The 142,980-nt window shown below is 40.5% G+C and overlaps 6 protein-coding genes and 1 long non-coding RNA gene across 12 annotated transcripts in view; 5 read left to right on the forward strand and 2 right to left on the reverse strand.

Annotated features, from left to right (window-relative positions):
- Positions 1-1,547: 1,547 nt before the first annotated feature.
- On the forward strand, positions 1,548-4,788 carry LOC116708322 (diablo homolog, mitochondrial-like). 2 transcript variants are annotated; one of them, XM_032546218.1, is made up of 6 exons: positions 1,548-1,667; positions 1,936-2,053; positions 2,128-2,250; positions 3,504-3,614; positions 3,718-3,814; positions 4,019-4,788. In XM_032546218.1, exons 1-6 carry the CDS (start codon positions 1,552-1,554, stop codon positions 4,213-4,215), a joined length of 762 nt encoding a protein of 253 aa, XP_032402109.1. In that variant the 5' UTR covers positions 1,548-1,551; the 3' UTR covers positions 4,216-4,788. The 2 variants fall into 2 exon arrangements, with proteins under 2 accessions (XP_032402109.1, XP_032402110.1); XM_032546219.1 differs by having other exon boundaries at positions 1,605-1,667; positions 1,960-2,053.
- A 7,802-nt stretch (positions 4,789-12,590) lies between these two features.
- On the forward strand, positions 12,591-65,068 carry nectin3a (nectin cell adhesion molecule 3a). Of its 2 annotated transcripts, none has more exons than XM_032545313.1 (6): positions 12,591-12,799; positions 38,180-38,530; positions 44,919-45,218; positions 48,186-48,303; positions 52,467-52,618; positions 57,704-65,068. In XM_032545313.1, exons 1-6 carry the CDS (start codon positions 12,712-12,714, stop codon positions 58,357-58,359), a joined length of 1,665 nt encoding a protein of 554 aa, XP_032401204.1. In that variant the 5' UTR covers positions 12,591-12,711; the 3' UTR covers positions 58,360-65,068. The 2 variants fall into 2 exon arrangements, with proteins under 2 accessions (XP_032401204.1, XP_032401206.1); XM_032545315.1 differs by having other exon boundaries at positions 38,183-38,530.
- LOC116707768 (uncharacterized) lies at positions 56,913-72,290 on the reverse strand. The gene is made up of 3 exons (XR_004336567.1): positions 71,936-72,290; positions 70,262-70,266; positions 56,913-56,924 (listed from the first exon to the last, which is right to left on the reverse strand). It is a non-coding gene; the product is annotated as an uncharacterized LOC116707768 (long non-coding RNA).
- Positions 72,291-95,739: 23,449 nt separating this feature from the next.
- On the forward strand, positions 95,740-109,925 carry LOC116707860 (uncharacterized). Its single transcript, XM_032545521.1, has 14 exons — positions 95,740-95,879; positions 98,663-98,998; positions 100,029-100,337; positions 103,417-103,698; positions 103,783-103,930; positions 105,777-105,946; positions 106,074-106,346; positions 106,480-106,779; positions 106,882-107,157; positions 107,239-107,401; positions 108,074-108,234; positions 108,356-108,431; positions 109,411-109,435; positions 109,527-109,925. The coding sequence occupies exons 1-14, from the start codon at positions 95,813-95,815 to the stop codon at positions 109,674-109,676; spliced, it is 2,736 nt and encodes a 911-aa protein (XP_032401412.1). The 5' UTR covers positions 95,740-95,812; the 3' UTR covers positions 109,677-109,925.
- Positions 109,926-110,167: 242 nt separating this feature from the next.
- rrp8 (ribosomal RNA processing 8) lies at positions 110,168-116,379 on the reverse strand. 3 transcript variants are annotated; one of them, XM_032545526.1, is made up of 7 exons: positions 115,875-116,376; positions 115,508-115,757; positions 114,038-114,854; positions 112,978-113,107; positions 112,789-112,895; positions 111,381-111,477; positions 110,168-111,012 (listed from the first exon to the last, which is right to left on the reverse strand). In XM_032545526.1, exons 1-7 carry the CDS (start codon positions 115,977-115,979, stop codon positions 110,899-110,901), a joined length of 1,620 nt encoding a protein of 539 aa, XP_032401417.1. In that variant the 5' UTR covers positions 115,980-116,376; the 3' UTR covers positions 110,168-110,898. The 3 variants fall into 3 exon arrangements, with proteins under 3 accessions (XP_032401417.1, XP_032401416.1, XP_032401418.1); XM_032545525.1 differs by having other exon boundaries at positions 114,038-114,857; positions 115,875-116,373; XM_032545527.1 differs by lacking the exons at positions 110,168-111,012; positions 111,381-111,477 and having other exon boundaries at positions 112,785-112,895; positions 115,875-116,379.
- A 512-nt stretch (positions 116,380-116,891) lies between these two features.
- Positions 116,892-134,156, forward strand: LOC116707863 (integrin-linked protein kinase). Its single transcript, XM_032545528.1, has 13 exons — positions 116,892-117,022; positions 119,372-119,617; positions 126,236-126,401; positions 128,571-128,666; positions 128,766-128,862; positions 128,948-129,031; positions 129,276-129,361; positions 129,468-129,577; positions 129,739-129,866; positions 131,158-131,279; positions 131,967-132,066; positions 132,563-132,693; positions 132,781-134,156. The coding sequence occupies exons 2-13, from the start codon at positions 119,529-119,531 to the stop codon at positions 132,928-132,930; spliced, it is 1,359 nt and encodes a 452-aa protein (XP_032401419.1). The 5' UTR covers positions 116,892-117,022; positions 119,372-119,528; the 3' UTR covers positions 132,931-134,156.
- Positions 134,157-134,783: 627 nt separating this feature from the next.
- apbb1 (amyloid beta (A4) precursor protein-binding, family B, member 1 (Fe65)) overlaps positions 134,784-142,980 on the forward strand; it is a 14,709-nt gene continuing 6,512 nt past the window's right edge. Inside the window, exons 1-8 of one of the 2 annotated variants that reach the window (XM_032545524.1) lie at positions 134,784-135,049; positions 137,931-138,565; positions 139,508-139,713; positions 139,798-139,857; positions 141,208-141,287; positions 141,376-141,442; positions 141,984-142,130; positions 142,516-142,643. In XM_032545524.1, coding sequence (XP_032401415.1) covers positions 134,799-135,049; positions 137,931-138,565; positions 139,508-139,713; positions 139,798-139,857; positions 141,208-141,287; positions 141,376-141,442; positions 141,984-142,130; positions 142,516-142,643 — 1,574 coding nt within the window. In that variant the 5' untranslated portion in view covers positions 134,784-134,798. The remainder of the gene's footprint in view (positions 135,050-137,930; positions 138,566-139,507; positions 139,714-139,797; positions 139,858-141,207; positions 141,288-141,375; positions 141,443-141,983; positions 142,131-142,515; positions 142,644-142,980) is intronic. The other variant, XM_032545523.1, reaches the window with a different exon arrangement.

The following is a 142,980-nucleotide window of genomic DNA, read 5'->3' on the forward strand; positions in this document are numbered from 1 at the left end:
ACACAAAAAAACTCAAAACCTCACAATCTTGTGATAAAACTGACATCAAATTTTTTTTTTAGCCGAAGCATGTGCAGGTTTCAGACAGCAACTTCTTTAAAATACCTTTAAAAGTTTCTGTTGATTCAAAGGTGCTCAGCTTCAGTACTTTTTTTGGAGTTTGTTCTGGTCTTTTGCTGCTGTGTAATGGAAAGGTAATCCTCCATATTTGGATTTTAATTTGAGAACAGTGAGCATAATGTTTATGTTCTGATTATTATACGAATTTCACATTTCAAAGTGTTTGTTTTGCTTTCCTAGTTCTTTTAAAACATTTTGATGAGGGGATAGAAATGTGTTAACGATTATAAAGTTTTATGTATTGTCCTTAAACTGTTTTATATTAATCGTAGCCTTTGAACACTTTGTAAACATTTTACACTAAGAATAGTTAGCTGCTCCATTGTGGAACAAAATAAGCATATTTGCATATATTAGCATATTTTTATACAAAAAAAACATTAGGTCTAGAGATATGCATATTTTGTTCATTTGCATCTTTATTTTCTCTGATGTTTATTATTCCTTCTTAATGGGGTGCCAAAATGAAGCCAAATTTCTTGTTTCTTTGTCAATAAAGTTGATTCTGATATAAGTTTTTTTGTTTGTTTGAAGCAGCAAAAAAAGAACAAAGAACAATGAAATGAAAAATCAATGGTTTGTTGAGTTTATGCACAGAGCTGAAAATTATTTAATCTGCATCTGAAGCGGTTTTAGGCCCAGTTATGAAGAAATTGATCATATTTGTTTATATATATATATACTGTATGAATTTAGCTCATCTAATGTTAACTGTGTGTGTTTCATTTGAACCTTTTAAAACCTTGCCGTGACCCGATGACTTTATCAATAATATTTAAAACATCAATGAAAGAAGAGACATGATTTTATTGTGGCATGATGCCAGTTTACCACACACAGAATTAATGATCTCAGAGAGACAGAATAAATGATTTGAAGGTTTTATCAATCTGCTCCAGTTAACAAGAAGAGTTGGGTGTGTTTTGTTTTTTGGTTTTTTTTATATTCCTTTATTTAACCAGGTAAACCCCGTTGAGATCTAGATCTCATTGTCAAGACGGACCTGGGGTTTGACAGAAGGCATTTACTGACATAATGTCTGCTCACCACCAGGCTCAGAGAAACTGAACCTGGGGTTGAGGGGATGTTAATCAGTCACCACAAGGGGGCAGAAGTGTTGAATCTGTCTGATAAGAGAGGCGAGGAGTGGAACTTGCAGGCCAGTTCCACACATGTATAAAGCAAAGGATGAAGGAAAATGCTTATAAATTTCAGTTTTTATGATCTTTGAGTAACTGAACGTTAACTAGAAGGATAGATCGAGAATGGTTTTCTTGTCCTATTCTGTCTTTTGACAGAAAATAATAAAAATGTTAAAAGCTTAAATTTTTGTTCCATTTATTTATTTATTTATTTATTTATTTAATGAGAGGGTTCTGTTACAATTAAGAACCACGGGATGGCGACAATGCACCACCCAACGCTGTAAAAATGATCAGGAAGAAGACGGGGCGGAACCTTTCTTCTGCAGTACAGCAGAACAGTTTATTGTGGCGGACCAGCATGGCCGCGCTCTGGAGGAGATCCCTGTATCTCAGTTTCCTCAGGTCGGTCGCGTTTAACCTTTAGATATAGTGACACAATCATTAGCTTGTTATTTAATATATGGCACTTGCTTTGATTTAATTATTTTTTGACTTCTTTATGGAAATATGAGCGAGTAAACAGCTGTTGTTTGATTGCCCCAATTCTCAGATTTGTTTTGAGATTGTCAGTAGAGCAGCGCCAGCCAAAAAGGAAGTTAAATCAGTGTTTTCCCCTAGCTGTTTACTAGTTTATTTATCTGTATATGACTCAAATTTTTGTTCTGTTCAGAATTTCCTTTCGGTACCTGTCCAGGATAAAACCTGCTGTCCGGAAATCCCCCAGATGGACAAGTGTCCTGGCTTCTCTCGCCGTCGGCGGAAGTCTGTGTGCTGTACCTTTTAAACAGGCGAGTCCGACAGCCGAAAATGTGCATATTTGGAAGTTTCAGCTGCTGTAAACTCATTGAACCCCCTGCTGCAGGTTGAAAACCTCTCTCACGACTCCCTGGTGAGACGAGCAGCCTCTCTGGTGACAGACAGTTCAAGCACTTTTCTCTCTCAGGCCACTCTGGCTCTGACTGATGCCCTCACAGAGTACGCAAAGGTATGGCTTCGTGTTGTGACTCCCATTTCTCCTAACTGTTGGCACTGATTGATACTTTACATGTGCTGCTGAAGTTCTTAATGGGCCATAACCAAAAGTTCAACTGGAGGTATGTGGTCTTTTTTCCCCCCTCTCTACAATACACACTTCTGCTTTATTGCAACACAAAAAGAATAACTGGAATGGGAATTTTCTTTCAAATCTTATGACATCTTTCAATGTCATACAATGTCTTTTTACAAGTACATCCACTGATAATAATAAATTGTTTGAGATTTTTAAAACATTATCTTAGCAGCGCGATGTAAAAGTTGCACCAAATATCGTTGTGGCTTCCCTTTTATCTTTGTGGCAAGTCAAAGTCCCTGTCGTTCCTTAAGAACAAAAATATGTATTGTGTTCAGTGAATTATTTTAGGTTATTCAACCAACAGATTGGTGTAAAGCGCTATTCTACCAATTCAGCTTTCCAGTGCTTTAAGAACTTCTGATCATTCACAGAACTTCTTTAGAAATATGGACTGTGGACGCTGGCAGCGGCGTTGGGGACATCGGCGCTGCGGCTACATGTTTAGCATTAAGATGCTATTTTAGTCTTCAATCTCTTCGCTGACAGGCTAACTCAAGCTTAGCACAATTTGAAAACAATAGACTTTTCCAGCGTCCCATCAGATCTTTTTTTTTTTCTGTTTAGAAGCAAAACTGAACACTGTCGGCCAAGAGAAGCGGCTCATCGTCCGTGCCGCTGTTTGCAGTGTTCGCTTGTGCGCCAGATGTACTGGCGTACCAGAAACACAATACAAAGGTTCCGACTCAGGACTTTAGTATATATAAAAAATGAAAATGCGATAAATTGCGCCGACGTTTTTGATGCGTTCAAATCCATGTAATTAGATTATTGAAATTAACGTGTTGAATTTTTGGCCCGACAAAAATAAAAAAACAGGTCAAATGACAGATAAAATTACCAAAAAAAATTGCATATGTACATAAATAAGTAAAATCACAAAGCTTTGATTTATTATATTTTGTAATTAAACCAAATAGCTCATCTATGTTATCTACACCAATAATGCTTCTCTTGCTTGTAATAACGCATTAAGAGCGCAGTCTACACCAACTAACAACTTACAAGGTGTCCAAAGAAATCCCTTCATGTTTCAGAAAGTCCTCCAGGTTTTAAGTGTGTCTCTATAAATGTGTCTTTGCTTTTGAGTGTAAACAGTGAAAACCTTCCCCTTTGCCTCCACACAGGCTGTGCACACGCTCATCGCCCTGCAAAGGCAATATTTAGCTTCCCTGGGGAAACTGAGTCCAGCAGAAGAAGATACGATCTGGCAGGTGATCATTAGCCAGCGTGCAGCGGTCAGTCTCTGTGTTTCTTTTTATTGTTTTTGGTCCATCCCAACTAAAAACCTTATATCAAAGCAGGCGGTTGCAAATTTCCTCTTGCATCTTTTCGTGGCAGGTTGCGCACAGACAAGACGAACAGGAGCGCTTCGAACTGACCTGGGTCACCGCCGTCAGGCTGTGCGAGGCGGCGGCCGAGGCTGCGTACATATCAGGTGTGCGACTCGGAAGTGTTTTCGCCCGTTCCGTTTCGTCCTCCGTCGCTCCGGACGGCGGACGGATCGTTTTGCCGTCACTCTGTGGGTGAACACGACGGATGAGACGGACCCGGCTAACGACCCGCTTTTCAAGTCTGAACTCGATGCGTTTGACGTCTGTTTGAGCGTTTTGTACTTGTGTGTGTGTGTGTGTGTTCTCAGGAGCCGAGAACGCGTCCATCACGGTCAGGACAAACCTTCAGCTGGCCCAGTCCCATGTAGAGGAGGCCCAGAAAGTCTCACGGGACGCAGAAAAGAAGCTGGCAGAGACAAAAGTCATGGAGGTCGAGAGGATGACGCAACACCAGGGGAGTAACGAGGAAGAGGAGACACCCGAGGCCTACCTGAGAGAGGACTGAAACACACAATCATCAGATCATTTTACCGAATCTGTACCGACTTCTGCTTCTTCTTTTTTTCTGTCGCGTGAGATGATGAAAGTTAATTGTTTGTACCGAAATTAAAAGAAAGCATGAAAATATTGTTTCCTTTTCTTTTTAGAATTCATTCAATTTAGACCATAAAACCATTTAGAATTGTTTCATGCAGAGTCTTACCAATCATTTCCGTTTAACTTCTTGTGAAAATATCTGGGTACACTTGACATGAGACAAAACCGATTTACAAGTTTTATCTTGCAAATTACAAACTCCTTTAAGACGAGCTTGTATTAAATCAATATTTCCTTAATATCAATGGAACAAAAAAAACAGTCTCATTTGCAGAGTACGCCACTTACAATAAGACAATATTTTTGCAGCGTAATCCAAAGTGTTGTGTTAAACGTTTGTTTTTTTATGTGATTGATTTGATAACTGATCAGATTGCAAACTGCATTAATAAACTCTGGTCTCTTTTAGGTTGATGTGCCAACAGGCTTCTGTGTTAATATATGGTCTGGGTTATTTTAATACACTTAAGATGCAACTAAAGTTATGTTTTGCCTTTTCTTTAAACGGATTATTCAAAGACGAATTCTGTTTATTTCTTAGACTTATGGCCTTTCTATATTTCTAGCAGCTATTTAATTACTTTTCTAACAAACTTCTATCAGATTTAGACTAGTGGTGTAACTAGAAAGGTCATCTTTCCTCTTAAATAGTGCTGTTCCATAACTCATTCTAGTAACTATGTTACCTTCAGTTGTTAAAATGTTATATGCAGCTCTAGAAAAACCCAAGAGCCCACTGGACTGAACCCCATTGAAAACCTCCTGGTTATTCCACCACATATTGATTTCTGAACTCTGAGTCCAAACATTAGTTTTGTTGTTTCTAAGTGAATATGAACTTAACCATTTTCTATAAATAAATACCACATTTTTGCTCAGAACTTTGGAGACATGTTGTCAGTAGTTGGTGGAATAAAACAACAATGTTCATTTTACTCAAAAATACACCTATAAAAAGTCAAATCAGAGAAACTGATCATTTTAAGTGTCCTCTTCATTTTTTCCCCCAGCGCTCTTTACCGAACACGTCTTCCAAAGAAGTTTCACTCGGCTTTCTGACGCCTCGAAATTGAGTCTCTGTCTCTTTAAGAAGCGCCTGCTCTTTCCTACACTCCAGCTTCAGCACCCCGATACAACGCTTCTCCTTTTTGCCGTTTACAGCCGTTCTGAGGAACCTTCCCATGGTTTTATGACGCACATCAGAAGGCTCCAGCCAGCAGGATGATGCAGCGTATCGAAGCGAACCCAAATCTATACAGAATGTTTCTGACATCTGGTTGGATCGATGCCATAAAGAGTTAAAGTAACATCAGTGTGTTCTCTCTAGTCTGGCCAGTGTTTGTAATTAGTTTGCATTAAATGTTAGGATGATTTTTTATTCATCCGTGTCACTCGGTTCCTAACGCTTCTCACATTTGGAATAACTTCTTTTTTTAAAAATTTTTTTATTGAAAACAAATGAGATCTGTTATTGGCAAAGACCCCCCCCCCCCCCTCCTCTGGTCATTCTGGGTGCATACCCAGTTCAGTCATGTTATCACTCCACTGGTTGTGCAACAGCCTCCATGTCAGGCTTCATTTTTCTACATTCACTTCTGTGAATAAGAAACCGCGACCAGTACAGTTGAATCCAAACGTTTTGGTCACTGTTTATGCATAATGTCCTAAACACGGAATCAAACAGAACAGTTTTTATCTAATCGACAATTAAAATATATATATATATATATATATATATATATATATATATATATATATATATATATATATATATATATATATATATTATTATTATTATTATTATTATTATCTTAATCGCTTAGTTTTTGTTTTTTTTAAAAATCAGAAACCATTTACAACTTTTTTTGGCACTCAGCAGGCTGAGCGCTGGACGCCACGCCCTTTGGCAAGAATCGCAGCTTGTAAAGTGTTTTTGTTGGAGCCGAGGGTTTTTCAGCTCTTGCTTCAGAAGGTTTTTGAAAACTGTTCTGCCACAAAAGTCGTCGGGTTCTGTGGGACAAGCTGCTGCGTGTCCAGGTGCTTCTTTTTGTCTTTAACGACGCTTGGGCCGATAAGAGCTCCACTGCAGTCAACCGCTGCAGTTTACGGTTCCATGTTGAGCCATTTGTTGGAGTTCAGATTTTAGGTGTCAGGATTTCCCTAAGTTTCAGATTATTATGAGTTGAATAAGGTCGAAATCTCTTTCAGTCAAATGTGTTTTTCTGTCTCATCAACCTAACCCGGGTCCCTTCTGAACTTTGCTTTGGTTCTTTCAAAAAAAAAAAAAAAACGCGAACCTACTTTTCTAAACTCTGCTGATATGTTCTGTTTATTGGCGCTAAGTACTGAAAGCAATGAAGTGACAGTTGTGAAGAAACCAAAATATGCGTCAGCTGACGGCTCCAAATAATGTCACAGAACTGGGATCTGCTCTAAACAGATTGTGAAAGTCTTAAACTCGTTCCTATTCATTTGTGCAAATACGCAAGCAGGTTTATTTGCTCTTCCGCGTTCGCATGGTGAAATGTTTTTTGACCAATCCTGCAGAAATGCGCGCATGTCGCTGTTTTCCTCTGAAGACATTTTTTTTTTTTTTTCAAAACACGGCTCACCTGCGTGTCATCCCCGCCTTTCTGTTTCACTCAGCAACGTCGCCTTCGCCGCAAATTGCCCGTGTCCTGACCGTCTGCGTGGCTTTTACGTCCTTTCTCCCTGTCGTCGCTTCATCTGCAGCAGCCCGTCTTTCCACACGACGACATGACGACACGCAGCAGGAAACATGCAGCCCTTCATCTGGGCAGCGTGAGCGACTGGACGTGTTTTTTTTGGCCTTTGCTTTAATAGAAGTCGCTTGACCACCGGAGGAGAACGTTCCCGTTGCAGAAACCGGCATTTTCTGCAAATGACGGCGGCTGGTCGGCCTGGAAAATCACTTACATACAATATGCACGATGTTTCCTCCAGAGGTCAAAGAGTGGAAAAGATGTGTTTGAAATGGAAGCTTGATTTGACATGTTTTTTAAATGATGCCATTTCCGGTTCCAGGAGAAGGGAAATGATAGATGGTAGTGGCAGTATCATGCTGTGGGGATGATGGGTATATTCACATTCACATGCGCTGTGAATCCAACCTGAAAAGATTCACTGCGGCTCTTCTGCAAAATCGACCTTTTTTTTTTTTTGACATTCGTGTCATGTTGTAATATTATTCCGTCATCAAAAGCATAACTGGACTGTTGCTTTGACTCATTCAAACATGTTGGAAAACTAATTTGATTTAATTTGAAACGCTCAAAGTCAAGGCTAACCGCTAATAGCAAAACAAATATACAGACCCATTTTGTAGGTTAGAATATTTTTGAAAAGCTAATTTGTTTTAGGGACTTTATTGCTAAGTAAAACTCATTATTGAGATTAATGATGATTGATGCATGAAAGCCTTTGTTTCTGTTGATTATGGTTATTTCCCATATATAGGTGGATTACATCAGATCAGGTTTCATTTGGTTTCTCTGATCATTTCTCTAACTTTAAACTCCTAAGTTTTAAAGTTTAGTTTAAATTTAAACTAAGCGTTTAAACCACCCCCCCCCCCCCCCCCAAAAAAAAATGTAAAATTACACAGAGATAAACCACAGCCCTCTGTAACGTTTGGCAGAACCCGACAACCTAAATAAAGGCCAAGTCCTATGTGTACTTCTTTTTTATTTATTTATTTTTTATTTTAGAAATCCATATAAAGACGGTTGTGTTTGGAAGACCAGGATCAGGTGGTTCTTGTAACAAAAACTATAAAAACCAGCCGTTTAGTTCAAAGCCGTTAGAACGGCCCAGCCCAAATCCAAATGAGGATCTGAGAGAAAATCTCCTCAGACATTTTGAAAAACATGAATTAGGAATAATCTCTTACTTTAGATATACAAAATTCTTACATTGCATTCATCTATATGAAAAAAGTTAAATGACTACGAATGCTTTAGTTGCTCCTGCTCTTTAACTTAGTATTTGCTCCAGCAGATGGCGCTCTAAATGCATTCTTATTGCGCATTCTCCAACAGAGTTAACTGCAGCGTCACATTCTGTAACTTTTATATCTTTATTTGTTTTTCTAACCAGCCCTAACGCATCAGTGGTGTTTGTGGGTACAGAGTGAGCTGCTGATCAGTGAAAGTCAAACGCTGAACTGAGACCAGTGTTTGTTGTGTGACATGTTTGGCTCTGACCGTACAGCTTCATGCTAAGAGCTTCCTGTCACCAAACACTTGTGTCACCTTCAGTCCATCCTGAAAAAAAAAAAGTAAATAATAAACCGATAACATTTTAAAAATGTTATTTTAAAACGTCAGCCCCACTTATTATAAGCAACAGTTTTTTAGGTTTTTTTTTCCGTCAACACTGTGGATGTGCTCTGTAACAGGTATGCCGTTTTAATTTACTTCACACACCCTCTAAAGGTCAGTGTGTGCTGCGTTGGGTCATCTCGGTGCGAGCTCATTATGGGGAAGAGGCTTCTGAGCTGCAAAACAGGAGTGTGTGGCGTCAGCAGTTAGGTGACCTCTCTGTGCCGTAGACGGCCGTGCTTTGGCAGGAGACGGGACCGTGAGTGTGGCTACACGAGGGGTGTGTGTGTGCGGGTGTGTGTATGTGGGGTGGGAGTGGGAGTGGGGTGGAGGGTGGAGGTGTGCGACGACTGGCTCGCCAGTGCGAGTCGTGAGGAATGCTGTTGTTTAACAAAGGCTGTTTTCACAGGCCGTGAAAACCAAACGCCCCAGACGGGCCCGCGTTGTGTGTGGATGTGCAACCGCCAGTCACAGGGGAGTCGGTGCCTCGCCATGAAGGAGCGAGCTCTTCTTCTTTCTTTTTTTTTTTCTTATTTGCAGCACAAAACCCTCCAGTGAGGCAACCACAATTACAAAGGTTATGCATCATAAATGCTCCAAGTCTATTTCCTGCCACAGAGGAGGTTGAAGCATTTACCAATCATTATGCAGTTATGCGAGCGGCGCAAAAATAGGGCTTTTAGGTCATTAAGTGTTTGGTGACAGCAAAAAAAAAAAAAAAAAGGGGTGTAAATGCTCGGCTCGTGCCAGTGGCGCCACCAGAAAATAATTTCGGTAGTGGTGGCCACACCAGGCCAGTAAAACCTTTCAGGCAGTATAATGTAAAATCAGCTTATTTCAGCTTTATATCATGTTAGGACGTTATTCACTCATCAAAAACATACCTGGAGCGTTGGCTTGACTCTTTCATGTTTGAGAAATCCTTTGGTCTCCTTGGTAACCATTCACCTGGTCTGGACCTAGCACCGCCTTGGAGACAAAGCGCATTCTCAGAGCTGTAGCTTCCAAGCTTTCAAGCTTCCACCTCAGAGAGGAGCTCTCCCCTGCAAACCCTGACTCTGCTCCTTCAGACTAGCCAGCAGAAATGAGCAGTTCCTGGCGAAACTGCGAATCTGCTGAGCTCATTATATACGAGCTACTTCTCGGTGCAATGCTGTACAAGCTTTGATAAAGGGTTAATAGAGGAACCATGTTGTGATGACTTCCTGAAGGCGGCGTTTCAGAAAGAGCAGGAGTTTTTAAAGCGACAGACGGAGGCATTAGATTACAAAGTCAAATTTAAATTGTATTACATTTAGAGCATTTTTTTTAACAACTGAAGGTAACACGTTTACTCGATGTGCAATAAAATGGCAATATGTGCCTGTAAAACACATAATACTGCCCCTTTAATTGTATTAATCAATTTATTTATTGTGTATTTTTGTGTTTCCCAGGAAGCGCTATATAAATGCAATTCAATTCCATTCTATTCAATTCAATACAGTTCAGAAAACTGAATTTATCCCCAGAGGAGTAATTAAAGGAGGCAGGTAAAGCTCACATAAAAATAAATTCAAGACAAAATACATAAATAGAAAGAAATGGAATATTCATTAGCAAGATTCAAATGGGACATGAGGTAAGTAAGGCCTTTTGGCAACTAATATATGCGTGTCTATGTATGTGTAAGTGTAATGTATTATTAATATTATTATTATTAGGTTTTACATTTATGTCTTGATTAAAGAGGATGACTCTGTATGCCTTTCTATGATCTGAACATGGTTCTCTGGTCATTTTTGAAGAGGGGGCCATGGCCCCCCTTTGTCCTCCCATTGGGAGCGCCACTGGCTCATGCACACACCAACTCTCCCTGCTGCACAATCCAATGTGAAGTGGCTCAGGGGGAACAATTGATTATCAAAAGGGCAGCATTCTCACCTGGAAAGACTTGTAGCTCTTTGAGGATATAAATAAGTCACCGGAGGGAATAAAAGCAGGGCAACATATCATAGGTCACGCTTTTATTACACTAAAAAGAGGTTCCAGTGTCTCCTGACGGGGAGTCACGGTGTAAGACGAAGTTACAAAACAAAAAGGACGGTGACTGGATGCGAGGGAGCCACGCTGAGACGAGCATTTCTGCTTATCTTCACCGAATAAATATGATGTCCGCCTCCAACTGCTGAGGTTAGCAAGTTTAACACTTCAGGCCTCAGCGCGCGATAATAACACTGCTGCACACAGCACGGGATTCCTGAATGAGTAAAAGCTGTAATTATCTCAGGGGGGGGGGAAAGGAACAATGTGAGAATGCTTTATTGCCGCTTTGTTTTCGGGACAAACGAGACGAAGCCGTCGGGAGAAAACGTTTTAGCGACGCGACTGCTTTGTCCTTCACGAGATCCTCTCCTGGGCTTTACGGGAACGTTTTCCTGCTCGCGCTTCCTTATTTTCCCCACACTTCTATAAGAAAACGCCGGTTTTATTATAGTTGTTATTATAATTGCCTATTCCATGCAAAACGACGGTATGAAAGTGAACTCATGTACATTTTCGTAACCATGTCTCTTTGAACAGAAGCGCCTCATGTCTACCTTCTCTACAGGAACCGTTCCTGACCTCCGGGTGGCTTCGCGGAAGTGTGAAACGTTTCGCATTCTTTCCTAGTTACAAGCAGAAACGTGCTTTATTGGGGTTTTATGTGACAGACCAACACAAAGGAGTGCAGAGCTGTTGAGTGGAAGGAGCGGGGTACCTGCTTTTGACATTTTTAGAGTGTGGCGTGTATTTGTATTCGCCCGCCTTTGGTCTGACCTCCTGAAGAGGCCTTGCTGTAACCAACCATCATTTGACTCAGATGTGTTGGGACTCTGACTGAGGGAACTAAAATATGCCCACCGGCGTATTTTAGATGGTTCTGCACACCAAATTAGTGAGGCTGGACACAAGTGCGCCACACTTTCTAGATTTGTATATGTAAAACTTTTAAGAACACGCATCAACCCCCGCCCACATGCTTCAAATTTATGCACTTTTTTTTGGTGTTGATTTGCAGTAAAATACGTCAAAGTTTAGGGGTTTAAGTTGACAAAGGGGTGTGTCTGCTTTCGGAAGGCACTGCGTGTCTTAATATGTAATCTGTAAACATGCCTTGACACTGTGGAAGAGGAATCAGTAGCATAGGGTTGATACAACTCCCCTGGGATCTGCCAAAACCAGATGAAGATTCAGTGTCTTCTTGAGCAACTCAATGCAGCACTTCCTTCCTCCCCCCCCCTTTTTTTTTGCCAGTTGTTGCTGCAAGAGCAATAATCATCAGTAAAAAGTAAATGGTAGTTTGAACAATGAGAGGTTTTACAACAGTTTTTACTTAATTTTAACTTGCGGCTTGCATCTGAGAATGCATGTGAAAAACTGGATTTCCTGCCTCTGGTACTAGAAATCTTACCGCCTCTTATTTATGTCACTGGATATTGATTTATTGATGAAGACCGTACATATAGTCAGTAAATTAGAACTTTTATTTACTTGCTTACCAAGCAAAAAACCTTTTTTGTTTTAAGTAGGCTATAAAGTCAGCGCACATCTTTGAGAGAGTTTCAATTCTTATTGTATCAGTGGGAGGACGTTTGATTTGTCTGATATTTGATGTTTGATTTGAGATGGTGCCGTTCTCAAGAGTTGTGATATTTCTTATTTGTAATTTTAGATATAAATTAGTCATAAATTTACAAAAGACTGACATGATCTAACAACAGAACGCCCATTAGAGTTGACAAAGCCATGTTTCGCCATGTTTCTCTTTGCTAATCGATACAAATGTTATATTTTGCATGTTATATTGACCAGATGGTGAAAGTAAATGGATTTATAACACCAGTTAAAATTCATTTAAAGGAGGCGTATTGCGTTCTGTTTGTTGTCCTGTTAAAAGTGGTACAGCCCATGCGGCTCCGTTGCTATGGAGAGCAGTTCCACAGGAGCGCGAGCCGAACCATCCTGAAAGAGAGAGAAGGCACGAGCGAGGAGAAAGGAGGACATACTGAAAGTGCCGAAACGCACAGACACACGGAGAAACCATGGAGGCTAGACCCACGAACCGGAGGACAGTACCTAATAACGGAATGCGACTTTTAACGTCCTTTTTCATCCTGTGCGGAGCCGCCGGTGAGTTAACGGTTTTTCTGCTTGTTTTCGCTCGAGCTACTTTTCTTGGTAGCGGAGAGAAGTTGCGGTGGCGCCGCTCTCGGTCCATTCTTTACTTTGAATCGGCACAGCCGAACTGACCAGCACTGCACTGATTAACATTTCATACCGTGTTATACTCTTTCAGGCTCCCGGTAGTTGTATGTGTTAGTTAACTATAAAACGGGACCAGTCCTTGTCTCCCGACGGCCACTGTTTGAGAGCGACAGAAAGTCACCGCAGGCATCCGTTGACCGTTAGCTAAACCGTGATTCTTGATCCATTTGAATGCCACTCCGGTACCATATCTGTGAAACGGTGTTAAACTCGGAGCGGCTGCAGACCAAAAACGAGCCACCTCAAACAAGATCTAAATGAGTTCGAGTGACAACTTTTGTGCGCTAACTCTGATTTAACAGGGCCGATTATGCACACAGTTTGCAGCAACGGGTACTTGTAGCTAACATCATGCGGGGAATGTGAGGGAAATACCGGCTGGGATTTCTCCCACTCAGATGGCTTCGGAGCCCATTGAGCAGCAGCAGCACAGTTTTTTCTTCTTCTTTTTGCGGTTGGACAAAAATAGAAACGACACGAAATAATCTGGGCGTCACTTATGGTAGGCAAAGAGGGTTTGCTCCTGATGTGAAAAGTTTGCCAAGATGTTGGTTGCAGATGGGATGAGGGGGGGCGGGGGGATGGGGGGTGGATAAAGAGACGTTATGTGATACAGAAAAGGAGGGGATGCAGCGCCGACTCTGTGTGGAGGGGGTGGTGGGGATTGGGGGGAGACTTATTTTAAGGCAGAGCCACTGCTGCAGCCGCAAAGTCTCTGGAAGTATTGACCTGAAGTTGGGCTGCCTGCCAGCCAGAGCACCTTCCCGTCCCGAGCTGTCCCGGGCAGAGCAGCTGGAGAACTTTGCTGTGTCCCACCCTTGAGCTGGGATTACAGGACACGGCGGAACAGGGGACAAACACAGGCGGCTGCTGAGTAAATACCACCTTACAGTGCACCGCCGGATTCATCAATGAAGCCAAGGGCAGGAAAAAAAGAAAAGAAAAGAAAAAATAGAATAGAGATAAATGCCAGCAAACCCGTGAAATAGGGAGTAGAGTTTTCCTGTATGCCATGTTTAATTGTTTACTCACTAACTGAATTAATGCAGAGTATGTAGCACTATACACAACAGATATTTCAAATCACTTTTACAAACAGGCATAGTTTGTTGGACAGAAAGCCCAAAAAGTTGCTATTATTTACAGTCCCAGAACTTTTAGCGCAAATTTCCATATCAGCATAAATACCAGTAATCTGTTTTAGCGCAAATAAAACAAGACAAATTGTACAGTTTATACATAATCTTAATACACATTTCTCTTTTGCATAAGTTGTACCACTGTACCTATTTTTGATAATTGCTGATCTTTGACATATTCCTGTGTGTTTAAATTTGCGGTGGACATATGTTGTGATTCTGTTCTATTTAAGAGGACCTTATTACTCATGGACATGGTAGATACGTTTTAAATGTTACAATTTATAACTGTTAAAAATAAATGGTCAATCCTATGGTTAAAAATTATTTGTTGAGACGCCAGAGAAAGTCCTTGAGCGTCCAGCGTTTTCTCCGGCTGTCTGAGCCATACAGCAGGGCGTTGCTCATCCCTCACCTGATGCTGTGCACTGCTAATCAGCTGGCTTAAAGTACCGTCCTATTAAGCCTCTTCTCGCTTTCCAGAATCAGAAATTTGTCTGTTTGAAAATATTTCTGGTCCCCAAAAGTCATGCAGAAGTCAGGGCTAGGAAAGAAACAGAACCACATTTAAACAGAGAAACTGAGAAACAAACTAATGGCAGCTATAGCTTCTCCATAGAGATGCTATAGCTGCCTCTTTTTCAGAAAAGAAACGCTGTTAAACATGCACTCACCAGACTAAAGCGTTCAACAAAGAGAAAAAGCATCAAGAGAACGCAAACGGTGGAAAAGAAACCATCAGCTCACTAAATAACTCCGCTTGGTGAATCGCCGCATTCGTTTTCTCATGTTATGTTGCCAGAAAATCTGCAAAATTTAGCTTGTAATTAGAGCTGGGTTGAAATCATGAAGCCCCCCTCCCGAGGAAATCTTCTGACATTAGTCAAAACTGTTCATATAATGACTATTTTTTCTAACCAACTCCATTTCTATAGCTCTCTCTCTCTCTTTATCTCTGTCTTTCTCTCTCTTTCTCTCTCACACACACATAGACAGACTCCAGACACATGTTCTTTTGCAGAATCCTCTTCATACCGTTCTTTTTCTGTCTGTACCCACAAAACACGGCGTCGTAAATCAACGTGGAGAGCTGATAAACAACACACTGTTGCAATCTTAGCCGATTAGCATCCGAACACGCTGCTCCCTCGGTGCCTCGTGGATGCAGGCATGGTCACCTTCACGGTCAAGTTTGTTATAAACCGGGCCGAAAAGAACCAGCTTTAGTGGAAAACAAAAACTGTAACATGTTTTGCTTGCTGGAAATGCAAGTTTGAAAGAGAATTTTGGTGGCAAAGGCGCTGCTTGACTTTCTGGTTCGGAGGAGACGGAGCTGTGAGGAGGGGATTCGTCTGAGGCGTGGCTACAGACTGTGAGGTCTGTAATTGAAGAGCAACGTCGTGTGGTTTCTTCTTCAGGGGCCGCTTGAATCACAATATAAATAAATAATGGAGTAATGGAGCCATCGAAATTACAGAGTCCGAAATAGATTTGGAAAAAAAAGAGGAATTACTGACAGAGCAGATATGATCCCTGGAGAGGCTAATAGCACCATCACCACATGGCGCAGGGCACCTGAGGTCAGGACCTCAGGACCTTTTGTTTGACATGATAGTCCTATAACTTAATACAGATAATCACCTTCTGGCTTGCCCGGCTATTGTAGTGTTAATGCAGAGATGCCATTTATACCTTAAATCTACTTTGAATGATAGTCTGTTTTAAGCATTAGTATAGGTTGGGAAAAATGATCTGCTTCTACACGCTGGTTGTTTGTTGTTAAAATTATTCAAAGAAACGGATTTTTAAGTACACTGTAAAATATTTGAATTTGGCTTAACTTGAAAGTGAAAGTTCACTTGTTGCCTTGAAAAGGCAAGTAAAGTCAACTGCTCAGAAACATTTAGTTTGAACAGAACTTAAGCATTTTGAGAAGACATTATCCTCAACCACTGCAAATTGATAGTTGCTTTAAAATGAATGGGGCAGTATTATGTAAAATAAACGTTTTTTTTTAGCTTTACATCATATTACAATGTTATTCCCTCATCAAAAACATAGCTGGAGTGTTGCCTTGATTCTTTCAAACATGTTTGAGAAATTCTCTAATCTCCAGTGGCAACCATTCAGCTGTGCAAAATGCCTGGGTGGACCTAGCTCCACCTACGAGGCGCATCTCCTCCTTGGAATGTTAACCTCACAGATCAGCCCTCCCAGGTGACGCCCCTTCTCAGTTCCTTCAGACTAGCCAGCAGCAATTAGCAAACATCGGGTGGAACTGCACATCTGCTGAGCTCATTATACGAGCTGCTTCTCAGTGCTACGCTGGTAGAAGCGTTAAAGGGTTAATAGAGTTGTGATGACAACTGTTGTGATGACTTCAGATATAACAGGAATTTTTAAAGAGACAGAGACCGAATTTCAAGGCTTTCAATTACAAAGTCAAATTTCTTTTAAGTCATATTTGATATATGTAGCTTTTTTTTATTTAAGGTTTTATTGGCTCCAGTGGCTTTTATTTGATACTTAATTGACAGGAAAGTGGGTAATGAGAGAAGGGGGAAGACATGCGGCAAAGGTCGTCAGGCCGGGAATCGAACCTGCGACAGCCGCGTCAAGGACTAAGGCCTCCTTATGTGGGTTGTGCTTAACCTGCCACCACAGCACATCCCATATGTAGCATTTCTATAACAACTGAAGGTAACATAGGGCTATAAATGGTTTTATGGGCCTTGAAACCACATAATGCTGGCCCTTTAAAAACTCATAAGATGTAGGTCAAAGTTGCACGCTTCCATCTCCTTCACGGTGCAACACAAAAACAAAAAGCTACTGCTAAGCACCCTGGGAAATAGTCTACACTCCCGCCTTTTTCTTATTTCAGTTTTTGAAGTGCTAACTTAAAACCCCACACATTTAAGGTCAAAATCAATTGAATGTTTTAGTTTGAGCAGACAGCTGTCTCACCCATTTTGATCCTTTTAATTTGATCCTAAAACTTGGTTTGTGCCGCGGCTGATTGAATGATCTTAATCACTTTAAACGCAGGCAGGGTTTTATCTGCCAGGAGCAGATGAGTGCAGGGCTTTGTTGTGGGGACATTGAGTTTTTTTGTGTGGGGTTCAGGGAGCAGGCTGTGGTCACCAGCTTCTGTTGACTCCACCCTTTTGCTTCCTTTTTCCACGACAGATGTGACTGACTGTCAGACGTTGGGAACTCCCTGGTGGTCCATTAATATAATTGGAGCTAAAAACTCCAGAGTTTAGCTCACTCTATCAGTTCTTGATCAAGATTGTGTCCCTTAACATATTTTAATCTGTGATTTCCGTAGATATTTTGACCCTCTATTGTATACATTACTGTAGCCTGGGCTCTGATGATGCTACGCAGTCATATTTATTCTTGTATGAACATTTAAGTATGGTTAGGGGTCAGTTTTGGGATGCTAAATATGGTGGATATCCATCAGTCACAGAGTGAATGTAAATTGTTTGCATGAACATTTCAACATGAGCACATGCCGCATTGATAGGCGTATTATTATAAATCCAACATCAACTGCAAAGTCCTGATTTTGTTTATCTATAAGAAAGTAAAATAAAAAAAACATTCATCATTCCTCACTAATCAGCAGAAACAGATTTTGCAAGCCTGGCTTAATATTATTGTCAGGACTTTAACATCTTAGTTTTGATTCATTAACAACATATTTTAACGCGCTAAAGATTTTAATGCAGTTAATCGCGTTTTTGTTCTGGACAAAACTTTCATATTCACGTGTTTTGAGTACACAAGCGACATACTTCAAACTTTTATTGCAATAATCACTTTTTCTGTTTTTTTTTTTTTTTTTTTTACATACAAATGTCCTAAGTTGGAACTTTTGCATTGTGTTTCTGGAAAGCCCGTAAATCTCTCATGCACACGCGACATCAGCAGACAACAGTGATGGACAACAAAGTCACTTTCCTTGGCCCACTGGGGATTCATTTTTGCTTCAAAAAACAATCTGATGAAACCCTGGAAAAGACTGTTGTTGTGTTGAAGTCGTGCTAAGAGGACCTAGCCTATCAACAAAGCTATTCAGGCCTAAAATAGCATCTCAATTTTAAACATGTAGCAGCAGCACCGACGTCCCTATAGCTGGATTTTCTTTATGGGTATAAAGACTTAAGGGGACTGAAAACAAACTCATGGCACACCTTTCAGATTTTCACTTGTAAAAATTGTTGAGCATCATGTGGGTTCCTTTGACTTCACAATTACGTCCTTCTTTGCTTTTGTCTATCGAATAAAATCCCACAAACAAAATGGTTGCAAATGTAAGAAACAAAACAACAGAAAAAGTAAGGGGTTTGAATATTTTTACAAGGCATCTAAAGTATATTCAAAGAACCCAAGCAAATGTCAGGGGGAGTGGTTTCTTATTTTTATTTGATTTTGTCTACTTTTATCTACAAAAGAGGTCACACCCTGCCACAAAGCTCGTGCAGACACACCCAGTCGAACACATGAAGTCTAAAACTGTATCAGCAGTCACCCAAACAGTCATTCACACTTCTTTCCTAAATAACTGGTGCCGTGTGTTTCCCTATGCCTACAGATGAAGTTCAGATATTATGATTGTGGAAACTTCCTTTTACTGACTTTCGTTTGTATTTTTTTTTTCACTTGACTACTAAGGGTTGTCGAGGAAATTCAGGTTGCCTAGGAGAAACAACATTTACAAGCTTATTGACAAATCAATATTGAATTATGTTTATTTGCAAAATGATCTGGTCATCAAAGAGTCTCCTACTGTACCTCCAGTAAATTGATTTGGTTGGATGCATTTTGTAGCTCCCAAAGTTGCATTTTAGTTTGCACATAAAAGTATTTTCACTGCATGGTGTTCTGCTTGAACAGGGCATTTCTTTGTTGGTGTACTTTGCTGAAACAGCATTTATGATATTCATAAAATACTGCATGACGCCGGGCAAGCTTTTGCAGAATTTTAGACATCTTAGTCTAATAACTATTTTTTCTTCAACAATTTTGGGAACTAATGCAAAGGTTTGTTACCATGACAACTATGGCTCTTCTGGTGACGCAGATAATTTTAGGGTCAGACATTTTTACCCAAACTTTTGATTTTCTATGCAAGCCTTTAATTTAGTCTATTCCTCCACTGAAAATCCTGCCACTACAAATGAGCATTTAAATGTGATTAAGGTAAAATATCTTTTTTTTTCTCCATTTTTTTCTCCAAAGAGTTTTTGTGGCACTAGTGGCTCGTTTTTTTGCGACAGTAGGCAGACAGGAAAGAGGGCGAGGAGACGGGGGAGGACAAAAAGCCCATTAACATTAGGCAGTCTCTTAATAGGAAAAGACTAACATAGTGAAGGGAAAACCTGACACAAGAAGACAGAAAAAGCATCACTTTCTGGATATTAATTAGAACTTTTAATCCAATACTTCATTTTGTATGCACTTCATTCTTCAGCTGGCAATTTTGCAGCCTGCTGAAAACGAGAAGAACAATTTGCGAGTTCAACTTGGACTGGAAAAAAAGTTTACAGTTTGGCAGTTTTTATCAATAGAAAAAAAAACAGGAACAGCTATAACAAAGGTTGACACAGTGGAAGAAAAAGCAGAGCAGACTAGAAATAATGGAGATACTGTGGTTCACAAAGATGGGCGAATCAATATCCTGATTGAACAATTCCTGCAACCGAAAAAAAAAACATGACTTGGGACCTATTGAATCTATAAAAGAGATACACTGATCAGAATTTATTTGACTGATTCTGGGGTTTTTTTTGTTAGGCTTTGAGCTGCCAACACTAATTTGAGCCATTTCTGATTTCTTTTAGTTGCTAATAACAGAAAAATATTGTAACTACGCTCAAAATGTTTTGTCAAGCCTTTCTTTTGCAGTTATGTTAGGGTAGCTAACATTACAAGAACAGTCTCTAAAGAATTTAATAGATCCTTAATCATGAGGTCTCCAACATTTCCAAATCCAGCACATTCCATAGTTGATAGAGATTGACAACTCAAAACAATACAACACAAGACTTTGCTGTCCTTCCACTTACCTACAGAAACCTTTGCTCTCTCTCTCTTACAACCTGAACTGCAGAAATGTCTTGCCATATTGTAAAAAACACTGCTCCCTCTTAGGTCGTTTCTTACATCTCTGTGCATTTTCTGACTTAATTGTAAGCACCTCAATACTTAGCAATGGGCAATATGGCTGAAAAACGTATCATGATATAAGCGCTTTCTATCTATAGTAGTTATTGATTAGTTTTTTGTTTTAAATATACAAAATTGTAAATTTGGATATCCAAAGTACTGCCAAACTGGTGACATAACCTTTCCTCTTTTGTCCACAGCTTCCTCTTGAACTCGCTAGCTAAGCAAAGAGTGAGTGAGTCAGTTGATCCCACCTACCTTACTTAGCTGAAACTTAAAGTTTGAGCTGTTAAAACCTTTCATCTGCCTAAATTCCCCAGAATGCTGTGCGGTCAGGCCTGTCGCAATAACCAATAATCAACTGAACACATCATAAATTAAAACAAGCTCAATAATTTTCATTTGCATGTTTTATTGTTTTTCTCTTTCTTTCCACCAAAATTGAATGATAAAGTCTCAACTAGACTTTTTTTAAGGACAATTTTGTTTAGAGACTTTCTAATTCATTTTATTTGTTGTTTCTGTTGATTTGTTTATTTATGTGGGATATTTAAAATGTTCCAGTGTTAAATGTACATTAGAATCTAAATTTTATTGCGCTTTGAGAATGTGTTCCTGCATTATCTGGATATTACTTGAAAATGATCTCAAAACAACAATATTATCATTTATCGCAATCGCTTCTGGGACAATTTATCGTCTAACAAAATTTGTTATGTTGACAGGCCCACATGTGGTTCTGGATCGAAGTTCAGGCATATTTTGATAACGGGTCTATCGCAATACATACTGTTACTGTTTTATCGCCCAGCCCTATAAATGATACTGAATAAAGCTTATGTGTCTTCTTCACTTTAGTAACAGCATCCACACAGATGACTGTTAGCTTCAGCTCTTAGCAACTTTGATCCATGCCGTAAGTAAATTAAAACAACTGAACCATGGCCTTCACCTAAACATATAAGGTGAAAAATGAATGACAATGCAAATGAAATACAACATAATACAGCGTCATGTGCTTGTTGAGGCTGACAGTAATGCTCTTATATTTTTAAGGGAAGCTTTAACTCTATATGGCCAAGGTCTTTGTAGATTTGATCTTGTGTGAGATGGTTGCTACGTACTGGAAACTTCAACGTTTTTTAAAAAAAAAGAAAAAGCTTTCCTAATGGGTCTTAATGTCTTTGAGTTTGCCCTTAGAGATATACATCTTCTGTTTGAATAAATGAGCTCAGGGCAACAGACAGATTAGGAAAATAAATACTAATAATTTAAATATAGAATCACGCCAGCCATATCTTCTAACCTCATCTTTGGTTTCGATTCCATGCATTAATATGTAATTAACTAGGCATTTTAAATGGAAAGGAACATGATAGAATGCTATGAAAACACATTGAAATGCTAATATTAACAGCAATATTTTCTCACTGTGATTTATGCTATGTCCTGTCAAACAAAAAAAAAATCTTGGACAGACAGGAACTTACTGTTTTAGTCACTGAGTCATAGGAAACGTGGCTATATAAATGGCTTCCAGATATTTCCTTGGTTAATTACCTGCTGTGAATGAACAGAGGGAGACATTTTTTAACTCCTTTTTGCCTGCTGTTTTCAGGAATCAGGGTTTTTCCCTAAAATGAAAAGATTACGCTTTGTGACTTACATGAGGGTCACTGGGACACACTGTGGTTTATAGTCCGTATTAAAGAGTTATACTTGCAGGATGTGCATAGTCAGCAGTCAAACCCCCCAGGAGAGGAGCACAAAGGTTATGGGAAACAGGTGTGGCTGAGTTTCACCTCTCAATCTTATTTGTTTCAGTCCTTTGAGCTGTGGGATGGGCACACAGTGAGTTGTGTGCGCTGACCCACCCCCTACCACCCAAGTGGGAGATTATTAACACCCACCAGTCAAAAACCGGGCTCTGCTATCTGCTGGGCTATCTCTCTTGGAAGTACACAAAGATTGTTGGCATACATCTTACTGTAGTGGGTAAAACAATAGCTACCCCTGCCTACTTTTCTCACCTGCTCCGTCTAGCTTGAATTAAACAATCATCTTCAGTAACAACACAGTTTCATTTAGTTGAAATGAGAACAGCCTTCACTGCAAACATTTTTACTGAAGGAAGACACAAAGTTGGCTAGTTTTCAGTATCAGTACGTTGGATAAAAATAAAGCCAAAAGATGCGCAGAGATGTAAGAAGTTTATAAAGAGAGTATTTTAAAAATAGAGCAATAATTTTATGGAGAAACAGCAGTATGTTCCTATTTTACTTTAATGTAATCGGAGTCAGAAGGTCAAAACTTTCCAACATTGTAAAAACTCAAAATCTTACTGAGTATTTTTGGTTTAGTTTCTAATGCAAGTATCTTGGTACAATTTAAATAAGACAAAACAATTTGATAGGCAACTTTTGAGCAAGATATAGGAGGTATTGATGAAAAAGTACTATTTCTACTGGAAGATTATTTCACTTACAACATGGGGAAATGTCTTGTTTTAAGTGAAATAATCTTCCAGTAGAAATAGTACTTTTTCATCAATATTGAGGAATTATTGACTTAAAACAACCTGGATTTCTGCTCAAAAGTTACTTAGAAATTAGTGTCTCTTTATAAACTTTTTACTTCTCTGCGTGTCTTTTGGTTTTATTTTTATCCAACGTGCTGATACTGAAACCAGCCAACTTTGTGTGTTTCTTCAGTAAGAATTTAAAGTCTCAGGATTGTTGTGGTAATGCAACTGAGTAGGGCTTGTCATTTTTCAGTGGCTTAATTTCTCACCGCCGCTTTTCTAGAAAAAAAACTTCTTAGTTTATGGTCATGTTGGATCAAATGTATTATGCGCATAACAAACAAGTGTTATTGTTTGACACACAACTGAACCTAGCAGAAAAAAACACAAAGTGCGCTGATATTATGGCACAACTGAAACTATAAATCAGAAAACTATAAATAAGACTGCAAGTGCAATTGTGAGAAGGTTGTAAAACTTCTGAATGTGACGTGGAATTATCCATATCTCACATATTCTCCAAAAAGACCTTCGCCAATGTGAGTTGTTTAACAGATCTAAGCTCAGATGCATATGTTGCATTAAAAGTTGTAGCTCGACCTTGCACACCTGGATTGCAGAACTTTTTTTTTTTTTTTACCAACTGTACTCTGAGTTCATTTTGCAAGATTCCCAGTAATCTTGTTTTCAGACAGACTGAATCTGAATGCATTTCCCCCTCCTGATCAAAGTGTTTTACAGGGAGAACAAATAAACTGCAGTTTTCATTTCTGTTAAATATTTATAAAGGAAAGTGAAAGATATTTCTCTGCTGTCCTCTTTTTCAACTTGCCTGGCTGCTATAACGTAGAGTCCTGCTCACTTCTGGCAAAATTTGGAGTTCTATTTTTTTTTGCCTCTACTTGGATTGCAGCAAAACAACTGTCCAATTCCTTTCGTGGCTCTAAAAGAGTGTTAGAATATCAGACATTGCACTGATTGCAGTACATGTCACACAACAGGGTAGTTTATTGAAAGGCAATTCCACCTTCCCCCATGTCCCAGACCTGGTAGACGATTAACAATTATATTGTATTTATGCATTTCAATGTATTCTTTTTTTTTTTAATTAAAATGATTCACAGGGTTTCCCACAGAAATCTAGCTGAGCCTTTTGGTAGGGCACCAGGGGGCAAGTAAAGCCAGGCTTATAGGGAAGCCCTGATTCAAGTTGAGTTTCAAGGCAGAAATCCAACTACAAACTTGACTACTGGTCAAGTTTTATATTAGCATTAAACATCTGTGGTCAGATATAGGAGGGGACATGGCAAAAAAGCGGGATATCCACTCTGAAGTCTAGACATAATAGATGGAAAATTAGCAAAAATAATGTCAGACTGCAGTGAATTAACATTAAAGAATAGCTGAAGAAATTTTGTTCCTGTGAAATCACAATGGTTGTGTTTCAGTTTAAACACATCTGGATGACCTGGGTACTGTACTCTGTTCAAAGTAGGTGGTAGACGTGAATCGAGGTTAGCTCTTTGATATCTGACTTAAAAAGACTGAGAGTTCTGCATGCGTCTGGAAAGGTGGGTGGCTGAGAAAATTAACTTCCTTTGACCATGATAATGTTGGCGATGCCACACTGACCAACCTGCATCCTGTTTCTATCGACTGCTGAAAGCAGCTAGGTTTCTCATAGTTTGCTTCATTTCCGTCCTCTGTTGAGAAGTGGTTACTGCTAATGTGCTGATGATTCAACACTCCCAAAAAAAAACAAAACCCTGATGCTGTTTGCATAAAAAATAGATTGTTTCTTGGCTGATTCAGGTTTAATTGAATTTCTATCTCATATATTTTTTGTTGTTATGCCAAAATGGCTACTTTCCTGTTTCAAGCTCTGTCTTATTTATAAATGCTTCTTATAAATCAGATTCCAGTTAAGTTTCCTATGAAGTGGTTTGCTCTGTGGTTATTATTGTAAAAAAGCTTTGCATTAAGCAACATCACTACTATAAATCTTTTGCACCACATTATCAAATATTAGTTTATTGACACTATATTAACCCCTTGACAAGACTGTCCGAAAATGTGGGCAATCTTTCAAATCTTGCTGATCATTTAAAAAAACAAAAACACTTCAATTTCCCATTTCTGTCCCTGCATAATGTGGGAAGCTGTGTTTTCACTATTTTACATCAGTCTAATAAAATTACAGTAGTCTATTTAGTTCCCGAGGAGGACAGTGGGCTCTGTGTTTAGTCCACTGTTCACTGTATCACTGAATGATGACTACGCTTGGCCTTACATATCTTTTTAGTGAGACTATTTAGAGGGACAAAGCATGGATAGGATGAAAAATGGGATTTTGGTTGGTTTTATGGCTTGGTTTTCTTTTGAGAATTAAGAAGCCTGTGTTTTCTTCTTGCTGCTTATATGCAGTAAAGACAGGAAGTTGCGTGATCGACTCGAGATTAAAAGCTTAGATAAAACTAAAAGACATTTACATAATCTTTTAATGTACGCAATACTAATTTAAAAGACTATACTCATAATAGTAAGCATTCTGTGTTTGACCTCATGGATGAATTTAACAAATGAGTAGCCGCATGTTAGCTAATTACATTACAAGCTGTTTTAAAGTTGTAATTTTAAGGTGAACCTTTAAAACAGTTCTAGTATCTTGATGCTGGCTGAAACTCTAAACTCAAACAGGTAACTCATAGTAAATACCATAATTTCACCCATCCATGCCTACATTTTGTTAATGCGTCCATCCATCTTCTTACAGTCTATGGGTTTTGCAGAATTTAAGCCACTATTAAATGTTGTATTTACTGTTTGAAATGTTAAAACATGATTCAGAACTGAGTCTGGAAGTTATGGAATTCCAAAATTAAATATTTATAGGTCTACTCCTATATTGTAGTCCGTTCCTGATTAGCTTTAGGGATTCACCGGTCCACTTTTTTCACTTCACTTTTCAGGTTTAATATTATCCCAAACTGATCCGATACAGAAAAACAGAGCTTGACTTAAGATATTTCTTAAGTCAATTAATTCACTGACATAAATGTACTGAATTACTAATGTGTTTGTAACTCTGCACCAGTACAGCAGACTTAAGATACACCAACAGCTTCACAACCTTGGTCTAACATATAAAAACAACACATTGGCTTACCTCAGGTAGCTCTAGCATAATTCAAAATATGAATACTACACTTGGACTATGTTAGCCAACTAACTGTCTTCTAAATTTTCCTTTGTTGCTTATACGTATTCCACAATACATTTAGACATTTGATATATTGTTCAGCGCTAATATAAACCTATCAAAGACATTTTTAGTATATGTTTAAAAAAAGATATTCCTTATGGCCAAACTTATGGTTATGTCCCCAGACAAGAAGAAAATAATTATGCTCAAGCTTTGCAATGTTTTCAGTTCCTGTTTGTCCAGTGTGGTTTTGTGATAACAACCCAGACAAAGTTTGTTTCGTGTGCCATGTTTGTGTAATCTGGTCTTATGGGGAAGTTTGCAAACGTTGCCTCATCCACCTCTATGCTATATATGGTTGTAATGTTTTGTTACCTGGCCTAGATGTTAGCGCTGTCCTGTAAGTCTATTAATAAGAGACTATAAAATACTGTCAAAGAAAAACACCTGTATTCAGTTTTTAAAGGTGAAACATTACAAAGAAGAAGTACCGTTACTCTACTTACATTTACTCAACACTGTTTCAAGGTACATTGTTTAATTATGATGGACCACTCATAATATTTTCTACTCTAGATTTGCTACAATTTAGATAATAAAAAATTATGGTTCAAAGCTCTGATTTAAGTTAAAAAGGTCACACATTTGTGTAGCTTCGTGGCAAAAGGTCTTTTAAGATCAACAGAATTTAGCAAAAACGCCTAAACAGCTGCCATATCTATGTGATTTCATATAAAGAGCAATTATATTTTAGAAAAAAGGCAAAGACTTTTCACAGCACATAGACATTCTGTGATTTTTGTTGCCATCTCTGACATTTCCAAATTGTTCCTTTGTTTCACGCATGCATGGAAAAATAACATTGCCGCCCACCTCCTGAGCCGCAGAGCTGTGTGGACATACTAAAAACCCCAGGCCCCCACACACAACAAACAATAACAAATCCCACTCTAAGACAGGATGCTAAAGGCCTGTTTGTGTTCCTTTGGTACACAGTGGCAGACATTGTCCTTCCTACGTCCTACAGCAGAGTTATAGTTTGACTCTGAGAGGTTTCTGTCTATACCAACATTATTGATCTTTTTCTTTTTTTTTTGCTTTTAAGCTCTGATCTTTTAATCAAATGTGACTTAGATGAGAAGGGCACCTAAGTCCAAATCGCGACAGGGGGCTCAAAGAGAGAGGTTTTTGAAGAGGACAGTGACATGTGAAAGAGGCCCGCCTGCCCCTTATTTAAAGGCCTGTCAGCCTGTGTTTGTCTCCACCATCAATTAGCTCTCTAAAGAACCTCACACCCTCGCAAAATACAATGCAAGGAAGGAAGGGGGTAGACGAGAGCTGGTGTGGAGACTAATGTTTTCTTCACCCTGCACAAATATTTCTTACAATAAAGGCATGCTATAAAACATCCAATTCACCACTTGGCCTATCCTGTTTCTGACTGATCGTTGGAGTTAACGGCCTTACAAAAGTGGAGGTCTGTGAGGCTTGTGTTAGTCGTTGTGTCATGTTGGCCTGGCTGATGCATTCAAAGAAGCCAGTCATAGTGGTGGGAAAAGAAAGTATAATTCCCATGCCTTCTAAAGTTTTAACATTTAAATGATCTAGCCATTACCAAATTGTGAAGTTATTCAGATCTACTGATAAAGCAAAAATGGATATGTGTGTGTGAAAATAATGTTCTTAAAAATACCACTCCATGTACAATTTGTAAAAGCTTTTTTCTTTGCTTTCTTTTTTTACAATGACTGTATGCTGAACTATTGACTTTAGTCTACCTTACAGAACTTGGTGCCTTTGCTAACTTTGGAGCAATAAGTCGGTTACATTAGCATAGTTTGGGGAATCAGTAGCGCAGGAACCATTAGAACTGTCTTCTAAGTCCAGTATGGCCTGGTTTAGGACAGTCATCCAATAGCCTTTTGAGTTAGAAAATGTTTAAAGTTGACAGGAAATTTGAAAATGTAGGTAGTTATGTGTTATTGGAAGACCAGTTTCACTTCAGTTGTTTAATTCTAATCAAAGTGTCAATAGACTGGTAAAGATAGGCAGTGGTTACGGAGTTTCGGTGAATAAAAAACGACACAGACCTCAGTCTCACTATGTGTTCACATACTGGCCATACTATGTTGCCATTGCTCTTCCAATCGTGTCACCAAAGAGATTTTTTAACCCATCTTTTCTATCACTGGTACTGGCGTACAAAAGAGCCTATAATAAACAAACAATCCATGCTTAGCCTGGTGGGGGCGCAAGTGAAGTCTGGTGGCCCACCAGGCTTATAATACACTGAGGGAAATCCTGGACTTTTTTGGTTGCCATGGAAGTTATTTTGTCTGCTTGGCTACAAGTCACATTCAACAAGCTGTGTTCTCATTTGTCCTCAAGGAACACCACACACTGCAATATCTGGCCACAATAATCCAACTTGTTAAATATCCCCAATTTTAGAGCGGAGCGGTCCCGACATCTTTCTGAGCGGATTAGATCACTCTTATCACATCATACACAGCATTAATATCTCATAAGATTATCTTTGGAGCCAACCCAATAATCGGGGCGTCCTTAAGACTGTCGGAAGGACTAACTTGGGGAAAAAAAGTTAGCCCTTCACAATAAGTAGGCATTATTGTGAAGCTACGGAATCTGCCCATACGAAACCAATTCCAGTTTTTGTTTCATTGTTTGTTGATTCCATAGTTTATAGTTGATTAAGGTTTAGCAGCAGATCTGTACTTAACCACGGTAACCTTCAAGCATTAATTGTAAAGTAATCTATACTACACAGTTGACATACTGGAAGTTCACTGATTAAGCTGAGTCAGAGCATCATTAAAGCATCCATTCATACTTTAGAGGCACTGAGGAGATGATGCAGCGAAAACTCGATGTATTTCCAACGTTAAGACTTAAGAAGTGTTATCCTATACAACACAGAACTTTCAGTTTGAATAGAAATGCCCAGTATTTTATAAATATTTTATTCTTTTTTTGTTGTTCAAAAATATGCAAAATATTCATACCAAATGTCAGCTTTCTCTTTTAAATTTTTTATAGCAAATTTAGGATTTGTTTGTTAACAGCATTGATGTAAAGGAGGCTAACCAATGCCACAGACATTTTTATGTTAAGGACTATAAAGGAACAATTTTATTGAACGACTATTGTAACCCTCCCTGAGTAATGTTTTTAAGAAGCACACAACATGTATGTTTTACTTAATTCCAAAACCAAGAAAACATACAAATGTGTTGGAAAAAGGAGAGATAAGTAAGTCTTTTTTTTTTTTTACAAAGCTTGTCTCAGGTAGGGATGTTTTTTCTTTTCTTGTTTCTTGCTGTGCTGTGTAAAGACAGTGTAACAAGGACTATAGATACACCAATCACAATTTCCTGGCTGAAAGTGATTTCTGGCTTTCTTTGAAGTTTGACCTGCCAATTCAGTATGTAATTTCTTAGGACTGTAGACCCTAAAGTGAAGGAATTACAAGATTAATCCCATTTATCCAACAGAGCTTGTAGTTGTTGTTTCTGTCGATATCTACATTCATTAATCTCAAAAAGTTAGCAAAAGTATATGCAAAGTTTATTCAGCTTCAGACTGAAAATGATGGCACTTTACTTCTGATTCATTTAATGAATAGTGGAGACGCATATTTCAGTTTTTCACCAATAGATCACTTATCAAACCAATCCAGGAACATTTGTATCTCTCTTTGGTGCTTCTCTGCTTTAGGCTAACAGTGGATGTAGTCCTCTGTTAGCCTAACACCTTGCTGGTTCAAGATGTTCAAGCTGAGTAACAATAGATCTCTACAGGAGACTAGGTGGAACAAAGAGACACAATGTCACGATTTAGACTTAATTGAGGCTCTGTGTGCATGGAGATGAGCACAGTAAACTTTTGTAAACAATAAAAAATATGAGCGTTCACGCAGCAGGTTAAGGCGCCACAGCGAATGATGTAGGTATGCCGGGGAAATCGGTGGCGCTGCAACACTGTCAGAGAACGACACAAACAACAAATAGCGCCATGTTTGGTATTCGTCAAAGTGAGACACAAGCAGGACAGAGAGACATGGAGCTACAACATCATCAAAAGAAAATAAGAACAGAAAATATTTCTGTTTCTTACAGTTTTTAATCCCTATGCCTTGTTGAAATGTTTTCCTTTCCTCATCCATGCCTCCATTGTGTCCTTCCTTCTTTCTTTCCTTGGTCATGTCCTTTCTTCCTTTGGCCTTTACTTCTTCCCCCTTGTTTTTATGTCTTTCACTTTACCCTTCACCATGTTCTTTCTTTTACCTTTTTTGTTTTTTTTGTGTCTTTCCTTCCTTCCCTTCCTTCTGTTCTTCCTTTCTTGTCATATATCCCTTCTTTCTTTTTTTCTTTCCTTTTTTTCATTATGGAAATTCAACATGAAAACGGCGTTCTGAAATGAATCCACTCTGGAACCCAGTTTCAAAAACTGGGTTTGCTTCTGGTTTCCCAAAAAGTCAAATCTGTGTGGGTAAACAACAAAAAGCTTTTGCGGATACTCCTGAAATCGTCTCCTTGGGGACAGGGCCTGAATTGTTCTCTTAGGCATCAGTGTGTGAAACAGAAATTTGAAATCTGCCATTAAAGCAAATGGGTTGCAGAGGCACAGATTTTAGTTTGTAAAAAATACTGAGAAATGGCTTCACTCCCTGGAAAGACACCATTAATAGTCTTCATGTGCACCCAAGTCTGGGGCTTCTTCCCCAGACTTGGGTGCATTAAAAAACCATTTGTTTCAAACCTAACTTTTGGAAAAGCTGCTTCATCATTCAAAGCCTTCAGACTACGACTTACGGTAACGTCCCAAAAACTCTTTCCAGATAAACCAATTTAAATCATCTTGTAAACAACTTGTGTCATTTAACATCACAATAAGTTGCAGAAACAGAAGATTGTGATCTCAGTTCTCCTCAAATCGGCGAGGCCCTCCAACATATTGTATTTATTTCTGTACATATGTAGAAATGATCGGCCAGGCCAGGAACATATTTTGGCCCTTGCGTAGCTCTGCGTGTTGCGGCGTTATCTTCCTGTCAATTTGTTTCCGTACTTTGTCCATACCTGACCTAGTTCTAGCTTTTTTTTTGTCCTTATCCATTCTTTACTCAACTCAGTTTCCTTTTGCTTTTGGTCCTAAAACCACACTCTCTCTTGCACCGATCTCATGTCTGCATTCTTCTCCTGTGAGGTCTTTAGATTAGTCCCTCGTGAGTGCTGTTTGACATGATAATCTATGCATGGAGTTTGTCTATATGAACATGACATATTGTGTGTTTTGTTAACTGCTTGTGAGTGAATCCCTGTGAATCCCCACCCTCGTCCCCCGGCGTCTCTCGCGGTCCTGACATGCTCCGCGGGTCTTCGCATCGGCCAGAAGACGGCCCCTCTCCTGGGGAGGTCAGGGCCGAAGCCGGGTCAGGTCTCGGTAGGTGGAGATTTTTTTTGGCTCATCAAGCGGGCCAAAGGGGGGAATGTTTGAACCGGTTGCCAGGCAAAAAGGAAGGTTTCGATTTTACCTCTCGTGTCTGTCGAGCAGCTTGTCGCAATTAGTGATGTCAGAAGGGAAAGAAACAAATATGAAGCATTTTCTTCAAAGAGCAAGCATTTCCTGCCCATGAGTTCATTCTTTCCTCCGGTTTCTCGCCGAAGAGAGGGTAAAAGTCCAGCCAATTTCTTATTAGTCATGATAGATTTTTCAGGTTGGGGCTCTTCTTTTTCATCATAACCCAACATCAAACGTATTAACTGTCATAATTCTTTTTTTGTCTTGTTTATTCTTTATAAAGATCTGAACTTTTGTGTTTACTTGACAAGATGGATCACTAGTAATAAATCCTGTGACACTTGTGAACTGTGCCTCAATGGTATGCCTATTCCTCTGATGAAACTAAATGACAGCTTTGTTTAGCATGCTGCTTAGATTTCATTTGCCTGCAGTATTTTAGATAATATGTCACAGTGCTCTAGTTTATGAGGCCCGACTGTGTTCTTGCGGCAGAGCAATGCCAAGTTTTCCCTCCTCCAACTCTCCTCCTGGCTGAAGGTATCCCATGCAGCAGCCATCTGTCTACCGCCTCAACTAATGGTAAAGGGTGGAGTCCCTTTTCCTTGGTCTCGTTACTTCCCAATGCTTTACTGTAAAACAAACAGCGCATAGCACGCACAGAGTCTAGTTTCTCCTTGCACTTCGACAGGCCTCGAAAGCCGACACACCGAAACCAACGCCGCTTGTCGTACGGTGAGCAGTTGGAGCGGCGTGTCAGGTAGCTCCACTATGTAGGGCACGCTACGGAGAAGCCTGGTCTCGGCACACGTGTCCACAGGCATCAGTGCGATGTCGCGCATGCCAAACATGACGCTTTACTACACGAGCAAACATTTTTATCCATCTGTCCTGTTATAGACACATTGTAAATCTATATGGCTGTACAGCTGTTGGCATTGTTTCAAAGCTTTGCCGGGTTTTTTTTCAACTAAAATAACAAAGTTGAACAAATAGTGTGACAGCAAACAGTTGTTGTGTCAGCTCAGATGACCATGAGGTAGAAAATGCTCTGACCTCGACGGCCCCTGACTCCCCCCCCCACTGCAATGCACCCTGGTGACTATGACAGAAGCAATGCAAACAGAGGGCAACACATGCACTGGAAAACAGATTATAGCACCAATAGGTCTTTTTTTTTTTAGACCAGGTCATGAATCAAATGCAGGGAATAGACGTTTATTCGTGTCTAAACTATTGTGGTGAAATGTTATAATCCAAAGTGACTTTTCCAAATGTCTGTTCAAGTGGATGACAAATAAGGCAAGACTGGTTTCTTTTTCTGAGGGAAATGTGTTAACAGCCTTAGTGCAGTTCGTAGCAGAACTATACATGTCTTGCATGTTTTGTCACGTTACAACCTTAATGTATGATTTTCAGAACTTTTTGCTATTAAAAAACTTTAATGTGTGCTTTATAAAACTGACTTTTGCTGCAATTGCAGCTACAATTTTCATATTTAGAAGACTTTTGCCCATTCTTCTTTGCAAAGCAGTTCAAGCTAAGGAATTTTCAAGTCTTTCCACTGATTTTCTTAATTAGATTTAGGCCTAGACTTTGACTGAGCCATTCTAATACACCTAAACTAATGTTTGTTTATGGGACAGAGCTGATTCTCTGTCCCACTCTGAAGTCTTGTGAAGTTTTCTTTCAGTATTACCCTCTATTTAGCTCCATCCATCTTCCCATCAGCTCTGAACAAAAGCATTTGCCCAACATGACAGCATGAGTCACCAAGGAGACAGTGCATTGTGGTTGATGTCCAGTGAAAAGTTTCTGTTGGGTCTTCCACACATTTGCCTTGGCCCCTAATTGGCGTACAGCATTTCACGACTAATGTTTAGTCGTGAAATGCACGACTAAACATTGATTTGTCAGCAGATTCTCACACCTAAACTCTGGCTCTTTGCAGCCAATGCTTTGGTGGTCTTGGCTGTTTCTTTGATTTGCACTGTTCTTGGTCAGCCTTTTCCCTTAAGGTGGATGGTCATGTCTTGGTAGAATAGCACTTAAGTCATACTCTTTAATGAGACTTCAATTATATTTACTATTCCACCTTCCTAAACTAATGGCCTCAGTCAGTTTTTTGCCAAAAGTTTTTTGTTTTTTTTCCTAAATCATGTTTTGGCAAAGAATTACTTAAGCCATTGTTTCGGAAGGTGACAATTTGATATTGTTCTACAATCTAACCATTTCTAAAGGTTCCTCATCTGTTCCTGGGACATCTGACATTGATTAGAAGATCAAGGTCACTTCTATGATGTTCATCAACTTTTATTTAGCGAGTAGATAGGGCAAATGCATTTCATGCTTTTCAGACTGTTGTTCTTAAATTATAATTTTTTGTCCACCATACAGTTATGAGCTACTTTGTTACTCTTCATTGTAAAATAATGAAGAGTGAACTCAGCCTAAGTCTATGCTTTGTGCGCTGAGTGATGTCATGCTTATTTATTTGCTTTACATTATTTAATAGAATTCCTAATTGCACTTTCTAAACCATTTGAAAGAAGGTTTGTTGCAGTTTATTTTTGTACATGTTTGACCAAGGTAGTCGACCTGTTGTCAGTTCCAGTTTCTTTATTTATTTTACATTTGCTGTTGCACTGATTGAACAAATAAAATTTGGGTTGTTTTTACATGTTTGACTACGTTTGTACTGGCGCAGAGTTATCAAAAAATATAATTCAGTACATTTATGTCTGTTTTTATAAAAAAAAGAAAAGTCAAGTCAATTCAGCACTGTTTTTCTGTATCGAATCGGATATGTATCGGCTGATACTGAACCTCAGATATCTTTTCACTTCTGTAACCAGAAGTGAAAAGAGTGTATCAGTGCATCTATGTTGTTAGCATGTGGATAGTACTCAGGACAGGAGAATAAAACTCCCCCTCACAGTCTTCCCCATGCTGAAGCTTGAGCAGCTATTCAAACACAGGGTCCTACTTTTGCACAGATGGTCACACACTTATTTCTTATTTTGGGAGAGAGAGAAATACTCCATTTATATGTGTGTGTGTGAGTGTGAGCGTAATCACTAAAATTACAGGGGACGTAATGGAGCTCAGGGAGCGTCAGCCTCCTTGGCTATATTGCTCACAAACCATGATAGCATTGCTGTGGTTTACCACTCATATCCATGCCAAAGACTTGAAATACCCGCTAGTGGACCACTTTTATAAGTTTTACCCCAATCACATCTTTGACGGCGTACAAAGTAGAAATTTACGGCTCCCAAATTTAGTTTATTCTGACTGCAGCCATGTCGGGGAAGCTTAACGTTGGAATATTTCAATTAAAATCAGCTCAGGGTAATATTTTACTGTTTTGGGGGGGGTTTTCTAATAAAAGAAAACATTTATTATGAAGGTTTAAGACTGGTCTACTCTGCTGCTCAGTAGGGTACAGTGTTGTAAATTATTGCCTCTTAAAAAATAAGCATATGTGATTCTATCAATGAGTCATTCTCAGAAAAAGTGGAAAGAAAACAGACTGAGATGGCTTTTTTTGTCCCAGCAGCTGCCTTGACCTGTAATTTAGGATTTATTTCAGGTTAGTTTTCCAAGATACGACCTATACCACCACCGAGCTGGAAGTGTTTGTTTGTCCTGCTACAACCACGTAACACATCTGTCAACATGTGGATTATCAAATCAGAAACAGTTTTGATTTAATTCATAAAGCAGAAGAGAGTTCAAGTAGATCTTACTCCAAAACAGATTTTCAAAGCTGTGATCTCTTTTATTGACCAATTAGACACAACAGACTTCCAAGTGGTCTTTATGAATACCATTAAAGACGTTTTCAAATCCTGCAGGGGTTTATTTTGTGACATTATTTAAGTTTAATCCTTCTTCTTTTTTTTTTTTTTACTACAAACTTCAGTCTGATTTCACCTCCTACACATCCGGCTGCTATTCAAGCTGACGCTGGCCAAAAGGCAGCGTGCACTCCAGTTTACAGTCCATCACACGATTGACGTAAAACTGATAGACAACACCTTAGAATCACAGTAATTGACCTGACTGTGTGTGATGGGGTGTGTGTGGGGGTGTGGGTGAGTGTGTGTGTCTTCTGACCGTGGGAGGAAAACCTACACATCCACAAGGAGAAAATGCTGTTCACAGAAAAGAACCAGCCATTAGGCCACAAAACAAAATGCATTTTCAGTGCAGTCCTTGGACATAAGCCTGTCGCAGTGATTCAATTAATTGCATGATGAATTAGAATGAGCTCGTCAATGTCCATTCTGATGAGTAGGTTTTTTTAAGGGCAATTTTGTACAGTGATTTCATAATCCGTTTTATTTATGGCTTCTCTTATGCTTCTCTACATGTTGATTGCAACAGCTATTGTTCTTAAACTTTTCATAATACCACATTTTCAGGTTGCTGTTTTATATCATAGAAAATAAACCAAAAAAAAAGCATTCTGTGAATTTGATGGATACAGTTTGGTTATTCGTGGATGCACGGTGGTTCAATTAATACCACTGTTTCCACAGTAAGGAGGAAATTGGAGATTTAACATCGGTGATTGGCCAAAAAACCGCAATCGGTACACCGCTACTTGGTACACTTTGGGGTAGTAACAGTCCTTTACCTCTCTGGAACCATATTCATTGTCACATTTTCCATTTCTTTCTGTACAGTACTGACATGGTCTTTAATGTTCAAAGCCTGTTTTATGTGTCTCAAAACAAGACAACAAAAGCTACGGGGTGGGCTCAGAGTCAAATTTGTGGGCTCATAAAAAAGCAGGAATAAAGTTAATCTATTGCTTCCCTTGTTTCATCTCTGTCCAGAAAATCGTACCTGCTAGTTAATAAGATTCTCTGACAATTAGCAAGAGGAGCAGTCTGAGTGCCCCGTGGTGAAAGTGTGCAGCTTCAGAGGCAGAGCAGAACCCACAGTCACGCACAAGAAATCTGCTTCGTCTTACGTTAGGAAACAAAGACATTTATTAAACACAGAAGTTATTTCTACCAAGGGAAGGCAAATCAAACTAAAAATCCTTGGCATGCATTATTTATATGAGGGTAAGCTAGTGTGTCTTTCTTTGTAGTTTTAGCATAGATGATCTCTCCAGAAATGCTGAAAGTTAACTTGTTTTTGTAGAATGCAGCTGCTGCTGGGAATTTGAACCTGATGTGAAAGTCACACAGTATTAGGACCCCTGGATTTCAGTGATGAGGTAAACACAATAAAACACGGAATTTTACAGATATACAGTAGTATTTTGGCCGCTGCAGCTCCCGTACCAGCCGTTACCTGGTTACGCAGGCTCGGCTTGTGCGTTTGTTCGGCTCTCCCTTCAACACAGACAGAATGAACCAGTCACCCATGGCGGAAAAACTCTCTCAAACTCTGACATCTTCTCCAAAAAGTAAATTCATACCTTGTAGCTTAACTCAAGCTTCAGGGCCACCAAGTTTTATAAACGAGAGAATATGTTTTTGAACGTTTTGTCAGCGTGATTGGAGGCACAAAGATACAATGACTACTCAAAGACACACAGGGGAAGCTAGCTAGCTGCAACATCTCAGTCCAGTTGACGGTGATAATATACAACTCTATAGAAGAAGTAGCTAGCTTCAGGCAGTTATATTTGCTAACTCTTGAACATGCAAATAAATCAGAGTTGACGGTACTTATTGCACTGTGCCTCAAATCAGATATTCCTTTGAGGAAAAAAAAGCAAACAAACTTCGATCAGTTTTGGTAAAGCAGTGCAAACGGGGAATAAGTGGGAGCTACATAAGTATTTTGGTGTTGTGTTCAACTCTAAGGCGTTTTAAAAGGCATATTTTCTTCCCTATTAAAAAACTAAATTCACGCCAGCCCTGTTTAGTCCGCTTTAATTGAACTCTGGTTCGTTTGCCTAGAAAGTTGGGTCAGTTTAGGAAGGTGTGACTCAAACCAATCAGTTTACCAAACATGCGAACTCTGGTCCGCCTACAAACCGAGGTCTCGGTTCGGTTGCAGTGAACTCTGGAGCAGTTTGAATGCATATGTGAATGCAAGAGGACCAAAGACCGCACCAAAAGCAGGAAGCGAACTGCAGCGAAGGGCATTCTGGGTCAACAGAGCCACAATAAATGCCCGAGTCTAGCAATGCAGGCAGAAACGGTGTATAGTCTTTTTATCCAAGTAAAAAGGCGAAATCCTACAAATGCTAAAAAAAATGATGGGGAAACAGTTTAATGTCTTTTAAACCTAATGTTCTGTTGAACCACAGCAGTTTGTCTATTGATTTGTTCATTTCTTTTTTCATTCACACCATAACTACATACTTTTTGGGATAATAAATATGAATAAAATGGGAAAAATTAAATCAGAAAAATTTTAATGCAAAAAGTAGAATTTGGGAACAAAATAAAACTGAAGTAGGAAAATAATAAAACGTAATTCATAGGGCCCTATACATGCATCTCATTATGTGATGTTGAGTTCATCAGTAAATAGGGAAGCATGCTTCTGGGCAAAGTAACTTTTGTTGGCTGTTGTTCCTCTCCTTGACATGTGTTTTCCCACTTCATTAACAGACCGTGACAGATAATTTTCCTGTTTAGTTTTTGCTGTGACAATAACATCGGAACATTCTTTTTTATGTCCTTTTAATTCAGCAGGTGTAAGCAGTAACCAGGTGGTCGTCCCTGACAAAGTGAACGCGGTGCTGGGGAAGAACATCACGCTTGGCTGCAAGATCCTGGTGGAGCCCAACCTGAGTCTGACTCAGATCTCCTGGGAACGCCGTCTTCCATCGGGTCCCATCACCTTGGCAGTGTTCAACCCCGAGTACGGAACCTCGTACGCCCTGGAATACGGCAAGCGCATCTCGTTTGTTTCCCCGTCCATACGGGATGCCACTATCATCATCGAAGGAGTTGGTTTTGCTGATATCGGGTCATACACCTGCAAAGTGGCGACTTTTCCTCTGGGCAACACGCAAGCGTCGACCTTTGTTAACGTTTCAGGTAACGTACCGTATTACTGTCGGCTAATACATCTGGAGTATTTTGTTTTTAAGATTAAAAATTTACAGAGCTGTTCACAGCACATTAGTTTGTTGTGGTAGAACAAAGCTTGACAGAGCGCTAAGCGTTTTCTCTGGAGAAATGAACCGCTGCCTAACATTCAAACTACTCCTTAGAAAGATGCCAGTTGTTCTTAAGAATCTGCAGCTGAGAGAAGCACCTCTTGTTTGACCTCAAATGTCTCAAATTTGAATCATTCAAAAGCTTATGTCACTGCTGCCTGAACACACCATTTTAAATGTTTTGGTGTGTCTGACCCGTTGCCCTAAGAACAGAATGCAGGAACTTCAGACTGAATCTGAATCAGACGCAGCAACAATTTAATTGCAGGGTGTAATACAAAATGAGTCTCATAACGTTCAGTTACATGTTACCAACTTGGATGAAAATCGAGATTTGGGAAGGGGGAAAAAAAACATTTGCTCTTTTCTGACTTTTATTTTTCTTCAAACATTTTTAACATCAAACTCAAATTACCATATGTGGTTCATTGAGAGATAATCTCGCTAGAGAGACACAAAATAATCCACTTGTGATCTGAATCATTGATTTTCAACTGAAACTATGATGAGAAGCTATTTTAAGAAGAAACCGTGCACCTCCTAAAGATAGTTTTCATCTTGAAATCATTTTGTCACTTTCAAAATGAGCAAAACCATGTTTTGCAGTGGCTAAAAAAAGTAGTTTCAGGCTGTTTTATTTTTGTGCTTGAAGAAAAATTGGCTTTAATATATATTACAAGGTAACAAAGCTCTGATCAGTGCACTTTGTGCTTTTAACTTTACTTAATACTTGCTCCCCTTTGTTGGAAATAACAACTTCATAACCATATAAACATACAGTCATTTGAAATATGAATGTATTTGAGCTGAATGACCACATTTCCCAAGAATCTTATTGTTGAACTCCTGCTAATTAAAGGTTAAACTGCAGTGTCCTCATATTTCTGTGTGGAATACTCATTTTTTAATCTTCTTTTCTTTCTCTACACTCAGCATATGCTTTAAGCTCTAAATGTGACTCGGTGTTGAGAGTAGGAGATTGCGTATTGGCTGCAGCTTCTTGTCCTCCTCCAGAGACAGGAGGAGACTCTGATGTCTAATGAGCGGCACATTAAGTATTGCTGCAACAGCCGCAGTGTCTGGAACCTCGTGGAGCTCAATTACACTTTGCTGTCTTCTCTGAGCAGATTCTCAGGCTGTTTTATTTTATTTTTTTGTGCTCATAGGGAAAACATGTACACACATACTCAAACACACACCTTCTTTACAATTCAGATGTAATTAGGGTGTGATTACAGAGGAAGTATGTGTCCTTTTCAGTCTGATATGCAGCGTGTGGGAATTAGGTTACCCCACTGGGTAATTTTCTCAGACGTGGAACATCACAGTTTGAAGAGTTAAACGCAGTAAGTTTATATTCCCAAGCGCCCTTTTTATGTCCTTCGCGTTTGTTTTGACGTGTATATGTTTAAAATTCCTCTTTTCATTATAATGAAGCTCATAATTCCTCTGCAGCTGTGTGATATAGCAGCAGCAGTGCATTTGCAAGATTATTTGTACCTCGCTTTTCAGAATTTCTGGCAAATGAAAATCTGAATTGTATGATGTGCATATGTCTTCACTCTTTGATAGCTTAAATAAAACCCAGTCCAATCAGTTCAGAAGTCACTTAAAGTGAAACTGTTTGGGGCTGTGTGATGTAAACCGGTACCATTTTTAACAGCTGCTCAGTTCACCTCAGGAGGCCAGCACTGAGACGGGGTCAGGCAAAAAATAATGCAGAACTAAATCAATTTAGACGAAAACGTCAAAATTCACACAGAAACATAAAGATAGAACCCCAAATAACCTATGTAGACAGTTTATCAACAAAAGATGGATAGATTCGGGGTTAATTACACTTTAAATAGTAAGCAGAGAGCAGCACCTCTGTGTTTTTAGCCATGGTGTAAGTCAAGCTGGAAGATGGATGGAGCTAAACACAGAGAAGAAAACTTGTTAGATGCTGCAAAAGACTCACAACTGGGATATAGTTTCACATTCCAGTGTGACAACAACTCAAAACATACGGCCGGAGCTACAGTGGAATGTTTTAGCTCAAGGCATATTCATATGTTAAAATGGCCTAGAAAGTCCAGACCTAAATCCAATGTTGGATCTCTGACAAGAAACAAAGGTTGCTATAAAAATATCAATTCATCAATGTATTGCAATCCATTTTTTTCCAAGTCAGAATGGATTTGGGTAAATTGATTGCATCCCACCAGTCAGAGGGTTCACAACACGGTGAGCAACAAGATCCGTGTCCTGTTTTATAGTAAATCATTCCCCTTCCTCCATTTCCCACACTTTCTGTTTGTTGGACAAAGGTGGGAAGTGGACGGTACGGTAGCAATGTTGATTAGCTCGCTGAGCAGCTAGCGCCTTTTCTTAGACACCAGGAACCCATTGGATACCTGTCAGTGTGGCCACCAAACACTCAAATGTGATGTTGTCTTCTTTTTGAGTTTACTGGTGGTTGGCAGACAAGCTACTTGGTGTGCAGTCCCACCACCTACTGGTGAGGTTTGTGGGTCAGAACAGCAGTATCGTTCAAATATGCTTAAAAATTATGGTTCATAAATGATGTGAACTATCTCACTTTCTACAATTTTTCACGTGTACATACACTCTATGCCCACTTTAATACAGTACTGTCATGTTTTAATATGACAGAAGCGTTACTGTGCTACTGTTTTACTTTCAGATATTTTACTTCTCCAAAATGCTGATGTATGCACCGTTAAAGTAATGAATACAACCACGACGGTTTATACAGGCAGGAAAAACAAAAAAATACATAGTTATTCATTTGTCATCCGATGAACTGGTTGTATGCTACTTCCTACTAATTCAACATTGATGTATTTAAAGCAATATTGAAGGGATATCTAATTGAACTATGACCCAAACACAAATGCATTCCAGAAATTTCTGACTTTAATGAGTAAAAACATTGAAAATCATGTATTAATTTCGTAAAAGTGTAATAAAATCTTCCCACATCTTATTTTCATTAGCTGCATCTCCGTGCCCCCTACCACTAATTCAGATAAGGCAAACGAATTGCAACTTTTTGAATCGACTTTAAAATGGAATAAAGAACGAAGGAAACCTCCTAAATACGACCATGAACATAGAAAAGGATTGTTGTTAAAGCCCTTAACCTCTAACTCACCTTTCGATACTTGATTTATGCCTTGTGTGTTGTATTTACTTCCTTTTCTACCCATTGCTTTTATATTTTCCCCTACTGAGATTCCGTGTTTGATTCCTGTTTATATTTTGAGGATCGTGAAAAGCACACGGCTGCAGTTTCATTCCTTTCAAATTAACTACAGTAACAACATGGAACAGCCAAGCCCCTGAGTAATGGACGAAAGTCACGGCACGCTTTGTAATGTTTAACAGGTGCAGTGGATATTGGCTTCATTTCAGAAGTCACACTCTCCATGCAAAAACATCTCCAATACGAGCAATGTCATGAGAGAGAGACACAAATATTTACCCATACATTAGCTCTTCTGGCTTGGCTTTTCTTTTCTCCTCTAGTCGACAACAAGAAAGGACAAAAATATTTAGGCAACGGTTTAGTCGGCAAAACCCCTCTCGTGTAAGCAGAAGGAAGGAAAATATTACCCTAAGTGAATAAGCTACAATGACCCCTTTGTTTTTAACTACTGGCAGGTCAATGGAAATCTACTGAGCAGTTCAGTTACTTGAAAACAAAACAAGGATGCAATTAGATTTAGAAAGTGGATTTTACAGATAAGGAAACTACGGCTGCGTTTTCGCAAGGCATGTAAGCGCCGAGAACCTATTTTCGTCCCAAAGCGCTCTCTCCTTCGCCGTCTTCATGATTGGACTCTTTGCTCAGTCTTTAAATGGCGGTTTTAAGTCGGCTCAAAATGAGCTAAGTGTCGTATAATTTGCTTGCAATAAAAGCACTTTCAGATCTCCCTTAACAGAATTCTGAATCCCCCCCCCCCCCGAGACAAAATGTCACATGCAAAACGTTGCTGCTTTGTTATAGCATCTCAAGTTGTTTTTTGTTTGTTTGTTTGTTTGTTTTTTCTTACATGCCATAAAAACTTTTCTATTGTTTTGCTTCTTTTTCACGCATCCATTTTTTTTTTAAAAGCGCAGTTTCCCAACGGGATCAGATGTTGTGTGTGAATCGAAAAGAGTCATTCTAGGCATATTGCTGAGGGGAAATTATTGGCCTTTTCCCACCCAACACTTTTCCACTCATCCAGAGGTTTCCCTTCGCCTCCCCCCAAAATGAACACGTCTGTCTGATTTGGTTATTTTGATGTTTCAGCTGGCTGGCCTGCCAACATAGAGCAGCTACTGTTTTAAAGGTCAGAGGGCTGCAAGGAGGGGCAGAGAGAAGTGAGTGAAGAATGTGAGGGCGGAGCCAGGAGGTCAGCGTCCCCGCCTCTTCTAAAGGGGTACATGAGGTGGATGGTTATTTTTGGAAAAGAAGAAAAGCAGGGTAACGGTAGTTGTTTTGTTTTTTTTGTTCTGAATTTGCTGCTGCACATCCTCCTTGGCTGATGATAAGGAGCAAGATGAGAGATTTTTAATCCAACAGCTTGTAGGATTTAGCAGGCAGCGAAAGAGGAGGTGGTGTACTGCAACACGATGCAGACAAAATAAACCAGAGCACACTGTAACCTGCTTTTAACCGGGCCTGTTGTTTACTTCGGTTCCCCTCCAGTAAACATTTTTTTCTCTTGTCTCCTTTTTGTCCTTAACTCTCCCGACTGTCACTGCTGACAGTGTGTGGTATGTTGTTTTATTTTTCTTTTCGTTCTTTCTGTCCAGAGCATTGTTGAGACTGTTGTTGAGTTCGCTCTTTGCACAAAAAGAAGCGCGGTTGCATAATTCTGGTCACGTTTCTCCTACATAGATCTGCTTGTTGGGTCATTCTCAGAGAAATGGTGTAACATCGTCCCAGCGCAGAAACAGTCAGATGGAGGGCGACTGTTGTGTTAAATGTAGTCGAAAATAAACAGCACAAAGCAGAGTCCCTGTGCAGTCTGGAAAAATATGAAGTCGTAATTTAATAATTACTTAAACAGTCCCATTCTGTAAGTTAGAATATTATTGGAAAGACTATTGATTTCAGGAGCTTTATCACTGAGTGTAGGTTGTTCCTTTAACGCCAAATGTATCATTTTTGATACGAATTTTTCTCTAACAAAGTACTTTCCTTAAAAAGTTTTTGCTGCAATCAAGTAAACATTTTGTGTTTTTAGTTATGACGACTACATCAACACAAAAGCCTGATGAATTAATTATGGTACAAACAAATTTAGAAAACAAGCCCGGGAGTCCAAAATGGTTTCTTTTCTATAATGAAACACTTTCAATGTTTAATTTTAAAAAGAATCAGATTTTTTTTTAACAAATTTTTTAAGTTACCAGGTTTAAGAGGGTTAATTACACACAGATGGAGTAGGTATGGACAGTAAATCAATAGCAGTATAATTCACTAAAGACACATGATCAATACCAATAGATGATCCGCCTGATAGAATATTCAATATGTAGAGTATTAATGTAGATAAAGGAAAGGCTTTGGCTGCTCTACCTTGAACTGACTCGATCTTTGGTTACCTAGCAACAACTTGTTGAGTAGCTTGCGCAGCAGCTGTTTCAGGTTTCTCTGCCAAGTCTCATAACCACTTAAAATAAAAAAAACAACAGGAAAGGTCATGCCACCAGTTTTTAAATAGCTTGAGTATTTCTGATATTTAAAACAAAAAAACCATAATCCATTTTATTTGTTTTTGGTTTGTTTATTTATTTTGGATATTTAAAATGTCTTCCCGATCCAGAATTAAATGCTCTTTAGAAATTAGTTTATTGATCTTTGAGAGTGTGTACTTGCATTATTATGCCGTTTTTATGCTATTTATTAACAATGCTCTCAAAACGACAATATTATTGTTTATTGCAGTCATTTCTGGGATAATTTATGTCCCAGCAAAATTATTGTGACAGGTCTACTTCTTGCTGCGAGTGCTCCCAACTGCATCACTGTTCAGTCTACAATGAGAAACTCTCCACCTTAATGTAGATGACTGTGTAGACTGTTTGTCAATTTTTAATGTGCGCACTCTGGGTGAAAGATGGAAATCAATGTTTTCTCTTTTAGCAGTTAAGTACACTAAGGTGACTGGACATTACTAATTCATGCATGAACACAAAAAGATCACTAATAATTGGTTCATCATCTATTCAGTTTTTTGTTGTTGTTTTTTTTCTCCTCCTGTAAACAGTGGAGCCCAAGGTGTACGTGTCTGCAGGCCCCGCGGCTCTCCTTGACGGCGGGGACGAGGCGCTGGTGGCCACCTGCATCGCGGAGCGCGGGCGGCCCGCCGCTGAGGTGTTCTGGGAGGCCGAGCTGTACGGGCGATCTGAGAAGCAAACTCAGGAGGAAGTCAACGGCACCACCACGGTGCGCGTCAACTACATGTGGAAGCCCCAGAGCTACGCCCAGGGAAAGATGCTCACCTGTGTGGTGCGCCACCCAACTCTGCAGACAGAGTTCCGCATACGCTACAAGCTAAATGTGCAGTGTAAGTGCTGAATTAAGACAACTCGCATAGTTCTACCTGAGAAAAATCATGATAATTTTCTTTTGATAGATTTGAAATCAGAAATTTAGATACGTTGAATAAAGACTTTTTTTTTCTCAGTCTTTTATTGTATTAACTTAGTGAGAATTACCTAAATGATTTCTATTTGCTACATGCCACAAAACGTGGCAAGAAGATTTTTTTGATATCTTTTTGTAACTTTTTAAAATTCAAAAGTAGAGTTAAGTACAATTAACACACACAGTAGATGCTCCATTTGATATATCAAACTTTATTGGAAATAGCCTTGGGATTATTTGAAATGAATGTGACAGAGACAAAGGAAAGAGAGACAGGTGGGGAAAAGGTTTAAAGGAGGTGGAAGTACAGGAGAGGAAGAAACATAGAGAGAACACAAATCAACAACGGTGAAGTCTGCTTCCAACCCTGCAGAAAGAGAGAAAACCAGAACCACAAACAACATAAATGTAACAATAGTTCTAACATTACTGAAAATCACACGGTTCAAGTTAGTACAAGGCGTATTTTGGCAACTGCGTCCCAACATTCAGTGTATCTGAAAAACATCAGAATCTAAATGTTTAGAAGCATTTGTCAGTCGAGCGCCCTGACTCTCTGTGTTTTTTGAAATCGGAAATATTTCCAGTACAGTTGAATTTCTCTATTTGTTTTGTCTTGAGGAAAAAGACAAAACATTCAGCTGACTGGTAGCGGAGAGCAACGTGGGCTGGGGCAGCATTGGGTTTCGCTAGGCTGCATTCACCCCAAGAAAGCTTCAGTTGCTCGGGGACGTTCTCTGCCGTCTCATCGGAAGAACTTCAAACTATAAGATTATGATTGAAAATGTTCAAGTTAACTTTTAAAACAGTTTAAAATCTTAATATCAGGAACGATTTCATGCCTCCCTGCAACAATAGTTACAACAATCCCCTTTAATTTTGTAAGAAAGCAATAGTGTCAACTAAAAGTAAACTGAAAGTATGGATTTGAAATTATTTCGATGAAATTAAAGTCAGAATTGCGAAGGTGCCCCATGCTTCCTTAACAAGCAGACTGTTAGTCTGTTTGTTCTGTGTGAGTGGAGACTAATGAAGGTGTTTTATGAAATATTGATCAAGCCTTTAGAGCAACACAAGTAGCAAGAGGCTGCCGGACACAGCGGATGGAGACACACGGAAACCAAGGTTAATGCAGGAAGAAGGAGGCTCTCTAGTTCAATAAATCATGTCAAGTGCAGAGGCAAGGGGTTTTAAGTGCAAAAGAAGCACAATTTTGAACTAGGTTCAGTGGACGCGGCAAGTAGTGACATCTTCGCCTGCAATGCAAACACTTCCTTCATTTGCCCTCTAGAGAAATCAAAAGGAAAAATTAGATATCTGTGTCACTGTTTGCCATGTTTTATTACAGTGGCGTGCGTTGCGCTTCGGTTATTTCTTCCCGGTGACGGTGCCGGTTATGGGTTATTATGTGGCAGGCTGGATCTGCTGACTGACTCTGCTGTTTTCTAACTTTCCATCAACGAACGCTCATTTGTTTGCTCTCCCAGCTTGATTTAACCAGCAGATGCTGTGGCCTGTTACCATCCTGTGATTACAATACATGCTTTGTTCCTTCTGGAAAAGCTCGTTTGTCACCTGGCTGCTTGAATTACAGAGACTAACTGTGAAGCTTTAGTCTTCTACCGCTGGAAAAATAATTTGATTAAGTACAAGACATGATTCAATTCTGTTCAATTCAAATGTACTTTATTTATACCAAACGGAAATTTAAATGTTGTAAACTCATATCTTCCAAGTATCTCTAAAGGGTTCTTGCAGATGAAGATTCTATGGGCAGGAAGAATCTTCAGTCATAGTCTGATGATACCTCTGACTGAAGACTGTTGCTCCTGACTTTTATGACATGCTAGGAGCTCAATTTCTGAACAGCAGAGATGATATTCCACGGCAACATGTGCTTAATGACACCATTAGTTCACACCTCCTTTGCTTATGACACCCCTATTTATATCTGTAGGTGTTGTCACATCAGCCCTTATTGGTCCGTTTTAATCAAACTCCAGTTCAATTGTTAAGAAAGTCCGGTTCATTTGAGAAGGTGTGAATGTGTCATAAAGTCTGATGTGGACCAAATACAAACCTTGGTCTGTGTTCTGTTAAAGAGAACTGTGGTGCGTTTTGAATGTTTATGTGAACACCGAGCGCACCAAAGACTGCTTCAAAAGCAGCAAGTGTAGTAAAGCGCAAGACATTCCGTTAAATTCAACCAAAACAAACGGGTGAGGCTAGCACTAGTAGGAGAAATGATTTGTGGTCTCTTGCCAAAACCAAAAGAGAAATCCTACAACTGCTAAAATCTGCCACTCCATTTGTTCACATTTCGCAAAGAAGCAAGTTATGCTCAGCGTGTTCTTCAGAGGTTTTTGTGTCGTTTCCCTCAGTGGTTCTTGGTGGAGCGCCACCACAGACGAGGGGATGAACAGATTTCTCAAAGGTTTTGGTTCATTTGACTCAGCGCAGTTTGAAAGCTAACTTCAGCAGATGAAAAAGTTGTGATTTTGATCCTCAATGGAACCAAGTCTACCGGGCTGTCAGGAGTGAAAACACCCTCTGTCTGTCCGTCTGGTTAGAAAGCTGGGCAGAGAGACATTGGAGTCCATATGATCCTCACCCATTGTGATTGAGGGAAGACATGGTTTGAACTTCCTCCTTCCCTTTCTGTTCTTTGGTCTGCATCCGTGAAGCCTCCTGTTGAACCTCTCTGGGATTAGGGGTCATAGTTCAGATGTTAATTGAGCTTTTGAAATTCTAGCAAGCTGCCTTCAGTTGTAAAAGCAATGCCTTGTTGCCACGGTGAAGAAGAAATATCCATTAATGAAACATTGTTTTTTATATGTATGTGTCATGAAGCACATCTAACTTTTAAAACATTTTTGTTTGTTTACAGTTGCACCAAATATATCCATACAAGGAATTAATAAAATCTGGTATGTGGGTCAAACAAACGTGAGAATCACCTGCACAGCCAAAGCCAACCCTCCTGCTCATGACTACAAATGGATCAGGTCAGTGTCTCCAACACATTCCTGCTTTTACAAAACAAAAAAAACCTACCACTTCTATCTCTATAGACTCTAATGTTGCAAAGCTTTCTGCATGAGAACGTTCAGCCCATTTGCACATCCATTTTAGGTTCAGCATCTGAAGCAGTTATTCTATTAAAGATTTGTAAAATGATTCACTGTGAAAAAAGAAAAGAAGAAGACGACTTAAAATATGTTGATCTTTTATTCCAGGTGCACAATCTCACATGCAGTTAATTTGTGTACATTTCTTCATTCGAAGAGAAATCATTTTTACAGTTTCTATGAAACGAATAAAGCATTTTTGGTCATTTATTATCCTCTCTAAGCTAATCAGTGTGTGGAGGAACCTTTTCCTGGAGGTTAAGTACGACATGATTCAGAGAACAATTTCTCCTTTTTTTCCTTCATGGCATAGGGAAGATGGTGTAATGATTATTTTAGTAATCGATTATTCTGACGATTAATTGATTAATCAGATGAAAAACTGGCACATTCTGCAATTTTTCATTTGACCACTTGCACATTTTTAAATAAAATATTAGAAATACATTAAAAGATTGAATTAAGCATAACTCAATTCCTTTTCTAAAAGAGAAAATAAACATTTTATTGCCTAAAATTCAATGACATCTCATTCCTTTAGTGAACACTGATCATTTGTAGCAAAGGATGCATCTACAGCTAAAGAAATACTTCTGACAGTGAAGTCAGAAGTATTTCTGACTCAGTCTTTTCTGCTTGACTACATCAATAGTGTAGGGCTAATCTGATGCCTAATTTTCAACTAACCAATTAATAACTGGAAAGCAACCGGTGCCTAACAGGATATTTTTTTATTTACAGAATTTGAGCAGTGTCAAACTTCTGGGTAGAACATATTTACAGACAAAGAAGGTTTTTTTTAAACTTAAATGCAAAATATATAGATTTCTTGTACAGTTTTGGGTTAATTACTGCTTTCAGTACGTTGTTCCTTCAACAAATTGACTTTTTTTTAGTCCGTGTAGTCTAGTTAACAATTTCTCATTTACTAAATTAGTCTATGATTATTTCAATAATCGATTCTTCATGATTAATCAAATGAATCGTTTTAGCCTTTGAATCGTTTCAGCCTTAGCTGTGAGCCTGTTTCTCTTGTAGATGCCTTTTGTACCGGGACATTTTATGTTAAAACTGGGAGGACTTATGTCTTTTAATTGGGAAATGATTCACTAAAGAGAAGACCAGACACAGGAGAAAGAGGAATGGGCAAAGATTCTTCTATTTGGATGCTGAAATCTCATGAAATATTGTAGAAAATAAACCAAGTGCTTCCCTGTTGACAGAATGTGGGTTTGTACTGGGTATTCACATCAACTGTATCGTTAACTGTGGCAAACATGATTTATTGTAATTTTAATTTTTTTTGTCGAATTGATAAAAATTCTGATTCTAAATCCTTTATTATGCATTGATAAAAGGTTATTCCAAAGATTTTACAGAGGGGTGCATATTTTGAAATACTTAGGCACTTTAAATGAAAGCTTGCTAAAGGGATTCTTGACATATTACAATGTCGCTAAAATAAAGTGCTGCACACATCCAGAGTTGGTTTGAGTTATCCAGGATCTCACTAATACTTCCTATTAGAGCTACATTCTCGAAAAGGCCCCAGATACTCATCATGTGAAACTGTCTCAGCAGGTATGGAGTCTGGAAAAATGTCCTAATATATAAATTCACAATCCCCTAAAAACTTTTGAGATGTTGTTAAATATTTCCCTGTTGTATAACATGACAGTAAACACTTTAAGAATCATATTCAGGTTAAATCTTCCACTGGAGTACAGTAAAAACTTCATTGAATATATTGGTAGTTTGAGCTTGTTGGCAGCTAGCAAATAAGAAGATGCCAAAATCTGCAAGTATTTCTGATATATGCAGACCAAAAAATATGTTCCACAACGTCAAAACAAACATGACGTGGGAGACAGGCAGCAGTCATTCCAGATTGGCTAATTAAACCTGCCTGGCTGTAAAAGAAGAAGTTTGTATCTATAAATTACTGATAGTCTCACCCTGGAGCCTGGACACTGGAGCTGTTGCATGTAGTGCTGAACCCTTTGGGAAGACTCCCTGCTATAAATAAAAGACTCTAAACGGTAGTTCCCGCTTAAAGCAATCGGCCTGTTGGCAGCTTTCCGTCATCATTAAAAGCTTCATGCTTACTGTTTGCTCTGGCGGGTCTGACCTTTTCTGCTTGCTGTTCTGTCACAGATTTTAGCTGAAGCTGCTTTATATCCACAATATTACATCTATGAAAATCTTTTTTTTTGTTAATTTGTGCACAGATTGACAATAATGTAAATAGGGATGATTGTATCATTGTTGTTGTGTTTAAGTTAATTGTGGTTGTCTATTAGGATTTTGTAAAACATGTTGATACTGTAGTATACTGTAGGTGAATACTGAATTTGCGTGAGGTGATTATTAGTATATTTTTCACTTTACTAAATTCATTGTCCAGACAAATCTCTTTCACCGATGTTCTCCTGATGTCTTCTACATTATTGTAAAGCTCTTATTGTGAAAGTTTGACACATACTGTGTGTTAAGAAATATGCAGAGGTGATTAGTGTTGTTTTTTATTATTACTTATTCCGCTTGGTAAGAATTTGTTTTTCATTTTCTGCAAATTAGGTAAAGAAAAACACAAAACTGTGCTTCAGTCAGAGACGCACTACTTTAACTTATTTTTGCTGAGGTGAAAGTAAAGTATTTTTTTAAAAAGCGAGTCTGAATAACTGATCATAACATCTGATTTAATATTTAAAAATTAAATCAGACCGGCACAAGTTTTGTGTACCAAATTCTGGTATTTTAAAGACTAAAATGAAAAAAAATAATTCCTAATTGTTTTTTTGTTTTTAAAAAAAATAAAACACAAAAAGTTAAGACTTACTGTAATGTTTATATACATTACGGTACATCCAGTGACAATAAATAATGTTTACTTTATCTTTTTGATCTAAACATGCCACGACAACAGGTCCAGCAGATAAAACATAGCATGAGAACAACAACGCTTGTATAGAAACAAAGTCTCTCTTGTGTGTCTGGTTCTTCTTTAAATGAAATAAGCTTGTTCTTCATTTAGTTACTCTCAGTGGGTAGAGTACCCAGCGATTTTACTCAAGTAAAAGTAGCCATACTTCATAACAATATTAAGAAAAAGTGAAAGGTGCAGTGTAGTAAAACTAGTGCTGAACATTTTTTTTTTATCCCAAAATGTTACTCACTCCCAAAAGTGTTCGTATATTGTGAACACTTATTTTGTGGAATAAGTGTTCACAATATATAAACACTTATTTCTGTTTCTGTGCTGTGTTGACGGTGTTAGCAGGATACAAAATGAAGTTAGAATGCTCAAAAAAACCAACTTATTATTACGATATTGTTTAGCTGGCTAATCCTAAAAATCTTATCAGCTGGTTACATGTTAAACAGACCAACCAGGGTCTGATTCTGGAAAACTGTTTCCTGCTGCTTGCTAACCTTCTTAGCATTAGATCCAGGTCAGCTAAGTGGAGGTGACTGCTAGCTGAAAAAAAATTGAAAATTTAGATGCATCATTTTGAGCAGGATAAAACCTGGTGTCATATTTGAATTCTATCATTGTGCTTTAAAAGTTAGAAATCTGATGTTCCTTCGTTTGCCATTTGCCTGTTTAGGATTGTATTTGAAACGTAGTCAATTACAAATTTATTGATGGAACTTGACTTAATGTCGTGTTTTGATTGTTGCTTCTATGTTGCATTGTGTTTCTGTGTTTGATATGATGTAAAGCACTTTGAAATGCCTTGTTACTGAAATGTGCTATACAAATAAAATTTGATTGATTGATTGATTTAATCAACCTACAAGTTAACTAATTTAGTGTTGTTGTTTTTTTTGCCTAAACCCTGACGTTATTTCAGGGTTTAGGCAAATGTAAGGGACTGTAAAAACAATTTCCTTACATCTGAAGGAAGAATTCATGTAATTTATCTGAATAGTTACCAAAGTACAACTGAATACAAGATCGATTCGGTTGGATTTTTCTTTTCAGTTTTTGTCTGTTAAATGGCACAGACTAAAATATGTCGCCTCTGGTTTCTGTGCAGGTTGGATGGAGCCATGCCGGAGGGTGTTAAGATTTCAAATAACAGCCTTTCTTTCACACGCCCGCTAGAGCGCAATGATTCTGCAATCTATCGCTGCGAGGTGACTAATGACATTGATCGCAGCACTCACAATGTCAACTTCTGGGTTCAAGGTACTTTTTAACTTTTTTCTCACAGTTTGGTTACATATTACCTGATCTTCTCAACTTTTTTGTTTTGTTTTGCTTCAAGTTTTTCTCATGTAGGATAAAATTCAGTAGTTAATGTCCCTAGAACAACTAAGCTTCAGTGTAAATGTAAATGTCCCTGCCAGGATCCACTTTCACACGTCCCCGGCAACAGAGGAGGAGCACGGGCCGCAGATAAAGAGTATCAGGACTGAACGTTTCCAGTGTTGTGGTTTTGGCAACATTAGATGACTCAGATAAGAAAGAAGCTGTTTATCCCTGCTGGTTCAGCAAAGTATTCACCCATGTAGCCTTTTTACTGGGCTTTGTTAAGGTCAGGTTACACAGCAGGACATAATGAATTGGGTTGAGAGATTTGCAGCACACAGAAGTCTGTGTTTATACTCCATAAAACATCTTTGTTCAGCAGTAGATTGTGCCCCTACAGCACTGGTGCACCAGCAGCTCTGATTATTTAGCTCAGCTCAACACCTATAGATTAAACTGTGAAGTAATGGGAGAGTGGAGTTCACTGACTCTCCAAACAGGATTTACTTTCATTTGAATTTGATCCTGTTGATGCAATTAGAAGGCTTTGTTCACACATCTTATTTTTTTATATATTTGGCAATGTTGCAACCGCAAACCTCTCTTAAATTTGTAAGGGTTTTTTGTTTAGAATTTCTGTGTTCCTTAGTTTCTATTCGTGGATTACATTAGCTCTGTTTTACCGTAATCCCGTCCCATAGTTGCTTTAGTTTTATTATCTTCCTAATGTCTAGTTATTGGTTAATGTTAGATTTATTTTCCTAGTTACTCAGTTTAAGTGCTCTCCTTTGCCTCTGTGCCATTTTCCCTCTCTCTCCTCAGTTTCCCTTCCGCTCTCTCCCCTCACACTGCAACCCTTTTTTAATCACCTGTTCCTTGTTCAGGTAATCAAGCTCACCAGTAAATATACAACTCATTCTCAGTCACTTCTTGCTGGTTCCTCTCATTATATCCCATTACTTCTCCTTAGATTCCAGACTGTAATTTTTCCCTGGATTCCTGTTTTTGTTTTTCTCTGTCTCCATGTTATTTTTGTACGTTTTATTCTTCATTTTTTTATTAAACATTTTTCATCTACTTGCTGCCCCTGCCTTTCTGCGTTTGAGTCCAAATGCTCCTGCAGCTCCACTCCTCCCACACGACTCCAACACTCAGCTCCTTCAGACTAGCCAGCAGCAATTAGCATCTGGTGGAACTGAGCATCTGCTGAGCTCATTATAGCAGCTACTTCTCAGTGAAAAGCTGGTCAAAACATTGTTAGTAGAGGAGGGTTAATGCAGGAGCCATGTTGTTATGACTCCATGAAAGCAGAGTTTCAGAAAGAGCGGGAGTTTTTAAACAAGACAAATTTCCTTTAAGTCATATTAGATATATACAGTATGTCAAATAAAACAAATGTTTTATAACAAATGAAGGCAACATAGTAACTTCATAGGGTTATATACCATGTGCCTGGAAAATACATAATATTTAAATAATGTTCATATGTGGAAATTGTTGTGCATCTCTTGACTGCATTACCTAAATCCAAAAGGTTGCACATATTTAAAATTATTTCAATAAAGTGCCACAACATACCGTAGATTTGTCTGTATGTGTCCATATAACTAACAGGCTAATCTGAACTGTTTTCTAATCTGAACTGAATTTCTATTAGACAGAATGAAATATCTTCTTTAAAAACCACAACCTCCATGTTCTCCATTGCTCAGTATCGCTGCTAACGACATCAGAGCATCGACCACAGCTTCTCCGTCCTCAAGCCCCACCCATGTTTCCACTTTCCTGCCCGTATTCACACCCACCGTAGCGAGGAACGTACTCTAATGGAGACACTCCCAACTTGACCAGAACCAAACCAGACATTAACCGGTTAGAGTGAGACTCGACAACGGAGAAGCAGCAAAACGGTTTATGAAGTGGAACGTAAAAGATACATCAGCCGACATGTGTCAAAATGTTCAGGGGGGCACGAATACTTTTTGTGATTTACGTCACGATGAAACAAAACCTCTAGAAAACTCAGCTGCTCCCATCTGTTTCCTGTGTTTTTATTAGGTTGGGTTCATCATTATAAAGTTAGGGCGTGGATCCTAAGAACTCTCCATTGCTTGTGTTGCTTTATTTTTACTTTTCCTCACTCCTTAATTTTCTGCTTCTCTTCAACAGTAAACCCCAGTTTTGAACTTTGCTTTCCTCTAACTATCACAGTCTTTCTGGCTTCTCCGCCGTTGAGAGACCTTGAGGAGTCCCGAAAGGCGCCGCCGGGCTCCGTCTGCGAACGGCCTGCTTTGGGAAGTTCCTGCTCCGAATGAAAGCACAGCTGACATCCTGTCCAGAACGGACTTGCACTGAGCAATTATCTTGTTTTTCTTGTCAAATCTGGAGTGTTGGGCATGCATTCTCTTGCCTCCATCCCCTGTGGAGATGACCCGTTTGAGCTCAATAATACTCCCTGCCCCCTTCAAGCATTTCACATTCCCATTTCGTCTTTGCAGCTTTGTGGTTTCGACCCACGTCGCTCACGGTCAGCTACATGGATTTCTAGTCCCTACATGAAATTATGCTAATTGAAAAAGCAAAGTGAACTGAAAGCGTTTCAGTTCACCAACCTTATTCTGGGTCTACCTTTGCTTTCCCTCTGATCCCTGTGTGCAATTTCAGGTAATTAGATTCTTACTCAACCAATTGTGGCAATAATTCTGGCTCCACAAAGGCCCAGACTGTGTTTTAAATGCACTCAGGCTTATGATCTGCCTGTCAACCCATCAAGTAGCGTTAGACCTGCAGGCTCCAGGTCAGCGTAGAGACACTTAGCGTGACCTTGAGCTCCAGGCAGCACTGATTGTGTTCAGAAGAGCTGAAGGACAAAACCAGATTCAGGAACGTTGCATCGATCTCCCCAGGTTTTGTCTTCTCACATATCTTTCCTACGGCTGGTTTTAGAAAAGGAAGCAGGTAGACCATCTCTGTCTGTCTCTCATCCCGACACAGTCTGACATTGAACACTTACAGCATCTCCCAAAACTATTCATTCTGCTCCTTCACATTTTTATTGCATTATTATGACAACATTCAGTGTGTTGTGTTGATACTGTATTCGTAAGGAACATGATAACATGGTTTCAGCTTTTTTTAAAGAAACAAATAATGTCTTGATGGTATAACTTTGTTTTCAGGACTTCATCGCATACTTAGAGCTACCTTATGTTGCAGTTGGAAGTCTCTTAGTAGAAAGTTTCTACTAGATTAACTGCTAGAGATTTTAGGATGTTACCTGTTCTTCTTTGCAATTAGCCTAAGATCGGTAGGATTGGATCAAGAGCCTATATGTACATTGATTTGTCACAGATTATCAATTGGCTTTAGCTCTGTACTTTGACTGGGCCCTTGTAACACATGAACATGCTTTGATCTAAAGAACTCCCTTGTCTTTTTGTCTTTCCGGAAGCTGAACCAGTCTGAACCAACCAACCTTAAATCTGTATATTCAGGCAAGGGCTGGGCAATAAAACAATATCAATATCTATCGTGATAAGCACGTGATCAATATCAATAGAAAATGGGTCAAAAAGAATGTTAATAATTGCACTGAACTCCTACATTCTGGGGGATGTAAGCAGAGGACAGTTTTTAGCCGCTCGACCTCTCATGGCCAGCGAAGCTAGCTACTTGGCTGCATCAACTCACTCACTCACTCTTTGGTTACCTAGCAACAACCTGCTGAATAACATGAGCAGTAGCATTTTCCTGTTGCCCCCAAAATACCCTGGTATACTTCACTCCTCTGAGGTCCGCACTCACTCACTGCGGACGTCCACCCGACACGTCCACACAAAGTAAATGTTTACGCCCACGTACTCGGTGACGCACCTGTTGGCACAGGAAGCTGCTCAGCAGGAAACAGCACTCACATTGAGCTATTTCGTAGGCGACACCAAGTTGATACTACAGTCAGCACAACCAGTCGCAAGGACACGTATGATGACTGCCACGCTCTGCTGCCCTGCTGGAGAAGAAACATGGATAGGTGTCCGACCAGCTCATCAAACTTGCTAGTATCCATTTGGATTGTGGGAAATGAAGGAACTTGTCACAAGAAATGTATGCAGTGGGTGCACTCGACTATGAAAGCTCAACCATCTGTGATTCACAGAATACACACAATGTGCCTGAGTATGTTGGAGCAGTTTCAGGTTTGACCACCGTGCCTCATTGCTGCTTAAAAATAAAAAAGATTGGGCTGGAGCGAAAGGAGAAAATGAGGACAACCGCTTAAGAGGAAATTGTGAATAAAAGAGGAAAGGTCACATCACCAGTTTGGCAGTATTTTGAATACTTAGAACAAAAACCAAAGTAGTAATCATTGATATTGAGAATGCTTACATTGACACGTTTCTCAGCCATATCACTCTGCTCTAATTCAGGCTGAGGTTCAGTGTTAGTTTTCCTCCACAAATAACATTTTGCAAGTGGGTCAAAATGTTTGCTCAAGTCTGACCAGAATATCTTCTTTCACATTGACTGTGTCTCCTACATGGCTCCTAAAAAGCTATAAACAGGACTTCTAAAGGCTTTCATTTCACTTTTCCGTCATAGCCAGATTTATAGGGTGAATTGAGTATCGGTTGTCCAGTCATCAGTTTCCCACATGAGCTGTAGATCTCTACACCCTGTCAGTCTGTCAGTGTGGATGGACATAATACTGTTCAGTTGATCATTTTTATGCCACTTCACAACTTCACATTACTATGAGTTGACACACTACGTCCCTGTAGCGTGTCAGTGTAACGTGACAAAATCTGGTAAACATAAAGGTTGTGTACATTTGCTGTACAGCGCTGCCTTAAATTTGAGATCTTCAGAGGAAGCTCCGACTCTCCACAGTGTTATAAATTCATATAGCAACCATATTTGCTTTGTCAGTTGTTACAAGAGACAAAGCGCAGCCTTCCTCTGCTCCAGTTTTTATGACTCTGCTCTCACTCCATTCGCTGTCTTTTCTCTCTGTTTCACCTGCAGATCCCCCCCCCACCACTGCGGCCCCCAGCACCACCGCCTCCCCCATCCGCTACGCGTCCGGAACCGGAACAGACATGGACCGCCGCCGAGCCCTGTTCACCTCCCCCACCCTGGCCTCGGTCCACGACAGCAGCTTGGGCACCATAATCGGCGGGGCAGTGGGCGGCGTTCTCTTCCTGGTCCTCCTGCTCATCCTCGGGGGCGCTTGTTTTATGCGCCAGCGCAGGACCTTCAGAGGGGACTACTACACCAAGCAGTACCTGGGACCCTCCGACATGCAGAAGGAATCTCAGATAGACGTCCTACAGCCGCACGAGCTGCAGGAGGTTTACGGGGACAAGACAAGCAAGGGCAGCCAGGAGCTGAAACCCAAACTGGGCGGGGACATCATTTACCCCGACTACACTCCGGAGCGGAAGGACAGGGACGACTGGAACGACAGGGGGGATGGCCCCAGGGTCACGAAGGAGGGGAACTATTACCCAGATCACTACAACAACCAAAACATGCACCCCTGCGGGCCTCCCGTGCACAGCCCCATTGTTAACAATGGCTCCCCCTACCTTCCGGAGGACTGCTACGAAAACGGTACAGACAGCGACTACGTGTCACACATGGACGGATCTGTGATTTCACGCAGAGAGTGGTATGTGTGAGGACAACTAGGGACAAAACGGCGAACATCCAAATGGGATTAAGTCAACAAGTGACAGACTTCAAAGGATGCATCGATTTATTTAAGAAGCAGAAATTAAATTTATAAGCTTTTCACATTGAGCTTCTTGAATGGTTTTGCTCCGCCTTGATTGTAACCACTTAACCTTAAGGATGTTTTCTGGGGATTGTACTTCCGAGTTTGTAGCGATGAGCTGCAACGAAGCTGGAACGCCTCAAAAGATATGACCTGTTTCTGCTTTGGCCTCCAGTGACGTGTCAAATCAATGTGAACGAGGTTTTGTTGCCCTCTGGTTTGTGTTTGCACCTGTTTCGTACACGGTCGGCTGTTCCACGCCCTCGTTGGCCAAGTATTTATTCCGCAGACTGAACGGGCTTTGCTCTCCTGAAGCCTCACAACTTCTGCCGCGTCTAGAAAAGCTATCTCATGAGAGTTCGTTGTGCATTTTCACACACAAGTGAAGAGTTTATTATGGCTGAAACCAGTATTTAAAGCAAATTATATTGCATGCTTTCTAAAAAACAAAGGTATCATTAAGTGAAAGGGAAGTTTACAAGATGAAAAGGGAGACTTGCTGGCGCGTCGTACAAAGGGTGAAGCAAAGCAATGGATCTCAGTATGTAGCAGTGTAGGCATGGGCCGGTATGAGAGTCTCAGGGTTTCCTAACTGGAGGGAAAAAAAATACTAACATAATGCTATTTATTCAGAAAAGTAAATTATATGATTACTTTCATTTAAAAACAAAAAGCAACAATTTTTGTAATTTAGTGGTAAAAATGTAACCTCCGTTTTCTGTAAAAATTTATTTATTTTATTTTTTTTTTTACATATTTATTCAAAGTGTTGCTATGTCGTGACAGCATAACATGAGACAGACAATCTTTGAAAAATTTTGGCCCCTCCCAGTCGTCCTACTGCCATCTGCAGAAGAGCAAGGGGGAGAATGTGAGCAGCGTATACACAAGCTTGATTCACTGCGCTAAGACCCTCCTCCTGGCTCCGATTGGCTGAGTGGGAGCGGTGTGTTTCTGCAGATGGCTGTAGGACCACAAGGAGGTTGTGGAGGAGCTTGATGTTTTCCTAGATTATCTGTGTTAGGACATAGTAGCAGTTTGAACAAATGTAAAAAAACTTTTTTTTTATGAAAGTGACATTTTGCAGCTTTAATACAAGAGGTGGCACTCAGTTTCCTTTAAATGAGGGAAAAGCGTTGGAGTTTTTTTTTTCAGCCAGCTGACTGGTAGGGCTTAGCAACAAGTGCACTAGGCTGCCCCTCCTGCACTTGTTGCTAAGCCCTACCAGTGCTGTGCTCTCTTTCTTTCTCTGGCATCGTTTTGAAAAAGCTTTAAACAAATTTTCTTTGTCATTTTAAAGTGTTTTTAGAACCCTGTTCCACCCTGATCGCGGTACCAGCCCATGCCTAACACACACCCTGACCGACATGAACAATGTTTGGTATCATAGCTCAGTCATCAGCCGTTCACCATGTCACCTACACACTTAAGAGATCAGACACTGTGGAAAACACCTTTACTGTGTCAGCTGCTCCCAAAACTTTAACACCCACAGTTGTCATAGCAACAGCATTTTTTATTTTTTTCTGGTAGTGCTTTTTTTATTTTTTTAGTTCAAAAGAAGTGTGCAAATCTCAGGTTGCTCTTTGAAGCAGTTTATTCAAAATAAGTTCTGCCACCAGAATCTGACTTTAAGTGTGTCAGACGGTCAAACCCTCTCAGTCTGTGGAGACGTGCAGCACGTCACTGGCAGCTCCTCCTGGTCCTCCAGCTCCTCCTGCTCCTCCAGCTCCTCCTGCTCCTCCAGCTCCTCCTGGTCCTCCAGCTCCTCCTCGTCCTCCAGCTCCTCCTCCAGCTTCCTCTCCTTGTCGCTTCTTCGAAAAACTCAAACGGATAAGCTGATGAAAAAGCGATGATTGCAAGCATTGACTGTGCCTGACTTTACGCAGAATAATCAATTTTGTTTCAATCTTCGCTCCGCCTGAACACTTATCAGCTTCGGCTTTGCTTGGGCTTTGTTTTTTTTTGTTGTTGTTGTTTTTCTACCTTAGAAATCACAAGCACATATCTGCCAGAAGCTCTTGTTATTTTGACTAAGTGCAGGAGACAGAAGAGTTTTGACCTGGTTCTAAAAGTGGAGCAGGGAAAGTCAAATCTGTTAATTATTGTCTATTTTGTTTTCTTCAGTAGCCATACTTTAGAAGTGCTTTATTCGCTGAAAGTGTCAGTGAACTCATTCAGACTGTTGTCTGGTTTCGATCATTTGCTCTCAGTATTTTCAGCCGCCCCAATATTTACAACGGACTCTCCCATCAGGTGAACACCGACATGGTTTAAAGTCTAGTGTTAACTGCAGATTGTGATTCCCACATTCTGTTTCTGAAAACTTCCACATGCCAATGCAGATTGAGAACTAAGAAGATTTAGTTCACATAATAGTTTTCAAAATACTTCCTTGTTCCTCAGCCATTAGTTATTTATGTTTGGGATCAGTAGTGATGTAACATGTGAGAGAGCTACAATAATATTATACTAGGGATGCACCATAAATCGGCACTAGCATCAGTTACCAGCCATAACAATATTAATATTGAATGTAGGCCCAAATTGTTGTACCTGTGCATCCCTTTAAAAACAGTTTACTAAAGAATTTGAAAATAAAAATAAAATAGTCATAGACTTCTCTTTGGCATCTTAGTGCCTTTAGTACTAATAGGATCAGTCTGGGATCCTATTCAAAAGAATTTCAATCCTTACATTTTGTCCGAGACTTCCAGAAAACATTTCCAAATTCAGCATTTTCTATAACATTAAAAACTCCAAAGAACCAATCAGAGCGCCTGTGGTGTGTTCTCTTCAGCCGTCTTCCTATCACTTTAAAATGATTCCCTGGTTCCTATAACTCCGTTCTGCCGCTGTCTTCACTTTCAAACACCTAGTTGATGCTGAAAATAGCTTCCTAGCTCTTCCTTACTCACTAAGAACTTCCACACCAAAGAGTGTTGTCAGCACATCTTAGCTCACCAATCGGAAAAACAGTTTTTCTTTTGAAAGTCGGCTGATCACAAGGTCATTCAAGCAGAAAATTATCTCAATCTCAAGTTGTGTAAAACTGAGGTTTGATAGTAACTGAAACCAAATCTACTGATATGGTTATTGACATAAGATCATGCAGTCATAAAAAAAGCGCAGCTCTGTTATTAAACTTCTCAGTAAGTTTCAGAACCGCCCCTGTTTCCCTGCTGAGGCCTGATAGCTCTTTTCCGTTTTCCCTCCTGAATATTTTCAGATTTCTGTCTCTCAGACCAACTGGCCATTAAAGTTTTGTTTTTTGGGGTTTCTTTTTTACAACTGCAGATCAAAGGAACCTGTTATAAATACCAGATGCGAGTGATACGGCTGTCATCATCTGACATTATGTGGGCTGCGTAAACCACCAGCAGTTCTGCTGCTGCTGCTCGTCGCTCCGCCGTCGCGGCTCAGGATCTCCAACTCGCAACAAAAAGAGAGGCAGAAGTGGCAAACGGATCCCTGGGAGTTCTTAGTTTTGTTTGAAAATAGGATTATTGAGATGTGAGCAGCTGACGTCACTGCAGAGCATGCTGTAATGTTGGGGTTTGGCTCCTCTCGAGGATGTGGAGCGGCCATGGAAACAAGAAACTTAATCTGCGAGTTAAAAAAAAAAAAAAGAGAGAAATCTGAAGCGTGGAGGTCAGGGATGTATGTGTAATGGCTCCCTGTGGAAGAGATACATGTTTCTTTCTTTCCCCACAAGCAGCATTTCTTGTGAAACTAAGTTGAAACAAAAGAGCTGACATCATCAGCGATCTCATCCTTTCCTGCTTGGTTCGTCCCGACACTTTTCCACTCAAAGCTTTAGCGTTGTTTCCTCAGGATTGATACAGAGATCAGTGGCCTTTGCCAAGTCTCACCGCAACCAAACAGAAAGGAAAATCTTTCTTTTGCCAAACAAGTGTTGGTATCAGACAAGAGCAAAACACAGCTATCCAAAACAATCTGGTTCTTTCTGACAATGAACTTTCACCCTTTAAGTCACAAATTACCTGCCAGAGCTGCAGAGTCATGAAATCACTTTAATAGAACCTGTTTGACACCATGAACTGGTCTAAGATTGAATGAGAAACAATTTCACTGAGATCTATCAGCCTTGAAAAAGTGACAGTCATGTCTAAGGCTTTGGGACTCCAGCTAACTATGCTATCACATATGGAGCTGACATGGAACAGTGGTGAACCTTCCAGAATAATGTTTAAAGCTATCCAGGCCTCAGTAAACTCACTTAATGTGAGCGTTCATGATTTCATCATAACAATCAAACTGAGTAAAAATGACTTTCACAAGAACTGAAAAGAACACTAAACCCTCTCACATTAGAATAATATAGTCACCTTCCTAAAATAAAAGTCGGTGTCAATTTTCAACATAAGTGTATTTTGGTTTTGGTTTTTTTGGGGGGGGGGGCTTGCCTAAACAATTTTTTGACAAAACCAGGCAGTGATTTGACTTGGGCCGTTATTTTAGGAAGGTGACAAAATGATAAAACCAAAGACTTTTAGAAGGATATTCTGTGAGCTGGCTAAATAAAAGTGGAGCTTCATGGAGGATGTGGATCCTGTTACTTCTGCTTTTAAACGAATAAAATGCTTGATAAAAACAACAACAAGCAGCCCTCAGATGTTTGTAGTGTGACGTTCGGGTACAGTCCTTCCTGCTTCAGGACCTGACCGTCTTGCTGAGTTTGATTGAACCATGAACCGAGCACAACAGCTCAAGGCAAATGTTAGCGACAGTTAGCGACCCTAATAATCAATGGAACCTTATGCAGAAGAAAAATAATTAGCAAAATTAATACAAAAACCACAAAAGCAAGTCCACCTCTAAATGGCACAAAGCAACAAATCAAGTGAAGTTTTTTTGGAATGCCCTGATCAAATTCTGGTCTTTAATTCAATTGAGATGTTGTGATGTTAACTTAACTCTCCCGCGGTCGTACGAGACAAGGTCCATCAAAACCCTGCAAGTTTTTTACGCTGTGCGCAGTTTGGCGGGGTAGCGCTGACCCTGGGTTTTATTCATGTGTGGTTTCGGGAACTGACGATCTGACCGGACAACCCTCCCCAACTCACCCCGCTGTCCGACCGTGGCGTGCTCCTCCTGAGCATGGCGGTAAGACATGAGACCACAGGTGGAGGGTTAAGTAGCCCATTTGTGCTCCAACACCATATGGGGCGGCCAAGTTAAAAACAAACCTGCAAAGAAGAGTGGACCAAAATGACTCTAGAGGCGACGTGAAAGACTTTACCGCTGGTTGCTGCCAAAAGTTCTTGAAGCCAAAAGCAGCAAACCAGCTCTTAAGTTTAATAGGCAATTCCAATTTTTGATTTAATAAATAAAATTACTTGTACAGAAAATGGATGGATGGCTGGATTATTATTATTGATCTTATCTTAGTCGGATATAAAAATTTGTTTGATTGAGACGTTTTTAATTTGACCAAACAAAGCTAAAACCAGAAGGCGTACGTCGTAACGGATTCAGGTCGAGGCCTTCGTTTTTGTCGGGGGGTGTTGGAGGATTTGAAAGATTTCCGGCGCACGTCTCCACCCCTGGTTTTCTCATGGCACGGCTCCGGGTCGAAGGGTTTAGATGTCTCAGAATAAACTGCTTTAATCAAGGCTCTCACTCGCGCCGTCGCCACACATCTGCCACTGCGGCCCCACATGGAAGGAGCCGTCCTCACCTCAAAACCTTCAGCTTTTTAATCAGCTTTTATGCCCTTCAGCCTCGGTTTGGGTTTTAAAGCAACACTGATTTAATGGATGATTTTTCTTTTTAATTTTTATTTGTTTGTTTTCCCTTTTTGTGTGTTTTTCGGTTTCTTGCTCACCAACTGGTTGCATGTGCAGCTACTTGCTGCCAGTTCCATCACTAATGTTTATATTACATGTACATATTAGGTCTAGTATTGGCGTGGGATTAGTTGTTCTCTGTCGTTCTGGGTTTGTTCTGGACTCCCTTACTGAATAGCTGGTGCCTTAAGTGGGCTGAGCAATGCACAGAAACTTTAAAAGCTGACAGATACTGAAAGCATTAATGTAAAGATTATTATTATTATTATTATTCAAAAGAGGGCAGATGTGCCTTTTTTTTAATACGTATGCCAACTTTCATATTTAAGATTTGCTGTTGCCAAGGCAGCAGAGTTGACAAAAGGTTTGTTATCATGCCTTACAGAGTTTAAAAAGGACACATGTAACAAGTTGGTTACTGGGAAAATTGTAATAAAGCAATGTTTCACTGGGAATTTTGGCGAGCCAGGTTCATAGAAAATATTATTTTCCTGTAAATATGCTGGCTTTTTTATTATTATTATTATTATTATTATTATTATTATTGAAGAAAAATCTTCTTTTTTTTGTATGAGGTCGGTAATTTTCACAGACTATTAGTTATCTTACGAGCTTTCAGCGGGCTCCTGCCTCGCAATAAGGCAGAGACCCGGTTTTCACTGCATTTTGTATGGAGAGTCGCTGATCAACTGTTTTGTACGGCGTTCTGCGAATGATTGAGGTCTCACAGGAATCAAGAGACGAGCGGGTGGTAGATTTTCTCTTCTGTTCTTTCGTTTGCAATAAAAACGTCATCGTTTTCACCTCCACGTCTCCTGGAGTCCTGCTTTCAGAGAGCGTGTTTTGAATCTCTTATAATTTGCTCTTTTTTCAGTGTCTAAGGAGTGGCTCGGCTCGGAGCTCAAGAGTGTAGAGTTTAGATTTAGGTGCCACAGCCCTGCAGGTAAGTGTTTGACTTTGAGGTTTATGAGGTGAATCTTTTTCCTTTGTTATGCAGTCGATCAAAATGAAGCAATAAATTTGAATTGCTCGTCTGTAGATGTGCTTTCCGGTCCTCTTTTAAGGAACTCGTTTTTTAATCACTCATTCACCTATTACTCTACGCATGTTAGGTACTTTTTTTTAATGTGCTACAGTAATGATTATTTACATTACAAACTATTTGAGGCCTGACTCATCTGAGCTGGAGTGTTTGTGTTTTCCAGTTTTTCTCATCATTGCCGTTTGACCTTGGAGTGTGTTTGCTGGGATGTCGACTCCTGGGAAGATTGGCAGCTGTCCTACGTTTTTTTTTTTTCCCCCGGCATAATTCGCTCTCCTTCACTGTAAAACGGTGACCTTCAGTCATCATGGGTTTGAAAATGGCCTTGCATCCCAGGTTGATGGGCTGCATCACTGAACTCCTTCATGGCCTCTTTTCTACTTCACATCCTGACAACACACACCTGTGTGTTCCAGGTCAAAACCCCTGCTTCCATAGAGATCGCAGTTAACACACGTCACGTTTAGTGGTGCGGCACATTTCATCAACAAGGCCTTTCAAAGCGCTTTGTGACCAATTCTGAAACAGGCAATAAACATACTCTGTCAAATTCCATCATTAAGATTAATCATCGCCAAACACATTGATCAACGTTCCAGCTATTAATCAAAGGCAACTCTAAGCAGGTGAGTCTCCAGCCTCGATTTGAAGGCTTGATATCTGGTTCTGGGGATGCAGAGCTGAACCAGAACCAGAAGACCTGAGAGGTTCTGGACAGCAGCAGCAGATCTTAAATGTATTTTTTGTGCTAAGCTGTTCAGTAATTTATAAACTAACAGTATTTTAAAGTCTATTCTCTGAGCTACAGGAAGCCAGTGGAAGGACTTTAAAACTGGGGAGATGTGCTCTGTCTCCGTATCTGTTGTTAACATCGGGTCAGTTTTACTTGTCGGTCCGATGCCAACATGTTAAAAAAAAAAGACTAATACCTCTGTGAATGCTGACATATCGCTAAACAGACTGTTTTTTTTAGATTAAGATGAATTTGTAGTCATTTTAGGAAGACTAAAAAAAGACTACCACACCATTTTTAGGTAGTCTCTGATGGGTGAGATGCTGGACTCAAACAAAGGAGGAAATTTATATTGCTGTTTAATGTCTGCATCCCAACAAACTGTCACCATTAATCATTTTGCCTCTTTTAATGCTCCTCCTTCTCGTGGGGTTCTGCAAGGCTCCGTTTTCAGTCCTCTTCTATTTTCACTTCATTGGCTGAGCAGTCAGAGCCATCCTTCCACTGATCAGCAGTAAACCTACAGACCTACTTTCCTCTGATGCCCTCATGACTTTATTTTTAGGTGCTTTTGGTCTCCGTATTTGGACGTTTTAAAGTATTTTCATGATTATTTAATCAATAAATGAAATAAAAATAAAAAAACAACCTTTTCAGAATGGACCTTAAATCACAATAGCAGCCCACGCTCTCCATTAGCGCTGAAAGCAATTTTTTCAGGTCACTACAGGAAGAAACATACTGAGTTTTAATAGATTAAAGCTTCGCTGAAACATTAATCCAGTCTGGTGACTATTGATTTCAGTTGGGTGTGACAGACTAATGATTAGCAAAGTTAAATCTCTGTTTTATGGCCAAGTGAGCCGAACAGTTAATGTGCATAAAGTCAAACGTTCCTTTCATATCACCTAGTGCAGTTCACCGGGTTCAGTCTTGTGTCTGACATGCTTTTTCTTTATGTTGCTGGTCTGGCTGAGATAGTTGAGTCCAGTTGCTCGTTTCTCCATAAACAGTCCTCCATCCTGGATTTTATTCAGTCGTTCACACAATAATCTGATCATTATTTTAAACCTCCATGATCTTTTCTCCCACATTAGTTTTTCTGTTTCTTGTCCAATAGTTATTACCTCCTGCTTTCCTCTCATCAAATAAACCATTATTTCCATGTTGCCATGATTCACACGTTTTAGTCTCAAAACACACAAGAAAAGCAAGATTAGAGATCCAAAACTTGTTCATGATGTTTTTATGTTTTCACAATGTAAAGCACTTCGAACGGCCTTGTTGCTTAAATGTGCTGCTATACAAATGAACTTGAATGATTGACCATCATGGCTTTTAGTCAGCTGTGTGATTTTGCGGATCCTGTAGAAAACACCTGATCCTGGCCGCACGTCCTCTGACTGGAGCGTCCAGCTTCAGTCATCAGAGGAAATGTTGGCGTTGATCTCAATCAACCAGAAAGCAACTGGCATTGATTTGAGGTGTGATTTTTGTCAACAGTACAAAAGAGTAAATCAACTTGTTTTGATGCTACCTCCCAACAACAACAAAAACAAAAAAAGCCAGGACTGTCCCTGGACTGCTAACCGCTGGTGGATCAGAACAAAAGGTGACAGAATGGTGATTAAAAACAGAAAGTCGGCGCCTTTCTCTTTGTTTGAAGTAGAAGTCACCGAATCCGGAGAGCATCGGTCTCTGTCACCTCCAGCCTCTTCCACGGTTCACACCCTGCGTAGAGGCTAAGTGACCCGTCGAACGCCGGCTCTCCATCCCGTCCACATCAGCACCCTCTTCATCACCGGCTCACCCAACTCACGGCGGCCACCCACATCCACCCTCTGCCCCCTCCCACCCCCTCGTCACCTGTCACTCCTCGGAGATCTGTGGTTTTCGAAACAAAACTGTGAACTTCTCACACTGAAATTGCGCCCTGAGAACACTCACATAGGAATTCTCAATGGCATCCCTAATCCAGGCCCTCCTGCTCTAAGTGCACGGCACTAATCCCCCAGAGTTAACCTGGCTTTGGAGGCGCGGCGCCCACAGTGTCAGAAAGGGTCGCTCAGGAAAGGTGACAATCGTCCCCTCCGGTCCAGATTAGGAGGCAGGAGAAGAAACCAGATACATAATCGCTTGTGGCATGCTAGGGGGAGAAATCTGCCCTCTTTTCTGGCTTCAGCGTGCGGCTCTGCCCCCGGTACACTCGCTCTGTTATCACCGCAACTGGGATAACCCCGGCCTAATCCATCACGGTTAGCATCTGCGTGTTTGTGCAGGCAGGGTGGGTAAATAAGGCCGTGTTGGTGGGCTTGGGTTACGGCTTGTTGTCCCTTCTCTTTCTTAAGTCTTGAGCAGATGGCTGCAAAGGAGTGGAAGGGACAGGGGTGGGGGAGGACATTTCTTCTTTTTCTTTCACAGGTAATGAATCAGTCAGCAAATGTGTTTGGTTTTGTTGCCTCGTAAAACAGCAGCGGGTCCTTTCAGCGGCCTTTAAAGACCCCACCCTAAGATCTCCACGGCTTTTTTTCCCCCCCTAGTCTTTCACTCAGCAGCGTTGATCACATATGTCGCTTCACACCACATACTGAGAGGGAGGAAGAGAGAGAAACGTCCACCTCTCCAAAATCTGAAGCCACCAAACAGGACCCGGAGCATCAGAGGGGAGTTCACATCAAAGGCGGTTGCTGACTGAGCTGCAGCGACAAGTTGTTTGAGCTCACGGGTTCGGAAGTAATGAAAATGTCGCAGAGGGCGGGAGAGCGCGGAGCAGCTAAAACAAACCTGTTGTCACACGGCCCCCGCGGCCCCCGCTGGTCTTTGTCTCCATGCGACGCGTTGGAGGCTGAGGGACGGCAGCGGCCTGTGGGAAGGGAGTCCCAGTCACAGGTTTGAAGTCTGTTCATGTGGACGAGCGTCTCATTTATGTCGAGGCTTCAGTGGATCTGTTTCAACGCATAACCCAATGAAATAAAACAACAGCAAAAGGCCGCAGACGGATTTTAGTGATTGAATTCAGAAACGTCTTGGTTCGGTTGAAGTGAACTCTGGTGCGGTTTGAATGAGCGTGTGAATGCCAAGCAAATGGAAGACGGCTCTAAAAGCAGGGAAGTGGACTATAGAGAACCCCACCAGCTAAAAATGCAACAACTGTTGCAATTTTGGTCCCCAATCAAACAGAGGTGAGAAAACCCTCTGAAACTCATTATTCAGCCTCGTTACACGCAGTGATTTATTTCAAGACTTCATTTCTGCTCATATTGATGATCATGGCTGACAGCACAGGTGTACAAAGTCAGTTGGTGTCTTGTATGTTTCAGTTTGCTTCCTGGTTCATCAGCACAACTTTGACGTGCTGAGGAGATAGTTGGACCATTTGGATCAGCAGCAGAGACACGTCTAAGACTGGCAGGACACACAGGACCAGACCTGCACACCCACGGCTTACAGCTAAGAAAACCCAGAATTCATTTTCTCTGAAAATTCAACTAATAAAAAGTTATTTAATGGCTGATGTTGTCATGGGAAACACTGCTGCCTGGACAGGAGTCCAGAACACAGTGATGGACAGCAGGGTAAGCCACAAACAGACGTTGTAAGAGTGCTGTCTGTTACTGGGGTGCTGTGGTGGCGCAGGGGCAAAGCACGGCCCACGTTAAGGCCTTAACCCTTGTAGCGGTGGTCGTGGGTTCGATTCCCTGCCTGGCGACATTTGCCGCATGTCTTCCCCCTCTCTGATTACCCTGTTTCCTGTCAAACTACTTTCAAAATAAAGGCCACTAGAGCCAACAAAACCTTTAAAAAAAATAGTAGTGTCTCTTATTGTGATAATGGAAGCTGGATTGGAAAGACAATGTGTAATAAGAAGGAACACAAGGAACAGAGACAATGTAGCTGGAGTTTATGCTTTAAGAGCCTCCATGCAAGAAAAAAAAAAATCAAGATATAACATCAAACATTCAGTTCTTTGTTGGGATGGGTTTACTTCTTGATGTGCAGTATTATGTTTTATCTCTGGAAAACAAAGTAGTTAAAATCTGTATTCGCTGGCTGAGGAGGTGATGTCTCTGACCCAGATGTTTGCCATACAAAATATATGACTTCTGCTTGCTTTTTATTACAGTTTTTTGTTTTTGTTTTGTTTTTATCAAAACTCACCTCTGAACAACAGCTTTAAAATGACCCCTACACTTGCTGAGCCTTAAAGTCATCCATAAAACACTCTAACTAACTTGAGCATCAGGTTTTGTTCCAGCACCCAGTTCTTACCTCGGCAACAAAAGATGGAGGGAAAAACCCCCCAAAAAACTTCAGGTCTCTATTGAAGTTTTTCTTCAAGTGTGCGGTCGCACAACGAGGTTTGCATTGTAATGTTAAACAGTGGAGTCAGTGTGTGTAACCAGCATGGCAGACACAATGGAAGCTGTTTGTTTACTTTCTGCTAAAGCTAAGAGGGCAAAAAAAACAAAACAAAAAAACTCTGAAGAACCTTGTGGTGAAGCCAGAATTAGCAGCGGTGCTGCATCACCTTCACACCACACATCTGACGCGTCTGCAGCAGAAACGGACAAGAGATCGCAGTGCTGTGACAAAAAAAAAACAACCTTTGTGTGGCAGGCAGGCAGGGTCTCCTGTGAGACCCCACAGCAAAGACAATGAAGGTTTTCATGGATGAGCCACATTGTTGCTCCAGACTCAACCGGAGGCCATTCACTCAGCGGATCCTGTGGGCTGCTTCCCGGCCCCACTCTGCAGCCACGGAAAAGAAGAAGAAGAAAAAAAAATGTAGGGTGCATTTCTCTCTGCTGACTCAAAAAGTTTTCCACAGACAAAAGTCCTGAGAGCAGCAAGTTGCTTTTTCCCCCCATATAATATAAAATTTAAAAAGGATGATTTTTTCATTCTTTCTTTTTTTTTTTTTTACAAACCAAAGGAAAATATCCATATCCGACCATCAGTAACGCCCAGTGCTGTAGCATTCATCTTTATTAAAGTGAAAAGTGGAACCAGGTAGGCCCGGACCCCCCCCCCCCCCCCCCCCCCCCCCCAGCCCCCCCTCTCCCCCGATGGATCAGCTGCTAATTGGGCTGGCGGCGCGCGACCGGCTCTGATCGGGATGGGTGGGCGGTCACCTTACAGAGCGGTGACGACCCGGACCCCCACATCCTTCTGCATTGTTCTGCAGAGCTGGAGCAGATATAATCTTCAGTGAATTTTAATCCCGGCCAAAAAATGAGAGAAAGAATAAAAAAACAATGCTGCGTTCCCTGGGAAATTTGTCTGCGAGGGACACGTAGGAAAAGGCAACAAGAAGACGCTCGTGACCAGAACCGCAGATCGACCGGCGTGATTCTTTTGTGGAAACTGTTGAAAGATTTGTGGCGCGAAGGAAGTTCAGCCACGCCGTGTTCTTCTGGGTTTGGTGAACATTATTCAAGCAAAAGAAAAACATAACGGAAGCTGCTGGTAATTTTAAAAAAAATTTAAAAATGGCACCAACTTATAAATTTCACTGACCGCAGCTGCGTTTCTAGTGATCACGTGACATTTCAAATATAAATTCTCAAAACAAACAAACAAACTTTCCTTTATCGATAAAAAAGGGGTTTTTTGCCCATATAAAAATTGATTTATCTCTGCAACCGGATGTTACTACTGGCGCATACCACGAAGAAGATGACAGGAAGTAGTTGGAAGATCATGGCGTCATGTTTTTTTAAATGACTAATTGCTTGAACACACTTATTTGTTTATGATTTGAATTGTGTTTCTTGTTAAATGGAAATGGCAATTGCGAAATTGTATTTTTTTTTTTGTCCCGAAGTTACAGATCTGACTCCCCGACTTCCCTTAACTCCCTTCATCCAACGTGCCAGAAGCTGTTCACCTTGGAGACCTGCTGGGTGCGGCCTGGCGTGAGATTTACACCTTCTCCCCCGGATTTTCATGAATACCAACAAAGGTTTTGCAAACATTTGTAATGAAATGCAGCTACAGACAAATCCATTAGACTTACAGTTTGTATTTGCTGAGGGAAAATGTGGACAGAGAAATCTTATTTTGGTTTTAGTTTGGACTTTCATGGAGCTCCTGCTGCTGAAATCTATAAATCCCTCATTTAAAAAATGTTTTTTTGCAGAGGGAGTCAAACATTTGTAGTTTTTGTCAGTCATTAGATGACCATCCGGTGGACTTCTCTTGTTTCTTGAATTCATTTCACTTCTCATCCAATCAGCTGAAATTAGAGGTTAGATCGGAGAGATTTACTTCGGACACACATTTAAGAGTGACTAATACAGAGAAATCAGTAACGGTTCAAATATTGTTTTTAGACTTTATTATTAACTCTGCTGCTCAGGCACTACAGACGGAAACTAGCTTCATCTAAATCTGGTGCAAAGCGTCTTTTATTAATGTTTTTTGCACATTGTCCCTGTTTTAAATAAACTATAAAACTACAAGTTGTGAATTATAAACCTCTTACATATCGCTTCGAATACACTCCTCTGAGAAAAGGAATACTCTTACTGACGCCATGGTAACGGTACATGAGAGAGGAAAATATTTACATAGATTTTAGATTAAAATGATGAAACACAATTTAAAATCTCCACGTTCTCCTTTTTTCTACAACAGACACTACAAAAGTCTTTCACTGGCATTAGGGAGGCTAAACTTTCTACGGTAACTTCTCATATTCACAAGTCGACTCTGTTGCCTCCTGCAGATGAAGACATTGTTCTCTGGTGACATTGACCGTCAAAGGTACCATCGCATGAATTCATTTGGCGCGTTTGAGTCCAAATGATGATTGAAACATGAACAATCTTTATTGTTCATCTTTGTGGCTATTTTATAAGACCCTTCTATAAACGTCAAGACTGTGCCATTCTATTCATGCTATGCTACATGCTAGTAATGTGCTAGTAATGTGCTAGGCGTTATTAGTAACGCGCTAGCTGTTACAAGTAACATTCTTGTAACATGCTAACTCATGCTAACTAGCTGTTATGCTACAACCATCTCACAACATGAATGCTAAAGCTAGTTAGCATGGCCACTGATGATGGCAGATAGTTTAAATGTAACAATTAGTTGTTTCTCTGCTACTGACACACAGAGCAGTGCATACATGAACATGATTGACAGCACTAAGACCCTCCTTCTGGCCCTGATTGGTTGTTTCTGACTGGTCAGGTATTTTTCTACAGATAGCAATTCTAGCACTTGGTGGAGGATCTCAATCTTTTCACAGATTATCTGTCCCATATTATACTGTCAGAACATAATGAATGTTTTAACAAATCTATTTTTGCAAAATGTGCATGCTGCAGCTTTAAAGAAAACGTTATCTTTTGTGGAGCATGACCTGTCCCACAGTGACTCAGACGGCCCGGCTCCCTTTAACTTTCTGATTGTGGTAAAGAAAAAAAAAAGACTTTCTGCTTGCATGTCCCTTCCCTGTGTAAGTTCCCACCTGCCCGTCTTCATGCTTGTCATTTATTCTCTGCTTCCTCTGTTGTTTATTTTTAGTTTTGACGCTCTGTTCCCTTCACCTGCCTGTCTCTTGTCAGTCTGCGACTCCTGCGGGGCCCGATAAGCAGCTTCTGATCCGACCGACCAGACGGTGGGCCGGTCCCCAGAGCGTGCTCCTGGTGAGCAGCTGGACGGGGTCGCGTGGATGCAGTCCGACAGCCGCAGACGGCCCCGCTGGTGCGTTTCTACATGGTACAGGGAGGGGTCTCCGGGGGGGCCGTCATGTGACTCCTGTCTGCTGGTCTCGGTGTCAGAGCTCCACAGCTAGCAGACCACCACCAGAGAGGCCTGTCCTAGTTAGTTCCAAGTCCCTGGAGCAGAGGAGTGGCCATTATAGTTTCCATTAAACCCTTTGCCAGCTCAGCTTTTTGAGAAGCAGTCAGCATGTTTGGGCATTATAATGTTTAATCATCTGTTTAACTGGGATTCGTGTGAGGTGTTTTTATGTTTCAACCCATATTTCCTGAGTCTTCCACCCGACAGAGAGAATTCTCCTCACCGGGACAGATGAGCTTGTCACAGTCAGCTGTTGGGCCGGATGATGGATCGTCAAGCCGGGCTCACAATCAGGACATGTGGCTCTTTGTTACAGTATCAACGAGGCTATTATGTGTCAGATTTATAGCTCTGGTTCGCGTATAAAAAGCAGACATAAGCCGGCACCATTAGGAGATCAGTCTGGCTCGTTAGGAGAAGCTCTGTTTGTTTTTATCGAAGGTGGGTTATGTACGACGGTGTGTTAGGGCCTTTGTAGATAGAAAAAAAAGAGTAAATTTCCGCCAAAAAACGACTTTTGGAAATTTTCTAGAGAAAAAGTCAAAAAAAATGTAAACGTTTGAAACTGAGAACATTTACAGAGGCCGAACATTTCCGATGTCTGAAAGTCAGACATTTTTTTCTAGAAAATATTCAAAGTTTCAGAGTTGTTTTGTTTTTTTTCCAGCACATTTTCAGTAAAATGATTTGACATGATGGTTAATGCAGCACATTAATCATCATATCAACACAGAATGATTGCACTGCAACATAATAGAGTGCAAGTTCATACGAAGTCACACAATCTTCTTTATTGATCAGTTAGGAAATTGTTTTTCGGCATTTATTGCTACCCTCACTATAATCCATAAATGCAATTTGAAAGAAATTTTTAAGTAGTGCATAAACGTGAAGTTGAAGGAAGCGTCCACAAATCTCTAAGCTGTACGTCAGAAGCTCTCCAGGAATTTTTAAGCTTCTCACACCATCATCCAGTTTGAATAAACTTGATGGCCACTGTATAAGTACGTCAGCATTAAAGTTAGCTATATCGCTAAGTGTAACATAGTGACACTCATTTAAAAAAAAAAAAAAAATCACACCGTCCTACTTTCTCATTTCTTTTAAGTCTTCTCTTTCCGACTGCTTGACTTTCTAATCATCTGCCTCCGTGTTTAAAATTGAGACGCTTTTGACTTAATTAAACACAGCCGCCATCAGCCACAGAGGCTCGGAGGACAAACCCATGAACAGACAAAAGGAGGAGAGGAACTCCATTGTTCCACCTCATAACCCGCTTGTGTTGCCAGAGTGGAGAATGAAGTGGAGCACAACTCGGTTCACATCAAATAAATTACTTTGAACAGGAAGGCTGGGGGGAGAGAGGGGGGCAGGCCCATTTAGGAGCTTCTAAAGTTGAACAGCGTGAAGTCTTAATTACTGAGACCCAACACTGGCCTTCTCGGCCCGACCCAGCTTGGTGCTCACGCTGCGATGGTCAGGAGTCGGAGGCTGTCACCCCCCCAAGCCCCCGCACAGAGGGCTTCAAAGGAAACAGAGAAGAATATTTTCATATCCGCCAGCGTGAGGGAAGAAAATGAATGTTGGTTAAACTCTACATCACTCCATGATCGCTGAATGAAAGTGATTAGGTCTCGCCGTGTTCTTGGTTTGGTATCAGGGGTGCAGGATTCTCTTATCGTTTTCGCCATCCTGTCAGATTAAGCTTCCAGGTACACGGCTTACTGGCACTAATGATCCGGGCCGAAGCTCCTGCTGAGCAGTCACGTGTTGCCGCTTGCTGTTCAGGTAAACAGTAATTATTAGTCCTCAGTAATCATTTCTGAGAAGTGATTATTATGAGACTAAAAGCAGAGACCTAAGGCTTCGCTGAGGAGCTGATGAGTTCACCAAAAGACTTTAATTAGTCGCAGATTTGTAGTTAAAGTTCAGTTTTTATTTAAGATGAATGTATGCAGATGATACAACGGTTTATATTTATAGCTAAGTGGTTTCAGTTGTAATAAGTGTAGGAGCTTTTCACTGTTTCCAGGTCTACGGAGAGCATCAAGGTTCCGTTTGAAGCCCCTTTACTGTCCTCATTGTTCTCTGCCATGTTCCCATCTCAGCTTTCTTGGCTGATTAAAAAGAAACATTTAATCCTGGACAGAAGCAGAAATTCTGATGTTCTTCTGAAGTATTGTTTCTCACACTTATGAGCCACTTCATCACTTTGCCTAAAACTCAGTCAGTTTTGGATTATTATTCATTTTTTTCTTTGCGGTTGATCTGCTCTTGCCCGTGATTTTACCGGGATTAAAAGAAGTTTCTGCTGCCTTGAACTCTACATCGCTCTGCCCACCCGGAGCTCCTTTCCTTCCTGATTAGTCAAATATCCGGGCGTCTCCCGCCGTGATGTTAGAACAAATGTCACGGGGCATCATTCCTTCGGCCGATGTCCGTGTTTGTTCTGGTGTAAAAAAAAAAACAAAAAAAAAACAGCAGAGCAATCTCCCCAGGCTGCTGCCTCCAGAGGCCTGTCAGCGGCCCTGAGGATCAGCAGCCCGGTAGCCGTGAAGATACACTTTCATTTCAGCCAGCTCGTAATCCCACAGTGCAATAAAACCGTCTGGCCTCTTTGAGTCTGGCTCCAGTCAGACCAAGAAGTTTACTCACAAAAATGTTCCAAACCCCCCCTGCAGCATTAGTCAGTGGAATGTAAATCTTAAACGCTTTTCCTCCACTATTTTTCCCTCTATAATTGTCACCGAAGCGCTCCTGGAAAGAAAAAAAAAAAAAAGAGTCGGTCATTTTACACACAGAGAGAATCGCCAGTAAGGAAGAGCGTCTCCCGTAAAGCGGGACACCAGCAGGGTCAGAGGTCACGGCGGTGCGGTCGGCAGTGTTTTGGTTGGCGAAGCAGCTGCGGCTTCGTGCAGGAAGGCTCTATCGCACAGCTGCCTCCGGTTACGGTTTCAAAACAAACAAGCGGCTTCTGCAATTCCCCCCCAATTAGGTTTGTCGTTTTATGAACTCGCATTTTGTGTGTGTGGGTGTGTGTGCGTGTGTGTGGGGGGTGTGTGTGTGTGTGTGTGTGTGACTGAAAAAGAAACCTGAATCTTTGTTTTCTTGGATTTGTTAACGTGTCGCTATTTGCAGATAAGCAGGAAGCGAAGGCAGGCGCAGCGCGGTGGATCGATAGTCGACGGGGATCTGCGGTTGACTCTGTTCTTTTCTCTTTTTTTCCCAGGTACTGAGTGATGAAGTAGCCTGGGAACCGAGCGATTTTGAAGCCGCTTCTTCCGTTTGAGTTGGCAGAATGCGCGGGCCCTCTTCCTACTCAAACAGATTTCCCCTCTGCTCATTCCCACAGCGGGCCAAACTCAACCGATTCGACTCAGCGAGGCTCTGGACCAGAGGGCGGCTCGAGGTCCGTTCTTCATCTGCGTGTCGCTAATGACGTTTGCCTGTTGAAGTTTTGTCGATCTGCTGATCCAATCTACAGTAAAAGTAATCTCAGGGCACAACACGGCCAAGAGAAACAAATTCAATAAATTTCAAATTTATACAAACGTCTTCGTCCAGATTGAGAGGCACTTAAAACCTGGTGGAAGATTGGTTCACGCAGATAAAAGATAAAAAAAAAGAAAAGAATTTCTTCATCCAACATTTGATGTGCATTTATGGAATAAGTGGTCCAAAATGTGTCCAAGCAGAAACATTAGAAGTTTTCCAAAGAAAATTACAATTTTAATACGATCTCCTAAACCAAAGGCACAGTGACTCAGACTGCAGCCAATTGGAAATATTTAGGAGGCTTTAAGTATTTTAGTCAGGTATTTAAGAGGTTGCTGTGCAACTTTGTGACCCTGAATTAGCTCAAAGGAGTCAGACAGACATAAAACAAAGAAACGTCACCTCCCTGAAGGAGAAATAAGCTGAAAATGGCTGGAAGGACAAAAAATGAATCACTAAAAAAAAAACCCAACAAAACTGCACAAAGTTAGGAACATAAAAGAAATCTACAACTGGAAACTCGCATATTAAAATGAAAATAAAGTCAAGGAAACGAGACAACAAATATAACCAACCAATCTGCTGATGATAAATACAAATGGGGCAAATGATACAGCAGCTCTTCCAGATTAGATTATGAACAAATGAACATGAAACTGCTGGATCTTAACAAGTTAAAATCTAAGATTTAGAAGAGAGACCAGCATCCAGGTGCTTCCAATCAAGTGATTGGCTAATGGATCATCAAGAAGTCTGTAAGAGTCAGAGCTTTGTTGATTGTTTGCTGGTGTGGAGCAAACATGTTAAGATAATCAATCTGGGAAGGGTTTTTGAGTCGAGCTGATGTCGCTCATTCTGGGTGAGAAACATTCATATTTAGGACAGAAGCTAATCTTCCCAAGAGACGCCCTGGAAAATTCACTCCAAAATCAGACTGCGTAATGCTGACAAAGGCTGCCAAAAAAATGCATGAATACAAAAAAACCCCAAGAGTTCAGTTCCAGCCTCTGCAGCCCCGGGCAGATTGAAGTCATTGAGTCGACCTCAATGACTGTTTGACAAAGTACTTTGAAGTTAAATGTGAGAATGCAGTCTAACGGCCAAAGCTAGGCCAAAACTGAAAACTGTTCCCAAACAGCAAGAAATCTAAAACCCATCGGTTTAAGAGAAAAGAGTCAGAGAAATTCACCCCAACTTCAGAAATGCTTAAAACAGAAAAATTTGCCAATTGGTAAAACTATTATCGCCATAGAAATTTGCCCACGTTTTCATGACCCAAATTCTAGAAAGTTAATATTTTTCAATTTTGGCTAAATGCATTGGTAAGAAATCTGGTCACTTCCTGGATTAGTTGCTCAAAGATCTGGGTTCCAACCTGTTGGATCTGATGGCACAGAGACATAGAGTACCAAGCTTACACATCATTTGTTTTTGATCTGGGGCTTAGGATCCAAAGAACCCAAGAAGTGAGCTGACTCCACCTTATCTGATTTGCTAAATGGTGCTGGTATCAAAGCAGGTATTGTGAATTTTGTCGATTCGCCTTGTCATAAGGTAGTAGTGGTCCAACCCACCCCATGATGTTTAAAACCAAACACGCATCGATTCAGACACGCCATAGGAACTTTATCAGTAACATTTAAAAAAAAGAAGCACCTACTGCATGAGGGGCTGAAACTTAATTTAAACCTGAGTAATGGCAATAAGAACTCAAAATGGCTGAGAAAGAAAGAAGTCAAGGTGCTAAAATGCCTAAAGGACCTTGACTTGATTAAAAATGATGAGGTTAGACCTTGGGGTGCATTTATACCAACCTTGTTTAGTTCATTTAATCAAACTCTAGAAAGTCAGGATCATTTGTGGAAGTGTGAATGTGTCATCAAACTCTGATACTCTGGTCCGCCTACAAACCCAGCTCTGGGTTCGGTTGGAGTGAACTCTGGCGAGGTTCAGGCGCATGTTTAAACACCAAGTGGCCCAGACAATCCTACAAAAGCAGGAAGCAAACGATAGTGCAAGGCATTCTGGGTAAATACAACCAAAACAAACATGCTAGTCTATTGCTAGCTGGAGAAACGACCGTTTACCAAAGAGAAATCCAATTTCTACCACAATTTTTAATAACATTTTGTGAAGAAGGAAGTTGCGCTCAAGTCTTCTTGAGAGGTTTTTGTGTCGCTTCCTTTACTGGTTCTTGCCACAGCGCCACCACAGGCGAGGAGGGCAAACAGGTTTTTCAAAAACAGTGCAGATTGAAAGAGAACCACACCAGCTAAAAACGGAACCAGATGTGAAAACAAAACTCACACCTCGATAACCTGAAGCAATTCTGGAAAGAAGTGTTAATCAAAATCGTGAGGAACTGGAAAAATATTTAAGTTTTTTTTTTTTTACCCCTCCAGGGGGCCTTTTGTGGGCTTTAGTGCCCCTTATATGAAATTAGGCTGACAGGAAAGGGGGAGGGAGAGGGGGGAAGACATGAGGCAAATATTGTCGAACCCGCAACAGCCGCGTCGAGGACTCAAGGCCTCCAAACATGGGTCGTGCTAACCACTACACCACCACGGCACAACCTTTTTTATATATATATATATATATATATATATATATATATATATATATAAGCTCATCTGCTTAAATCTGGCTGCAAATATGAATGACAAACTTGAAGTCATATTTAAAGCTGCGCAGCGGTGACATATTGTTGTCGACATTTAATACAGAAAATATGAAACCTACAGTTGACCTCTGTTTCCTTATCTCAGATCAGTTTCATGCAGCGCTGCCTGAAACTTGACCATCAGATATTAAACTTACTTCCTGGATCACATTTTCTCTGAGCTCCCAATAACCTCCTCGGGGTTCATAACAATCAGATGTCATAATAATAATAATAAATAAAAGGAAAGGATTGTGTGACAGATACACTGAACATTTAATGTATTAAATCACATTCCTATCAATCAACCCCCCCCCATCCCTCTCCCAGCAGCTCATCTGCTTCAATCTAACTAATTTCATGATCATAAACTTCCTGGCAGCCTCCGACTCTGGAGCAGAACTCAGCCAAGACCAGATTCTAAATCCAGGCTTTGCCACTGCAGTAAACAGATATGGCGACTCTGATTTCTCACCGTAAACATTTACCTGTTAGATCATTAACATCAGATGGTTTGGGCCACGAGCTTCAGATTTAGGAGCTCGAGCAGCAAGACGACACGTTGGTTTAAAAAAAAAAAAAAAATAGAATAAAAGAATGCCGTTTCCACCCACTGGCAGCCGCTCACAGCAGAATAATCACTCAGCATCAAGGAGCAAATGCTGAGTCAGTGAAGGTATGATGAAGGTCAGCCTGTGTGTGTGTGTAGTGTATGTGTGTGTATGTGTGTGTGTCGGTGCCAGATTCAGAGAGAGAGTGCTGGTCACCGAGGGACAATTAAGCCTCTTCCTTCCTTGTTCTGGTCTGGAACAATGTGTGCTGATGAGGCTGCGCCGACACTTTCTGTCCATCATCATTTCCTGGTGCAGGAAAAGTCATTTAGCGTTCAGTCGGGGCTGCAGGAGCCGCAGGACGGCGTGCTGCAGGAATGCGCTGGCTGAACGGTCACTGCGTTCACAACGGCCGCCGTGGGGGATTCCTGTGGCTCGTTTGTCCTCCTTAGTTCTCAAGACAAACTTCGCTGCTGCTTGCTGCATCCATTCAGATGGAACGCTCTGCAAAGATTCTCCTCCCAACACAACTGCACATCATCTCTATCTCGGTCGTGTGTGATGGAGGGTGGCACAGAAAGTTGCGGGTTCAAATCGCGCTTGGACTTTTCCTGCATGGAGTTTGTTTGTTCTCCCTGTGCGTCCATGGGCTTTCTCCGGGTACCCCGACTTCCTAACGCTGGAACTGGAAGACACTTTAAATGTTCAAAAGTAAACAAAACGACAAATAAAATTAATTCTAAAGCCTCTGCAAACAAAATTGTTTGCTTGTTTTTAAAAATGGAGAGCTGAGACCAACGGACCAGACTGAAGACTTTTTGTCATTCAGTTATTGGTAGAGAGAAACTAAAGAGAAAAACAATAAATTATGCAAATGGAAAATATTGAGCTTCTTTTTAAATTTCTCAGGCGATTAATTGATCTATTGCTTGTTGTGACAGGGCTACACCAAAGGACTGCTGGAGACCGACTGTGCACAAAACCACAAAATGTGACTAGGCCTGTCGCGGCAACAAATTTTGCCGAGCGATTAATTGTCTCAAAAATTATTGCGATAAACGATAATATTGTTTGAAGACCATTTTAAACCGATTTAATGGAAATGACATAACAATGCAAGCGATATCCTGCCAGAAATAAATTATTTTCAAAAGAACACTTAACGCCAGAACTGGTGAACAAAACAACCAAAAACAAAAAAAATCAAATGGACTCTCAGTTTCTGTTAACAGAAAATGCACTTGAATAAAAACTAAACAACATAAAACCAAAGTGGAAATAAAAATTACATTCAGCCAAAAGAGAGCAGATTATGAAGTCTGTATACTATATTTCCCTTCAATAATCATTAGATTCAGACAGAGACTTGGCATAACTATTGCATCAGTTTAAAACAGTTCAATCCCCCCTTATGCCCAGCAAATGAGGACGGGAGGGGTCAGCGGAGAACACTGGAGTTGAGCCTTTCTTCATCCAGTGTCATCAGTAGAACGAGAAAAAGGCAGGAAGAAACGATAAATTAAAATGAGGTCGATAATTTTCACTTGCCATGCGATCAATTGATTTATTGTTTATTGCGAAAAGCCTAAATGTGACCGCAATCCGACCTCCGGTCGCATCGACCCGCTCGCGCCGAAGAACGTCGCTGTCACGCACCAGCACACCGTTTACAGATGTGATGGTGTGCGGAGCCACTGCTTTTAAAGTTTACTCAGCAGTGGGAGTCAACAGTGTCGTCATAACGAGACGAAGGAAGTTAATAAAAATAACTGATAGCAAGGGCCTCTTGTGGAGCGTTGACGGCAACTTTTGTAGAGCAATCTGGTGTTTAGTCTGAGTCAGTTTGGTGGGACTGTGATGTGACTCGCTTCATTGACACCGACTTATTTCATAAGTTCATAATCATTTTCAGGCAGTTTACATCTAGATTTGCTTCCTGCTGGAGCAAAATTATGACGCGTGTATCACATCAATTTCATAACGGTCGAATCAAACACATTATTGGTGGATCATTAAAAAAAAATGGCAACAAATGATACCCGATTTAAAATTCTAACGCGTAAAAATCCGAGGAATCTGCCATCGTTTTGCATGTAACCTGACTCTGACACCAGCAATGAAAACCAGAGCAAATGATCTACTTTGGAAGTCCCATAATTAGAGTAAATAAGACTCAACTGTGTGTAATTGAACCTCAGAATAAATCCAGCTGTTCTGCAAAGATCTGAGACGTTTGGTAGAGAACAAACTGCAACATAAAAGCCAGAAGCAGGTCAGAAAAGCTCAGTGGTAAGGTTGGAGAGAGGTTTAAAGCAAAGTTAGGTTTTAATGTTGAACCTAACCATTTCTGGAGCTCTGATCAATCAGGTAAAGATGGAAGTACGACACAGCTGCCAACCAAGTGAGCCGTAGCCGTCCACCTATAAACTGCCGGACCGGGCAGTGGGGGGAAGCAGCCGAGACATTTTAACTGAGGAGCCGCAGAGATCCACAGCGAGGCATCACTTCAAAACCCATGAAGGAGTCCTCAGCAAAGACCAAACTGGAACCAGTATGAGGGGGAAAAAAACTTCATCTGTGGTGGGATATTATCACTGAACATCACAAATATTGATGCACAGTAAAGTGGAAGCTGGTAGTGGCAGCGTGGGAATGGTTTTCTTTACGAAGCTGATATAGATGGAGCTGAAAACCTGAAAACGTAAAGACAAATTTCCTCAAGTACATTTATCTAAAATTATAAGTTGTTTTTTTTGTAGTTTTTTTTTTTTTTAACATTTGCAACTTAAAAAAAAAAAAAAATCTTATTTAGGACTGTAAAGCCAAGGTTGCAAACTTCTGGTCTGACCAAAGTCCAGACCCAAACCTACGGTGATAAAACTTGAATGTTGATATTTACAAAACATTTTCTGTCCAATCCAAGTGAGCTCGAGTTATTTCTTAAAGAATAAGGGGGGGAAATAGGTTCTAAATCTGAAACCTTATAGAAAATATTCTGCAGAATCTTAACTTGAGGAGGTTGAATTGAAACGCAAAACCTGTCAGATTTTCATCTGCAATAAAACCTTTTCGTTCTTCAACTTCTCTGCTTTTTGTTGGTCGTCACATAAAACGACTTTAGAAAAGTCTCACGTTATTTTGCTAAATTAACACAAAGACAACAAACACAAAATATCACTTTACAAACACATACATTACCAAAATGTTAATGGGCTGAAGCTCAGGTTTATGCCTGTTCATGAACTCAGCAGCGTACGTTAATAAAATATCTTCTGTCCAAACATACAAACACATAAAACCCAAACTAAACCCACTGACACGTCCGCTCATCTCTTTTTGTTCCCACCAGTTATCAGGTCTCCCTATAGGTAGCAGCCATGACTTTTTTTATATTATCATTTCTCTTATAATACAGAAGTTCTTGAATCAGGTTCATTGCACGGACTTTCCCACCTGGTGCAACTGTTTGCCTTCTGCGTCTGCAACCTGAAACTCGCAGGAGGAATGTGGGACCGGTCGGGTCTGGTATGGAGTAGAAAAACAGGTGCTGCTGTCAGAGCGGCTTCATCACTTCATCTAAAGATCGTCGTCTCAAAGCCAGGCGGTGTGAACGTCGGCTGAGCTGAACGGCAACATTCAAGGCGTGATTCGGGCCCATCGATTTGTCTCCTGTCCTTCCTCCTCCGTCGTCCCCTGACGGGCCGGTTGGTGCCGGTGTCCGCCCCCTCTCTCTCTCTCTCTCTCTCTCCTCCGGTCTAAGGTTGCATGTGAATTTTCTGTGGTGTCAGCTGGGTTTTAAGTGCAGCGTGTGCTGGAGTGGAGGTGAACTCTCGTTTATCCCCACGCGGCTTTAATTAAGAGCTCGGTGTCAACAAACGCGACATCTTTAACTGGTTTGCGGCCTCCATGCAGGAGAAGGCGTCCTCCACCCGCAACAGGCAGTTTGTCATCTTCCACGGTAGAAAGCGAGGGCTTGTCATGGACACATCTGAAGCAAATAAATACAGAAATGAATAAATCAGCAGGAGACGGGAGGCGTGATTGAAACTGATGCGTGGCTCTCAAGTCGTAAGCCGCCGCTTATTACTCAATATTTTGCTTCCAGGGAGACGGAGTTTGTGATCTGTTAAAGGGTTCGTGGGGAACAGATCTCCAGGAGTTGCAGAAAAGTTTTTTTTCCTTTTTTCCCAGTTTTTTTTTCTTTCTATTGCTGTTGATGAAGGAATCTTGTCCTAAAGGAGTTTCCGTCCATTTAAAAAAATGGTGCACATGCCAAACAGAACTTAAAAGAAATTTGACTTCTAAATTTGATGGCTTGAAATTGGGCCTCTGTGTCTTTAAGAAGCTTCTGCACTTTCCGACTCTTTCAACACAACAATGTTTCTCATTATGCCGTTTACAACTGTTCTTAGGAACATTGGGCTGAGAACTGGTTCGTATTATGAGCTCAGCAGACCTGCAGTTCCAGCATGTGTTTTGTGGAGATTTGTGGAAGTAGGCAGAGCTTTGTGAGAGCAAGCGTTTAGGCGCCCCCTGGCCCCGAATTGTTGCCACGGGAGATTCAAAGCTTCCTCAAACATTCATGAGAGATTCAAGGCAAACACTCCAGGTGTTTCTTTGATGAAGGAATAACATTATAACATCTTAAAAACTCTAATAATGCCTAAACACCAACCCCAAATGCCAGAAAGGGTAAAAATTTAAGATAATGAATAACCAAAGAGCAGAAAGGGAAGGATCAACATTTCTTCCATCAATCATAAAGCGCAGAACTCATATCCCAGACTCCAACACCTCTGCCTGGTTTTCTAACCAGACAAACAAGATTTAAAGAGTGGCAGCAAAAGCAAATGAAATGGATTAGCAGTCCTTGCCAACAACTCATGATGTCAGTCAACTTTATTTACAGCGACAGATAGATTTGGTTACAGTGAGGTGAGTCAGCTTTCTTGCCAAACAGAAAACTGAGCAAACACACAAATAGAAATATGATTAAAAGTTACTTTTAAGGGGCAGTATTACGCAAAGTTGACTTTTTGAGCTTTACATAATGTTATAATATTTTTCTCTCATCACAAACGTAGCTGGAGTTTTGCCTTGATTATTTCATGCACGTTTGAAAAATGCTTTAGTCTCCTGTGGCAACCATTCAGCTGGGTGGACCAAGCTCAGCTCAGCACTGCAGTTTCCAAGCTTCCTCCTCACAGAGCAGCCCTATCCCACGATTTCTACACTCGGCTCCTTCAGACTAGCCAGCAGCAATTAGCAAACACCTGGTGGAACTGAGCATCTGCTGAGCTCGTTATCGGAGCTACTTCTCAGAGCAACACTGGCAATTAGCTTAACAGTGCATTTCTCAGCTGAGCTCCTTTATTAACCGTCTGTTAAAGGGTTAATGGAGGAGCCATGTTGTGATGACTTCCAGAAGGCGGAGTTTCTGGAAGAGCAGGAGTTTTTAAAGAGACAGAGGCCCAAATTACAAAGCCAAATTTATTTGATGTATACAGCATTTTTATAACAACTGAAGGCAACATAGTTACTTGATTGTGCTGTAAAATTGCACAGATATTGAGCAGCAAGAGTCTTCAGTCAGAGGCCTCAACACATTCTTTGCAAAACTGACTGCTACTGGAGCTCCTTCCTGCCCACATCATTACTATTCACAACAACTCTGTTAAAATGAAGATATGAGTTATGTCAACATTTAATTTCCCTTTGGGAGAAATGAAGTACTTTTGAATTGAATTCAATTTGGACAAAATTATAGGGTTGGGCCGCACCTGGCCACCTCTTGGTGGCGCCACTGACTGATCAATTCATTATTCTGCCTCTTGTGATGTCAGTGAACCCAAATAATAAACAAAAAGCAGAAGCAGCCGCTGTGTTTTTCTTCAGTGTGCTTTGATTTTTATTGAAGCTGCTCTCCACTAGGACAAGACAGAAACGCCGTGAGGTGGGATGGTTTCAGTGGTTTGCTACGGCCGTGGTGGAGGCCCTGTGAGCTGGGTGGAGCAGGTCATCATGAGACAAAGGCACTTAAAGATAAAAACCAAACCATATTTACTTTTGTTTTGTTTTTTTCTTTTTCACACATCTGGTTTTGAAGCGCAGATGAAAACAGCCAAACCTCAGCACAGCCCTGTAGGACGACTGTGGAGCTCTAAATTTAGTATAACTGAAGCTCCAGAACGTGGCTTCACAGCTCCACCCTTAAAGGTGGGACTTTAAACTGCAGTAAATACTCACAACACCTTCCTCTTTTCTGCTTTTTTTATGGGGGGGGGGGGGGGGGAGAGAATTTCAAGCTGTTTTTGTGCTCCAAACACCTCGAAACGTCAGGTCAAAACGTAGGGAGATTGGAGCTCCGATTTGAAATGCGTCGCTCTGGGGACGTCTGGCCCTCGGTAATTCAAAAGTTCCCTCCACAGCTAATCATCACCTTTCAAAGCTGTAAACAGTTGCTTACTTACACATCCACCGGAGCAACATTTGCATCCATCTGCGGACACGTTTCCAATAGTCTCCTCTCCTGCTGCTCCGTTCTGGCCTCGCTCAGCTCCTGGGGGAGCCTTCTGACTCCTTAGCTGCTAAATCCTGCAGTGCTCTCGCTAATTGTGTCTGTCTGCTGTTTCTGTGCTGAGCCACTAATTTGTGCAGGATTCATTATTCGAAAAAGAGGGAGAAAACCTCCCACTCCCCCAGCTCTCTTGTTGCTAAAAAACAAAAAACATGTGGGAACGTGGAAAATTCTTTAAGAAAAATACAGTGAGGTATTTTTTTAATACAACAGTTTAACATTTTGTGATCCACCTACCAGGTCAGACCTGATAATGCCAAAAAAAAAAAAACGATAATCAGATAGAAACTATGAGTAACAAAAGAGATGAGGCAGAACAGACAATTTCCAGGCAGAATAAAACTCAGATTGTTGCGGTTCGGTGGTATTTTTGTTACTGCACCAACTTGGTACTCTAGATCTCTTTTCCACTCTAATTTCCACCTCCTTCCACATCTGATAAACTTGTTTTTTGTTGCACCAAAGCCCATTTCTTCTCAGTTTAGTTACTGAATGAATTACATGAACACTTTTGCATTTTGTGAAAAACTACAAGATTATTTTTAACAATCAAAAAAAAGCCTCGGCAGCCCAGCCTGCACAACCCTGTCACATGGTCATGTTCGGATGTGGTTAATGAGGTGTGTCCCTCTGGTTCTGCAGCAACGGCAGCCTCGTGGTTTGGGTTTTTCAGAACAGGGTTGGTGTGCAGAATTCAAACGCAGCTCCTTTAACAAGTTTCATTGTGAACACAAACGCTAAAAACATCGTTCCTTCCATTTGCGGGGACTTTCTAAAGGATTCTTTTGAATTTTTCACATAACCTGATAATATTCAATGTGTTTATAGCACAATTAAGTAACTATGTTACCTTCAGCTGTTATAGAAATGCAGCATATGTCAAATATGAATTGAAAGACATCTTGACTTTCCACGCCTGGAAATTGGTCATCTGTCTCTTTAAGAAGCTCCTACTCTTTCCAACACTTCATCATCACAACAAAGCAATCTTAGGAGCATTGGACTGAGTAGTAGCTCGTCTGATGAGCTCACCAGGCGCTCAGTTCCAACACCTGTTTGCTAATTGCTGCTGCCGCTAGTTTGGTGGAGCTGAACGGAGAAGTTGAGGGGGAGGACTGCATGGTGAGCTGGAAGCTCGGCTGTGGACTGCAGCTCCAAGGGGGAGCTTTGTGGGAATGGGCGGAGCTTTGTGGAAATAGGCGGAGCTTTGTGAAAGCAGGTGTTTAGGTACCTCCTAATGGTTTCGCATTCATGAATGAATCTTAAGTAACACTCCACATATGTTTTTGATATACACAGTGGACCATAAGTTTCCATACACAGAAAAAATAAACATTTTATATTGGACAACCGTTTTTTTTTTTTGTGGGACTTTGTGTAATCGCTGCACGTCTTGGACCACTTCGTGGCTGATCTACAACGTTTCCAGTTTTCTGAAATTTGCAAATAGGTTTTGCCACAGTGTCGTGTGTGTGTGATGCTCTTTCCATGTTTTCTGTTAAAGTTTCGTGCAACCATGCGACTGCTTCCCGATCCAGCCATCAGTATAATTTCAATTCTTTGCTCTTTTGTCAAACGCATCTTCTTGGGTATCTGAAATATAAAAGAAATATACATTTCACATTCTCCTATGTATGGAAACTTATGGCCCACCCTGTATCAACCTCAAAAAAGTCAATTTCACATAATACCCCTCCTTTAAGATCAACACAAAGCTGTGGGTAAATGTGACCTGTGTGGAAAAGGGTTCCCCCCCCCCATCTACCTGAACTGGTCGAAGAGAGCATTCATCAGAAAAGAAGCAAAGATGCCAAGAGGCCCACGGTAACTATGAAGGTGCTGTTAAGTTCTTCAGCTCACTTGGGAATATCTGTCATCAAGACTCAACAAATCTAATCTTTACAGAAAAGTAGCGATAAGAAAACCATAAATCACCCTGTTTGCGGTTCGCCACACAGAGCATGTAGCAAACATGTGGAAGAAGGTGTTCTAGTAAGATTAGACTAAAACAGCACGCAAAATACTAGGGTTGATGGAAAATTAACACCTTGAACACATGAGAGTTGATGAAATTATGGTTGGAACGGGCTCAGAAGTTTCACTTCACTATATTGCTTTGTCTTGTTATAAAACTAAGAGGTGCTCTTTGCAAGGCACCGCGTATTGATTTCCCTCAACCATAAAACCCATTGATTCTTCCAGAGAGCGTCAGTAAGTCAGTCTGACCTCTGCCTGGCGTTGTGGAGGTTTCCTCAGCACAGGCTCTCAGCCTGCTGGCTGCTCTGGAGGACGACTGGTGCCAGGACCGGCCTGCAGGCCCAGGCGTGACCAGCGGGTTACCAAACAACCCGCAGCAGATGAACCAGAACCATCTGGTGCCTATTTCACTACCAATCTCATTTGATGCTGCGCCAGTCGCCTCCCTCTTTCGTCCCTGCAATAAAATCTCGCGCAAAAAAAGAGAAACGAGCCGCCGAAGGATGACCGTACCAGGCACGATTTGGGTTTTGTTTTCTTTTTTTCTCTCTGGATTTTTGCGCCAAAACGCAGAGATACGCTTCCCTGAAATGCATCTGAAGAAGAATCATCATTTATCATGAGCGCTCTTTCTCCCTCTCACTCCATCAAATGCTTACCGTATTTGATGGAGTGAGACCAGAAATGCGTCTTCGCTCCACTTGAGTGTGTTTAAGTAATTTCCATCAACTAAATAACCATTAAGCACTCAGCGGTCTGGCCTCAACTGTTGAAACACATAAATGGCCCATGAACTGAACATTAGACTCCTCTTCCTCGGAACTTCCGGATCACTGTTTGAGTAATTTCCACCACCTTAATAACCATTAGGCACTCAGTGATCAGTCCATTTTATAACCTCCTCCGCCCGAGGAATCCCTTGGGAGCATTAAAAACAAAAAAAGAAGAGGAAATTGGTGGAAGAAGTTACAATGTTTCTGTCTTTGCAAACCGTTTCATTGTGCGAAAGTTTCTATATCATGTCTGCATCAGTGCCAGTTTGCATAATAAGCTGCGGGTGCTTCCTGTCAGTTGTAAGAAAGCATACCAGCATTTCAAAATGAGTCACCTTACGCTGCAGATGGATAAAAACTTCCTCATAGAGCACAGTGATTCATAAAGAATCACAGCACATTTCTCTGAATACTTTAGTCTCCAGTAGCAACATGGCTTTAAAAGGTAAGACTACAAGTCATAAATATTTATACGAACATCCAGGCATCTATATCATTTTATAGGAGATGGTAAATGCACCGCTGACCATTATGTGGCCCTAAAAACGAGACGAGGACATTGACTGAGTCCTGAGTGCTCTTTGTTCATGATGGGACTAATGTCTGAACTGCTGCAGGAGGATGCACCGTGCACTGAAAGGTGTCGGTTGTTTTCTTTTTTTTGTGCTGGCTGGTTCTGTGGTCTCTGCACAGGGCTGTACCTGCCTCCGCAGAAAGCGCAATCAGCCGAGCGATCTGGCAAACTGTCAAAAGCGTCCGTCACAAACAAGAGGTTAGCGACTGGCGGATGGGAGCAGTGCTGCAGGAGTCCAAATCATAACTTTGATGCTCTTACTGTAGCTGTTTAGTTTTTGGACCTGAAGACGTGTTGTGTTCTTTGCACAGGTATCACTCAGGGACAAAGATACTTTTTAAAAGTGGACAATGGGCTGCGAGAGGCACACCAACGTGAGAAGAACTCCCAGTTCTTCTTGAAATGTAAGAACTGGGAGCTGGGCCTTTGTGCTCAGCAGATCTTTTTTTTTTTTTTTAAACTCAAAGCTCTTGATTGGATGTCATTTTTGCCCAATCTATTTTTATTGAATGAATCAGGAATATTAACCGTAACTAAGGCAAATTAGACCTGCAGTGCTTTAGAAGTTATTCTGGGTTGCCTGGTTGAGTCATCAGGACTGTTGCAGTAATTTTAGGTTGGCCACGCCGGGGAAGATTCACTATATTCTAGGTTTCTTTAACTTGTGGTTCACTGAAGTCCCAAAGCCTAAAAATAGAGTTTTGTCACACTTTCAAGGTTTATTGATACAAATGACTTAGATTCTCACCCTTCTTGAATTTACTTAAATCATTTCCTAATGTGAATTCTTTTAATCTTTTAGTCTCCTTCATGTTGTCAGACAGGTTTTGTCTTTGTTCTTGATTCTTGAGTAGTGAAATTTAATTCAACTTTTCAAAATATGTTCTAATCATGTAAGATGTAGGGCCTGGACTTCAATGTATTATTATTGATTAATTGGATTTAAATGCATTTTTTTGAACCTTTGAACTTGCGTTTCCAGTAGGCCCTTTTATCTGATGCACAACCAACCTTCACAAACGGCGATGGATGACAAAGCCGCTTCTCTCGGCCCAATGAGCAGGGGTTCATTTCTGCTTCAAAAAAATGATCCGATGGAACAGTGGAAAAGGCTACTGCTGTGCAAAAAGCAGTTAGCCAATCGGTGAAGCTGTTCAAACTTAAACTAGCATCTCAATGCTACACATGTTGCAGCAGCACAGACGTCCCCGCAGCTAATGTCAGCTCAGCGTTCACAGTTCATATTTTTAGAGAAGTTCCATGAATGAACAGGGTTTCTGGAAACACTTGGGTATAACAGCACTTTGCACCAATCTGATGGTTTAATAGCCTAAATCACAGATTAAAAACAATAAAATGTCTCTGTTGTTGAGTTTAAATGTCTATTTATTCACTAATTTAGCTACCAAATGGATTTTAAATAAGAAATATTGCTTATTTTGTTGATGGTTTTCAATTAAAATGTGATTAGTTACAATTATTTAAATACAGACTCTGCACTTAACTCTATTATACATTTTATTTGAGTTCCACCACAATTACAATGTTGCAAAAACTACAACATGCCCAAATAAAACGTGTTAGCAGAGAGAGAACGGGTTTTCCATTGTCTTACATAGCCTGCAACTATCTCAAACATTTGAGTCTGTCGTGATCACGTTGTCGACTAATATACTTGTGTTCCCAGCAACTTATCTCACATCAAAATTTGCACACAGTGTCCATTGAAAGTGGCCTATTTTTACTCACCTGCAGCTGGAAACCAGAATGAATCTGCTGGAAAAGGTTGGGCTGTGTTTTGTTCACGCTCTCTGCAGAAGAAGGCACCCAGTTTGGCCTTATTTTGGGATTTCTGCTCCTTTTGTTTGGTGCACGGATGCCAGCAGAGTCACAGGCCAGCCCTGGTATGTGACTCGGATTGAGGGTGTCAAATCAATCAGGCTGAGAGTCAGAGTGGTATCTCTTCAGCGTTTGGAGTGTGTGTTTATGGGGGTGTGCGGGCGTGTGTATGTGTGTGTGTAGGAGAATTAGACTTTTTAAGAGATAGCTCTGCTCTAAATGAGCAACAGCTGGCAGAGACGATGCCGACTATCACAGATTTTACTCCTCCGTTAGAAAGAGATAAGGTTACAAATGCTAACGAGGTTAAAGAGCAGGGCCCTTTACAGGAATGAGTACAGAGTTATTACTGGCTGATCGCCAACCTGTTTTTTTTTCTTTTTTCTTCCAGATATTTCCAGATGTGCATCTACAGAGAAAAATGATAAAAGAGAGAGAAAGCATTGCAAAAGCAGAGCCTGTTACACATCTGTGAAAACTGTAAATACCTTGTCAGGGAAATGTTAACATTTCATTGTCATGTAAAACGAATCAGCTCAAAGTCTGCAAGTGATACACCCGGAGAAGATTGAAAATTTCCAGACGCTCCAAAATTTCCAGCCTCCACCCACCCACTGGGACTAGCCACATCAGGTAATTTGATTAGCAGGAAGTATTAAGTCCGGGTCCGCGGGATGCGAAGAGTCGGACGTACGTGTCAAGAACTTGCCCTCAGAGTTCAGCGATGCGTGTGATTTTTGTTTTGTTTTCTCTTTGAGTTTTACCTTCATGAAGTTCAATCCCAAACAGTCAGTGAATAAATTGGAGCAAAAGGAACACAAAGTAATAAGAAAGTTAATGTTGCATGCAAAATCTCTTAATGCCCGTTAAATTCAGAATGCCTTCAAAATGTATTTATACTCCTTCAACTTTTCCCAGTTGTGTCAAATCCTAACCACGGACTTCAAAGTATTTATGTGCCACATAATTACAAACTGAACAAGGATGATTCTTTCTTATTTTTAGTGTTTATTACCAATAAAGATGTAACAATGTTGTTTGTCTTCATCTTGCCTGAGTAGGTCTGTTTCACCGCAGTTGTGTTTGCAACTCCCTTGAGGTCTGGCACATCTGGAGACTGAAATCTGCTGACTTGTTTTTGCTAAATAACCTGATACTCGGTCACAATGGATGGACTCTGGACTTTGACTGGTCCATTCTGACATATGAACATGCTTTGATCGGTTTGATCCTTTCGAGTTTAGTTCTGTGTGTTCTTCTTAGCTCCACCCATCTCGCTATCAGCTTTGAACAGCTTCTGTCTCCCTCTTAAAAAACATGCCCACCGCATGATGCAGCAGCCACCATGTTTCCAACCAGGAGAATGGTCAGTGAACAAAACTCTGGCTTTGGGTACGTTTAACCAGAGCCTTTCACCGCATCTGCTGTCGTGTCTTGTACATGCTTTTTTAAAACAAACAAAAAAATAAAACATTTTCTTCTTGAGATAGGTCTCTGCATCTTCTCCAGAGTTATCTGGGGTCTCTTCGCTGCTTCTCTGATTAATGCTTTATTGACTGTGTCTTCACATTTTTGTCAGTCTTTTGATTTGCAGACGACTGAAAAACCAGCTAAATTGTTTTCTACACTAACCGTGCCTAAAATGTCTCCGCAACTTTATAACTGATCTTGGCTGGTGTACCTTTGGGTCTTCATGTTGTTGTTTGTTCAATAAGGTTCTCTGAAAGCAAATGGATAAAATCCGGACGAAACATCCGTCTAACCATTTTTAAGTTGTATTCAGGAGGCTTTCAGTTTCAGGTACAATAAAAAGGCTCATGTGAAGGCTTGCATGTTGGTGTTGTCTCTTTTTGAAAGACAAAACAAAGTTACAATCACATTGAGGTTACAAGTTGAATTTGATGTTAGTTGGAAGCTGAGTTTAAAATGTTGTGATGTCCTGAATATCCAGAGACACATAAAGACAGTTACAAAGTCAGCCTTCTATCACCTGAAGAACTTTTCTAGGATTAAAAGACCCGCAGTAAGATCTAAAGACACTCAGCCACATGTTTATCATGCATTGATTGGTTGCTGCTCTCGTTCTGACTAAAACCAGGAAGATAGAGAACATCACACTAGTTCTAAAGTCCTTCCACTGGCTCAGTAGCTCAGTGAATAGACTTTAAAACACTGTTGTTAGTTCAGAAATCACTAAATAACTTAGCACCAAACTACATTAACGACCCGTTGTCATTGTATAAACCTTTCAGACCTCTCAGGTCGTCTGGTTCTGGTACTGCTCTGCATCCCCAGAACCAAACATGGAGAAGCAGCATTCAGCTTCTATGCACCACAAATCTGGAACAAACTTCCAGAAAACTGCAAAACTGCTGAAACACTGAGTTCCTTTAAATCAAGGCTAAAACCCCACTTGTTTGAAGTTGGCTTTGATTCTTACTAACTGGAACATTGATCAATCTATTTGTGTATTTGCTTGATGATGGCATTTGGCAAAATGTAATGTTTATTGCTCGTCTCATAATTGGTTACTGTATTGTGTTTTTATGGTGTAAAGCACTTTGAACTGCCTTGTTGCAGAAATGCACTACACTAACAGACTCGACTGAATGCGATGCTCTCTGAAGTCATGGAAACTCATCTCGTTGCGAACGTGTGTGCGCTGCAAGTGTGTAAGTTGTAGTATTTCCTTTTTTGTAAAACCCAGTTGCACATGCTGCAAGTTTTCTCGCTGTGCCTGCTGGTTTCAGAAGAGATCATTCAAAAAACCGTTACAAACCGCACAATAAAAAATGTGATGGCAGCATTTTTTTTTTTATATATACATATTGGGTCATCACATTCACCGTAGCGGTTTGAATGACTCAACACTAAAGCTGAAAAGATGACACGGTCTAAAACTTTGCACTGCACAACGCGTGGCTGCCTCGCTCATCCATATTGCATGCTCTCCATAAAACGGCGACAACTCAAGCAAATAATCTGTCTGAAAGAGAAGCGGCATCCAGAGTGAATTAAGGAAACATTATGTCATAAAACAATGACCCGGAGTGAGTGATTTCCCCCCAGTGCTCGGGCATAAGCAGAAGCAGTCAGACTGGCCGACTCTGAGGTTACCCCACAGGGACGGGATGGTATGAATGATAAAAGAGCTTTACCCCCTTCCCTTCCCAGCAGACGCATCCTGCAAATAGACGTGCTAAAAAATAAAAAACACACACTGGGCATCTGAGACGTAAAAAATCATGAGACATGCAAAGCTTTGCTGAAGCACTGTTTAAGAAAGGAAAACAACAAAAAAAAAGGAGAAGTTGCTCTACACACAGCTGTTTGTGTGTGTATATCTGTGCACATACACCCCATGTGGTTGGGTAAATGAACCACGCACACACTTTGGTATCAGCTGTAAAGGGTGTGCACCTATAACCATGAACCACAGAAACACACACTTTAAATACACCCTGTGCCTCCTACACAGTTGGTGCATCTAACTCTGGGTTGTTAAATGACACCATCATGGGATGCTCATTGCTGTTGATTCTGGCTCTCGTCCAAAATGTTGCACATTCCTTGGAAATTCAGGGTAAGTCTGCAGGGTTACAGCCCATCTGTGGCCGTCGGGTGTTTATGGGCTTATTTTACTGGACCTTCAGGTCTTATTTAACCTGTGGGATTTATATTCTGGGGCTGCTTTGACTTTTCCAAAATGATCAGTTAAATTATAAAGGCATGCAGCCTATAAAAATCAAATGATTAACTGTGCATGGAACTATTTCTGCCATATTTTCCTGATGGCATGCCTGCATTGTCACTCTGCCAGCGAGGGGGGTGGGGAAGTTTATTGTTATTGATCAGCTGTTTCACCTAAAAACCTCAGTAATTTCTTTACAGCCTATTAAAACTAATATATGAGGAGTGTTAAGGTGCGTTTTTCTCGGCGTAAGGGGAAAACCCTCTACGACCTGAGACCATAGGCATGTGTTGTTTTTTTTTGTTTTTTTTTTTGGCTTCTGCAAAGTCACAAAGTTTCTGAGATGAAAGTTTTAATCGTGAGGAAGAGCTCTGTATGCCTACGCTGAAGGACTTTATTTGTTTACCACATCCCCAGCCTGCAGGACGAAGACTTGCTGTGAATTGTCACTGTTGAATTTGTGAGAAAAAGAAATAACCCCCCGGGCTTTAAGAAATATGATGCACTAAATGAATGCATGTTTTTTTTCTCTCTCTCTTTTTCTCAGTTATTACCTTGTTTGTGTCCTCAAGGCGCAGCTTTCCCATTCTTGGCTGACATTTATTTTGGCAATAACCTGCAAGGGCAAATGGACCCAGAAGGCGTTACTGAAGTGATGGAGCGTATTTATTTATTTTTTCCCCGTCTCAAAGGCTTTGGAAGCCCTCCACATTGTTTCCATTTGCTGTGATATACAGTGAGCTCAGCTGCATTTCAGTTGCAAAAGAGCTGGATGAGTTCTTTGGGTTTGCCGTGACACTGTGCAGCACCGAGCTGTCGCCATTGTCCTCAATGTGAATATAAACCCAGAGAAGAAGCTCTTGGCTTCTGCTGACGGGTCAAATAAACGGTGTCCTTAAGAGCACCTTTGATGAAGTCGGCAGAGGAAGTGGAGAAGTGAACCGAGTTAGCTATGCAGGAAACACTCTTAAGTGTCTTTTAAGGGGTCTTTCCTTTGAAACGTCCCCTAAATTGTGGCTGATTTGTGCAGGAAAAGACATGTCTGTTGTCTGGATACATCATAACTTCTGAATTGTTTTCATTAACTTAATGGACTCCTCGGTTACATACACACCGCAAAGACCAGGCGGCATTCATCAAACGCGGAGTGCAACAAAGTCAATTTCTTGTCTGCAGCCTCTTTGAGTGTTGACAGACACAAGTTGAACTTCTACAGACTCTCAGCCAGCTGGAGAAAGAACTGCCAGCCAACTTAGAGCAGATATTAATAGTACTTTGATCATCTTCACACGCTGGATGCATTTCTGTTGGGGTATTGACATGACACTCATCACTGGTCTGCAGGAGAGGAAAGAAACATGTTGGGGTTTTTCCAGTGACAGTCAGGTTTTGGTGTTTGTAAGCAGAAAAACTTTAATTTCTTTATTTAATTTTCCAGTCACACGGACAGAGGATTTTTAAAGTCCACACCAAACCTTTGGTATTGCATGAAGACCTTTTTAGACCTATCGATGGAGGATTTATGGTCATGATATATCCACGTATCAAAAAGAAACAATGAAATTGAATTATATTTATTTCATCCAGAGAATATAGGTGAAGTTGACTTTTACTTCATGTAGCTGAATAACCTTTTTGGTGGAAGAGCATCCTAAGAGATCAGTTTGACTCTCAAATCAGTCATAAGGTTTGTTCACTGCTTTTCAGTCTCCATGGTAACCACCTGTTGCACTGGCTGATGGATGGTGGTAGTTTCAGCAGCATTCACCACCGCTTCAGGATGTATTGTATTCTGTGAGGACTGTCTGCGGCGCTTACCAGTTGCCTACATTTCTTGTGACAAATTCCTACATTTGCCACAATCCAGTGTTGATGAGCTGGTTGGGTGCCTAACTCCATTTCTTCTCCAGCAGGGCAGAGGCTGCACACCTGTTAGTGCAGCACAAGGTGACTGTCTAGCTGATGCGCATCCTTGCAACTGGTTGTGCCAACTTTCGACCTCGTCAGTTCTGTGTCGCCTACAAAACAGTTTGATGTGAACACTGTTCGATGTACCGGGTGACACAGAATAGGTACACGTGGCTGTAAAAATGTACTTCTGCGCGTAGGTGTGCATTGGGTCTGCGCAAAGGACCTCAGTGTAGTGAAACACGTCCGAGTACGTGGGGGCCCTTTAGACCACATGGCATGACTATTCCACTGCAGGATCACAGAACGTACAATCTAGCTTGAAGTGTAGCTTGTTGCAGTTTACAATTTTGTCACCAGATGTCACTTTTTTGCCAAACTTTAAAAAACGTCTGAATATTTTCATTGGGAATTTGAATTTCCATAGTATTCGGCAGTTACCAACATTAAGCTAAGATGATGTATGAAGAAAATATTTCTTTGTTCATACCAAAATCGCTACCTTCTGCCCTCGTATTGTCGTTTTTATTGACATGCAATTTGGAACGTTTTAATCACGACAAAACAATGAAAGACCTCTTTAATATGAGCAGTGTGACTCATCTATTGCAGTTTCATTGCTGAGAATCAAACAGACATCTGAAAGGCCTTACATGGGCCAAAGTGAACCTCAGTTCATCAGAACAACAGTTCTGCTTTTCTAGGTGTGTTCACGTGAACTTCTGACCTCTCCTTATGACTGATCATGTTGCTCCGTTGTGTCTCAGGTTCAGGTGAAGAACCAGCTACTGTCATTGCTCACAATGTCACTGGAGTCCTGGGGGAGGACGTCTACCTGAGATGTGAATATCTGGGTGCGGGTCGGATCCAGAAAGCCGAGTGGAAGCGCAAGCTCAACTCTCTGAGTAAATTCAAGCGACTGGCCGGATTTTCTCGACCAAATGAGAAGCCGTTTACCCGAGATGACTTCTCGGAACCGGCCTCTCTCACCAACCTCACGGTCAGGATGAGGGTCTCCAGCGTGGAAGCAGAAGGAGAGTACATTTGTGATTTTGAGGAAGAGGAGGAGAATTCATTTTCCGTCATCTTTGTAACTGTGCTTGGTAAGTGGAAGAAAATCCTTAATGAGACCAACTTTAAGAAGCATCTTCTAAAGCTGCAGTATGTAACTTTTATAAAATATGTTTTACATGTTTGCTAAAATGATTACTATTATGTTCTGACAGTAATCTGTATATAATACTGATAATCTGTGGAAAAAACTCAAGCTTCTCTGCCTTCTCCCTATGGTTCTGCTGTCACATGAACAAACACGCTGCTCTGTCAGAAACAGCCAATCAGAGCCCGGAGGAGGGTCTTAGCGTTGTCAACTTTATTCTGTTGTGTCGCTAGTCCGCGTGTTCAGGCTCAGAATTTCACGTGCATAAATTTCGCCATTTGCTTGACTGGTGGAGAGACAGTGATTGTCGCCACAAGCTCCATAGGAACACAGCCCATAGGCTTTTTTCTCTGCCATTAGAACATTCAGCAGCACGTACACAAGCTCAATTGACAGCGCTAAGACTTCCCTTCTGGCTTTGATTGGTTGCTTTTGACCAGGACTGGTGCATTTATTTGTTTCTTTATAATTTTCTACAGTCCCAGGGAGCTGTATAAGATGTTTCTCTGCCATTAGCACATTTAGCAGCACATACATTAGCTTGACTGACAGCGCTAAGACCTTCCTACTAGCTGATTGGATGTTTTTGAGCAGGACTGTGCATTTAGGGTTTTTTTTTGTGGGTTTTTTAAATATAATTTTTCGACTCTAGGGACTTTTATTTGAAATGGTAATTAGAAAGTAAGTGACAGAGAAAAGACACGAGGCATGTGAAGGCTGGCTGCTTCAAGCTCTGAATACCGGGCGCGCGCTCGGTATACAATTTCACCGCTTTGAATCGGGAGCGGTGGATATATTAAGGCTGGTAGCAGGTGGAGAAGCTTCTCTTTTTTTTTCCCTGTTTCAGTCAGATTATCTGTTTCATACCATACTGTTATGACAGGACATCAGTTTTAACTAATATGTAAAAAAAAAAAAAAAAAGTGTAAAAGTTACTGTAGCTTTAAAGCTAAACCTGCTCTAAATACCCGCAGCTAAACCTGAGGTACAGATGGCGGTGAGCTCGGAGACCATAAATGACACTCACTACCAGTCGGTGTCGTGCTCTGCTGTTGGCGGCAGGCCAACGCCCCGCATCAGCTGGCTGGTTGGTGGCCGTCCTCCTTCAGACTTCCCCTTCGCCGTGAACGAACGCGAAGCGGCTCACTCGAACGGCACCTCCACGCTGAGCAGCGTCCTCCGCTTCCCCACCCGCCTCCAGGACGAGCAGAGTGTGACCTGTGTGGTCAAACACGAGACCCTCCCAAACCCCGAACGCAGCACGGCGAGGGTGGAAACATACGGTAAGCCGCGCGCCTCGTCAGCGACATTTGCGTCCTCGCAGCTCGGTGGCCGCGAGGCGTTGCATCACAAGTTTGCAATCAAGCATCATGACTCAGCAGCTTACAACACTTTAACTTTCTCCTGCTGTTCCCTTTCACTCTGCTCCGCATACACACTGACAGACCATAAATCACGCAGCGCACTGCGGCGCATTCATGTGGGATTGCAGTATTTCACTGAATTTGAGCAAAGGGAACAGGATAAAAAGCAGGAAAGTTGCTTTAAAAACAATGATATAGTGCAGTGCAGAGCTTTGGTGACCGATTTAGAGCAGAACGTGGAGGGTGCCTGCAAATCAGAAGCGTTCAAGAACACCTGTTGAGCTGTGTGGAAATATGTTTTGCTTATTTATTACAATAGCTGGGATCAATTTGAGCTGTTAGATCCAGCAAATATGTTTACAGTGATGGTCTGAGGTAATGGGTAAAGAATGGGTCAGGATTTTACTCCACAATCATCTCAAGGTTGCTGCTGTCCCAGTTGCCGGTGCACCTTGTTCTAACTCACGTTTTCCTTCCACTCAACTTCCCATGAACATGCCAGTGAGCAATCAGCTTCTTTAGCAATCATCTTTCCTGGTATAGTCTCCTTATGGAGGGTTTTAGAACAAATCTAGAAACATCAACATTAAAGATGTTTGATTATTTTTGTGAAAATAATTTTTAATGATGTGAGGAAAAATAGTTCTAGAAAAATAGCAGTGGTACTTTTAGTGTTAATCTGTTGAGGGGGGAAAAAAGCTATTTGTTATTAGCTCTATATTTAAAAACATTAAGTCATAAATTAAATAGTGAAGGTGCAAAAGACAAAGCTGCTTCAGGGCGTCTTGGCCCTATTTACGCCCATCATCATGTTTATGTTTATTCTGAGGGCCTGCTTGAAAGGTGCAATATGTGGCATTAGGCGACCAGTGATTTTCACCAAAGCAGCCCTCGCCGAAATAGGAAGTGAGACCTTCTCGCAGCCATTACAAAGAGATCAGAGGAAGAAAACATGGAAGTTACGCCTGATTAAAGGCATGCTCTGTTGTGCACAGCTGTATTGCTAACCCTCAAAAATGTCAAATATTTGAGTCCTCAAAGCTGGTGGTAATCTCACAAACAGTTGCGCTTCACACACACACAAAAGGAAGTTATGTGCATCTGTACCACTGTAATTTTACATCACATTGAAACGATAAACAGATGCCCTGCCCATTTTTTTCTATTGCAGCTGAAAACTGCGACTTAACCAACTGCGACCTTGCTGTTCAATATGAAAACACAAAACTATTCGCTTCCCTTAAAAGGTTTTAGAACTTCTCAAATTGCACTTTCTCAAAGTGATGTTTATCTGTTTTTTAAAATCTTTTTCCAAATAGACAAATATCTTTTCCAAATAGCAGTAAGACCCCAGACTGGGATTTCAACCCAGGACCTTCTTGCCACAAGGCAACAGTTCTACCAACTATTCCACCATGCAGACAAAAAAAAAAACGTTTTTAAATATAGATCCAATAACAAAAGCAGTTTTAGCAGGTTTTTTTTGTTTGTTTTGTTTTTCATGCAGTACTTAAACTAGATTTTCTCAATGGAACATCACTAAAAGTACCAGTAATATTTTTTAGAACTATATTTTTAATAATTAAATTAGAAATTAAAGTGTTTTTACCCACAATGTTATAAAAAAAAATCCCATGGTAAAATGTCTTTTCTTTACTCTAAAACCACAAAATAGAAATAAAATGGTGATTCTTTACAAATGACAAAAAGCTCCTATTATAGTTGTTTGTTAAAGTTATTTGTCAAAACAACGATTTGTCTCTTTTCTTTTCTTTCTTTTTTTTTTTACTCGTATAACATTCACGCCCCTCAACAAGTTTTATTTGAGCAAAAATGGCTCTTTGGATTGTAAAGGCTGCAGACCCCTAATCTAAACCGTTTCATTGTAGTTCTGGCTGTGTGCTCAGTGTCGTTGTCATTAATCTCCCATGCAAGCATTCGGCTGTGCAAACGCCTGGTGGGACCAAGCTCCGCCTTCAATGACGAAGCTCCTCCTCGGAGTTTCCTAGCATCCGTCTCACAAGCAGCACTCTCCTGCAATTCCCCCACTCAGCTCCTTCAGACTAGCCAACAACAATTAGCAAACACCTGATGGAACTGCACATTAACTGAGCTCATTATAGGAGCTACTTCTCAGTGCAATTCTGGTAAAAACGTTTTCAAAGGGCTAATAGAAAATGACTTCCTAAAGACGGAGTGACAGGACAGGAGTTCCTTCTTTCAAGATTTCTCCGTGTTTAGCCCCACTCATGTTCCCATGCGATGGTGTGTTCAGGGTCATATACAGTGTTTGTTTTCCTCGGCACATTGGGTTTTGCATAGAGGCTTTTCAGTCCACGCTTTAAGCCATGCAGTACGTCCAAATTGCTCCAGCGACTGTCGATGTGGCGCGCCGTACGGTAAGCGCTGGCCCGGCCACGCAGCTCATTTGTCTACCATAAATTTACACTTGTGCTGAGGTCATTTTCTGACTGCTGTGGTTAAATCACACGTAGCTTGGTGGAGGTGTTAACGGATGGAACGCTTTTCGATCTGAAGTGAGTTAACTCCCAAACACCTGAGCTATTACGAAGTGTTTTCTCACCTTTGCTGCTCGTTAGGGATGTCGGCGTGTTGCGTGAAGCGACTTTTAGTACGTTTGATGACAGACTGCAGCCCTGGTGATTTCCTGGTATTAAAACCTGTGGTTCTGCTTTGCTTTGGTTGGACAGCAGCTGCTTCAGACATCTGCGCTCAGCTGCAGCTTTAAGACAGCAGATGGGACAGGTGATAAGCCCATAAGTCTGCTCTAAAACACAAACAGGACCCGCTCGGTCCCACTCCATTTTCGGCCCATGTTTGCTTAACTCGCTGCTCATCCGGGCCGCTAACTTCCTATTCAACAAAAACATCACAGAGCCTTTCTGACTTTTTAATTTGCTGGAGAAAACATGAACCCTTGGAGAAAGAATAACTCGTTCTTCCCTTTTTTCTTCTTCTTTGTCTTCCTGCTTCTCAGCGAGGCCAAACGTGACGATTAAAGCAGAGATGGTACAAGAAGGAGGAAACGATTTCTGGGTGGTCTCTTGCGTTTCTTCCGGAGGGAGACCCGACGCTGACATTTCCCTGGCTTTGGACGGGAACGAAGAGGTGCGAAGAGAGAACGGCGAGAATTCAGAGGGGAGAAGTCTCTCCGTCCGGCTCCCTGTGGCGGCGCACCAGGGCCGCAACGTCACCTGTGTGTTTAAACACCCAAAGTTCTCACACCCTGAGGCGAGAGGCGTCACCCTGCCCACTTTGTGTAAGTATAGAGTCTCAGAATCAGGAAAGCTTTGTTTCTAATGTGGGGAAGCAGAAATGAAAAACGCTTTTGTTGTATCTGCAGACTTGTCTGGAGTTCAGCTTTTGAGAAGCAGCAGCGGTGAAGACTTGAAAGCGGCTGAATATTTAGAGCTTCACGAGGGAGACGACGGCGTTGTTATCAGCCTGGAGGTCACAGGGAATGTGCCACGCTACAGCATTATCTGTAAAAAGTAAGAGGTATTTGGTGATACGGAGGTGCTTCATAAATTTCATGATACAGCGTAAGCTTCAGGTTAAACTGTAGCAATATAATGATCTAGCAGCTTGTTAATTAGACGCAAGCAAACAGAGGTCAGTGTATGAGAGTTTGTAGTGGTGTTTTTAGCATTTGCCTTTATTTACAAACCCTGAATTTCTATTAATGCATCATAGAGTACCTTTTTAAAAAAATTCTAAATTTGTCTAATTTTGTTACAATATTAAACTCTAGAAAGGTGGGTTTTTTTTCCTGTAATTTATTATATCTGTAACAGATTTTAATTTCAATGTGGTGATTAAATATTGGATTTCAGGTAAAAGTCGCATAACTGACTAATATTTTCCATATACACACACCTGAACAGAAACAACCTAGACATGCTGGAGAGGATGTGGTGAAACATTTGGTGGCATCAAACCACAAGTGACAGACAGTAGGAACCAGATTCTGGTGTTTTTTTAAAACTCATTTCATTGTTTACTCGATTTCTCACGACATCCTAAAAGATAACCAAGAAGAAAAAAAAAAGAAGAATTTACAATAACTATAGTGCATAATTTAAATATACACAATCAACTGAACGCAAAATTAACAAATACAGCAAAGAAAATGCAACAAAATTGGGCTGAACACACTGAACAGTGTGTTCAGCCCAATTTATTTATTTAGTTCCATTGATGTCAGTCCATTTTACAAGGCAAACGGGTTTAATTTAGATCCAGTTATTTATCCATTATCTGATCCAGTTATTTACCCAATAAATAATTGGGGGTTGTGGGTTGGTGCCTATCTCCAGTAGAAAGGCAGGATACTTAATGGACAGATTATCAGTCCATCACAGGGCAACAGAGAAACACACAGGACAAAATTCATGCACATATTCATTCTAAAGGGTCATTTGGAGAGGCCGATTAACCCAACAATCGTTTATTGGGACTGTGGGAAATGGGAGTACCCAGAGAGAACCCACGCATGCACAGTGAGAACATGCAAACTCCACGCAGAAAGACCCCAGCCTGGATTTGAACCCAGGACCTTCTTGCTACAAGGCAAAAGTGCAACAACTGCATATCCCTACAAATCAATTCAATGAATTCCAATGCAATCCATTATTCAACAGGACTTCTTTGGGATGTAGTGAAAAAGTATCTTGCGTGATGCTCTCATGTCAATGTGGACCAAAATTTATTAGAAGTGTTTCAGAGACCACAGTTCGCATGCTTACCCGTATTGGACAATGGACAGAAAAATCATTTCCTGGTCCAATGAATTTTAATGTCAGATAGTACGGTCACAATCTGGCATAAACAAGAAAACAAGCAGCCACCCTAATTTGGATTTTATCCGTCGTACCTTGGGCCACTTACAACCTGCTGAGGATTGTTTGTATTTGTACTGCCGCTGAACATAGCCATGCTTTTGTGGCCAACTTCGGGCGGCTACTTTTGCAGGACAATGTAACCATGCCATGAATGGGCTTGCTGTACATCAACAGCCTCTGAAGTCACCAGATCTAGCCAAGAACAATTGAGGGAGCTCTGAAGACACAATGTGGACCAACCCGGAACAAGCAAAGTGTACCTAATAGCAGGTAGTGAATACGGACGAGAACTCAAAGGCTTTGGCTCAGGAGCAGGAAAGCTAAACACAGAAATACATGACCTGTAGTACTCTCAATGGTAAAAACAGAGAGTAGCAGCAGCAGCTCTGCCAATGAACCTAATGTGATCAAACAAAGATGTCCTGACCCAGGGGTACTTTCTCGGCTATTGACACCTTGGCTTCATTGTTTTTGTCTTTGTGTATTTGCCCTGTAGAGATGATGGACCCTTGCCTGAAGACGTGGAGCTGGTTGGTAGAAACCTCACAATTCAAAGTCTGGTGAAGCATCAGCATGCTGGTCTGTATGAATGCAACTGCTCCTACCTCCACCTTAAAGCAACGCTGCAGTTTAACCTCACAGTTAAAGCTCAACCTCCACTGCTGGGTGGGTAAAAAAAAAAAAAAAGAAAAGAAGATTCATTTGACTTCAAATGGTTTTCTTCAATATACCTTCATGGTATTGCTCAAGAAATTTTGATGTGGAGCCTCTCTCGCCACATTCTTTCTTTCAGTTTCTCCCACAATCAGGGTCGATTCACGTAGTGGAGGTGGATTCAGGATGATTGAGTGCGCAGCGGCCGGTGCCGTTCCTGCAGCCAACGTTTCTTGGATTCTACCAGAGGCTGATTCTAAAGACTTTTGGTCCAATTCCACTTTTTATAACGGGACCCACTCTGTTTTGCTCCTTCCTGCATGCTTGCCTCAGGAGCTCACAGCGTTGTGTGTGATAAATCACCCTGCATTTAAGGAAGCACAGAACAGAAGTGTAACACTCCCACTTTGCGGTATGTTCTACAAATCAGTCAATATACAACTTAGCACATATTTGGCTGCACAGTCGCACCATGGATTCTATCAATTACTCAGAGGAAACACCTCATTTCCTGTTTTTAACTTCTTTTTTTTTTTCCCACGCAGCTCGACCAAACATCACCGTCAGCCTCAGCTCTGAGTGGGAAAGTGGTCAGAAATACTCAAAGATGAACTGCTCTGTTGTCAGTGTTGCCTCTGCTGCAGCTGTAGCCTGGCACACGGGAAACAAAAACGACATCATCAGTTATTCAACAGAAACTGAACTTCAGGCCGAGGGTTTGGTATCGACCTGGAGCTCTGTGTTTTTTCTGACCTCTCTTTATGCCGGTCAGAATTTTACTTGCACCGTGAAACATGCAAGTTTGGAGAGTCCAGAAGAAAGAACAATACGCATTCCGCTGCAAAGTATGTCAACTTTTTCCTCAGATGATTTTTTTTCCCCCTTGACAAATAAAGCCCCAAAACTACTGCTCACCTCCTTCCTGCCACCGCTCTTTTCTTTTTCAGAACCCCCTCGGCTCAGTGCGTCTGTGGTGAGACAGCAAGACTCCCTTCACTGGCTGGCAGTGTGCGACTGCAAAGGGGATTGTGTTGGCTCAAGCCTTGCATGGGCCCTTCCTAAAAAAGCCACAGGTGAAACAATACGGCACACAAGACAAAAAGGACACATAAAGCTGACTTATCAGTTTCCTCTGGTCCTTCACGAGGGCCACAACCTGACCTGTGTGTACCAATCGGACAACGGGGTCACACAAAGTACGACTATTCGCATCCCTAAATACTGTGAGTGCGACTGAGGGTCATAAGAACACAAATGCACAGATTTTTCTTAAGATGCTTGATGTTCATCTCATGTTTCTGCAGATATCTCCTCTGTAAAAGTCCTGAACAGCACGAGCACCCTGCGGAGCCGCTACGTCGATCAGCCTGTTGTGTACAGAGTGTCCGTCTATGAGAATCGACCCAACCAGAAAGTGCTGCTTGGAGTTGAAGGAAACGTGCCGGATTACAGCCTTGATTGTCGAAGGTGGTTTATCCCTTTGCTGCAGAGGATCTTAAACGTACTCAGAAGTACCACCTCAGTAAACACTTGCTACCTAAATCAGGACAGAATAGAATCTTTACTGTCATTGCAACAATCAACCATTGTACAAAAAAACGTGGGTGAAATTCCCAAGATAAAAACAATGATTTTAAAAAGACTTATATTGTCGCTATCAATTGACAATAGACATACACAAGCTCAAATTGACCTCTTGGTAGCCTTCACCATGGTGATGACGGATGGGTAATCATACCTTTGTGTGTTCAACTTTTTCCTCAATGTTGTTGTAAGACATATGAAAATACCTCTACCTTCACCTAATTATGCATTTACCACTGGAGCATGCATACAATCTGGTGCCCAGATAAGCTATGTTGCTATGGAGTATTTTGCTAACTAGCTACATAGCATTTCAACATAATACAATGGTACACAACTGTTTACTCTCTCTTGTTGTAGGCTCAAGGTCAAAGGAAGAAAAACAAATAACAGATGAAAAAAAAAAAACCTAGTTTCTCAGGTGTTTTTTGTTCCCCCCTAAGTGACAAAGAGAGCTGCTTCTCTGCTAGCTCTTTTGTTAGCCATTGAAAACGATTCAATAAGAGGTGCTTAGCAAATGTTTGAGCCTAAATTTTAGCCTTGTTTGTGTTTTAGGAGTGATGGCTCAATTGTTCAACTGGACGGGGCTGCAGTGATCCTTCAGCCTGACCCTTCGGGGCAGAATAAAGGCCTGTACACCTGCTTTGCTTCTTTTTATCATCACACAGCGTCTGTCAGCTTTCAAGTGGAAGTCCTGAGAGAGAGCGAGCAGCTCAGTAAGTGTTGGTGCTCCCGAACACATTTAGTCAAGAACCCCTTATGCTATCTGGATGCTGGCGTGTGTTAAGTGTTTTAGGCCTTGTTGAGATGTCTGATAGCCGTGGTTCTGTGTTGCAGTGCTGATAGTCCTGATCTGCATCTCTTCAGCCTCGGCGATCCTTATCGTCTTCACCGTCATCCTCTGCGTATGCTGGTGAGTCCCGCAGGCGGAGGCTCGGCAGGTGACGCTCAAATGAGGGCAGCGCTGCCAACACAGTACTTTCAGTACAACGTGAGACAAACAGGATGTGTGGATCGTTAACCCAACTCACCAGCCAACCACTCCAGTGTAGTTATTCACAAACAGGAAAGCTGTGGCAGAAGCAGACAGGTGCCTCTGCCACCGCAGTCCCCGCTTGCTCTAGGCAGGTAGAAATTGTTCGGCGCAGTGCAAAAACAGATTTATTTTCTAGTTTTCTGCTCTAGGTTTCAGGAAGCTTAAAGTCATTTTACTTCTGGTCCATTACCAGAAGGTAATGTCATTCAAGCGGTTTGTACATCAGTCTTGACATGATTTTTTTTTTTTTTTATGCTACTGCTGGGAAAAGTTGGGTCACAACTTTAACAACTTTGGAGGGACATCCAAAGTTGTTAAAGTCATAGTTGTAAAAGCTGTTTGTGGCTTTTACCTTCAGAGGTTTCTATACTTGGTGAGACTCGTATTAAGAAAATAAAGCCACATAAAAGAGATTTACAACTTGTTTCAGTAAGCTTGTGACTTCTGCTCCAACATTTGGATTGGAGCTGTCTCATTGTCCGTGGGATGATGCCGGCAGGCTAATTTTGGAAGGTCAGTCACCCGGTGAACAAGAACAAAACATGACTCCCCAAGAGAAAAGTTATTTAGAGTTTACCTCAGGCCTCCTGACCTTCCACACCGACTCAGGAGAACATGACAGTGCAGGTCCTTCTCCAGGCTATGATTAAAGACGAAGGAAGCTGCTTCTCAGAGATCAGTGGCAAAGAGTTGGGTCAATTTTCCATCTGCTAAAATTCATGTTGCATGCACTGCCATCAAGTAATTCTGATTCTGAGCTCACAATTATACCACACCGCCATCTAGTGGCGGTGTGGTATAATTGCCACTAGATGAAAACAAACCTTTTCTAAGTTGCCTTTTTCTGGTTTTGCAGTAAAAGAAAGAAGACACCATACAAGGTACATTTCAACATCCTATCATTTGTTTTTAACGTTTTCTGAAACTTTTAGCTTATAAATTCTGTTTTTGTTTTTAACCTCTGTAACGAAGGAACGGGAGTCCATCTCAGCCTTGACGAGTCTCATGCACGAGCCCGGTTCACCCGAGGTCAGGAAGCCGTTGGCAGGGATGGACGGCGGTAAGGAGTATGCTCAGCTGACCAGCTTCGCCATAGTCTTTGACGCCAAGAGTACAGTGTGAGGAGAAGTCGGAGGATCTTTACATCTCATTTAGCTTAAACTGTGCATTTAACGTCCAACTGCAGCACTGTGTGTTTTTTGTGGAAATGTAGCATTTGATAAGGAACTGAATTTTGTAGCATTAATTGTTTAAAAAGCAGTGAGTTAGCACTTTTTTAAGCCTTACTTGAACTTTGTATTGAATTTTACGTATTTTGTATTTTTTATATATATATATGACAATAAAAAAAAATAAAATTTCATTACAATTTGTTCCTGTACTTTTTTATTTTTAATCTATATTCATGCACACTTGTTCACATTATCCCTTGGGGGATTTTTAGGTTGCTAAATTAGGAGAATCACAGAAGTACTGGTGTGATGACGACATCCTGAAGGTGGGGTGTCGGAAAGAGTGGGAGCTTCTTAAAAAGACAGAGGTGCAATTTCTTTTAAGTTTGTTTGATGCATAGAAAACTAAAGACAACATGGTTACTTGCTACAAAATAGCACAACGTGCCTGGAAAATCCATAATGCTGCCGCTTCAAGTCTTTATACGAGGCTGGAGCATTGCTTCCCATTCCTGTACTAGAAAATGTTTCTGCAGGTGAATCGGTCCAAATAACATAAATCTTTAGTTTTCCTAAATGACTTGAAAGAAAAAAAAAATCAAGACAATTTAAAAGAATACATGAAAAACAAATTCTTTCAAAGTTATTTGTAATAAAACTTTCCAAACAAAAAAAAACAGAATTTACATGAATTGTCTTACAAAACTTAAAACTGAGCCCATCTGAGTGATCATTTCAGCAAATATCTAATAAGGATAGAATGAAATGGCTTCAAATTACCTAATTTAAACAGGTTGAACCAGGAAACAATAATGGCAGACATTTATTCTGTGTTTACAAATCTTTCTATAACCTGAAATCTTTTGCAATCTTGATTGAATACAAGCTGTAGCATTTTAGGTGAACATTAAGGAGGTTTGGATTTTCTTCAGTTTATTGCGTTTTTGGGTTTCTTCAGGTCATTACAAAGACCTGATCAAATTAAATAGAAGCAAATTCTACCAATACATTAGTAAAAGAAAACTAAATATGAAGAGTTTTGGGTCATTTCCTGTTTCTGTATCAAAACTGCAACCAACTGTCCGCCCACTGCCAAGTACAGGAAACGGAGGTGCAGTCAAATGACCTGCTGATTTACATAAACATTTTACACATCAACTTCTCCACTGTCGTCATCTTTTCTTGTATAGACAAGGCCTTAACTGCAGTCCGAACTTCTTCACGTTTTGGGGAACATTTCCTGTCTTCACAAACTCGAAGGAGAAGAAATGACTGTTTTCTGTGTCCTAGAAGAAAAAAAGACAAGACAATTATTTCTACAGCTTCACCTAAACTCGAGATGCTAACATGCTCAAAATCTTGATCTGAATGACTTGCAGGTTATCTAAGCACACTGTGTTTAACCATATGTTTGTTGCCAATAATAAACCAGTTCACAGAATGTTCTTTTCAGCTCGTGGTTTTCTGCCCACTGCGCCACAAACTAGAAATTATATTTAAAAAAAAAAAAATGCTGCAGACAGCCACCAGCTCACGCTGTGTGCCCTGAGTAAATGATAAAGTCTTGGCACGTAAGTCTGAGCTCATTAATTAAAAAATATTTTTTTTCCTAAATCACAGGAAAATATCACATTTGAGATGTTCGAGTCCTCACCTTGGATGTCATCTTAAAACCCAGGCCTGCTAGTGCAGAGATGAAGTTCTGCACGTTGTCAAATCGGCTCGCTACTTCTGCAACTTTCAGGACGCCCCTGTAATGATTGGACATTAAAAAAAAATGTAAACAACCCAAAATAGATTCATGCGAAACTGTTCAGCTTATTAATAGTTTGCAGGTGAGAGATACGACTGCAAACATCTACGTGTCGCCTTCAGGTTTTTTTTCTGATAGGCTTTTTTTATTATATTATTCTAATGATTAATTGTTAAAAAAAAAAAATTAACCACTTAAGGTTTTTTTATTATTATAGAATATTAGAAATACATTAGAGGATACTACTAATAAGAATTATCATTCAACTCCTTTTTAAGTTAGAAATTAAATGTTTTACTGCCTAAAATGCAATAGGACAGAATTCCTTTAGTGAACACTTGATCGTTGGTAGCAAAGGAGGCATCTGTGGCAAAAAAATCCTTCTACCATCAACCTGTGGAAGGCTGAGGCCTTATAGCTTGACCTAAGATCAGTACACTGTTGGGCTGATCTGTTGATGATTTTTTTGGATAGCAAAAGATACTAAATAGGAGATTTTCTTTTTTCTTTTTACAGAACTTGAAGCTGGAGCTCGGCCATTGGAGCATGTCTGGGCAGAACACACAGCTCTGGAAAAAAAACTAAGAGACCACTTAAAACTATCAGTTTCCCTGCTTAAATGTTTGGGTAAAATGAATCACAATGCAAAGAAAATACGTTCATATTCATTCAGAAACAACAATACTAATGCTTTAACTCAGGAAGAGTTGAGAAATCAATATTTGGTGGAATAATCAGGAGGTTTTCAAGAGTGCAGTGGGCTCTTCATTTTTTCCAGAGCTTTACTAACAGACAAGTGAAGGTTTTTTCTTTTTTTATCTTGAATGCAAAATGTATACATTTTTTGTATAGTTTTGGCTTCTTTACTGTTTTGACTGTGCTGTTCTTTCAGCAAACTGCCTTTATTTTTGAGTTTGTACACTCCAGGTAACGATTAATTGATGACTGGATTCCTTGACGACTGTTTCAGTGAATTTGACTGAGTGTGAGGTAAATCCAATGAACACTCGGGGAAAACTCCACATGTTTCGATACGCAAAGCTGGTAGAGAGACATTCTGCAATTTGCAGCTTTACAATTCGGTTCTAGGTAGCATCGACTCAAAAGAACGGGATGCAAATAAAAGTTAGACTTTTTATTTTTTTTTTCCTGGATAATAAAAACTTAAAAGCTCTTAAATTAAAAACGATGCACTACATAAGCCACGTTACGTAGTTGTAAGGCGACAAAATGTGGAGAAGTCCAAGTGGTTTAAATATGACTGGAAGGCTGAAGCTGACATGTGTACAATCAACCTTCCCTTGTTTACCTCATTTTCAAGACGCGGTTGGCTTCTGCCAGGAATTCGACCAGGTTGGTCCCCATGAGGGACAGACAGAACACGGCGATGTCCACAGAGTCGTCACCGAGAGGCACCTGCACGGACGAGCTGCATGTTTACTCACACGGAAAACACAGAGAGCGCGTACACGGCCGGCGGCCGAGCAGGCCGACTCACTTTGGCCATGTCACAGACGGTGACGAGGTCACAGGCGGCAGCCAGGTCGAAGCTGTGCACTTTGTTCTTCACGCTGCGCGCGATCTTACAGTCACCGCATCCGAAGTCTGCCACTACCAGGGAAGGTGACCTGCAGCAAATTATAACCAAAAGGAAATAAATAAATAAAATCTGCTTTCTTTAAACAAGAATCCTCTTTCTCAAACAGCTTTCTCCTCTGCTAGCAAGATGTTGATAAAGGCTGTTTTCTCACAGCGGGTAAAAAAAAGGATCAATTTCACAGAGCAGAGCAGTGCTATGTCTGCAGCAGTTATTTATTTACAGCAAACGTTCTTAAAAGAACACTATATATATATATATATACACAGTATATATATATATATATATATATATATATATATATATACAGTACAGACCAAAAGTTTGGACACACCTTCTAATTCAATGGGTTTTCTTTATTTTCATGACTATTTATAAGGCAAGAAATCCCACTTATTAACCTGACAGGGCAGGTTGACCTATGAAGTGAAAATCATTTCAGGTGACTACCTCTAGAAGCTCATCAAGAAAATGCAGAGTGTGTGCAAAGCAGTGATCACAGCAAAAGGTTGCTACTTTGAAGAAACTAGAATATAAGGGCTATTTTCAGTTGTTTTACACTTTTTTGTTTAGTGCATATTTCCACATGTGTTATTCATAGTTTTGATGCCTTCAGTGTGAATCTACAATGTCAATAGTCATGAAAATAAAGGAAACTCATTTAATTAAAAGGTGTGTCCAAACTTTTGGTCTGTACTGTATATATAAACATACATACAAGTAAATGCTCCAATCTGTATTATGATCCGATTAAATGGGGGGGAAAGAAATTAGATTTTTCCTTTTACTTAAAAACAGTGCCTCTATATGTTGGGGTGGTAAGTTGCAATTTGGTTATAAATTCATATTTTTCCTGTGCAGTTCATGGACAAACTGGTATGATAAAATCAAAGCAACAGACAGATGGACAGATGGATGGAAGAGTGAATGGGTGGTAAATGGATGGATGAATTGCTCTGACCTCTTGTGGATGTAAGCGATGATGGCGTCCAGCGGGTTGGCGGGCCACCTCTGGACCTGTGCCGTGTATCCTCTGTGGTACACCCAGAATGCCTCTGGGTCCTGCTGGAACATGCGCCTGGCCTCGCCGCTCGCCGTGCTGTACAGACGCTCGTTGATGTAGCGGAAGCGCGCCGCCTCCAGGCGCTGCTCCATGCGGGACCTGAGGGAGTCGGAGCGGCTCTGCTCCGCCGCCGCCTCCGGGACCGCCGCCTCCATCTCCGTCCTCTCCACTGGACCCTCGCCGACCCTTTCCTGGCGGAGGAGGATCTTCTGCAGCTTCTGTCTTTTCAGACTCCGCTCCTTGCTCAGCTCAGGTTTCTGTCGGTCGGTGCTCGCCACCTGAACACCTGCTCCGTGTTTTAATCCCTCAGCAGAGAATTCAGATCCACTTTTTAACCTCTCCGCCTCCAGCTGGTTTTCCCCTCTTGCCGCGCTGCATCCATCTGCCTCTCTCTCCGTGTTCTTCCTTTTCACTTTCTCCTTCTTTTGTTTCCGGTTTGCCGTCTGGCTGATGTTTTCCCCGTTGCCGTTGTGTGGATCTTTTTTGACGTCTTCTGCTGCTTCCCGTTTATCGGCGGTTCGAGCTCCGTCTGCATCGTCCTCAGGTTTGTTCTGGCGGAACTTGTTCTTGGATCTCTTCTTATTCTTCATCTTGTTTCTCCACTGCTGCCTGCTCAGCCTCTCTGGGTCTTGCTGTTTGTTTACACTCTCTTGAGAAGGTTCTGGAACTTTTTCAACTTCTGTCTCCGCTGAAGGCATCCTCTGTGCTTTTGAGGCTACTTCAGAAAAAACAAACAGAACAATTTAATCACTTCTTCACTCAAGAATGGTACAGAATGTAGAAATTTTAATATTTTATCGATGCTCGAGTAAACGTTTGGGTAGAAAGGACTATTCATATGTTGACTTTTTCTCTTTAACAGCTTTACAAAGATGTACAGAGCTGCCCACATTTTGAACACACCCTGGTAAAGAGCCTTAATGCAAACTGCTCTGTTATTACAGCAGAAAACTCGCAAACAAACAACTAACAAAAATGAATCTTTTGATTTTAAAAAAAACTGCACACCAGTGTCAATTGTCAGACATTTATTGACTAAAAAAATGTCAGAACATTACTAAGAGATCAGTTGTTGTTGTTATTATTAAATTATCTAAAAATCTAAAGTTCAGCAGTTATTTGTGATTTTGGACAATTCATTCGCTTTGACGTAAAGTTTAAATGAGGGACAGAATTTTTGCTCCCCAATGACAACATTTAAAACAATCTCAGTTTTTGACCTTGGGATTATTTTAAAGATTGTTTACATTTGTTTTTTAACTAAGTTAACTTTTTCTAATTTTATCTGTGTGAAATTATGCTACTGCAATAAAAGATTAATCCCAATAAATGTGGACGTTGTCAGACTACATCCTAGGAGTTACTAACCAGGTTTGTTTTCCCTCTTCTTCTTCTTCAGTTGTTTCTCTTTGACAGTTTGACGGTCGTCTCCACCTTCCTGCGTCTCCTCTGACTGCTCTCCATGTTTCCTCCTTTTCTTCCTCTTCTTCCTTTTACTGGGTGATGAAGGGACTTCCGTCTCACTGCCGCTGTCCTGCTCATGGTCGCTGCTCCTCCAGTCTGGTGTCGACCCCAGAGTCTCCAGGGTCCGCAGCAGGCTCTTCTTCCCAACATTGGACTAACCGAGACAGCGAGAATAATTACGCAGGGTTTTTTTTGTTTGTTTGTTTGATTTATTACAATTAGAAAATGAGAAAGAAGTGGAGAAAAGCTATTAAAACTATGAATTATTTACCTTTAGCTGTATACTGTTGTTCGCCTTTTGAGACTTTTTAAAGACAGCTTTGCTCAGGATTCGTCCCTCTTGCTCGTCGCTCCAGTCCTCATCCTCATTAAACATTTTTTTTCCCCCTCAATTCCTGTCAGGAAAAAAAAAAAAACAACCTACAAACTATCCCTCGCGAATGCCACCTCTTCTATGACTCTTCCGGTTCAGGGAGTGTTTGGTTCAAAAACAAACAAATTATTGGGTTCAGCCTAAAACAAATATGCGTGAGAACGAAGAATGTTTTCCTTCATGAAGCTGCAGGGAAGTTTCTTGTCAAGAAGGGAATACCACGTTGGTTTATTTCATGTGCTGTCGAGGAAGAAAAACAGAACTACGGACGCGGGCGGATGACGTAGTGAAAAGACTAGTGATGTCTGGGATACGAAGTTTTTTCCTGTTGTCTCACATCGCTTAATAACTATTGGTAATTTCTTACTAATATTAATACATAATTCTAATATACTACTAACTAGTTTTTATCTTTATATTGTTATATTTATATTATTATAAAATATATCTATGTATATACAATTATGAAATATAAATAAACACAATCATGAAATCTAAAAAAATATAATAATAATAATAATAATAATAATAATAATGTTATAATAACATTTTAATGTAATGTTATAATTATACAAAGTATAATAATTCAAAAATAATGCGATCTATTGGCATAAAAAAACCCTCATCTTTGGAAATATTGCTATATTGACAAAGAAATTAGTATAGTCTCGAATTTGCTCAACTTTGTTGTTTGGGACATTCATCAGCTTTTGTCAGTTTATTATTATTATTATTATTATTATTATTATTATTATTATTATTATGCTATTCTTTGTTACGTTTTGCGTCATACAGTTTGAAGAACAAACGATACAACAAAGAGAAAAAGAAAAGAAAATAAACACGACCTGAGGCGGTGATTTTTGACTTGTTGCAACTCTCTCTCTCGCCCGTAGAGGGCACTACACCCTCCGTCAGTTCAATAAACGTCTTAGGGGGCGCTGAGGGTGTGGACCTATCTCATTTTACCCAGAGATAACCACAGGCTGTATTACTAATAACTTCTTTTTTGACTGCGTTACAACCCAATAAGCTGCAATTGTCAGGTAGGTCTATCCTATAATATCAGTTTAAAAGTACTTGTGCAATAAAAAAAAGTGACTTTTGAGACATCAGTCAATTCAGCGGCACGTTAGAGAGAAACAGCCCATGGCGTCGAAATAGTTGGTTAGCTTGCTAGCAAAAACCTGCTTTCGTCTTATTTTCTCAAGCTTCCTGATTATATAACATAGCCGTGGCACTGTTTCTGTTCAGTATGGAGCAATAGATTAGTTCCGTCGTGTTTTACAGAGATTTAACCGACTAGCCTATAGCTTTTTCCCATGGGTGTTAGCTTGATGGCGGAGCGGCTAGTGCAGCTACTTTGAGTTGAAAACGATGACAGCATATTGCTTGAGTGTTATTTACAGATTTACTCACTAATTCACACACAAACTCAATGCCAAGTGATAGTCTTAAAGAGCTTTTTAAACGATATAGAGCAGCATTACCTGTCAGGAGGGTTTGTATTAACACAGCAGCTAAGCATAGCGTGTTACCTGTTACATCATTACTCCGTGATTAACATGATTGAACACTTTCATCCCTATTAGTGGTCACTCCCTACTTGATTATAGCCCTGTCCAAACTTTCTAATTGTATTTCTACTCCTACATATTTTCTTTTTACTATAATCACAAGAATAATTTAAAAGTTAAGACAGAAAAGGTTCCTTCACCTTGGTTTTCTTATAGTACCCTTAATGTTTTGAAAAGCATTCATTTTTTACAATTTCCCCTTAAAACAACACGAGAAATCAGCATACATGCGTGAACCTTAATGTCCAATACGTGTTGCCATAGTTCCAACCAGCTCTACATAGAGATGTGCATCTATAAAGTTAAATGGATTTTTAGTGACTTTATCTTGTTTTTGTGTGTGTGTCCACCTTAAGAGAAACAACTGTAGTGTTTTTCTACTAAAAGCAACAGCAAAGTTGTTTTTTTTTCTTTCTTAGTCCTATACCAAGTAGAATTTAGCACCTGTCAGGCATTTTCTGGTGGTTTTCTTTGGGTAAAGAAATAGCTGATTCCAGTTTTGACCAATTTTGGTTTGTTTCTAGAAAAGCCAATAAAAGTGCTGCAGCTTCTTTGGAACCGTCTGCCATAACCGGCCCTGTATTGCACTAGGAAAATAGGGTGGTGAGATTGCAGTAATCTTGGTAAATATCGAGATGATTATTCCAGTATGAACAGACTCACCCTTTTTTCACTTTGCTGTTTTCTGTTTGTCAGCCCCTCCTGTGAGCTTTTGCATCTAGGATGCTTTTATCTGAAATTGGCATTGTGGGTAAATATAGACGGTGATAGAGCATCCGATCCAAATAGCTGCACAGATAACAAATTCAATGCACTTGGAAAACCATAGTGTTCCTAATATTCAAGTTCAAGGATTAATTTTCAGGTTTTATACTTTGCTAGCTAAGGATCAGCTGGTTACTTGACTAATCTGTCAAGATTAATTTTTTTTAGTCAGTTACTTTAACTTATCTCTGCTTCATTTGAGGATCTTTAAATCCTCACAATTTTCCCCCGTCTTCTCAAATCTGCAACCTGTACATTCATTTTCACCCTGATGCCGCCACATTTTCAAACATTTCTAAAATAAATGTGAGTGGAAAACACTTACTATTTTTTCGACCCTGTGCTATTCAAGATCTAAAATGTCAGTTAAGCCTAAAATAGATTGGTTATTTGGGGAACTACAGTTTATAGCTTCTTTGACCTTTTTTCTGTTTGTGAAAAAACCAACAAAACAAGTGATTTCAGTTGTTTTTTTGTGTGTCCATCTGCATGTCCCCTTTAGAATGAGTACACATGGAAACTACAAAAAGACTGAAGCCAAATTTGACCTATTTCACACTAAACAGAGACTTGTGTTTTCCAAAAAGAAAATGCTTCACATATGGGATATTTTGTTTTAAAAGGATATCGGTTTAAAGTATGATAATCTCCGGTTTAAGTACGGTAGTTGGTATTTAAGATGTTTGAAAATACATTTGAAAAGTGGCGCACCACGTCTCTGCAAAACTCACTGAAACTACGACTAATGCATACCAATTTTTACTGGTGTATTTTAGATATTAACTCATTCACATATGTATAATACATTTATGTCACAAATAAAATTTTCTGTTGACATTTTCTGTTGTCGGCTATGTCGACGAATCGCTGCGCTCCTGTATTGTAACATGAATGGGTGGTGTAACATTGCTCTGTATCAAAAAGCTGGTTAAAATTACTCTGCATTTGTGTTTTCTTTCTTTTACAATTTTGACTTTATGTGCATCAAAATGAAACGCTTCACACAGAATTCACCAAATCATTTTTACCCTTCTTGTCTCTCTTTTTCTACAGTTTCCTTAGTGCTGCCCACCATTTCTGAAAGAGGCCCAGATGAGGGACTAACACTTGCCGGCACTCGCCTGAACTCCTCAGGTTGTCTAGCTTTATAATCTCAGTTTTTCTACCTGAAAGGAAGCAGTAGAATAAGAAGAAGAGTCCACCAAGCGGAATGGATGATATCTTCACACAGTGCCGGGAAGGCAACGCAGTGGCAGTTCGCTTGTGGCTGGACAACACAGAGAACGACCTCAATCAGGGGTGAGTTAACATAAAATGAAATGCTAAAAATGAAATATATTATCCTCACTTGAGATTCTTTACTTTTTCTACGATTTATTGCTTAGATTAAATATGCAGAATTTTTCTAACATTAAATTAGATGCTAATAGTGTCGTCTAAATATCTTTTTTTTTTTTTTTTTTGGATGAGCCATGTCACAACAGGTGTATGCAATCTAGATCAGAATCTCAAAGAAGCATTCGGAGTTTTCCACGTTCTTGTAGTGGATCTGTGATGCTGGCACACAGCCTGCCTTCCCAGTCCCAACGGAGAATCTGGTCCTTAAACTCAACTCATTTCCTTACTGCTCCGTGTTTATGCCCAAACGCGCCAGATTTACTCACAAGCTTGGTTTTAGACAGGAAGCAAGCCGTTGTACAGGAAGCATTTATATATAGAGAGTTGAGCTGAATTCACATTGATGGGACCAGCAGAATACAGGAAACAATTGTTGGTCATGATGATCATTCATATCTTTAAAAAAGAAAAAAGAAAAAAAACTAAATGAAAGAAAATGAAAGAAATTCTGTAATATGGATATTTTCTTTTCTGTATCAAGTATTGATCATTTAAATGTGCTCAGTATGAACTCTTTTGCTCCTTATGTTTCTTTCTGGCTTAATCCATACTGGAGCTGCCACCAACTATTATTCAAATCATTAATTATTCTGATGATTAATTGATTAATCATATAAAAATTGGCACATTCTAAAGAGTCTTTATTTAACCATTTAAGCCTTTTTTATATATAAAATCTTAAAAATCCATTAAATGTTGCAAATAAACAAATTTATTATCTTTTCTAAATTAAAAAAAGACATTCTATAGCCTGAAATGTAATAACAGTGTTCCTATTTCTAGTGAAGGCCTCATAATTCGTAGCAAAGGAAACACATCTAAAAAATACTTCAGACATCAACATGTGAAAGACTGACTACTTTCTGCTCGACTTAAAATCAATGAAGTCTTGTCGGATGAAGCATTTAATATTTGGACGGTAAAATATCCTTATAAGGACTTTTTAAAATCTTTTTTTTATTTATTTTTTTTACAGACTTTGACCCAGGTGAAGAGATAAAACTGTCACCTGAAGAGTACTGGGTTGAATTTGTACAGTTGTGACCTCACCTGATGAATTTTTGCAAAAATATTTTCTCTCTTTCTTCTTACTCATTATTTGCCTTTCTGTCTCTTTTAAAGCCGTCTGAGTGAACTGAGCCTGTGTCAACATGCCTCTCTATTTGTGACCGGCCCATTAGCTAATTACATATCGAGTTCCCTTTTCTGACCGCCATGCCTCCTCCATTTGAGGAAACAAATGTCTTCTTATGCTTTTTCAGAAGTTTAACTTTATTTTGACATTCCTGTTTCTGTTTTTAGTAAAAGCTGACTGTAAGCAGCTGTAACGCCGCGTTTCCTCCTAGATGTCGGTGTGTTTTAATCTGATGCAGATCCCAGACAAAGAGTCGTCGAGGAATGCTGAATCTCCTTACAAGGAGTAAAATACGGGCCTCGAGGAAGCCGTTTACCTCCCCCGCCTCGCAGTGGGGGGCGGAGGGGACTGTTGTGGTGGGCAGGCCTGGGAGAAAATGACTATTTTTCTGTTTGTGTATGAAGCCAAATCCTGAACATTTTAAAAAGTTCCAGTATTTCTCTCCCACAAGTCAGAGATGGTTTCTCAGAAAACTGGACACAATCCGTCTTTGAAATCGCATTAAAATCACTTTGAATCCTAGGAATACTTTGGTAGAGAGTTGCAGCATCTTGTAAACTTCTGTACATTTTGGTAGCTGGAGCAAGCCACATGCACAGCTGTATCGACAGAGTAAATCTGTCTGGGTTTAGTCAGAAGAGGAAAACATTGAGACAAAAAAAAATGTAAGAAGATTGTAGGTGTTTGTGTTCCTTTTTCTTTGGATGACAGAAGTAGAGCAGAAGAGCAGGATGGAAAAGGGAAGACATAGGGGGAAAAAAATTATAAAAAATTATTTTTGACCGATCCAGCAGTATCTGGGTTTAATCTGTCAAACAGAAGAGCAGCAAATGGAAACTGTAGACTGTTTTTCTATCAGGTATATTTTATAGGATAATATAATAATAGAATGCTTCTACTAGATTAACCCTATCCACTTTAGTTGTACATTCACATCTTAAGATAAGAAAAAAGGCTTTTTTATGCCAAAGTCATTCAACATATTCTAAGCAGGATCAAAACTTTGTAAGGAGCTGCAACTAACGATTATTTTGGTGGATTATTCTGTCAATTAATCAGATTAAAAAATGCTGCACTCTGCAGATTTTTCATTTAACCATTTCCACCTTTTTTATGCAATATTAGTTACATTGCTGATGCAAATACACAATATTATTTTCAGAAAATAAACATTTTATTGCCTAAATGTAATTTTTTTAGTGATTTCGAAGCAGGTTGAGCTAAAGCCACTTGAGGAGGTTTTGGTAAAACATTTACAGACAAAGGCGTTTTTATCTTAAATGCAAAGTGCATTATAGTGTGTATCTATAATGTGCGTTCATTAATTAGTGTTGCTTTTTCAGCAAATGGCCTTTCTTTTGAGTCTTTGTACACCAGTTAAAAGTTGATCAATTTCTAACTTAGTTAACGATTATTTGAATAATCGCAACTAATCCGACTAAGTGCTTCAGGCAGGTCTTGAGCAATATGTGTGTGTGTGTGTGTGTGTGTGTTTTGCTCATATGTTATAAAACATACAAATATGATTAAGTCATAGCCAAATAATTTGCAAGAAAAAGGTTAGAAAAGCAGATCATATCAAAATACTTGTTAGTGATTGTGGCTTTTGACATATTGAAACTTTTTTTGGTCCTTAGCTGAGGCCTGACATGCGATCTGGCAGCGGTGGCGGTGCAGAGACGGATAGGGTGCAGACAGGCGCTTTTCCTCTGGCTCTTCAGTCTGCCAGGCTGAGCTGTGCTAGCAGGTGGAAATGCCTGAAATAAATGGCTGCAGTCAGGACGCGGCGGGGGCCGAGGCGGGGGAGACCCTGGCCCTCCGCTGCCTCTGGATTTAGCAGATAAAGTCAGCTTTACGGGTAAATCCATTCTATATGGGAAACCCGAGGGCTGAGCTGGACTTAGACGTGACCATAAAAGTCACAACTTTCTAAGCTGTCGTCTATATTTGCTTTGGCTGGGTGAGATTTTAGAAGCTTTGTGAAAGTCAGTCTGGTCCTCGCATTTTGAAACAAGAAGTTCAGAAACAAGCAGGATTAAAATCTTAGAACCCAAACTATAACAATAGTTTCTCATTTTACCCCATGTAGGAATCCACTTATATTACCAAATACCTGAATTACTGCCAGTCTCCTTCTGTTCCGAGTTCAATTGATTTGTTCTGTATGTAATCATTTTTTATGCCACCCTATTAAACTTTGTGATTGCAAATGAGAACACTGAGCAAATGTTGGAAAGACATTAATGGATTGCTACGAATTTATTGTAAATAAAAACTGACAGCCTGAGTTTTATCGACCATTAATCTTCTGAATCTTTTATTCACATCTCTTGTAGTCTTTAGATTGCATGCCACTGTTTCCAGAAGCTTCAGGTATATTTTTAGAAAATAAAACCTGATATGTAAATTATATTTTAAAAAAGGACATCTCTAAATGCTTATATACAGATTTGAAAATGAAAATGTTTGGGTAGTGTTCAATTTATGCTCCTTGTATTTGAAATCTTGCCTTATAGCAGCCTGTAGCCAATTAACTTAATCAATGGTCGCAGCTTGACAGATTTAAAACGCCGTTGCCCTAATATTATTGTTGAATGGTCCTCATTTAGTTTGTTTGAGATGACTGACTTCTTTTTTTTTTTTTATTGAATGGAAATATTTCCAGAGCCATTTTATCTCTTTTCTTTAAGCAAACGAAAAAGTGTAGCAGTGTTCTTTCAGCCAGCTGAAGCCCTGGTGCTCCCTGGTTTTGTGGCACCAGTGAGCCACCAAACAACCTCAGTTTAAATTGCTACCATCAAGTCGTGTAGGATTTGTATTTAGTCTCAATTAATCACATTTTAATCAAACAATATATCAACAAAATAAGTAACATTTTCAATTCACAAAACCCCTTTATACTGCTGAATTATTGAGTAGACAGACGTATGAGCTCAACAAAGACACTTTTAACGCAATAAAGTCGGAGTGATTAATTGATTGAAACAAACGCACTAAAGTCGTGGCCCTGATGCCATTAGATTATGTAGTGTGTTTTGTACAAACCGCTTTAGAAAAACACAACCATTAACTTCACCACTCTACCTCCTGACCCCTGGCAGAGCAGGTCGTGGGGCAGAAACCTAATAAAACCTTGGACCTCAGTCTATGGGGAGTATTTTTCACAAACAAAATCTAATGAGTCTTCTGGACTTGGCCTTTTGGTCTGAGAGGAAATTGCCCTCTGAGTGGACCTGGTGTAATTGCAGCGGGTCGCACAGATAGCGGTCTGTTGGGGGACTGAGGGTCCCTTGAGGCTCTGCAGGATGTTTGAATTCAACTCGAACTGATGCTTGGAGTGGGGGCGAAAGATTCACATTCCTTCAGCTCTCACATTCTGTTATTATGCTGACTGCCTACTTTAAGATATGTGCATATATTTATGAACAGGAGCATTGTGCTGTGTTTTTGGTTCCCAAGCTGCAGCAGGAAAGTATGCCGAGAGTCAAAGTTTTGATCTGTGCTCTTTTGGTTTTCCGTAAAAATGTGAGTGGACCTGGGAGGGAGGACAAATGAGCATAGGGAGGACACTTCATGAGAAAGGAGGACGTGACAGAGAGACCAGAGGAAATGAGGAGTTACAAACTTCCACTTGGCAGCTGGAGCTGATTTTAGCATCACTGATGCAGGAAGTTTCATCGGGCCTTAAAATGTCTTATTTAATATAACATATAACTTTATAAACATTTAAAGTTAGCTTTTTCTGATTGACATTCAGTCACCCTGTTGTCTCCTAATCTCTCTGTATCTGTTTGTCACTGGGGTGACAGTATCATATTAAGGCCGCTGTCTTTGATTCTTTGCAGCCTATGTCTGTGTGACAAGCAGGAATGATGAGTTCCACAGTTCTTATCCAGGTTTTCTTCTGTCTTATATCAGCTGGGATACTTTTCTAGGGATAAAGTAAGATAAAAATAACATAAGTCGGGGAGGTTCTAAGTTGTATTATTTCTATCAACAAAAGGCTTTACCGATGAACCAAGTTCTAGAGCTTAGTCAGGGTGTCTGCACATCCTTTAAGTCTTAAATTTATGGAAAAAATGATGCAAGTTGGCTTTAAATACATTAATCGCAGCTCTTTTAAATTTTGTTGTAGCAGAGCAACTTAGTCTTGTATATCCTACGGTACGTTCTGTGGATTGAGGCAGTTGAGGCTAGCGCTAACAAGCTGCTCATATACCCTTGATAGCTAGCTAGCTTTTTTGCGTATATCATAGGTAAGTGCAGATTTATCACCTGTTCGTCTTCGCTATTGGCTGACTTGCCAACCCGCACGATGCTACGTTCATTTTGCTTAGAGGTTTTGTGGAATTTAAACGTGGTGGTAAAAACCTATTGAATAGTTTTATGTTATGTACACAGCTGAGAAGGTTTTGAGAAGGAGTAAAGCATGGAAACGAATGAGAATAGAAAACCAAAGATGGAGATAAGATGACAAAAAGGGAAAAAATGAAAATCAACTCTTAACATCTTCAGCTAAAGTAAGAATGCAACAAGATTTTGGTTTGATCTCATAAGAACTACCACATATTCCTCAAATAGTTTTCCATACTTAATATAAGAACAATATGCAGTTACTACATTTTTGTCGTGATACAGATCTTAGATTTAATTCATAATGGTCTTAAAAGCTCTTTAAATCTGAGTTGGTGAAACCTGTAGAAACCCTGCTGCTATGCCTTGTAAAGTTTTCAAAGCTCTTCAGGTTTTGAGTGTTTTTTTTCATGTCAGCTACACATTTTAGTTCATAGTTGTAAAAAGAAAAGGATACACATTTTTCACACAAAATATAAAAAATGTCCTCTGCATTGGTATTCTTTTTTTTTTTTTTTTACCCTTCCAGAGGGTCTTTTTGTGGGCTCTAGTGTCCCTTATATGAAAGCAGGTTGACTGGAAAGGGGGAAGGAGAGGAGGGAAGACATGCGGCAAATATCTTTGGGTCCGGGATTCGAACCCGCGACGGCCGCGTCGAGGACTCAAGGCCTCCAAACATGGGTCGCGCTATCCCCAATGCCACCAATGCAATCCCCTACGCATTGGGGATTGCAGAATACCAATGCAGGCACGCCCTGCATTTGGTATTCTTAAGTATTATTTTTGTTCCTATTTTTGATGCAAATAAAGCTGTGTGTTTTTAGGTCTTTACCAGCCTCACACAACTGAAATGTTTGCACATTCAAGATGGAGCTGCTTTCTTGACTCTTGCATTGACCCAGTTTACACTCGGCTCAGTAATGGCTCCCTTTTTCCCCACGCTTCCATTAGGATTAGATTTGTGGAGTTCACGACTAACAGCTATCCCCCCTGTGGAGTTACTTCAGCCGTTTGTCCGTCTGTCGTTGCAGAGACGACCATGGTTTCAGTCCCCTCCACTGGGCATGCAGGGAAGGACGCTCAAACGTGGTGGACATGCTCATCATGAGAGGAGCGCGCATCAACGTCATGAACCGTGGAGACGACACGCCCCTGCACCTGGCCGCCAGTCATGGACATCGGGACATCGTGGGGAAGGTGGGGGTTCATGTAAACACAAAGAGATACTTTTATGATTACATATCTGGTCAAACATTTCTGAAAATGGTCATATTCTCTTTAGCACAGAGATTTAAAAGGCGTAGTGAACACAGTTAGTCATATCCTGAAGTCTGGCTAAATTTGATGTAAGAACTAGATGCTTGAACGAGCATTATGACTAACAAGAGTTTCTCAAAACCAAACCTGAGATGAAGCACTGTCTGAACAAGTCTTGCTGCTTCAACCCAGGATATTGTGAAATCCTAAATGATGTAATCTAAACAGTCATAAATTCAGTGGCGCTTGCCTATTCTTGTGCCGCATCCATTAACAGCTGAAACCACAACAGTGTCGTTGAAGAACTTATTACCACACTGCAGCTAGAACAAGCATGTTTTAGTATAAGGCTGTAGTTTTCATCTGGTTCTAGAGGACACTGGTAAGCTACTGCTAAGGCGGCACAGCCAGCACACAGGTAAAATAATCAAAATTATAACGCACTTTAGTAAAAAATCTCCACATTTAGTTTAAGAAATTTTATTAAAACTTCTCTATGGCCTGACAATATAATATGAGACAGATAATCTGTGAAAAATCTTGCCTGTGTACGCTCTGTTTACCCTACCCCCTTGTTCTCTGCTAGGCTACAAACCTTAGTCTGCCATGAATGCTAAAGCTAGTTAGCCACCAACTAGCTAAATGGTTTTCCTGTAACGTTAAGTTGCTGCTTTGCCATTAGCACAGCTGAAGCACATACACAGGTGTGATTGACAGCTGTAAGACCTTCCTCCTGCCTCCGATTGGTTGTTTCTGACCAGGAGTCGTGTGTTTCTGCAGATGGCAGTAGAACAACAAGGAGGCAGAGGAACGGGACTTTTTTTTTCTTTTTTTCAGATTATGTCTTATCTGTCACTACATAGTTACAGTTTGAACAAATTAGATTTTTTTTATTTATTTTTTTTTATAAAAGTTACATACTCCAGCTTTAGGAACCAGATATTTATAACATGAGAGTGCAGGTCTTGCATTCGCATCCCCAGCCGATCGCTATAAACCGACCTCAGCTGTTCCCTCCAGTCCTGTTTGAAAAATATTTATCATCTTCTAGCTTTTCTAGACTGCTGTGTGACAGAGGGCAGATTCTGTCAACAGTTTATTATTTTTAAAACAAAGGCAAAATGATTACAGAGTTGACTTTTTAAATTAGCTTTAGCATCATGTATTAGAGATGATCTTGGATAGCATTACAGAAACCCCAGTCTCTTTATAATCAAGAAAAGAAAATCCTGAGATTAACAGATTTACCAGCATTTCCTAATCCTTAATAATCTATGACTGGGAATGAACAACCCGCGTAAAAAAAAAAGAAATGAAGAAAACTTTCACTTAGTGTCGCTCTTCCTTACTGCTATCTTTTTAAAGTTTACCCCTTTCTCTCATTTCTTAACATCTTTCCTTGTAGATAAATTATTACATTTATATTCTACACAACAAAGTCCAACATAAAAGAATGTTGTTGTCAGGGCAACGTAACAACACCTCATATAATGTGTTCAGGCATTAGAAAACAAAAAGGATTGTGGAGTTTCTAACCAGCAACCACTCAATGAGGGTCTATTAAAAACAAATAGTTTGATTCTGGTAAACTGTCAATTTTTTGGTGCATCTATAACAACATGACTGGCTAACAGTTAAATTTCTAGTACAGGAAAAACTAGCAAATTTATTTGAATCGTTTTATCACAACCTTCTAAGATGCATATAAAAAACTACTTTACTGTTTTTTAGAGCGTTATATCGGATTATAACTCCATATAATCCGAAGTTATACGGATGATATCGTATAACTTCATTCCTTTCTTGCATCTGCCAAGTTCCTGCACCACAGAAAGGGATTAAAATCCCCACTTAGTAAATATCTTTGCTGGTTTATGATTCAAGTGGCATCATTGAAGGCGTCTCCTTTTAGAATAGCTGCTAAGCATCCCAAGAGTTTAATATTAGATCTGTTTCAATACTGTTGGTATGTGTCCACAGGCAAAAAAAAAAAAACAACCTTCCTTTTTTTTCCCCCTTGGCACCCTACAGGTTCATGTTTGTATAAAGCCCAAACATGATCTGAGTCGCCTGCCTTCGGTTATAATCTGTTGTTTCTTCTTCTTTTAGCTGATCCAGTGCAAAGCGGACACCAATGCAGTAAACGAGCACGGCAACACACCGCTGCATTACGCCTGCTTCTGGGGACAAAACCAAGTGGCTGATGTAGGTGCTCCCCCTAGTGGTGATGAATCAAAAATGGGTTTTAAAATGTTGCTCACCATAATGTGTTTTTTTTGTTTGTTTGCTTTTTTTTTTGCTCAGGATCTTGTGAATAGCAGCGCTCTGGTGAGCATCTGTAACAAATATGGAGAAACGCCTATGGATAAAGCGAAACCTGAGCTGAGGGAACTCCTCAGAGGTGATGACACTTGTTGGATTGTCACAAGTTTTAAAAAGATAGATTTCTTGGTTTAAGATGACATTTCTGCTTCTGCTCCTTCCAGAAAAGGCAGAGAAAATGGGGCAGAGCCTAGCTAAAATACCCTTCAAGGACTCGTTCTGGAAAGGCACCACCCGAACCCGACCGCGTGAGTCCCAGGAACACACAACCCAATTATTAGCTGACCAGCTTCCTCCGCCCTTTAAATTGGCAAAAGTGCTTAATGAAGGAAGACGCGTTCCACTTCAGCCTCCATCTTCCTTCCTTTTTTTTTTTTTTAAGTACACTGTGGCTTTTTTTTCTTCCTACATTTTAACTTTTGTGATTTATTTATTTTTTTTGTCTGTGCTTTCACTTCTGTAAAAAAACAAATTCTCATCTTGTGTTTTTAGGCAACGGTACTTTAAACAAGCTGGCGGGCATCGACCACAGACAGCTTTCCTTCACCGAAAAAAGAAATGAAAACCATTCTGGAGAGGTGTTTCACATCATCGTGTCTTTCACTCCCGCTTTATTTACGTCTCGCTCCACCGATGACGACATTTAAACCCACATGTTTCTCTCCGTTTGTTTCTCGCGCCCAGCTGTGGCAGGGGCGTTGGCAAGGTAACGAAATCGCTGTTAAGGTGCTAAAGATTCGCGACTGGACTCCGAGGAAGAGCAGAGACTTTAACGAGGAATATCCCAAACTCAGGTTTCTACTGCGCTAAAAAATTTTTTCGACTTCTGTCATTTCTTCTCTGTGCTCACTCATGTGTCCGATTTCATTTTCGAAGAAATATTGATGTGAAAATGTTTGTCCGTTCACCCCGTGTCTGTCTCCCCTCACCCCCACCCAACCCTGGCTTCACCCAGGATTTTTTCCCACCCAAACGTCCTGCCTATGTTGGGAGCATGTCCGTCTCCTCCCGCCCCTCACCCCATCATCATTACACACTGGATGCCTTGTGGCTCCCTCTACAAAGTGCTCCATGAAGGCACCAGTGAGTATTTCCACTCTGATCAGGTTCCATACGTGTGTTCACTCTACGGTGGCTCACATTTCCACTATGAACTTTATTTACAACCACCCACTTGACCACACGTTGAAGGGACAGAGCGGAATAAAGTTTTGCATCTTTTGGACGTGAATGGAAAAATTTGCGTATTAAAGTCAGGTTTTATCAACAAGGCAGTTCAAAGTGCTTTATACCATAAAAACACAATACAGTCAGCTTTTATGAAACATTACATTTTGTCAAATGTCATCATCAAGATCGTCAAGCAAATATGTTGATCAATATTCCAGTAATTATGAATCAAAAGGCAACTTTAAACAGGTGTGTTTTTAGTGGTGGTTTAGAAGAACTCAGTGTTTCGGCTGTTTTGCAGTTTTCTGGAAGTTGGTTCCAGATTAGTGGTTAATAGAAGCTGAATGCTGCTTCTCCATGTTTGGTTCTGGTTCTGGGGACTCAGAGCAGAACCAGCAGACCTGAGAGGTTTGGAGGGGTTGATACAACAACAGCAGATCTGTGACGTGTTTTGGAGCCATTCAGTGATTATAAACTAACAAAGTTTAGTGGGGTGATATCCTCCATCTTCCTAATTTTATTGAGAACATGAGTAGGAGATTGTAGTTTTTCCTCTTTTTTTTCCCCCTTAAGGCAGAGCTGTGAAGATACGATTGCATTCATTTTATTTATTTATTTCAAACACGTTTTAAAAGACAAGAGAACAAGCAATCAGTGGGGCAGAGAAACAGAGAAAAGCATGTGCATACATAACCAAAAACAAAAATATTTGTTTACCACTACTTTTCTGTTTGAAAAGTAGATTTCTGTTAATCAATGCAACTAAAGATAAACGCATAGATTTTTCTCTTGATTTGACTGGGACTTCAGTCCTTTAATCCTGGAAATGTTCTCTAGGTGATAGAAGGCCGACTTTGTTACTGCCTTTGTGTGTCTGAAGGTTCAGGTCTGAGTTCATCACTCCACCCACATTCTGGCTCTGATCACTAGTTTCTAGCTGTAATAATCCTTCACCATTATGAGGTATTTGGTCTGTCACGTAAAATCCCTTGCAACCTGGAAAAAAAGGTAAATGTTTTAGGCGGTAGGGATATTTTTGCAAAGCACTGTAAGTCATTTGCAGGAGTTTTGCATCTACTTTCGTTGTCATTATGTTGTCGTCCCTTTTGTTTTCAACCCGCCCTTTTCCTGTCATTCTGCTACTTGACTAAAGACAGCGACGGCGTCCAAAGCTTTAATTTCTCGTTCCTCCTCCTGCTGCCAGACTTCGTGGTGGACCAGACGCAGGCGGTCAAGTTTGCTCTGGACATTGCATCCGGAATGGCCTTCTTACACACACTGGAGCCCATGATCCCTCGTCATCACCTCAACAGCAAAAGTATCATGGTGAGTAGCGCGGAAGTGATTCACCTTAATGATTATTAAAGTAATAACCAACTAATTTACTAACCAGTTCATCTTTAACTGGCTTAATTACTGAGTGTGTTATTAAGTCAGCAAATAGCATATTTTAGAGTCTTTACTCCAAAACTTCACCAAAAATTTAAACATTTTACATTTAAGATGAAAATCCTTCTTTGTCCGTCACTATGTTCACCCAGAACTCCTCAAGTAGCAGTTTTAGCTTCACCTGCTTCAAATTCTGTAAATAAATCTTCTATTACAGCAACTTTTACTATCACTAATAATCGGTTAATAGAAATGAAGAGTCAACAGACTACCCATGCACCGTATTGATGTTAGAACTACCGTTGCTGCATCCTTTGCTATAAATGACCAAGCTCAATCAAATATTTATTTTATTATTTAATATTATTTAAAAAATTGTATCATTTATTAATTAGCATTTTCATATGAATGTCTAATATTGCATAAATCTGCAGAATGTGTCGATTTTATTTTGTTTCTCCCTATCGGCAGAATATTCCATAAAATAACCTATGACTAAAATAATCATAAGCATCAGCCCTAATGGTAATAATAATGTTTTTCTATCAAAGGTTTATAGCCTCTTGTATGTTGCAGCATCCTATCACAGAGCTATTCGGTTTATTTTCTTCCTTTTCCTTGCAGATAGATGAAGACTTGACGGCGAGGATCAGCATGGCCGATGTCAAGTTCTCCTTCCAGTGTCCCGGCAGGATGTACTCGCCTGCATGGGTCGCCCCTGAGGGTAGGCATCACTTCTAACGAGACCAATCCAAACCGACAGCCGAAGCCACACCAGACCAGAGGGAAACGATGGACGCAGGAAGCTGCACTCTGACTCAGAGCCTAATGTCATCTGGAGCTGATTTCCCCGTTCAGATACAGAGAAATATGAGCAACTTGCAGACATAAAGCTATTAGAGAATAGTGACAACAAGCAGGGCATGTTTACAGCAGACATGGAAATGCATCATATCATACAACTACGGTGGCCCTGAAGTGCAAATCTAAACACAACTGCATATTGAAAAATACAACACTAACTAAGCACAACTACAAATTAAGAAAACACGACAATTATCTTTTGATTTACAAACGCAAAAATCTCGAACACCTTCCTGACTTTTATGTATATCCTAATAGAGTCACTTTAATATCCATTATTAGTAAATGAAATATTATGAGTTAACTTTGACTGTTTTTGTATGTTTGTTTGTTTTTGTTTTCTTTGCGGTTGCCAGCCCTGCAGAAGAAGCCCGAAGAGATTAACCGTCGTTCTGCTGACATGTGGAGCTTCGCCATCCTGCTGTGGGAGCTGGTGACCAGAGAAGTTCCATTCGCTGATTTGTCCAACATGGAGATCGGCATGAAGGTCAGCAGCAGTCAGAAATCAAACTTTTTTTATTATTATTATTGATTAATGCAACATAAACACCTTTTATGTTTTGTTAAACCTCAGATCGCCTTGGAAGGTTTGAGGCCCACCATCCCTCCTGGCATCTCTCCACACATATGCAAACTCATGAAGATCTGCATGAACGAAGACCCGGCTAAAAGGCCCAAATTTGACATGATTGTGCCAATTTTGGATAAAATGCAGGACAAGTGAAAAAGAAAAAAAACAAAAAACTGCTACCGCTCTCCTTCGTCAAACAGTTTCAGTCCCTGGATAACCTTAAAACCGGATGAGACTCTGAGTCTAGAAACGGTGTTTTGGTGCTTACCAGTATTGCCTTAAACTCTTACCGCTACACTCCTCTCCACTGTAGCCTCTGCTTTCTGAGATGACTGGAGCAGCAATCCCTTCTTTTGTATTTTTTTTCCCAGTGTAATAATTATGTTACTGTGTTTGCCTCGTATGTCTTTGCATCTTCTAAACTGTAATCATGCGGATCGAGTCCAATCTTTTCCTCGTCACTAAATAACCTGTGGAGATCAGCATGGTGATCCGTCAGACCGGTGGATTTAAAGGCTTTCTTTTATCACCAATGCCTCTGATTAAAGAAATAACGGATTAACCCAAAACATCACATATGGGGGGGAGAAGTTGAATGTCGGTTGTTTTTGCGGTGTCAAAAAACTATATGCAATGAACAAGCATGCCAAATGTCAGAGGTTAGTATTGAAACATTTCAGCTGGTTGAACCTGAAAGGTTGCGTTTCAGTGTAGGCAGTGTGGTGCGTTCATGAACACAAATCACCTCTGTCGGCCGGTGCTTCTCGACGACAAACGGTTTAAAGCTCAGCAGACGAACCTCTTTGCCAACACTGGGAGAAGACGTTTAATAATGAGTCACAGGATTGGTTTTTAAATTATGAGATCAGCTTTTAACTTGATTGTTTGTGTTGGGTTTAAATTTGACTATATTCATGTAATCTCAGTACCTATCCCTCAATTTTATCTGAACAGTTAAGCAAAAAGCAGTCAGTCAATGACAACATGCCAACAGCTTATTTCAAGTTTTTTTTTTTTTTTTTGAATACAGAAATATTTTTACTCTCCTAAAATGCCAACATTTGCCGTGTTTGTGACGCCGTTTGTTGGCGTCAAAAACACTAGAATTTTCCTGACTGTCTTTAGAAAGTACTGCTACCACAGGGATGTTAAAGGGCAGAGTTTGTCTTTCAAAGTGGAATTACTGAGACTTGTGGGTGTTTGTTTATCTGGAGCTAGTTTTTCCCAAATTCATGGGTTGTTGCCTTTACCTGCATCGTTCCCGTGCCTCTGCCTGCTTGCTTCCTGCACCGAATCACGTGGTTGAAGCCAAAATCAAGAACGAGTAAGACAAATGTATGTATTTATATATAAGTATATTAAAAATGAGATGTATCAAATGGAATGTGTCATTTATGATTGAGGTTACCCTGACAGAGCACAAAAACATAATGCAGATTATGTGTGCTAGAAATGTATAATCATCTCACAAGGCCTTTTTCTATGAAGCTTTCTAGAAGAGTGGAAATTTTCAATCGCTCCATAGTTAGAGTTAATAATTACCTAACATGAAGTAAAAAAGTGTAATAAAAAACAGCCAAGTTGAGGTTTAATTTTTTTTACTGCAGTAGACTACAGGATAGGTACAGGATTCCAACACATTTTTTTCACATTCACTTTCAATGCTTACATTTTCTCAGCCTTTTTGCCCATTTCGTAACTGGGAATTTTAAAAATAAAAACTTAAGTGTGAACTTATGGCTGACGTTTGGACAGTAGTCAAAGTTTAAAAGATCTGAAAAACGGGAGTCCAAAGCGGAAAGACACTCGAATGGGTGGATGGAAACAGATTTTTGATAGAGATGGGGAAAAATTTGAAGAACAAGGAAAAGAAAGACAAAACAAAGCTTGAGTGTTTACAATATATTTGATAACGTTCACACATTAATATTTCTCCCTCATGTTCTGTATGTGTCCAATGTTCATGTTTTCCCGGAAAACTATGCATGGCAGATTTATCGCACTGAGAACAGATTCAGCGGATGTCACGTCCAAAAGCAGCGAACAGCAGCGTCGCCTTTTCCCAACGTCCCTCCTTCTCTCTGGGAACCGAGGGGCGGCGGTGGGCTCGGGCCGTGACGATTATCCGTGACGCAGGTTCGTCCTCCATCACTAGCAGTGCCCACAGGCTGAAAACACCCAGAATCCGAGCGAGCCATCACGACCAATGGCAATATGTAGTTAACTCGCACGGTTTACCACATTGCGATAGCAGGAGGGTTTGGTGGAGTCGGTAAGTTGACGTTCTTAAAACCGGGTTTGACAAATGAGTCCAGCCGCAGCCATTTTAATAGCGTATTTCTGCGAACGTTAGCCAGCTAGCTAAATGGGAAGCTAGCATTAGCCTAGCAAAGAAAACGGCGATGATGGCGGATGATGCCCGTTACTTCCAGCTGAGTTGCTTGCATCGGAATAGCATGAATATATTCTAAATATAGCATTCAGGGCATAAAGATTGAATGTAAAATGAGTTTTCGTGGATTGTCACTGACTATTTCGGTCGTATTGTCTTCCATAAGGGGTCGTCTTGGCAAATGGAAGGTGAAGCTGCTGAAGTACGTTTGTGATTTGACTAGCCACGCCAGCAGTGAAAGTAACCACAGTCAACGCCAACCCCTAATATATCAACAAGACTCAGACTTCAAAGCAAAAATTGAGACGCTCCCAGTTGTACTATTTTAACAGTGTCTGTCGCAGGGTTCGTATATAATAATCACAACACGGTTATATAAAGGATAGAAAATCCTTTATCAGGATTCCTTCATCCGTCCTGCACAAAGACCGCAAGGCCTGTTTTCCGAGTGCACTTTAATCAGGTGTTGGTAATGTTCAAATGAATTAGTTTATGTTTGTAAAGCCCTTGTCATTTATTCAAAAGTTAATCAGGAGATTTTATAAATGTTAGAAGAACAAGCATGCAGTTTAAAAAAAAGACTATGGAATTTTTGGATACATAAATTGAATATAGCAAACTTTAAACTTCATATTTCTTAAAAGTGAACAAAAGTAAACAGTAATATTAACGACACCTGTTTGAATACTGACATTTGTGGCTTTCCAGGACACAAATATTAAGATTGTTTTGTAAATGAAGTGAGAAGTGGGAGTTTTCTTCTATTTCTCGGAATTACATTCCAGGCAAGAGATGAGAGAAAGTGGAGGTGGAGCAATAACCATGCAATATTTTAAGCATAGCATAAGAAATATTTTACACACCAAGACAATATTGCAAAATCACATTTTGCAATATTGTCCCAGTGTAAAGTAAAGGTATTCAGATCAAAACGGAAATGGACAAGAACTAAACATATTGTCTGTTTGGTTGGTGCTGCGGTGGAGCAGCGGTTAAGCACAAGCTACATAAGGAGGCCTTAGTCCTTGACGGCTATTGCAGGTTCGATTCCCGGCCTCCCTCTCTTTACCTGCTTTCCTGCCTTAGCACTTTCTAATAAAGGCAACTAGAGCTAAAAAAAAAAAAACTCCTTAAAAATATATTTATGTTTGAAATAAAGATAAACATTTCAAAGACAATAATACAGAATTACTTAGCTTTTTAAAAAAAAAAATTACATCTAAAGACAGAACTGCATAAAATATTTTCAACAACTAACTTTCTTATTGTCAATTAGTAGCACAGCTTTTCTAGTTATGTAAAATGAAACAATGTGAAAAAATATATTTGATAGATAACAGACCCTCCTTTTGATGTCTCTTGATGTTTGGCCCTCAGTTTACTTATTTTTCCATTGTGAGGTACCAATCAGATGACCTAAACCAATCAGACGCTGCTTGTATCTGTTTTGTTTTGACTCTGTCCTTTCTCCCTGATGTGGGTGGGATTAGCTGTGTGAGAAACTGATGGTACACAGATCATGGAGCACAAACCTTCTGTGTGTCTGTAGTCGTCGTTGCGTCTCTGACCAGCAGCTTTACAGCCTTAACGTTCATCTCTGAATAAGGAAACTGCTTCCTAAACAAGCTCACTGTAGATTTGATATTAGATCTATTATCTGTATGTCACAGTCTATGCCCATAGGTCTGTAAACTGTCTGCACACACAAACAAATTCAGTGAATAAGAAAAATTGCTGTTCAGTGCAAGATTTAAGTACAGCTGCACAGATATAATAATTTTTCATGTGCCAGAAATAAAATAATTCATTGCAGTTTTTACAGTCTTTGGCAATGAGCGTAGCTAACATAGGGCTGCACAATAAATCAATAATAAAATATATGGTGATAGACACATGATCAATAGCAACAGATAATGTATGAAAGAGTGTTCAATAGTTTCACTGAACTCCAATCCAGAACCGCACAGCATTCTGGGGGATGTAGGCAAAGGAAAGGCTGTAGCTGCTCAGTCTTTCCTGGCTCAGAAAGGTGGGCGGCATCAACAAACCAACTCACTCTCTAGTTACCTAGCAACTGCATGTTGAGCAACTTGTTTAAGGTTTCGCCACCGTGCCTCATAATGGCTTAAAAATAAAAATATCGCGGCGTGGAGGGAAAACTGTAGCTAAAACATTTTCTTAATCCAAGAGATTCTCGACTTATTTTTAGGCTATATACAGTTCTGGAAAAATTAAGAGATCAACACAAAATGATCAGTTCCTCTGATTTGACTTTTTATTAATCTGTGTTAAGAGTAAAATGAACATTGTTCTTTTATTCTATGAACTACTGACATGTCTCCAAAATTTCAAGCAAAAATGTTAGTATTTACTTGCAAAAAAAATGAGAAAAGGTCAAAATCATGAAAAGGATGCAGTGCTTTCAGACCTCAAATAATGCAAAGAAAACAAGTTCATGTTCATTTAGGAACATCGATGCTAATGTTTGAACTCAGGAAGAGATCAGAAATCAATATTTGGAGGAATAACCAGGAGGTTTTCAGTGAGATTCAGTGCAGTGGGCTCTTCATTTTTTCCAGAGCTGTGTATATACCTCATATGCTTTACATTGTTTTAGCATATATATATATATATATAAAAAACGTAATTCTGAAGGCGTGGCTGCTTTTATTTTGCCGTTGCGGTGCGCCACCATCAATTCCCTACAGAGCAAACCCTGATGTCTGTCAGTAAATGAAATCTCTGCGTCGTTTCCCTGCAGACCATTTGGAAGGGAAGCCACCATGGGCGGTCACGACGACGACGGCTCGTACGTCGTAAACAAACAAAAACAGGACGAAGAGCTGAAGAACAAACTGAACGAAGGCAGCCACTGCAACAACGCCAAACGGGTCAAAGAGGGCCAGAACCAGCTGCGCAAAGTCACTGAGAACCAGCAGGACCAGGACCACAACTGCAACATCAACCAGAATGGCAACAAGGACGACTTCCCTCTGCAGAACACCACTCAGGAAGAGCAGCAGGGAAACGAGGAGCAGACCAAGTCCCCCAAAGCGGCCATGACGCCCAGCCTCAGCCAGGAGGAGTCCAAGAACATCCTCAACGAGCCGCTGGTCATCCACGCGCTGGGGTCTGAAGAGGAGAAGGAGAAGGAGCGGGAGGAGGACGACAAGGAGAAAAACAACGACTGCGAGGGGCAGGAGGAGGCTTCGGATGGCGGCGAAGGAGAGAAACTCGCAGAGCGGAGTGATGTTGAGTCTCACAGGGAAGGCGGCGGCGTGGGGAGAAACGCCTGCCTCCTCTTCTCCAACATGAACGGCACCCCGAGTGACGAAGACCCCAGCTGGCCTTCGCTGTCTCAGGACAACTCTGACAATTCTCCAAATGGGAACAGAGGTAATCCGAAGCATTGATGATGCTATGTTCACACAGCAGGTCTTTTTTTTTTCTTTTGCTGAAATCTGATTTGTTTTTGTTGTTTTTTTTTCTTATGCTACTAACTAAACCCAACTGCACTCAGACTTGCCTATGAACGGTTTGGGTTTCCAGAGTGAGCCACATGCACAGAAGCAGAACGTAGCCGTCACACATCAGCGCATCGTTCGCAGAAGTAATAGTGGATCGATTTCAAACGAGAGCCAATAGTATCGTCACAAAATCAGAACAAGACAGCTGATAGCAGCGGCCCTTTGTGGTGCATTTACTGCAACTTCTGTAGAGAAGATGGATGTGTAGTTGGTCGGATTTGTCTCCGATTTCGTACTACATATGAAATATATGGAAGTGGCACAATTCAGATTTTTATTCTTTTTTTTCTTGAGGTGAAAAGATCGGAACTGAGCCATTCAGACTGCAGTAGATAACTCGGATATATTTTGCATATGAGCAAAAGAAAAAAAGCTCCTATTTGGTTGCATTGTCCTGCTTTGTGAACGAAGCCTGAATCTGTTGAACACACTAGCACTGACAGGACAGGCTTTCTTCCTACGTGATGTTATTCTGAGTCAACGCCACCCAAGCAGAACCATGGCTCAGTACTGACCACGAAATGATGTCATCACCCCACGGTTTAATTGGTGTCAAAAATATTTGCATTTAGCACTTAATGTGAAGAAATCTTTGTAAACTGAGATCTACATCATAAACTGCTCATTGGAATCTTCTTCCTTACTGGTTCATCCAAAGGTTTTTTGTTATTTTTCTTGTCATATTTATTCAAAAATGTGTTGAAAGATTTTAATAGATTCCTGTTGGATCTGAGCCTTCTTAACCACCAGGCCCCTTTTCTTGTTTGTTTTGTTCATATTTCTATTTGTATTTATTTTGTTGAAACCATAGAATCTTTCTGGGACTCCAGCGCGTTTGAGACGGACACGGACCTGCCTTCCGGGTGGATGAGAGTGCGCGACACGTCAGGCACGTATTACTGGCATATTCCCACAGGCACCACCCAGTGGGAGCCTCCGTCACCTCTGGGGAAGGTCGGCGACTCCATGATGTCCTCCACCATGTCTCTGGAGACCACGCCCTGCGAGGAGCCGGAGGTGAGGGCAGCTGAACGCCTGGCTTAGTGACGGGTGGCTCAGAAACAGAGTCAGACATTTCATAGAAAAAACTCTGTTCTGTAGGAAACCTGGGCTCAGCTTTCCAGCACAGATGATGGTGGCGATGAAGGGGAACTGTGGAAGGTTAGATAAAGTCACACTCACTACTCTTAACTACTTTATTTCCTGGAGAAACAGCATCTTGTGTGTTTCTCTTTTTTTCATTTTTTAATTGCTGTGGAAGCAGATGTGGAGTTCAGTCCCTCAGTACCAGGATGTTTGCAATGTTTTTTGGGATTGCTGTTGACTAAAATGACTCACTTTGTGGCACCTTTCTTCAAAGAGTTGTAATCAAAGTTGCAATTTATTTTTTATTTTTGTCAAAACCTGGTTTCCTCCCTGATTCTTTGCTTGTTCTATTGCGGGAAAAATGATTTCTTTTAAATATGTGAAAAGTAACAATTTTTGTCCATAAATGAAAGAGGATTGAGTTTATTCCTGGCATAGTAAGGGATGTACAGTATGTAACAACAACATTAGTATTCTTGTCAACAAGCTTAACATGATAAACTGGCGTGGATTCACTATTTAGCTAACATTATCTGAATGCAGCAGCTTTACCCCACTTACTGTTTGCTTGCCTTTTGGCTGGTTTTCAAGAGACGTCATGAAACAGGAACTTAAGCTAGAAGGAGGCTCAGGATTGGTCAAAATTCTGCCGAATTGCAGCGATTGGTCGGAAAAGAAGGAAATATGGAAAACGTTCATGCAATTGGTCAGATTTGGGGGGAAAAGTTGTGATGGTTTGTGAAAGTTGCAAGTTTGCACAAAATTTGCAAATGATGAGTGAATTTGTGATTTGAACTTCCTGGAGGGATTGATAGATACTTGGTGTTATTTCATGTTCCACCTCACTGCCTGTACACGGTGTTTAATTCTACAGTGATCTGTCATTTTCCATACAGGTACTGGAGCTAGTGAAAGGCTGTATGTTGGAAACGATGCCATTTAACTGGGTCACTATCTGCCTCTTATGGTCTTCCTACGAAATTATACGGAAGAGGATTTAGGCTCACTGGGGGGAAAAAAACAATTCTGGCTTTAATGCATTGTTGAAAATAAAATAATAGTAAATTTCCACCAAATTTTTTTCACAAAAAATACCCCATTTCTTTCTAGCTTAAATGTGATGTTTGAAACTCAGAAATTTAAAAAAAAAGTTTTTTTTTTTAGAACATTTTGGAGAATTCTAGAGTTTTTGTCAGAAATGTCCTTCTTTTCTTTCTTTTCTTCTGTCAGTAGTGTGTGCCGTCGCAGAATGCTGACTTGATCTCAGAAGATTAAAGTCAGAATTCTGAGAAACAGTCGTTCTTTTCTTCTTTTTTTCCGTGGCCCTAATCCTCCTCTGTGAGCTGTAGCGTTGTGTCAAGTTGTCATCGTCATTTACGCTCTTTGGCAAAACTTACTAACATAAACTGCCATGTTTGTCCTCAGGAGGAGGGAGAAGCTGCATCTGACCAGAGTCTGAAAGAGTTTGAAGGAGCAACTCTACGCTATGCATCTATCAACTTAAAGTAAGCAGCAGGATTTTATATTTACGGTCTAAATGCTGCCAGTCTTAACCTTCTTTTAAATGTATTCTTTATTCTTTTGTTTTTGCAGCTACAACTGCTCCCAGTCAGAGGAGGAGGGAAAGATCGCTCCACGGTGCACAGATCTAGAGACCAAGGTGAATAAGGAATCAGTTTGGGGAAAAACCCTTAGGACAAATGTGGCAAATGCTTTGCTTCTTTGTAGATGCATAAAAAAAGGAACAGAAGTTATTCTGGCCTGAAGGGGATTATTATTATTAGTTAGTTTTTTTTTAACTTTTCCTGCCAGCTAGATCTCTTTAATCTGGGGCCTAAAAAAAAGCAAAACCGTGATTATGAGCAAGAGAAAAAATGTCAATATCAGGTTTTTGGGATTTTTTATGGTACATTTTAAAACATCAGTTGATCCATTGTTAAAATACATAATCATGAAATGGTGAAAAATAGTAAAACAGTAACAAAAGTAAATAAACCACAGTTAGGATTTCAAATGACTATTTAGTCTCTGATACAGAATCAGTCATAGACTGGAGAAAAGAGACGAGTTCTTAGCTGACATTTAAAGCCGCATAAACATGTAGAGGTTCGCTGTTCCACCGTCTTTAATCAGAAACTGAATTTAAGAATCCCCAGGCGCCCGAGCGTATGAGTTCATCATGTTGTCTCTGTCGCTGTCAGTGTTTCGCCGTGCGCTCTCTGGGCTGGGTGGAGATGTCCGAGGAGGACCTGGCGCCCGGAAAGAGCAGCGTGGCCGTCAACAACTGCATCCGGCAGCTCTCCTACCACAAACACAACCTCCACGACGCCGCTGGGATCTGGGGGGAGGTGAGAGTCGTCACCTGACTCCTCTGTCGCCACAGCAACACAATCCGCGCGAGAACTTGCACTCCTTGAAAATGTTGAGGATTCATGCGCTGAGTCCAGCCTGTTCTTGTGAAGCTCCCACAAATTCTTGAATGGGCTTTGCTTAACAATCCTATTAAGTCTGACGTTATCCCTTTTGCTTCTGCACTTTTTCCTTCCACTCAACTTTCGGAATGCATTTTTCTAAATATACAAGTTGCTGATTTTCTAGGACTTAATTTGTGGTTTTCATTATCTATAGACTATAATCATCAACATTACAAGTTGAATTCCTTTATGCTCTGTAATGAAAAAAATTCAAATGTTGCGTGTTGTTCCTCATGCTGAGCGTGTGCGCCCCCTGCAGGGTAAGGACATGCTGATGGTCCTGGAGAACGACACCATGAACCTGATCGACCCTCTGGGCCAGACTCTGCTTCACTCTCAGCCAATCGGAAGCATCCGTGTGTGGGGCGTCGGCAGAGACAACGGAAGGTCAGACCTGGCAATAAGGCGGCGTGTAGTTTTCCGCTCTGACATGTCATATTTTAGTTTCTGATGTCGTATTTAATGGATTCAGGGTTTCCCACAGGAAACCTGCTAACGCCAGTGTGGATTTTTGTACTTTAAAAATATTAACATTTTTAGAGTACATGTACAGTCCATGTAACAAAACCTATATTTAATAGTTATCTCATCGATATAGTATCTATTTCATTTTAGCTAAACTAAATAGTGGAAATTTATCAATTATAAATTATATAATATTAAAACATGCAGTACAATTATGAACAATTATTTTTTTAAATTTCATCAAAAAAACTAAATTAGC

Source organism: Xiphophorus hellerii, chromosome 18 (assembly GCF_003331165.1).
Source record: "Xiphophorus hellerii strain 12219 chromosome 18, Xiphophorus_hellerii-4.1, whole genome shotgun sequence".
In the NCBI taxonomy this organism is placed as follows: Eukaryota; Metazoa; Chordata; class Actinopteri; order Cyprinodontiformes; family Poeciliidae; genus Xiphophorus; species Xiphophorus hellerii.

Excerpts from the sequence above, each read along its gene's own strand:
- LOC116708322 (XM_032546218.1), top strand. The coding sequence starts at position 1,552 with ATGATCAGGAAGAAGACGGGGCGGAACCTTTCTTCTGCAGTACAGCAG. Across the intron at positions 2,251-3,503 it reads CCCTCACAGAGTACGCAAAG|GCTGTGCACACGCTCATCGC; the intron begins GTATGGCTTCGT and ends GCCTCCACACAG. Across the intron at positions 3,815-4,018 it reads CGAGGCTGCGTACATATCAG|GAGCCGAGAACGCGTCCATC; the intron begins GTGTGCGACTCG and ends GTGTGTTCTCAG.
- rrp8 (XM_032545525.1), bottom strand. The coding sequence starts at position 115,979 with ATGTTTAATGAGGATGAGGACTGGAGCGACGAGCAAGAGGGACGAATC. Across the intron at positions 113,108-114,037 it reads ATCGCTTACATCCACAAGAG|GTCACCTTCCCTGGTAGTGG; the intron begins GTCAGAGCAATT and ends AATTTGCTGCAG. Across the intron at positions 111,478-112,788 it reads AACCGCGTCTTGAAAATGAG|GGGCGTCCTGAAAGTTGCAG; the intron begins GTAAACAAGGGA and ends CAATCATTACAG.
- LOC116707860 (XM_032545521.1), top strand. The coding sequence starts at position 95,813 with ATGGGATGCTCATTGCTGTTGATTCTGGCTCTCGTCCAAAATGTTGCA. Across the intron at positions 98,999-100,028 it reads CATCTTTGTAACTGTGCTTG|CTAAACCTGAGGTACAGATG; the intron begins GTAAGTGGAAGA and ends AAATACCCGCAG. Across the intron at positions 108,432-109,410 it reads GTCATCCTCTGCGTATGCTG|TAAAAGAAAGAAGACACCAT; the intron begins GTGAGTCCCGCA and ends CTGGTTTTGCAG.
- LOC116707863 (XM_032545528.1), top strand. The coding sequence starts at position 119,529 with ATGGATGATATCTTCACACAGTGCCGGGAAGGCAACGCAGTGGCAGTT. Across the intron at positions 128,667-128,765 it reads GACAAAACCAAGTGGCTGAT|GATCTTGTGAATAGCAGCGC; the intron begins GTAGGTGCTCCC and ends TTTTTTGCTCAG. Across the intron at positions 129,867-131,157 it reads AGTGCTCCATGAAGGCACCA|ACTTCGTGGTGGACCAGACG; the intron begins GTGAGTATTTCC and ends TCCTGCTGCCAG.
- nectin3a (XM_032545313.1), top strand. The coding sequence starts at position 12,712 with ATGGAGGCTAGACCCACGAACCGGAGGACAGTACCTAATAACGGAATG. Across the intron at positions 12,800-38,179 it reads CATCCTGTGCGGAGCCGCCG|CAGGTGTAAGCAGTAACCAG; the intron begins GTGAGTTAACGG and ends CTTTTAATTCAG. Across the intron at positions 48,304-52,466 it reads CATGACTACAAATGGATCAG|GTTGGATGGAGCCATGCCGG; the intron begins GTCAGTGTCTCC and ends GTTTCTGTGCAG.